Source organism: Eptesicus fuscus, chromosome 6 (assembly GCF_027574615.1).
Source record: "Eptesicus fuscus isolate TK198812 chromosome 6, DD_ASM_mEF_20220401, whole genome shotgun sequence".
Classification (NCBI taxonomy): domain Eukaryota; kingdom Metazoa; phylum Chordata; class Mammalia; order Chiroptera; family Vespertilionidae; genus Eptesicus; species Eptesicus fuscus.
This window is the reverse complement of record NC_072478.1, coordinates 13,998,056-14,140,812: the sequence shown is the minus strand read 5'-3', so window position 1 is coordinate 14,140,812 and position 142,757 is coordinate 13,998,056. Positions and strand designations below refer to the sequence as shown.

At 55.0% G+C, this 142,757-nt stretch overlaps 1 protein-coding gene across 2 annotated transcripts; it reads right to left on the bottom strand.

Moving 5' to 3' along the window:
• Positions 1-29,028: 29,028 nt before the first annotated feature.
• GFRA2 (GDNF family receptor alpha 2) lies at positions 29,029-118,223 on the bottom strand. 2 transcript variants are annotated; one of them, XM_054716807.1, is made up of 10 exons: positions 118,164-118,218; positions 117,540-117,619; positions 112,278-112,592; positions 105,697-105,780; positions 84,220-84,574; positions 42,922-43,031; positions 42,064-42,204; positions 39,567-39,739; positions 30,053-30,106; positions 29,029-29,220 (listed from the first exon to the last, which is right to left on the bottom strand). In XM_054716807.1, the coding sequence occupies exons 2-10, from the start codon at positions 117,577-117,579 to the stop codon at positions 29,098-29,100; spliced, it is 1,395 nt and encodes a 464-aa protein (XP_054572782.1). In that variant the 5' UTR covers positions 117,580-117,619; positions 118,164-118,218; the 3' UTR covers positions 29,029-29,097. The 2 variants fall into 2 exon arrangements, with proteins under 2 accessions (XP_054572782.1, XP_054572781.1); XM_054716806.1 differs by having other exon boundaries at positions 117,540-118,223.
• Between the last annotated feature and the right edge of the window lie 24,534 nt (positions 118,224-142,757).

Sequence of the window (142,757 nt, the reverse complement as noted above, 5' to 3'; positions counted from 1 at the left end):
CACCCACAGACACTGAGTGAGTGCCACTCGGAGCCAACGGCAGACAGACGGGCACCTGCTCATGGGCAAGGCTGAGACCTATAATTTAACTCTTTTGTCCCTGCCATAGCTATGATCAAGTCCCCACTTTCCAAAGAACTGAGTTTCTGTTATAATCATCCATAGAGCCTGCCCATGCCTCTGCCTTGGCCCCACATACGGTCAACGCCGTGGGCTGTGGGGCCAGACAGCCCTGGTGTGCACGGCAGCTCCTGCATTCGGTGGGATGCCGCCGTAAGCTTGGGGGACAGCCTTTCCGGAGCCAGGGAAGTTCCCCCTGTTCCTAGTTCCCTGATTAAATGTATCAAATTGATGGTTATTGGTATAAACGGATATTGAACTTCATCTTTTTGTTATTATTATCCTTATAAATACATATTGAACGTCATCGAATGTTTTTTGGGCAACTCTTGGGCTAATCATGTGATTTTTTTTTTCTCCTTTGGCCCATTAATGTGGTAAATTGTACACTTTCTGCTGTCAAACCACCCCTGCATTTTTCCCATAAACCCAATATGATTTCAGTGATTTTTTAATTCAGTTACCTAATGTTTTGTTTAGTATTGTTTTCATCTATTTTTGCAAGTGAAACATGCGTATAATTTTTTTCTCTTGTCCTTATCTAGTTTAAGAGTAACAGTTAAACTACCTCCATTAATGAAAGAGACAGTTGTTTATTCTTTTTCTGTTTTCTGGAACAGCTTCTACAAGACAGGGGTTATTTCTCCATAAATGCTTTGTAGAGCTCAGCTGTGAGGCAGTGTGGTCTCAGGGCTTTAAAAGGAGGCATTGGGTATGATTTTAATTTCTTCACTCGTTACTGGTCTGTTTTGAGTTTGCTGTTTTGTTGGGGGTTTTTTCCTTGCCAATGTTGGCCTTTCTCACTTTCCCAGAAAGCTATCCAACTCATCTAATTTTTCAAATTTATTGGTGTTTCATAAAATGTGTTCACAATACTATTTTATTACTTTTTTGAAAATCTGTTGTGCCTATCATTTTCCTTTTTCATTTAGTTTTATATTATTATATCTCTTTTTTCTTCAAGCAGCCTTGCCAAAAGTTTTCTTATTTTGTGAATCTTTCCAAAAGACCTACATTCAGCTTGACTAAGCTTCTGTGCTTTTTAATTGTAATTTGCTATTCATTTATTTCTGCCTTTGTAGCTATTATTTCCTCCTTTTTCTTTAGGCTCACTCTGTCACCACTTTCGTAGCCTCTTGAGCTAAGCCTCAGCTCATTTGTGTTCTGTCTTCCAATCAATGGGTTTAGGGCCATACTGTTCTCCAAAGTGCTGCTTTATCCCAAAGAGCTTGCATGTGGCTTGTTCATTCAGTCTGTGCTACACATTTCGCAACTGCCATTTTCATTTCTTCTTTAATCCAAAGATGTTTTATCAGCGCCATTTCTTAGTTTCCAGACTCGCATGTTTTTGGTATGTTGTTTTTGTTTTTGTTTTTTTACTGATTTAAGTTTCACCATAGTACGGTCAGAGTACGTCTGTAGAATGTCAAACCTTTAGAGTCTACTGAGGTCACCTGTATGCCTTGATTTACCATCATTTTTGTGAATGTTGTACATATTATCAAAAGAATGTATAGTTTCTGTTTGTTAGATATAAAGTCATTTATGTGTGTGTAACTATATACACACATTTAAGCTCATTAAATAAGTTTTCAAGTCTGCATACTTAAATTTTGTCTGCTTGCTCTATCAACTTAAAAGAAAAAATATTCCATTAAAATGGTTGATTTATCTATTTCTCCCTATATATCTACAGCTATATTTATATGTGTGCTTGCGTATAAGTACACACATATATTTTACAGCATACCATTACATGATTGTTATAGTTTTGTGAACTCGTTCCTCTTACTAGAGTTTGCTTTTCTTCTATCAATTCTCTTTTGTCCATATTTTCTTGCTCTATCTTCTTCTACTCCTTTGTTTCCATCCTCTTGTTGTGACTCTTGTAAAAAAGTGTACTCCTGAATCTTGTGCTTTAAATTAAATTTAAAATTCTATTTGTTTTGAATTGTGAGTTTAATCCACTCATATTATTGTAAACTGATGTTATATGAAGAATTATGTTTGCCGTTTTATTTCACATTTTTCATTTTCCATCCTCTTTCTTCCTTCTTCCCTTCCCACTGGATAGATAGCACTGTCCTCTGCTGGTCTGAGAACTCTGCGTCTGTTTCTATGGGTCTGGCACGAACACCCTCTAGTTATTCAGGCCAGAATGTCAGTGTCACCCTTGAGTCCCCTCTTCCTGTCATCAGGATATCCTGTTCATTCTACCTTCAGAATACATCTCTGCCCATCTTATTGAAATTCTTAAGTCCCCACACTGGCACTTCCAATCCCCTTTATGCCACCCCATTTTCTGCATAATCCTTACAAAATTCTATCATAGCATTTTATTTCTGTGTGTTTATTACGCTTCCGGAGTATTGTCTGTCTTCCCTCATCCACACAGAACTTCTATCAGTGTGGCCACAAAACTGTGTTGTTCGGATCTCTGCTGTGAGAGGTATAATTGACCAACAGTCTCAGCTCTGCTTTGGGATCCACCTCCACGCTCATGTTGAAGCAGCACTTCCCAGGGGTGCTGCCAGCCATGCCTATGCACAGCAGGCACTAAGGCAGGCCCAGTGTTCAGGGACTCCCCACTAGCTGGGCCAAACCACGCCTGGAATTGCGCTCCAATCAAAAGCTCTTTCTACCCCAAGCCTCCTCCCTTCCCATTCTTCTTCTGCTAGTGTAGGTCATAGGCACTCTCCCCCTTCCCTTGCTTCTTCCCCAGCAAGTCTAATAGCACTCGGGCATCTTCTTGGTGGGCCTGGACTAAGTGTCTGTTTCCTGATGTGTCCCGAGTGTCTATACTTGTAGGAGGTGCTCAGTACGTATCTGTGAAATGTGTGTCCAATGAAGGCCAAGTGCAAGCCAAGGCATTCATCTTAGAGGCTGCCCAAGACCCCACTGCAGTACTCCCTCAGTTGGGGGTTCGTAGTGGGAGAGTGAAGGTCTGTTCTCACATCCTGATTCTTCTGACAAGTCAGGGGGCTGGATGCTAACTGGGGCAGTGAGATCCCAGGCTCCATCTGAACAACCACGACCAATACTTTACATGGTGGTTTAGAACATTGCAAAGCACCTTCACAAACAGATGGTGTTATAATCCTAACCCTCACCCTGTGAAATATATGGTACCTATTTTAAATTTGGTAAAAACAAGCTCACAAACAAACACAGAGGGGTCCATTGAGTTGCCCAAGAGCACCCCCCAGGCCTGGGTTCCAAATGAGAGGCTTGTGTCCTGGGCCTGTGCTTTTCCCACCATCTCACCTGGCCCACACAGAGCAGGGGAGGGAGAGTGATTTCTGGAGAAGTTAGTGGAGGATGGCATAGGCTCACCACCATGGGGCCTGGAGGACCAGCCCTAGGGATAGGCCCAAGCTGCACAGCTCGGAGTGGAGGGCTGGCCAGGCTGACAATGCTCCTTAGATCCTGAGACATGGACGTTCTAAGCAAGAAAGTGCATCGTTAAGCTCCATGGGTACAGAGAAAACTTAGTTAAAGAGTGTGAAACCCGAAAGGAGACACAGAGGAAACGCACACTTGCAATCCAGCCTGGGAGGTAAAACTGGACATTGGACGGAGGCCTCTAGAATCACAAGGTCTCCAAAGAGCCCTCCCCAGACCCAACTGAACTGAGGTGAGCTCTCTGCGGTCCCATACACATGGGCGTCCCCTTCATGCCTACCTCAGTGAGGAGGTTTTGCACAGAGCAGTGGAGCAGAAACTGTACAGCCAACGACGAGCGCTTTACTGCTGGGGGTTGGGAGGGAGGGCAGGGCAACTCTGATGGGGCCTCAAGCATGCAGCTTCAGTGCTCCAGTAAGTGCCCAGCCGGGCATCCAATCACCAAGCTGCTCCAGTGAGGAGCTGTGACCGTGGCCGGCGGTGGGACTAATTGAACCGGGCCCATCTCTGCTTGAAGCCTGGAGTGAGACTATCAGCCTATCCTCCTGCTCCTCCTGGCCGGGTCCCCAACCCCCTGGGCCTGCATGTGCTTCCAGCCAGCTCCACAGTCCCGGAGCTCCCAGCCCGCCTGTGGCAGCACGATGGTGGGGCGAGGGTGACTCACCGGTATATGAGCCATTGATCCTTGAAGCTCTCCTGGCACCGGGGCAGAGGCTGGCCTCTGGCTGCAAGAAGCCACGTCCATTACTCTAGTGTGCCTACCACTCTTAACAATGTCTGTGTGCCATGATGCTGGAAGGGAGGGAGGAAGGGAGGGAGGGGTGGGGATGCTCTGGAGCTCCAGTCGAATCTCCCACGTCCTCACCACTAGAAGCCCCACCCCCCACTCATTCATTCATTCATTCATTCACTCAACCTAACTGCATTGAGCACCTGCCCCATGCCAGGCATGTGCCTGTACATCAGGTGCCAACTCTTCTGCCAGGAGAGGGGCACCCTCTATCACTAAGAAGCTGTCTAACTGTGGACCTCCAGTCTCTGTCCGTAACCTAGGGGGCTGAACAGAAGCTGGCCAGGTCCCTGTTGAGTCCCCCATTTTTACGCCAGCGGAAAATTGTATGGACTATCAACACTCTTTTCCATCCACCCTGTGCTCCCCTCTCCACCCATTCAAGCATCTATATTTTTCCTTGACCAAATCACCCTGAGCCTCTCCCTGCCTGTGGGGTGTTGAAAGCTTGCATCCTTAAGGCACTAAGAGGACCTTGGGCTTGTCTAATGACTGAGGGCTTTAGGACTCCCTCCTCCTCTCTAAATAATATCCACCCAGTGGAGGGGAGAGAAGAGGGACACCCTGAAAGGGCCAATGGACGGATCAGGGGTGCCCTGGCAGCAGCCTCATAGATGGGATCCTAGGGATAGTGGGGACAGTGACAGTTCAGTGCATGCCTGGCTGTGCCTCCCCAACCCCGCACCCCACAGTTCTACATAACATTGCAGGAGCCGGGGACACGGAACATGAGGGCTACTAAAGTCCCCTGGGACAGGGGGCTGGGAGGAAGAGGGTGGCTGACACCTACTTCCTTCCGGAATCTGGGACTGTGGGTGGAGTGGGGCCCCATAAGGCCAGCCTGACAAAAGCTGGGGAGTGGAACCTGCCAGAAAAGACCTCCCCGGGTAAGACTCACCAGTCACCAGCTCCCTGGGTCGTTCCTTCTGAGGCCTAACAGGGCTGTGGCCTGGGCCCTATGCACAGGCTCCTCTCAACCCCAGAGTTCCTCGCCTTAAGCCCCCTTCCAGGCCGCACTCATCCAGGCTCAACCCTGTGTCCTGGCAGCCCTGTGACAACCGCTGTCTCTGCCAGGGACAGCCCCACTCGCCAACCACCTGCCAACCCACAGGCACAGGGTTCCCACCAGTGACCCCACCTCCTCCCAGCGCTGAGCCTTATTTCCAGGCGCCCCGCCCCTGCCCTGGCTGCTCCTCCCTTCACTAACCCCAATTGCTTCTCATCAACCCAGCCCCAGTTTTGCCCAAAGGATGTTGGGGAACCCATGCCCTGTCCAGGGAGCCCAGCCAAGCCACCCAGGGCTGCCCCATCCCTCTCCTGACCTACCGTGTAGCTCTACCTACCCAGCAACTGCTGTGTAATTACCTCCCCTCCGCGCCCGCCCAGCAGCTCCCAAGAAATTATGCACCACTTAGGGCAAAGTGTTGCTAATAGGAAACATAGATGAACAAGGGTTATTGCAGGCGCCTCAATTCCTTCCCCTAATTTACAACAAATCTCTATTTATTGAGCCAGTAACATATTTGAACACTGACTCATAAGAGACCCTTCTCGCAGACACCGTATATCTGGCAAATAACTCCCCTTCCACTGAGGTGTGTGCGGAATTCAGCTCAGGCAATTTACAGGGCTGTGTGGGGCGGGCATGCGGGACTGCAAGCAGCGGGGGACCCTGTACTGCGGAGGACCCGCCCCTGCAGCACGGCCCACGGAGGGGCAGAGGAGGGCCCGACCTTCCTGGGGGCAGCTCCCTGCTGATGCCTCTGTGCCTGCTGGCTCACTCTTTCCTCTGCAGCTCCACAAAGAAAGCCAGGCAGGTGGGATCACGCCCATTTTACAGATGGGGAAGCAGGCCCAGGACGCAGAAAGAGAGTGACTCAAGGTCACATAGCGTTTTGCTCTCCATTTGTTCTGGGCCCAGGAGGACATCTGCATCTCCTTTATTCTGACAAGGAAGGGGAAAGGGAAGATAACAGCCGTCTCCCTCCCACTCCCTGCAGCGGCAGGAGATGAGCAGTGTGTGCTGGCCGTTGAGAGTGAGACCTCGCCATTAACAGTGAAGATGGAGAGACAAAGGCATCTGACTGGCGTGAGAGTGGGTTGTGGCAGATACACTAACAGACCGGCTTCTCTCCCCAGATTATCGCCTTCAAAGCCCTTGAAAGGCAGCTGGTAATTAAATCTCATTACTAGGGTAGAAAGACACCCTCCTCCCTGCCCCTACACATATGCACATATACACATCCCACACACATGCATATTCATGCACATATACACACATGTGCATACACATGTGTGTGCAAACACATATATATGCCCGTGTGTGCATACATACATGCATCACACATGCCTACAACGCACTCGCACAGAGACACAGCGTACACACGTACACACATCACAAACATACACATGAATACTAATACATAGTCACACTGCTCTCCAGAGGAGAAGCAGAAGGCTCCCAAGGTTGTCCCAAGTTCAGGGATATGACTATGGGGTGCTGCACTCAGGCCCAAGGAGATGCCTTGCTCACAGGTGTCCCACAAAGCCAGCCCCAGGCACCCCAAAACCACAGCACATCAAGGAGGGGGACAAAATGAAACAGAAAGTGTGGGGGACCTGAGTTCCAATGTCACTCGCTAACTTCATTGCCTGGATGAGTCATTTAAACTCTCAGAGCTCCAGGTTCCTCAACTATAAAGTGGACAGTATAGCAGGCATACGGATCATTTTTAAGGATCAGGTGAAATAGGAGACATTGAGACAGTGCATGGCATACTATCGGTGCTTAATAATTGCTCAACAGCTTCTCCTTCCTCTTCACGCTTTCTTCCTTGCTAAAATATGTTAGCTCATATCATCTCCAGAGTTTTCCCCAAGCCAAGCTCCCTGGACAAAGAACCTGATACACTGAGCCCGGGTACATGTGGGAGTGATTACCCAGGAAGTGCTCCCAGGAGGAGCGTGTAAGGAAGAGGGAGCCAAGCAGAGCTTCAGGCCAAGGCCCAGGAAGCTGACCTCGGCGGATTCCTCGGGGTCAGTTCCACATCTGAGATGTCCTGACAGTGAGGCCAGGGAGCTGGGCCGTACATTCCTGTCATGGACCAGGTTGGGGGTGGGGCGCTGGCACCCTGGCACTTTGAGAAGCAGCTCCCAGACCCCCAGGGCGATCCTCCTCAGGGGCAGGTGTTGGGAGCAAAAGCACACCTGAGTCAGGAAGGGCCGCACAGAAGCATTCACAGAAGCGGGATCCGAGGGAACCGCAGCTCCTCATTGGTTCCAACTTGCCGAGTGGCGGGAGGCCTGTGTCACTGAGCATGGAGGGAAGGCCAGAGCGGTCCCTCACGTTCAGAGGGGACCTTGTCAGGCGCTGGTAGAACTCCGACACAGACACTGTCTAATCCTCTCTCTCCCGGTGGCTTTGCATGAAGCAGGCGGGCCAGGTAGCATTACCTTCCTTCATGAGGAAAGTGAGGTCCTGAGAGGTGGGATGAATCTCCGCAGGTCGCAAAGCTAATTAACAGCCGTCTAAATCCGCGTTTCTGGACTCCCAGTGTCAGCCTCCTTCCAAAAATAGCGTTCAGATGCACACACCATATGTTGACCACCTTGATGAGAATTTGGCCACTTTTCAGAAGGGAGGTGCGGTTGCTGATACGGAGACCCCAGTTACTGCAGACGGCAGACCCCACAGTAGTCAGCGTCCTCCCCTCCAGGATGTGCAGCCCTGGGGGTGGGGTAACAAGCTGCCCCTGAGGTGCAAGTCATCCGGAGAGCACTAAGGGGGACATCACATCTCAGGGTGAATGCTTCCTGCAGACATGATGATGCTGTGGGAAGGGGAGGTGGTGGACAGGGAAGGGGGCAGCCTTCGCTGAGCACCGAGGACTGTGCTCATCACTCGGCCATCATCACCTTGTCAATCACCCTTTCCTCCACTTCACATTGGCTCCTGGAGGGCAGGACTGGCTGCTCACCCACTGTGCGGCCCCAGGGCCCCAGGACTCCACCGAAATTCATTGAAAGAACAAATGAGCACAGGACACTTGGGAGTAGGGCTCTGGGTGGGGACCTCAGGAAATGGGCTTGTGTCAGCCAGTGTGAGAGGTAGAGCTGGAGGTCAAAGAGAGAGGAGGCCTTAGGAGGCTGGGAAAGGGCCACAAAAGAAAGAAGGCATGTTCCAGAGGCATCCTTGCCTGCCCCAAACCCTCCCTGTGGGCAGCAGTGCTCCGAATACCTGTCCCGCCTGCAGGCCTAGCTGTTGACTTCCGAGCCCTCTGGTCCAAGGTAAGCGTGGGGACATTCCTGGTAGCTCCGGGGGTTCTCTGTGGAGGGTCTCAGACTCTCCTCCCTGACCGCACCCCTTCCCGGTGCTGAAAGGGGGGACATGGCAGACCCCTTCACCGCGGGGCCCCTGGAGAACTGAGTGCCGGGGCTCATCAGCCTGGACCCCCACCCCCAATGCTTTGGCTCCAGGCCCTTGGAGAACAGGCTGCTCCTTATCCAACCACGAGGGAGGAAGGCAGGAAATGGCCTGGACGCCTGTAAAACTTGAAAATAGTGAGAGAAGACAAGCGTCTGCTGCCAGATGGGGTTGAAGGTTTGACTCATTGTTTATTCTCCCTCCTGCTAAGGGAGCAAAGCCACACGGAGAACAGAGCGAAGAGGGGCGGGCCTCCCCACGCGCATTCCACTGGCAGCCTGGGACAGCTGGCCCCTGGCTCCCGAGCCTGCTCCTTCCACCTCCTGTCTTCCATTCTTGGCGCTGACGATGCAATGATGCAATCTAAACTGAACACTGCCCTGTCCTTTAGGGCAAAGGGGCCGAGAGATGCTGCCTGGCGGGGGCGGGGGGGGGGGGAGGGCTTCCCTTCACCCCACATGTTCTCTGCAGAGAGGCCCCAGTGCAGGGCGGGTGCCGGCAGGAATGTGAGTTCCAGCAGGAGGGGCTCTGGAGCTGGCCTGGAGCAGCCCGGTTTCACTGGGGAGGAAAGTGAGGCTGCAGAGAGAAGGGGCCGCCCCAGCTCAGCTCCTCCTCCTACAGGAGGCCGACAGGGCGCAGGGCGATGGGGAAGGCTAGGCTGCTAACACCTCCCACTGATCTATACCTACCACAGCCCTGGTTGGCAGGCCTCATCTCTGGCTCACAATGCCTCGTTGTCAGCAGCAAACCAAAAACCCCGAAACTTTCCCAAGACATCCGTCCTTGGGGACATCAATGAGAAACAGGAAGGAAATGGAGTTTTCCCTCCTGATTCCAGAAAAAGAAAAGGCCAAAAAATGCTGGGAAAGAGGGGCCAGGAGAGGGCGGGGCGCAGAGGACGCTGCTGACCTGGTGGACAGCTGGCCTCGAGCTCACAGCTCAGCTGTTGTCTGTCACCGTGGCTGTGGGCCCACAGGGAGCTCTAGCTGGAGAGCCTCTCGGCCAGGGCCCCCTAATTCCAGATAGCATCTCCGGAGGGCCTCGGAACTGTCTCCCTAGGACTGAGGCCATGGACCTGTTTCCCCAGCCTGTGTACCTACCGCATGGTCATTGTTTGGGTTACTCCCTGCTGCTCCCTCATGAAGATGAACCGTAAACGTTTGAAAAGAAAACGGCGCATGTGCCCAGCTCCCGGAAGGGGCGGCGGAGGTGACCTGCCTGTGGGACACACGGCCCATAGGACAGAGAGGAGGGAAAGGGGAGATGGCCTGTGACCAAGAAACCCCCAGGGTGACCCGAGCCCACCTCTCAGGAGCCAGGCCTCCTTCCTCATCTCCTATAGAGCAGCCCCAGGAATGTTTCCTGGAGCGGAGGCGGGACCAGAGGGATCTCTTTCAAGCATCTTCCATGATTGTTCTTTGTGAACCAGGCTTGGGAGTGGGGGAGGGGCCCCTCTGGGTTGGTGGACAGGGATGTCCATCAGCTCTCAGAATTTCCTGGGGAAGAGGGCAGAACAGAGGGTATTTTGAAAAGACATATTCAGGCGTATGACATGATCTTATTCTTCAAAACAAAACAAAAATACATTTATGTTATTTTCATAAGGGAAATGGTAGAAAGTAAAACCCAACACCTGCTTCTGGTGGCTGGAGATGGGCAGGAAACCCCGTGGTGGTTCTGGGTAAAATGGGACGAGGACCCCGGGGGGGGAGGGGGGAGCAGAGCTGGAGTGGGGGAGGAGTGAGCTCTTCATGCCCATCCTTGAGCCCGGGATTCAGAACCTGGGTTGTGACTCTGTAACAGGACCTTCACGGGACGGTCTTGTCTGACTGGCTCCTTATGGCCAAGAATGGGCTTCAGCACTTTCCCAAACTTCCCCCGCTAGGTCAGCCTCATTCACACACTCCAGGGTCCAGCACAGGCAGGGGCCTGGGGTCTGGGTCAGTTTCAACAAGTATCCCAAGTGATTCTTATAATCCGGCTGGATCAGGACATACGGACTTCCAGAACAAGTCAGTGAATACATCTGCATTCATCCAAAGTCCAAAGTAAATAAACAGATACACCCAGAGACACCTCACTGAGAACCCCCCTACTCCCCACCACACATAACCCTTTGATCCATTTCTTGTCTGTCTCTCCAATGTTTTTATATAAATACTAGAGGCCTGGTGCACGAATTTGTGCATGGGTGGGGTCCCTCGGCCTGGCTGGCAATTGGGGCTGATAGGTGCTGTCTAGCCCAGTCCTGATCAGGGCCAGCCAGCCGGGGGGAGGGGCCACAGGAGGTTGGCTGTGGGAGCACACTGAACACCAGGGGGCAATTCCTGCATTGAGCATCTGCCCCCTGGTGGTCAGTGCACATCATAGCTACCAGCCGGTCATCTGGTTGTAACAGTCGCTTAGGCTTTTATATATATAGACAAGCACAAATAAATACACATCTTGTTTCTTCCCAGCCTTTCACAAAAGGTGTGATGCTATTTATATGTTCTGTGCCTCACTTTCGTCACTTAGTCACTTAACAGCGACATCCTGGAGAGCTCTACACATTCGTACTCGGGGAGTTTCCTCTTTCCACTGGGTCCCTGTACCTGATTTATCCATCCAGCCCCTGTTCCAGACACAGGGTCGTGTCTGGTCTTTCACTACCGCGAACAACGCCGTAATGACGGACTGTGCGTGTGTGGTTCACACTTCTGATGGACCTGTAGGACAGATTCCCAGAAGTGGGCTCGATGGTGGAAGGTAAACACGCTTTTTTGTTGGCAGACATCACCAGTGTTACTTCCACGGAATGATGCCACCTCACCCTCCATCGGCGCCGGCAGAGACCATGACTGTGTGCCTCCCCACAACTTGGCCAACACTGGGCCTGTCACAGTTTTGGATTTCTGCCAAGTCTGAGCAGGAGAGCTGCTGTCTTTCGGTGCTGCTGTAATTTGCATCTCTCACTACGAACAAGTTGTGCATCTATTCCAAGGGCAAAGAGCCATTTCCGCTTCTTTTCTGTGAACTCGGTGTTCATGTCCCTTGCCCACTTTTCTATTGGGTTGTGGAGCTTCTTGATTTCAAATTCTCTTTACATTAGAGGCATCAGCTCTTTGTGATCTACATTGTCCGTATTCTTTTCCCCAGTTTTTCCTTTGCCTTCTGGTCCTGTTTATGACGTTTTGGGCATGCATGAACTGTTTTATTTTTACATAGACAAATTTTCCCAACTTTCCTTTGGCTTCTAGATTTTGAATTATCGTTAGAAAGGCCGTCCCCATGCAAGAGACCCCCATGTTTCCTTGCGGCACTTTTATGTGTGTGTTTAACATTTAAGTGTTTGCTCCACTTGGAGAGTGTCACAATGCTGGTATTGTCAACCATTGGCTGTTGGCACCCATTCAAAGGCCCACAGGAAACCCCAGTTTGGGGTGCAGTGAAGAAGGAAACTGTTTAGTGTAACTTTCGGTGGATTTAGACCTGGTCGGATTTGAAGGGGGTGGGAGGGATGAAGAGAACGCTGTGGGGAGAGCGTCTGGGTTGCGAATGGAGACGGGGCATCTGTTCTTGCGAGTTCAGCTGAGTTCCTCTGCAGGAAGCTTATCTTATAATCAAGCTGGCAGTCATCTGGATTTCTCCATCCTGTCCCTCCAGAGAACTGCGTGCCCTGGTTTACCCAGGCTCACCTTCCTCGCTAAGAAAAATGACATTCCAGTGTAAAACCCAGGCATCCACACGTCTCCTTCTGAGTCTGCACCAAGAGCGTGCGCTCGCTCTGCACTGCGGCCAGGCGTCTGGTACATGAACTGGGAAGTTAGGGAGGAAACTCTGCCCAGGGCACGAGCCTGGGCTTGGAAGTATTCCAGAGGGGCCCAGTCAGAGAGGGAGAAGAGGGGGCGGGGGCCTTATTTACTAAGTGGGGCCGCTGGTAATAAAAGGGCGCCCTCACGCTTTGCTTGTTCAGGTATGTGATTGAGAAAGGGACAAGGAGCTTGTTAAAAATCACCAGGCCATTATACCCAAGATCAACAGCTGCCTCTCGAAATGGAGAGGAAATAGATACAACCTCAGGAGGGTGGTAAATGGAAAGATTCCAATGTGCCCAGCGCACAGGCCCGGCTCCATGGAAAGTCTGTTGGATGAGCAGTCTCCTTACAGGAATCGTCCCCCACCATCAGTGATGGAGAGTGAGGGGCACTGGGCAGGGGGAAGAAGGGGGCAAAAGCTCCTCCCTCTCTAGTCAAGGGTCCCAAAGCTGCTGACTGTTCATGACAAGGCAGAAGGGAGGGACCAGGAACGACAAACCTGGGTCCTAAGTGTCCTAAGTTTACTGACAATCTTTCACTTTAAAAATGCTCAGCATGTGAGGACACCACTCTCCTGGCCGGGGAGGGCGAGCCTGAGAGGCCTGCACATGGCACTGCCTGCTGGAGTGCCACCGACCAAGTGACTGTGTCAGGGCTGAGGGCGTACACATTGCTCCTCCTGCGCCCCCACTCCACAGGGAGGGGTGATGCGGCGTGTGCGGACTGGTGGGTCCATACATACCCACACACATAGAAGTTTCTGGTTCACAGAACACAGAGGGGATGGAATCCTCTACTCTTTCACGGAAGCACACCCTGAGATCCTGTGTGGGAAGCCGGCTAACAAACCACAGGGAAGTGGACTGAGAAATGACCATAGAAACGGCTTCCTTGGCCGGGCCCTGCATCGACCCAGCTGCTTGTGGTCTCAGGCGACCACAGGCCCACACAGGGCCTGGCAGTGGGCTGGGGGAAGCCCACTTTGCAGGGGGGCCTGCTGCCTGTCTGCCTGCCTTCCCGTCTCAGACTCCAACTGAGAGCCTGTCAGTCCAGGGCCATTTCCCTCAATGGCCCCCAGGAGGGTATCTTCCTGCGATAATCTGCAACTAGTGAAGAATTTTACTAAGCCCCTCATTTGGCTTTTCAAAAATGTCATTAACTGTTTGCACACGAACTCAGAGAAATCAAAGACAGAGAGAGTGGAGGGAGAGAGAGAAGCATGCACGGAGGAGCCTGCAGGAAGGATTCCCCCTCTCCCTCCCGGGGGCTCCCCTGTGCACCGTGGAGATGGCCTCGCACTGAAAGATGGATGGGGTTGTGGCACTGCACCCTGTGGTTGAGGGCCAGGATGTGTGCCCCTTTGGGGAACTCTGTGCACTGTCTCAGGGCTGGACTGAAGTGCATGGTCCTTGAGACAGAGGCAGGCAAAGGGCAGGGGTCCTACAGGCTCCTCAGCACTGAGAAGCGGTCAGCGGTCAGCGTGGGGGCCCTCAGCTGCTGCTCCATCGGCGCTCTCAGGGGATTGCTAGGAGCCGCAGACACTGAGGAAGGTTTGCACTGTCTGCACACCCATGCTGGGGACACTGCCCGCTATAGACAATGTCCCTGAAATACGGGTGTATATGTCCGAGATTTTAGTACAGGAAAAATGAGGTCTTCTTGCTTAGACCACTATGGAAGGCATCATATTTCCCTGTTCACCGTGGTTGCCAGAAACAAGATTAAATTTGATGCTTAGGAGCTATAATGTCTGAAATATAGTATTACCCCCCCCCCTCCTACACATCCTTCAGGGAGACCTCTGGCTCCCCAAGTCTGGGAAAGGGGCCCACTGCAATGCTCATGCTTTCCTCCAACAGAACACGCATTCCCTTCTCTCAACACACACACACACACACATACACATACACACATATACACATGCACACATACACACATACACCTTTGAGGCCAGGGAGTGTGATCAGCTCAGTACACCCCACACAGAATACCTGGTGTCTGAAACTTCTGAGATCATAAATGTTCCTTGGATGGAGAGATGAATGAATGAACCAATGGTTAAATAAAGCATTTTGGTTCCGATGTCAGATATAATCATCTTCCCTTTCTATTCTATGGGTTTTTATCTTTTACATTTTGATCTTTTACAACTATTGCACACCTTCTTTATAAACACAACCTTTTAAAGTTATTGCACACCTTTTATCATAAACACAGCCTTAAGGCTTTTTGAACTTGTGTGGGTGGGGCGTAAATACACACATAAATAAACACCTCTTCCCCGAAGCCTTTGCCAGCCCAGCCAGCGAGCACCTTGTGCTCAGGAACTTGGACTTGGGAATAAAGCAGGACACGCGTTCTCCTGGCTCTGTCACGTAACAGCCGTGTGATCTCGGGCAAGTTGCTTTGCCTCCTGACCTTCTGCTGCCTTGCTGATAAAAGCGGAGTTACTGAGATCTCCCTCAGCGGGTGGTGGAAGATTAAACAAGACCTGGGAAGTAAGTGAGTAACAGAGCACTTGGCCCATAGTAAGCACTCAGCAAGTGTTTATGACGCGAGAGCCTGGCATGTCCTGCCGTTCTGACTTGGCTGTGAGCTCCTCGAGGTCAGGCCCTGGCCTGAAGCTCCTTTCTCTTGTGTGAACTTGGCCACCTGGCTCAATGCTGGGCACAACATCTCTGAATAAACTTCTGAACATCAGTGGAGGGAGCATCAGACAAATATCAGTCTGGTTCATGAACTCACAGCACACAAATATGGGAGGGGTCTTTGAGGTCAGGTGGTCTGAGCCCCATTTTACAGAGGGAGAAATTGGGGTCTATGGAGGTGCTGGGTAGCCAGGCTGGCCCAGACCCAGCATCCTGACATCAAGAAAGCACACCTTTCCCCACAAACACCCCCACCCCATCATGTTGCTCTCCCTAGCTGTTGGCGAAGATGCTCACAGGGACACACAGCTGGCCCCGGATATCAGCCCTCTGAGCACGGAGCTTCGGGTGGTCTTGAAGCTGCAGGTGGGGAGCGTTATGTTCCCAAGTGCTATTCACAGCCACCATCTCCTGCTTCTTCGCAGGGCCTATGGGAAGTAGGGCAGGTGCTTTCATCTGGACACTGTGAGAAGCTGGAGGGCCAGAGGTTAGGGGATGGGTGGGTCTCAGATCCCTCCCTTCTTCCTTGTCTTTTAGAGTAAGCCGCTCTGGGGCCCCTGACTGAAGTGGAGGAACTTTTCCTTTGCCCCTGGCCTTAGCCCGACCCGTCCCCTCACTCTCCATCACTGAGGGCCCAGCTGGGAGAGGAACGGTGTTCTTTGCCTGGGCCTGGTGGGAATGCCGCCAGGGGCTGTGTCTAGCACTTGGCACCATCTTTCAAGTTTGCTCTGGAGAAGGTCGGAGCCTGAATCCCCGGAGTCCAGGCTGTGGGAGCTGAGAGGGCCTGGCCTTTGGATGAGGCCGCCTTTGCCCGTGGCTTCCATGGACTGGTGGAATCTGGGGGAGGTGGAAGTTAACTCCGAAGGCCTTGACTTGTATCCTGGGTGGTCTCAAAGTTAAAAGCTCCCACAGCACCATTGCCAAAGACTGTATTACTAACATGGTAGAGATGCGAAGGGCCACGTGTGACTTTGCCTCGGGGCGTATATCATGTACATGCACACGCCTCCATATGGAGCAGTCGCTGGACACACGCATGATTGACATTCAGCAACTTTGCAAATGCTGATCGCAATATAAATTTAATTTTACATTTAAGGGCTTTTAACGCATAGCCTATTTATTCAGCAGCTCTTTATGATTTATCATCTATGTGGTAACTCGCTCCACGTTGCTGAGCGCTGGTGTTAACCCTTGGCTAGCAGAAACACATCTCTCCCCAGGCCACGCGGGGCTCAGCTCCCTGGGCACGTGGACAAAGGAGGCCCTGCGTGCTGCCGACTCAAGGAGGCAGGTGGACACCTGGATAGGGAGTGATCTGCCTGCCCCCCTCCCTCCACCCCATGACCTACTTCTCCTGTTCCTCTGGAAACCCTGCAAGCTCAGAGCCTGAGATGAGGACAAATGTTTCATTCAACGCCGTTTATCCAGAGCCTGCTATGTGTTGACCACAGGGGAGCCCAAGGAGGAACTGCCTTAAAAAGTCCCTGACCAGCCTGGCTGGTGTGCTCAGTGGTCACAGGTTTCCAGAGAATTCCTCAGAAATGCTTACTGAACAACCAGACCCCAACTTTGCATAAGGTCCCAGGAAAGCGCTCACAAAGGCCTGGTTATGTAATCGAGACAGCAATAATTAGCACAAAATGCCCCAACATCAGCCGAGGAGATACCCTGTAAGGCCCAGGTCACTCCTGGTCGAGGTTCCACCTATGAACCAGGAGGTCATGGTTTGATTCATAGTCAGGACACATGCTCATGTTACGGGCTCGATCCTCAATAGGGGGCATGCATGATGTTTTTCTCTCTTCCATGTTTCTATCTCTCTATTCTTCTCCCTTCCTCTCTCTCTAAAATCAATAAAAACATATTTAAGATCTTTTAAAAAATAAAATAAAAAGTCCCTAATGGGCCAGCTAGCAGTGTGGGCTTTCTCTTCCCACATGTGGTGACTGGTGCCCCAAAACTCTTATTCCCCTCACCCCCTCTCCACACCTTCCTGGGGAAGAAAGACATGGCAGCCTCCCACCCTATCCCACCACCCCGGGGAAGATCCCCAGGCCTTGGCTGCGCTCCTTGGGGTCAGCAGGTGGTGTGAAGATGCTCATGAAGTCTGCTCTAGGGAGGAAAGCCCTTTCCCTACACTTGGGCTAATGCAAGCAGCTCTCTCTGCGTCTCCCAGGGGGAGTGACCTGGGCCTTACAGGGTATTTCCTCCGCTGATGTTGGGGCATTTTGTGCTAATTATTTGCTGTCTCGATTACATAACCAGGCCTTTGTGAGCGCTTTCCTGGGACCTTATGCAAAGTTGGGGTCTAGTTGTTCAGTAAGCATTTCTGAGGAATTCTCTGGAAAGCCCATGCCCTGCTGGGCTCCGAGTGCCACTGGAGCGCTAATCCTGACGGCAGAGCCTCCCAAGGGCCGGCTATTGGAAGGGGCAGAGTGCGGTAGAAATAGCTCTCCTATAAGAAATGTGAGCCCCAGCCCAAACCGCAATCCTCTTGTTAAATGTACAACTCAAGCTTCAAGCCTCATTAACTAAAATCTCATTAGTGGCCTTGAGAGTAACTAACATTAATTGAGTGCCTTGTAGGCATTTTACCTGTGGTATCTTATTTAATCCTATTAACAATCCTGAGAGGAATGTTATTACCTTCTCCATTTATAAGGATGGACACTGAAGCTAACGGAGGTGTAATACCTTGTCCAAGGTCACTTAGTTGTAGTAAGGGGTGATGATGGAGGGCTGGGATTTGAACTTGGGCCTTCTGTGCACTGCTTTGTTAGCCTGTCCGTTTTTACAGACACATATTGGGTGTTTGCTATGCATCCAGCCTGAATTTCAAATGAAGTTTTGCCTTGGAGAAGCTCAGAGTCAAATGGAGAGGCCTTCTTTGAAGCTTGCCCTGTGGGCGTAGCCTGGGGAAGTACCCAGGTAGAGGACACAGAGCTCGCCGCCCTGGAGCGCCCCCCAGGAGGGTGGCTCGGCATCAGTGGCTGTCTGCTACAGGAACCAGTCAGGATGCTTCATGGTGGAGTGGATGGAGCTGAGTCTGGAAGAATGGGCAGGGGGTGCCAGGCCGCCAGCTTTGAAAAGGGCATCCCAGCAGAAGGAACGGCATGTGCCAACGCACAGAGAGAGGACAGCATTGCCACCTCTGCTGCGTGTGAGCTGTCTGGCCTGACTGGACGAGGATGGGTCCAATGCCTAAAGGAGGCTGGTCTGGATGGAGGGACGGGCCTACATGGAAAGACAAGGGGACATTTCCTGGCTCTCAACACCTTGCTGAGGCCCATCTCTGCTATCCGCAATGGCTTTCTCTCTAACCTTGGAGACGTAAAGCCAAATTTATCTCTTTGGGTCAGTGTCAGAGGATCCCACCCGCTGTGTTTAGCACTGCAAGCTGCTGAAGCCAGGTACTTGCTCTGGGGCGCCTGGAGATGTTTACCTCCTGGTAAAGCCCCTCCCAGTCTTAGCACACAGGAAGCACCCATTAAACATGTAACCTGTCTTCCTTTGATTCCCCGCCCCCAAAATAAAATTGTCACTGAACAATCCTAGTCTAAATGGATGCTCAGGAGGTGACGAAATGAGGTCACATGTTTAGTGCATCTCGCTAAATAAACTTCCTTAGTGCTCCTCGTGTCCTTTCATGAAATCTTAAATAGGAGTGAACCAGGAACAGCTGGGGAGTGGCTGGGGGACATGGCGACTTCAGACGCAATACTGAGGCTCACTATGCTATCACCCCACTGAGCATCCGCCTGGAGGCCTTGCAGCTGGAGCGCCTTCTCTCTCCCCACCCCCAGCCCCACCTGTGTTCTTGGATGGAAAGATTCAATATCATGAAAAGGTCAACACTCCTTAGGTTAATTTGCACATTGAATACAACCCCAATCATATACCAATGGGTTTTATTTCCCCCCTGGAACTAGACCCGGCATTTTAAAGTTTATATGGAAAAATGAACAAGCAAACAAAACCTGAGAGATAATTTTTAACAAGAAGAGCCATGAGGGGAGACTCGTCTTGCTAGACAATTTGAAAACAGTACACAGCCTCGGTAATTAAAACGGCGTGTCATTGGAACACATTAGTGAGCCAATGGAACAGGACACCCCAAGATAGGCCCAGAACATATGTAAGAAATTAGTAAATGTGACAGGCGGCATCTCACAACCATGTGGTAAAGAGGATCTTTAAAGATGGGGTTCTGGAACAACAGCATAGCCATTTTTGAAAAGAGAGAAATTTGGCTCTACAGACTGTGAACGCCGTGGAGGGGGAAAGACACCTACTAAGAAGGGCTCCTGGTGGCTAAATGGGCTCAAATAAAAAAAATAAAAATAATAATAAAAAATTACAATAAAACAAAGCCTAGCAGCCATTTCTGCACAGGGGCTTCTTACACAAACTGCAAGCTGCACAGCTAGACTGCCTGCCCCTGTGCAGCTAAACTGCCCACCTACACTGTTTCTGCATCTGAGCCAAACCTTATAAAGGAGCTCCTGGAGTCCTATTTCAACCAATAGAACTGAGGCTTTCCCCATCCAATCAGAGCTACTCTATTTTGACCAATCAGGACTTTGGACCAATCGAACTGTGAGGAGTTGGTATCATTTGCATAAGGATGGGCCAATCAGGAACCAGGGTCGAGGCTTCTGTCTATATAAGCCAGCTCCCCTCTGGCTCCAGGAGCAGACTTTTCTACTAGATACTGAAATCGGGAGAATACAGGAAATGTCTGGGTGGAGCAGACTGGAGCAGGCGGTAGAGGAGCCGAGCTACTGGGCTGAAAGGCGCCTGGCCCCAGAGCTGCCAGGCCTGGGGGCAGCTTCACAGTCATGCAGAGCAATGCATTGTAGCACCATCAAGCTGTTCCATGTTCAGAGGCCATGCTGCAGCACTGCTGAGCTATTAGCACTAAACAATGTCTTGCTTCACAGCACCCCAAATTGGGGATTCCTGTTGGCATTTTAATTGGCGCCAACTATCATAAGTTGACAGGAGCAACCCCCTGGGGTGGCCATCAGAGTTCCTTCAGGGGAAGGACAGAACCTGGGGATCCCCCTGGGAGTACCCATTGCCCACTGGAAATCAATCATGTGACCAGTCACAGTGACTCAGGAGGCAGCACCCGGAGTCCTCCCTCTCTCCGGCCACTGTTACATTTCATGCCGAAGCTGCAAGACTCACCAGTCTACATGGAGATGATGCCCAGGTTGAGCTTACCTGCCATGCATAGGAAGGCAGCCCTGCCGGGGCTGCTCTAGGCGGATCCTATTCTCCGGCACACTGAGGGCAGGTGCCAGGTAGCATGAGGAAGTCCTGCCAGAGTGATGTGACCCTCAGCACCAGCTCAGTCCCATTCCCAAACAAGGACCCGGCAGGCAGCATGGCTGCGTACACAAACGTTCCTCAGATTGCCCAAGATCTGTCTGCATGGCTGCCCTGGGCCAGACAGTGGGGCACACGGGTTTGGGTGAGTTTGCAGGTCTGGCAGAGGGCCATCCTTGTAGCGCGGGATGACGGCATCTCTGGGCCATTTCCAATCAACAATACAGTCAAGTCTTCTCCATTCAGAAGAGCAATGCTATCAACACCCTTCCTGGAATATTAGTAGGAGTCCTTTGGGTCGCTGTGGCCTCACACTCAGGCAGCTTTCTAACACAGAAGAGTGATTTCAGGTTGCCAGTGCCCCTGAATAAAAAAGGCCTTCCGTCTTCCACCGAGGATAAAAGTGAAGGATGGCCTGGGCCAGAAGTGTCATCTCACAAGGATTTGTTTGGCCAGCTGGCTTTTAATGAATGGAGTAGGGTGAGAACGGTGGCCTTTATTTAAAATTGCCAGCCTCCTGCCTGTGGGTGGGTGGCGGGAGGAGGGGAGGAGCAGGCCCAGGAGAAGTCATGAGGGAGGTTTTCCTGGAAGCCGGGATCATGATGGTCACGGTGGGTGTGCAAACTCCTGCAGTTAGTTAAGAACTAGTCACTCCCGGTCTGGGTGGCCCAAGTGTAGGAGGCACCATAAGCAGCAACCAGGTGTAACTAGAGAGTGCCCTCCCCGGAGGGGGGGGGTGGGGGGGGAGGTCAGGACCGGGGCAGGCCCTGTTCCCTGTGGCCCAGCAGGTGTTGGCTTCCCAGGAAACGCTGTCTTGCCAGGAGCAGGCCTGGGTGGAGAGTGAGGGCCATACACAGCCATACGCAGAAGGAGCCCACAGCTGCAGTCCGCAGCTCCGCACAAGACACTTGCTGAAAAATTGGCGCAACCAAGCGGGGTAGCGGTGTTTATTGAGAGAAATGAATTCTGTCTCTTTCCAAGTCATTCTGTGCCGGGCTGGTGAGTTCAGAAATAGCTGGCAGTCATCGCATCACAGAATCCCATTGTGGGAAGGCGCCTTGGAGAGCAACCCCCCTGACCCTTCCCTTTGTAGATGGGGAGAGTGGGGCCAGCCAGGTTAAGTGACTTGCCGACAGCCACGCAGGGGCGCTCGGGGCCTCTGCTGCCACGCCTCAGTGGCCCTTCTCCCCTCCCACCCCTTGCTCTCAGCCACAGGTCCTGCTCCAATGCATGCAGACACCCTCCTGCAGATCAGGAAACAATGCCCTGTCCTGGGAGGAGGCCCTGGGTGGGTGCAGGTGAATTTTAGCCTCATCCACCCTCCTAGCGTGAAGCCGCTGTGTACAGCACAACTTCACAAGCTACCTGCGGCTCCCACGCTCCGACCATGCTTATGTGTGTGTGGCCACGGGCTGCCTGGTTTCTCTCCCAGGCAGGGCCACTCCTCCCAGCTTTCTCTCCCACCAGCTCATCGGTGAGTCCAACTGGCTCATCAAAGTGGCAACCTGCCCTCTCTCTTCCTCCAACCTCAGGATAACGTCGGCCCCATTATCCTCGGCACCACCAAAGCCCTGTGGTCAGACTGCCTGGGAGTGAGAGCTTCATCTCAGAGACCATCAGGGAAGGGATGGCAAACTGTAGCCCAGAGGCCAAATCCACCCTGGGCCTGTTTTTGTAAACACAGTGTTATCAGAACAGTCAGTCTCCAACATGGACATACTGTCTATGACTGCTTTCAAGCTACAATAGTCCATGGATAGCAGCCACCAAAATGACAGGGTCCACAGAGTCTGTAATGTTCATCAGCTGGCCCTTCACAGAAGGTTTGCCAGTGCCTGATCTACAGCACCCTTCCTGCGGCTCAGAGAAGGTCGGTGACTTAGCCAGTCTCACGAGCTGATGGATGGCCAAGCCAGAGTTTGAACCTGGGGTCCCGACGTTCTTCCCAGTACACCCCGGACTCTCTGCAGAAAGAAAACGGACTTGGACATATCATCAGGTGCTCAGCTTATTGCCAGCCTTTTTCTGTAGAAAAATTCCAAGGGAGAGAGAGTTCTGCTTGGAAAGCATCGAGGCGACTCTGAACTCATTCCCAAAAGCTGATTTGGGGGACCTGAGGTTCCCTCCCTGGAGGAAGTTCCTGAGAACCTGTGGTAGCTATCCAGTATGCCATGCTCTTCCCTTCACCCCCGGGCATGCTGGCCCGCGCCTCCGTGGATTCTCAGCACCTGCCTGGCTGCACTTGCTCTTGCCTCAGCCCCACAGGGACCTGCACCAGACTGCCTACCTCCCAAGGGTGCTATCATTGCCCAGCTCCCGGGGCCAATCGATGCTTCCCATCCCGGGTTTTGAGCTGATGCACTCACTGCAGTGACATAGCCTCTGCTTTCATGAGTGGAGAGAAGGTGGCCAATCCAGGGGACCCCAGAGAACATGACATCTGGATGTTCTGTAGCCACTGTCCCAGCGACTGGCAGATCAAATCAACAGTGACTTACAAATACCAGGAGGTCCCCTTTTTCTTCCTCCTCACCCCTCCTGCCCTTCCAACTCCTCTCGCCAAAGCTCCCAAGAGCACAGTCTGGGGCCTGGTGATGGTCCTGCTCTTTGTCTGCCACAGGTCATCCATGGAAAGCTGCTCAGGGCACAGGAGGAGGAAGGGAGAGGCTCCGAGGTCAGAACCCAGCACAGCTCCTCCCACTGCCCAGAGTAGGAATGCTGACCAGCCAGGCAGGTGCTGAGAATCCACGGAGGCCTGGGCCAGCATGCCTGGGGGTGAAGGGAAGAGCATGGCATACTGGATACGTGTGGTACCCCGTTTAACCTCAGCAGTGGTTGTATGAGGCAGGGACTGCCATCCTCATTGACAGACGAGAAAACCAAAGCCCAGATTGGATGTGGTCAGCCAGTTGGTCAATGAAAGATTTGGGATTCAAACCCAGATCTGCCTCACGTGCAAATGCATCGTCTTTCCTCGTCGCCATAGTGCCCCCAAGGCAAGAGCAATCCAGTCCCATGAGCAGGTTCTCAGCCAGCCAGCCTCCTCCCAGAGAGGCCACCTGCCAGTCAAAGCTGTTTCTAACATGGGAATTATCTTTCCCAGGAAAAGCAGGATGGCAAACACCAAGGTGGGATGCTCGCCCCCACCTCCTCCTGCCCCACCAGAAAGGCCTGGGGTGGGGCCCTGTCTGGGGCAGCACCTTCCTCACATTCTCTCCCTTCTGAGTCCACACCACACTGGATTCAATGAACTAGTTTATGGGACGCCCTCACATTTGCCCTGTAGGCCGGGGAGGGAGAGGCGAGCAAAGCACTGGAGCCCCCCAGGTGGCAGCCACCTGCCAGGGAGAAGCAGGGCACATTGTGGCAGCTAAGTGAGGGTTGGCAGCCTGGCACAGTGAGTAAAACACAGACCTGCAAGCCAGCCTGCCTGGATTTGCATCTGAATGCTGCACCCTCCCCTCTGTACCATCTTGGGCAAGATGGTAACTTCTCTGGGCCTCAGTCTGCTCTTCTGTAGAATGGGGATACAGAGCCAAACTGGCTGCACCCAAGTGGGGGGGAAGGAGTTAATATTAGTTAAGTCTTAAATGCACATAGTTTAAAATAGCTACATTCGGTTTAGGTTTTCAGTAATGCTATGAAAACCCTTCTAAAATGTTTACTCCCGGCCCTAGCTGGTTTGGCTCAATGGATAGAGCGTCAGCCTGAGGACTGAAGGGTCCCAGGTTCTATTCCAGCCAAGGGCACATGCCTGGGTTGCAGGCTTGATCCCCAGTAGGGGGCGTGCAGGAGGCAGCCAATCAATGATTCTCTCTCATCATTGATGTTTCTATCTTTCTCTCCCTCTCCCTTCCTCTCTAAAATCAATAAAATATATTAAATATTTTTTAAAAAAATAAATGTTTACTCCCTTATTCTGCTCTGAAAAGTACAGCACAAAAAAATATAGAAATCACTCACTCTGGAAGCGGAATGTGGCAAGTAATATTCTGGTTAACTGAGAGTCTGCACAGCGCTGATTTTGTAAAGAGCATCTTCGTGACGATTTCAATGCCCCCGTTTTGAGGTAGGAGGTGTACAATGGAGTGACGTGGCTGGGTTTTTGGGAAACACATCAGAACCTAGAAATTCCAAGTGGTCACTTGGGCGGGCCGGGGTCCCATGACTCAGACAGAGGGCGCTGGGCAGGAAACCACCTCAGCATCGTCTGTCCATCTGTCTCGCTTCTCTCCCTTCTGAAGCTTGTTTGGATCTTAGGAGGATCTTAATTATCATCTAATAGAACTTTGTAGCCCTAGCCAGTTTGGCTCAGTGGATAGAGCATCAACCTGCAGACTGAAGAGTCTCAGGTTCAATTCCGGTCAAGGGCACATACCTCAATTGCAGGCTCCTCCCTGGCCCCGGCCCTGGCCCTGGTCAGGGCGTGTGTAGGAGGCAACCAATCGGTGTGTTTCTCTCACATCGATGTTTCTCTCTGTCTTTTCCTCTCTCTTCCACTCTCTCTAAAATCAATGGAAAAATATCCTCAGTTGAGGATTAGAAAAAGAACGTTGTAGGTGGGCTAACCAAGGTTGAGCAAGTGACTAGAAACCAGTCTCTCCACCACTTAAACTGACCACTAAGAATGTTACCAAACTTATTTACTATTTTTTACTCCAAATGACTGGTTTACCCTAAGAAAAATTTAGTCCGTTTGTTAAAGACAAATATCTACCCCCACAGAGACAGAAGAATGGGCAACAGGCTTAGAACACATTTACTTGTACTGTCACAGAGTCAGACCAGTTCACCCCCTTGGCATCCTGGCCCACTTGGAGGGAAGACCCAGTTCAAATTCACACCAGAGATTAGGAGAGGCTGTCAAGGAATTTCTCTAGCATGCTTTGCCCTTATGTGAGTAAAGGAAAGTCAGTCTTATGCAGGCACCTGACGGTCAGTGGGACAGCGCTGGGAATTAGGGTCAGGCAGGCGCACGTGCACGTGCGCGCACACACACGGCCAATTAGCATGAAGTTAAGCCATTGCAGGTGGATCAGCAGACCCTGGGAGTTAACCAGCACTGGTCTCTGGGGTGGGCATCTCAGTGAGCCATGAGCCCTGAGCAGGAGCCAGGTAGCAGGCCAGAGGCAGCCACCCTGGCAGGCCTGGAGCTGCCTGATACCACCACGGCCTGGAGAAGATAGCAGGGTCCAGCTATAGGGCCTGAGGATCAAGTCAGGGCTTATGTCTTGGAAGGACTCCAAGAGCAGGGTTGGGCTGTCTTGTGAAACCCATGTTGCCAAGGTTACAAAGACAAGGGTGGGGGTACAAGGAACTGAGAAAATGACCCGTGTCTGGTCTTGGAACAAGACCCCACACACACACAGGCCAGCGGAGGACCCGGGCATGCTGCCTTGATGCCGAGTCCCCTGAGCTCCTCATCTGCCTCCTTGGCTCCCCCGCCACAGCTGGCGGGTGGGGGTGGGGGCTCAGCTGGGCACGCAGACAGGTCCCAGTGGGGCCTAGCTGCATTGAAAGGAGGGCAGCAGGGGCAAGGGCCAGCTAGGAAGCTGATGATGTTGGCTGAGCAAAATCCCAGGCTAGAAGCCTTCCCAGCGAGGGGAGAAGCATCCTTATGTGGTCCCAACCTGCCAAGGTACTAGAGCCTGGAAAATGCAGGAAAGATCGCACAGCCTTGCAGACAATGCATGCCCCAGATCAGGAGTCCCCAGGGGGCTGGTGGCAAAGCAAGTTCATTTCATAGACTTTGCTGACTCTGGGGTAAAGGCTCGGCTGGCCTACACTGCATGTGGTGACTCTCCCAAAAGAACTCCAAAATAGTTTCAGATCAATCTCTGTAGCCCCAACCAATCTCCTGATTTCTTTCCTGTTTCTCTCCCCCTATCTCCTCCCAAGTCCAGGCTCAATGTCTTGGCTCACTAGTAAGCTAATTAACATTAAATAGTAACATTTTATTCTTCCCAGTTTTATTAACACATTTCGAGAGGATCACAGAGAACAGAAGTCATCTCAACCAAAGGGATGAATATTTAGTGGTAAAAGTTTAGCTACGCGATGCCTGGGAGATGTTTTAAGGCAGAGGAAAGCTGCCCAGAATCCATTCCTCCCTTCATCATGGCACCTCCATTTCTTCTTAGGAAATTTCCTCTTCCCCATCATGCAATCCAAGGGCTTATTTCCCATGAGGGATGCCAGATGTGACGTATCCTTGCACCCAAGAATGGCGGGACGTAGGTACACGGTCCCAGTGCAGACAGCTGGATGGCGGTTGGTGGTCCTTCATCACAGAGCAGGCAGCGTGCTGACCCTAGGATCCTACCATCCAGCCCTGCAGATGTTCTTCGGCGACTGTCCTAAGAACACTGATGCTGTGAGCCATTCCCCCCACCAAGCCTTTAAGTCAACCAGACTTTGCTGTTTGCAAACACATGGATCCCAACTGCCTCCACACACAGAGTCAGGCCAGTGTTGATGGGGAAGAGGGCTGGCTGGCTCAGCTCCCCTCCGTGCAGGGGCGGGGACGCAGTACATCACACTGACCACCACCGTGGATGTGGTGCATGAGTGGCCAGAAACAAGAGCCACTTGCAGGGATCCAGGATTGGAAGATGGAAAACAGTATCCCATCTCCCAAAGGTGACAGGATGGGATCGTGTGCATCCCCGAAGGCCAGGCTGACAGCGGGAACATCCCTCACTGGCAATCTTGCCTCTTCTATCCTGCCATGTGCACTGGCACACACATGTGAGCACCTGCAGGCCCACACACATGTGTACACACTCAGCTAGCAGGCATCCTTCTGGTCTCTCCGGGAGACTCTCCCGGAGAACATGGCAGGCCCGTGTCTGGTAGAGGCTGGGTGGTAAGTGGAGAAAACAAGAAGCAGGGCTGGGCCACAGTGTCTTCCTTCCCTGGTGGGACCCAAGAAGCCAGGTCCCTGCCTCACAATCACACACCTTAAATGAACCAGGAGTCCCAGCGGGCAGACGGACAGGGCCAACCACAGGGTCGCCCAGGCAGCCGTAAAACAAAAACACACCCTAAGTATGACGAGTTGTCCCCTCACCTCCATCCTCATGGCCACTTGTTCCCTTCCGGGTTGGGACCAACCACCGAAGGGCGCTGGCACTCATCGGAAAGGGCAGGTGGGACAGAGAGGTGAGTGACCCAACAGACTCAGCACAGTGGGACCCCAGACCCACCACGTGTATAAGCATCTCCTAATGGAGCTTCATCACCCACACCGAGCACACGTGACAGATGGCCCCCCCACCCAGGAGCCCCAGGTAAGCAACCAAGGTGTGGCTGGGCCAGGAACCAAGCAGGGGAGAAGGCACACGGGAGTGAGGCAGAAACCAAGCTGCTTCCGAGGACATTTATTGGAGCCTGGCCAGCGTGAATGCGATCGGGAGCCCCTCCCACGGCCCGGCAGCCCGGTGGGCCGGGACAAGGGAGGCCATCTCCTTCGATCCCTTTATAGACAATGTTATAAAAAAAATAAACTTTACAATAATACATCTCGCTCATCTGTTGGGGTATTATTTCAATAGTTTTGTTTCTTTAAAAAAAGGAAAGAAAGGGGAAAACCACACGATATATGTATATGGATGTGTATATACATATATGTTGAGAAGGGAAACATGTTGTGTACATACAGTTGGCGTATGTCTCAGAAATGAGGAAAGATAAGCTGGAAGTGGGGAGAGAGCTGCAGAGACCAGAGTATGGGGCAGTGGATGTCCGCTATGGTCTTCTCCGCCCCTCTCAGCAGCCCCCTCTCCAAGGAGAGCCACCCAAAGGATCATTTCTTTTTTATTTCAAAATTCCCGCCACCAAGAGGAAGAAGCAGCCCCGAGCTGCTGCCAAGTGTTGCTCCCTCCTCCTGAAGGGGTGTCCCAGGTGGGCTGAGCCCCCAAGGCCCTGGAGCTGCCCAGCCCGTGCCACAGTGGGGGACCTCCGTGCACACCCCTCCACAGGCCAGAAGCAGACCTGCCCAGCCCAGAGGGAGGGCAAAATAAACTCCACTCTCAAAGCCACGTGGAGGTGCTACGGGTGCCCAGTTGGACCCAGGGGCCAGCCTCACTGCTCTGCCACCTAAGGCCCCTTGCCAGCCCCAGCAAGTCCCCAGAGTGGGCCACTTGAGAAGAGCAGCGGCCACTGTCCTGCCTCAGACCACATCAGGCACAGCCACAGTCCCTTAGCCGCAGGGGTTTCGTCAGGGTCCAGAGAGGAAAACGCCAGGAGAAGGTGTGGGGCATGTCTAGACCCTCATGCCCTCCTCGGCGCTGGGGTGCCCTTGCCAGGGGCCCTCCAGGAGGCTCTCAGGCTGCCCGCCTACTGTCTGTTTGGTTTAGAAAAACTTCTCCAGAGAAGAAACCTGGGAACAGACAGGTTCAGAGACAAGGTGGGGGGGAATTTTTTGCAAGGTGTGTGTGTGTGTGTGTGTGTGTGTGTGTGTGTACGCGTGTGTGTGTACGTGTGTGTGTGTGTGTGTGTGTGTGTGTGTGTGTGTGTCCATTCAGCAGGCGGGTGCTCTTGTCCACGTAGCTTTTGGAAACCTCCAGACGCCGTGCCCAGAGCCTACAAGGCAAGCTTCAACATCAGGAAGGAGACAGTGGTCAAGGCGGCCGACGGGCTGGCTCGGCAGAGGCCTGAGTTGGGTCTGATCACCTTGTTACTCCCTGGGATGATGTTGGTGGTGAGCTGAAGGGGACAGAAGCCAAGAGAACAGGGAAGACAAACAAACAAAGGAGTCAGCAGGGCTGGGAGCAGGCAAAGAAAAGGACTGACTCCCCAGGCCGCTGCCCTCCCCCCATTCAGGGGGCTCCCCTTTGCCCACCCTCTTGGAGGCAGAGCCAGGCTTCCGGGGAGCCGGGCTGAGCCCCCAGCTGGGGAAGGCAGTGCCATGGTGAGTGGACAGCCTGGCTGACACTGCCCGGGGAGGAAGAAGGCCTGACGCAGGCCAGGGAGAAGGAGCGAGATAAAGATCTCAAGGGGAAGGAGCTCCCGGGTCCCCAGGACCTTCTTGAGGAGAGGAGAGAGATGCTCTGTTCTTCCTATTCCTAAATGTGGCCGAATCCCTCCCCTCCATAGAGCAGCCCCTTCGCATCTCTGACTGCACTCTCCTCCTGCTGTGGAAGCTTACATGGCCTCTTCTCGGGTAAGTTATAGACAGACTATCAAACAGTCAGATCCCCTCATGCACTGGGGCTCCTGTGAGGAAGGGGCTGTGTCCTCTCTGTCTCCTCAAGTTCACAGAACCATCACGCACAGGTGCTCGGCACACCTGTCTTAAAGAGTCAGGAAGGCTTGGCAGGGCCCTGCTAAGAGCAGCCACAGTGTCTCTCCCGAGACAGCCAAGGCTCTGGCTACTGCCTCTGCACCTGCCCCCCGTCTGTGTGCCCATCAGGCCCAGGTGGGCCAGGAGCTCAGCTGGCCCAGCCCGCCATGGATCTGAGGGCCCTGAGTCTGAGGTTCGCCTGGAAACAGCCTCCCGTGGCCAGGCCCCTGCACCAACGCACCCTGCCCCACTCACCTCTGTGAAGCACGTGCTCAGCTCTTTGGAGCTATTGGCCTTCAGCCCCTGTTCCTGTGGGAGAGAAGGCATCAGTGAGGACGGGTCACCGCAGCTGAGCTTGTCCTGTTACTCGGACGAGGCCCACCTTCCGTGGCCCTGCCATCCGCTGTGGGCGTCGTGAAGCACAGGGCACAGGGGAAAGCTCTGGCTCCATCCCACGCAGCACAAGACCCTGCCCCCTTCTGACATCTCAGCGACTAGTTCCCGGATTCTGTCGGCTGCTGAAGAGAGAGTTCTAACTGCGCTCTCCAACGTCCAAAAGCCAGTCACAGGTCTCTCCACCACACTCAGCTCCTCCCGAGGCAGGGACCATGCCCTCCTCCCCTCTCTCATTGCACAGTGTCTGGCCTATGACAGCAACTCCGTAAACGTCTTACCAGGTGCATGCATGAATGGATAGATGAATGCACGCACGCATGCCACTGAGCAGAATCGGCATCTGAGAGTCAGCTCATTGAAGACTATATGAGTGCTCATTTGGGTTCATGGGGAAGAGACGGGGATTGATTAGTTATGTCTACCACTGGTGCATGTTAGGAGGACATCTGGCAACAGTGCCAAGGGTTAGTCTTTCGACCTAAACCGATGTATGGCTCCTGGGAGCTCTGTGGTCAAGGTGAGGAATGGGAAAGAAAGCTGGCTTGGTGATGGTTCCAGGTTCTGTGCCCCTGGCATGACCGCCTGGATGCAGGACCAGAGGGTGTGCTGACGAACAGTCCTTTGTTATCATCATCCTAACAGTGATCCCTGGGAACCAGCTGGGGGATGTGATGTTTCTATCCTAACTTCAAATGGCTTGGTTCTCAAGGCACCTGCGGGGACTCTCTGACCACCAGAAGCAACTAGGAAGCCCAAGAAATTATGCCTAAATCACTGCTCTTGGCCAGAAGTATCAAAATCCCTTGGACATCACAGGCAATCTGCCACCCAGGGCATCTGGTCAGCTCAACAAAGCCCAGCTATCACACAGAGGTCCGGCCAAGAGCAGAGGCACTGCCAATGGTGGAGATGTGACCAGAGTGATGATGAGGGCAGTGGGCGGAAACAGACCCAGGAGGATCCTGCTCAGGACCGCAGCACCAGTGACCCAGGTGCCAAGATCCAGCCCAGCCAAGCCACCAACCTGCATCCCTGGGAAAGGGCGAGTGCTCTAGGGCCCTTTTGCCCCAAGGACTGGATTCTACTGCCTGGACCCAGGGCAGCTCCGGCCAGGGCTGTGGGAGGCCACTGCCAGGGTGGCCCGCATGCCCCACCTCAGAGCCTGCTCCCACCTGTCTGACTGCTCCACCTTCTGTCTGACTGCTCCACCTTCACCTTCACTTGGCTGCTTCCCTGAGCAACTCCGAGCCCCTGCTACTTCCCCCACACACCCCCCGTGATGTCCTGGGGCCTGCTGAGCTCTGTGCCACCCGGCCCAGCACTGTGCCTCCCGCATCCTTTCCTGCCCTCACTGTTCCAGGTGTGGCAGGTCTGCTCCCACCGCGGGCCCTCCCCACAGGGCTCACTAAATACAGAGCCTGTGTGGTCAAACGGCCAGGTCAAGGTCCTCACCCCCAGCTCAACCCCCAGCTCAGTTTTGTTTTATATACTGGCGTTAAGCACAAAATTGTTTTTAAAAATAGTCGACTGCTTAAAAAAAAATAAGTAAGGCCTGAGAAAACAACTCAATTAGATGACCTCCAGCCTGGCCGTACAACTTTCTCTGATGAGATGCCCGCTCTCAGGGAGCTCAGGGGCCTCGACACTGCTGGCCCTGAAGGCTGCACCCAGGGGAGCCCAGCAGGAGACAGGATCAGGGCCCAGCGACTGAGGAGATAAAGCCTGGTGTGGGCACTCGAGCAGCCTGGCATGGGCACCATATAGCAGCCCGACATAGACACTCCGAAGAGCCTGACATGAGCACCATGGAGCCACCCAATGTGGGTACTGTGGAGCAGCCCGACAAGGGCACCCTGGAGCCGCCCGGCCTGTGGCTGGACTCCTCAGTCCCCAGTGAGAAGGACCTGACAGGCTCCTCTTAAGAGGGGAGGGCAGGCTTGTTGTCAACTATAAGGGAGGGAGAATGAGGGGAGAGGAGGAGGGAGAAGTAGAAGAGGGCAAATCAGAGAAAGGGAGAACAGGGGAAAGCAGCATCCAGAGACAAGGAGCACAGGGCAGGGAAGAGGGGGGGGAAAGGAGCAGGGGGAGGAGAGGAAGGGGGAGGAGGGCAAAGGTGATAGGAAGAGGCAGAGGAGGGCATGCAGCGGGAAGGAGAGGGAAGCGGGAGGGAACAGCAGGAATGGGAGGGTCACAGAGGAGGAGGAGGGAACACAGGAGGAGAAGCAGCAGAGGGGGACCCCTTCACCCTCTCCTCTGACCCCCGTTACCATGAGGAAGCACAGACACCGCCCAGGCCAGCCCCAGGGGATCCAGCGCAGCTGTGGTCTCTGGCAGGGCCACAGGGACGTGGGGAGGAAAGGGCTGACCTCCGGGAAGAGCGGGGACAGGACAGTCTCATGCCCCTTTAGAGCCCCATCTGCACGCGCCTTTCCCAGCACTCATGGGAAGTCCTCCTGCACGGGATGCGCAGTGCTGCAGACCCAGGCAGAGGCCATGCTGTGCTGCGTGCAGGTGACAGGCAGGCCCCCTGGCTGTCCCAAAGCTCTCCCCTCAGGTGCCATGAACAAGTGCATGGATGCTTGTCCTGTTTGTTTAGACTAAAGGGTCCTAACCCTTGGGGCCCACCCCCCCACAGGATTGACCTTGACCCAAGGAGGGAAGGAAGGGACTGAGAGGCCAGAGCCCTGGGCTCCAGTCTACTTCAGCCAATGACTGGAGACAAGTCCCTTCCTCTATTGGAGCCTCATTGTCCTCATCTATAAAACAGAGACAGATAAATGTGCCTCACTGATGCACGTGACTTCCAGAACACAGAGCAGACAGTGAAGGCTGCGAAGGCGAACCCAAGGCCCCTCACCCAGTCCCGGCACCCAGAGCAGCACCCAGAGCAGCCCATCGTGGGCCTTCTCTGCAGATGCACATGGGAGAGGCGTGGGTGCAGAGAGAAAGCAGTTCCATCACCTCATTCGAAAACCACTGGGGGACAAATTCCCGACCATCCTCCTGACCATTAACTCTTCCTGGTGCTCCCTCCCACATGAGCTCCGAAGACAAATGTCGCAGCCCTGCTCACCCCGCAATGAGAGAAATAAACCTCCATGCAGTCACCTCCACACCAGTTCAATAAGTAGGAGGGGACGTAGGCTGCCTCATTCCCTGACCCCCAGGCTGCACTGTCCTCTGCGGCCACACCCCCCAGGCTGCCCTGGATGCCCATCTTGCTGCCTAGACTCCAGGGGAGGAGTCTAGGGCAACAGGTGGGCTGTTCCAGCCCCTGCCCCACCCTATCCTGAGCCTCTCATCGCTTGGAGGCAAGCTCAGGGTCTATGACTGCAGCACCCAAAGGGCACAGGCGGCTGCTGGGACAGGGGGAGGCAGGGCTCTGACACAGAGGTGGTCACAGCAACTGGGAAGAGCTTTCCACAGGGTGGGTGCCACCAGAAGCATGAACGCCGGCTGTGTGGGTGGTACTGGGGGACCTGAGCTGGGGAAGGGACGCAGACGCGGAGAGAAGATGGCAGAAAGGCAAGGTTTCCTTCTAGAAAATTCTCCCAGAGAAAGTTGGAAGGAAATTATCATCTTCCTCCTCTTCCTTGCCCACCTCTGTCTGCACTCCCAAGCCGGGCCCGGCAGTCCCAGAGCCTTGCTGGTCTGGCCCAGGCGCCGGGACCAAGTCCAGCGTCGGTTGGTCATATCTATGGGAAAAGTGCTGGCTGGAGCCGGCCAGCTCTCCCCTGTGTCCCTGCTTCTATTTCTGGCACCACCCCCAAATCTCCCTGCGGCATACCCAACCCCAATAACTCACAGCTCCTCCCCACAGTTCAACCCCTCCCCTCTTACCTGACTATGGCCAAGATCTCCAGCAGGTCCCTCAGTCTCTCCCTTGCCAACCAATCTCCTCAGCTGTCAACTACCCTCCCAATCACAGTTCTCATCTTCTCATCAAGATACTCCCTGTTCAAAAGCCTTCATGGCCTCTCCACACTCACCATTCAACCTGCTCACTGGTCTTCATTCCCGCCCACCCCCACTCCGCGTTCTCGCCCATGTCCACTGCCTGCTGTCCCTCCAGATCCAGAGCAGGCAAACATTTCTCTGCAGAAGGCCAGACAGTAGCGATTTCAGGCTCTGCCGGCCATGCACTCCACTCCGCTCTGCCTGTGCACTTGGCCGATGTGTAAACAAGGGTGCGGTGTTGATCCAATAAAAAAATTCATCCACAAAGGCAGCACCCCAAAAGCAGCACCCCCTACTCAACCTCTCTGTGCTGCCCTGCCTCCCTGACATGCTCTGCTTGCCCCTCTGCTGGGCGCCCTCACCTACTCCGGTCCACTCCCACATCTCCACGTGGTCAACCTCCCTTTCTTCCAGGCCTAGCGGTGCCTTGACGAGGCGCTACTAGGCTGGATCCCACCACACAGGATCAGTCCTCTTGGTGCACCAATCACTTCCTCCCCCTGATCTTCGAAGCATGTCCATCCCACCCCTTTGGGGACCTAGGTACTGGCCCAGGAAGCTTGTCAGCCTCGGTGCCTGGAATACAGTGACATGCAGAAGAATTTATGTTGAATAAATGCATAAATGCAGAGGTGTTTGAATAAATGAATGACTGAGGGAGAGTTGGGGGAGGGAAGAAGGAATGCATGCAAGTCTCGCAAAGCTTTGAAACAAGCCATATTTAGAAATCAGGAATTGTGCCTGATAGACATACAGACACGTGGCAGGCCTCTCGGCCCCACTTTGACGGCCGAGGGCGTGTGAAGGAAGTGAGAACCCACCAGGGAACAGGCAGGAGGAGGAGGGGCCCGAGGCAGGTGGCTGCTGGCTGCTGAGTCCATGCAGGTGAGAGGTGAGGGGGCTGTGGCAACCCCTCCAAACTCATTTCTAATTCCCCCAGATGTGACGGACCATATCAAGGGTAAGAGCAGGAACTGGCTGGTGGAGACACGGAAAGCAAAGGGGACTGTGTTGCTGGGCCCCTTAGCACAAGGAAGGGTGAGCCTCCAGTTGACCTGATGGGCCCTGCAAACTGGCCCAGAGCAACCCGGGAGTGCCCAGGACCCTGGGAAGAAACCAGGGCCAGGGAAGGCGCTAACTCACTGCCAGCCTCCCCCATCCACACTGAAGCGGCCTGGTCCAGGCCCATCGTATGACCAAAGGGCCTTCTAACCGTCTTCCTGCATTCTCAACAGAAAGATGTCACCTCGCACATTCACGACACACGAAGGGCATCAGTGAGAGCGGAAAACAGAATAAATAGCTGCCTGCGACCAATAAAACAGACTGTTTCTACACTGGAAAGCAGGCAGTTCCAACAGAGCAATGAATTGGGGACTCGCGTTCTTCCCCTCCCTCTACAGAGCGCTAGTCCATGCCAAGCGCCGTGTGCTCAGTTATCCAGGCTACACTGAGGGCAAGAGGTGGCCAGTCTTCCAGGGATGCTGGCCTGGGAGCAGCGAGCAGAAGCATGCTGAAGGGGGACAATATGAGGCAAAGCAGGAGCCCTACGTAAGTGGAAGCCAGCCTTGCCTGAGCAGCATCAGGGGACCACTCGAGAGGCGACATCCAGGCAGAGAGGGTGGGAGAGAGGGAAGGAGAAGCACTTTGCTCAGAAGGACTGACTAGGCACAGCCAGCACCTTGCTTGCCCGGCCTTCAGGCCTAGCCCATGGGACAACTTCCCTGGGCTTCAGAAACCAAGGCCCTTGGATGAGGACACAAGATGGGCTGTCTCCTACAGGTTCCCTGCTCTAGGAGACATTCACATGTGTGTGTGTGTGTGTGTGTGTGTGTGTGTGTGTGTGTGTGTGTGTGTTTAGCAGGGCCAGAAGGGAGAGGGGAGAGGCCAATCTGCAGATTAAATTCCACCATGCTTTCTTCAAGTCCTGTTTGGGCACGGCCACTCGTTAGGGTCCAGCCAGGAGTAGAAATGAGGAGGCCGGGACTGGAGACTGAACCAGGATGCCCAGACACAGGCCAGCTCAGGGCCTCTGGGCTCCGCTATGGACATCCACGTCTGCGCAGCAGCCCCATCATGAGGACCTGGGTTCCCCTCTTCCACAGCAAACCCCCACTGTGCGAGAGTCCCGGGAAGGCAGGTGTGGGGAGCAGACAGCACAGCGCAGCCAGAAGGAAACCGCCCCAAGACTGGGAACTGGGGACTGAGGACTGGGGACAAGTTACTGGCCTCACTGGGCTTCTGTCCTTAAGAAGGAGATCTCAGAGTGCCACCTGGACCTAACATCCACTCATTCATATGGGGTCCCCGACTGGCTGCCATGTCTGGTCACTGAAAGGTCCCTAAGGTTCCTCCCAGGGCCCAGGTCTGTGGATGGGGAGGAGGATGGGGGTGTCTGGAGTGCAGGGCCTCCCCCCTCCCTTCCTCCTTCCTTCCCCCTTCCTCCCACCCCAACCACAGCTTCCTGTCTCTGTCCTCACCCAGGGGCTCCCTTCTGTAGCCATGGATTGCTGTCTTTCCCAAGGACCCCACATCGGCCACCATGGAGCCCTTCCAAGCAGAGGGAGGGGGTACGGGCTAAGGAAGGGACAAAGCACCCACAGCCTCCCGCGAGGTGAGGGCATGTATTCACCTGCACTCCCACACAGTAGGTGCTCATTTAAAAGACTGTTATTAAAATAGAACCAGGAGCCCCTGCCCTCAGCTTCAGTGAGAAGAAACCAGGGTGACGGTGGGTGGGCAGCCTCTGAAGGCCTGCTTCTCTCCCTTTCCTCCCAGGGGCTGTCCCCAGCTGTCCTGCCCAGAGGGGCAAAATCAGCAGACCCCCCGGAGTGCAGGGGCATGGGGCCAGGCCTTGGGGCTCCTGCCAGGCAGCCTCTGGAGCGTCCAGGACACATCACACCCACTATAGTGTTCCTCAATGTACAGGCCCAGTCATGTACATCACCTCTCATTTGGGTCAAACCAAAGCTAAGACAAGCCCCCAGATGGGGAGGCTGCAGAAAATCAGCCTCGGGTGAGAAGAAACCAGGCCACGATTCAGCAAACCTCTAAGGTGAAATGGGGGGAAGGGGAGTCGTAGTTCTCAGGCACTGAGTAGGCTGTGGTGGGGCAGGAGCCACGGCTTTGAACTTCCCACACCCATGGTCAACCACAGCAAGAGCCACTTGCTGAGACAGCATCCCCATGGGCGAGCCCGCCCCGACGGGCTAGGGGTGGAAGCGTGGCACATGGAGGCGGATGGTGCCTGGAGGGACATGTGGGCCACCTCCGAGCATGGCCACCTGACAGGTGGCACAGCCCCGATGGTGAGCTGCCTGCCACTCTAGCATGAAATTGCGCTGGCGACTGCCTGTGCAGCAGGCCCCGAGCCCCCGCCAGCCACCGCTCAAGTCCGCTCAGAGTAATTAGGAACCGCCCAAGGGTGGCACGACAGATCAGCCCAAATCAGGAGCGGGGCCTAATGGAGGGGAGCGGGGCACGGAAGGCCCAGGCGGCCTCGCATGAAGGCACGTGGAGGTCAGCTGTCACCACACAGGGCAGCCCACTGGACAGGGAAGGGTGTGGGCTTCCCACCCAGGATGGCCCCAGCACCGGCCCCTGGGGTGCAGTGGGCACCGGGGAACTGAATGCCTCCAGTAGGCCCAGTCCCTGCTCACAGCCTCTTCCTGGCACCATTAATTTTCCCCCCCCCCCCCCGCCCAGCTTTACTGAGATTATACATGACCATCAAAAATTGCATACAGTGTGGGACAAAAGTAGATTTACAGTTGTTCGTATGGAAAATAATACAATAATTAATAGATAATACAAGAATAAACTTTTATGTACTCACAACTGTAAACCTACTTTTGCCCCACCCTGTAAATTTAAGTTGTACACCTGATGACATCATATAGGCTGTGAAATATTCATCACAAGCCAATCAACAGGTCCATCACGTCACACCTTTACCATTTTCCTGGTTTTCCTAGTGTGAGAACAAATAAGGTCTAAGGTCTATTCTCTTAGCAAACTTCAAGCGCACTATATAATACCGTCAGCGACAGTCCCGCTGCTGTGCACCAGCTCTCCAGAACTCACCCACCTTCATGAATGAAACTCTGTAGTGAATGCCCACCCACTGCTCATCCCACCAGCCCAGCCCATTCAGACGGGTGTCTCCACTGGCACACAGCCGTGTCTGTTTCCCTTGCCTCCCACACCTGTGCTCAGGCTGTGCTCCCAACGCCCCCCACCATGGCTACACTTCACACCCCACCCACCTTCTTGGCCATTCCAATCCCAACTCCTGCCTGAAACATCCCCTATGCCACCCACCCACCACCTCACAGCTCCCTCCCTCCTCTGTTCCCCCTGGAATTCTGCATTCGGTCCTACTTTAGACTCTTTGTTCCAGGTATGTGTGTCTGTGTCTGAGTGTGAGAGAAAGCGAGAGAGAGAGTGAAAGTGTGTGTGTGTGAGTAGGCATGAGTGTATGTGAGTGTGTCAGTGAGTGTACATGGTTGTGTGTGTGTGTGTGTGTGTTTGTGTGTGTGTGTGTGTGTGTGTCAGAGAGAGAGAGAGAGAAGGCATGAGTGTATGTGAGTGCATGTCATTGAGTGTGCGTGGTTTTGTGTGTGTGTGTTTTGACTAGAACCAACCTAATAAGCAAAGAATCTACTGTAGCACAAGTGTGACATGACAGTAGGTCAGCAGAGAGAGAAGGTGAGTGGGGCACCCTATGGTGTACCTCCACAGTGCCACCTGTGTCCCATCGTGACCCTGACCGCCGTCCATATCTAATGGTTGTTAGACTGTTTGACCTTGGACAACACAATAAGGACCACAAAACCCAGGCTCGTGTCAAACTCATTCACCAGCATCTCTCCAGCATCTCACATAAGGACACAGACTGAGTACATAACCCATGTTGGATGGGTGAACAGACAATAGACAAGGCAAAGAAATGATCATCATGGGTCTTGGACTCAGATGTAGGTGAAATATTATGCCACCTCTAACTAGCTGTGATAGCTGGGCAGGTTGCCTGGGCCTTCTGGGTCAGGTCCTGTAAAATAAGAGCCACCTCTCTGTGTGAAAATTTAATGAAGTAGGGAGAGCTATTGGCTCATGCTTGGGAAGGAGCAGATGGCTGATACACGGTAACCATTCCATTTCTCCTGCACCCCCTGCTACCTGGTACAATCCTGTGATAGAGCAGGAGCTGGCTACTTGCAAGGTGAATGCCTCATGAATGAATAAATGGGCGACTAGCCCCCACCAATTCCTCCCTACCCTGGGTCCCTGATCCAAAGGGAGGAACCTGTGCACCCCGTTGGCTAACTTCCCACACCCGCCTCTGACAGCATGGTGCTTCTCCAGGCCCTCAGCCGCCCTGGCTCCATTCCCCAGCGGCAAAACCACACCCCCTCACCTCGACAGATGTGCAGGTGGTGATGACGCTGGTCCCCAGGTTGGTGCTGTCACTGAGATCATCTGGCAAAGAAGGTGTTTTCTCCACCCTAGGGGCCTGGGTGGCTGGGAAGGAGGGATTTTTGGGGGACAGGTTCACATCTGTGCCATTGCCAAAGGCCTGGATGGCGTTCCCTGTGGAGGGAGAGAGCAGGTAGACGCAGAGAATCAAGGGCACCTCCGTCACGTCTGCCCCTCGCCATCTCAGCCACTATGTTCCCTGTCACAGCCCAGAGCGGAGGACACGGTGCAGCTCGTCCACACTCAACTGCACCAAAGCTCCCCTTCAGATACGAGGTCCCCCACGTGGAGAAGAAAATAGCAAGAGGGAGATTAAAAAGACAAGAGACCAGAATAGAAAGAAACATAGGTGGTGAGGAAGGTGCTGGGAGTGTGGGAAGCCTGGAGGGAGGAGCGGGCCACACCCAGGGCAGCCAGCACCCTCTTCCCAGTGGCATTCAGTGCGCTGCAGACACGCCCGCTTCAGAGCTCCGCCACCCCAGCCCCCCAGGCACTGGTTCTCCAGGCTCCTTTGCCACCTCAGGTGCTTCTAGGTCCCCACCGCTGGCATTCCATGGGTCCCAAACTCGCCTTCATCCCTGAGTGGCCTCACCGACTCCCACACCATTAGTTAGCACTAACTCACTGAGGACTAAATTAATGGAACCTCTTGGACAAAACTGTCCCCAAGACTTAACCCTCAAACCAAATACCTAAAGAAGTTCCCACCTCCACGTCCTCAAGCTCATCATGTCTACACCTGAACCAGGCACCACTCCCTTCCGTGTCCACACTGTTTTCCCATGTTTCCAATCTGGAAGGTTTTATCTCTCCCTACCCAAACCCCCCAGTTTGCCTCCCTAACCACCCACTTCCTGCCGTTTGAGCCCATCTCCTAAAGCTCTCTCCCCTCCACCTCTTCCCTCCACCCTCGCTGACCCTGCTCAGGACCTCAGCCATCACTGTCCTCTCCCTCTGAGTGGACCCTCTGTGGGTCACTGGTCAGAACCACAACCCTACCTCACCCCTCCACACTGGACCAGAGAGTGAACCTCTGAAATGCACATCTGACCGGGAACCAGGTGCTGCCACTGCAGTGGCCCACACCACCACCCCAACTGCGGGAAGCCGTCCATTGTCAAACACTATCATGAAAGTACAACAAGGAACTCGGAAGGCTGATGAACCTTGAGCTTTAGCAAGGGCTAAAGCTATGCACCAATTGTTCTGTCGAGATAGTGGTGGCTCAAAGCAATTTCCTGACCTAATAGTCTCAAAGTAAATCTTTACTGATCTTTTTACTGACCGTTGAGACAGTCTGTCTGCTACTGGTTTTCTGTGCTTAACTAAGGGCAAAGATGTGTATCTAGAATAAAAGCTAACAGGTCAGGGCTTCAGAGAGCTTCTCTGCTAGAGGGAAGTTTCCACCTGGCCCCCATGCCTTCTAAATTCGTATTTCTTGTCTAGTGTTTTCATTTGTGCACAGCCCCTTCTTCAGATCCTGAACCCTTGCTGCAAATGGATGCGGCACCAACACCAGTGGGGACCACAGGATCCCCTTTGGGAGGAGGACTCCCCTCCTGCCCAGACAACTCCAGGCGACCCCATGCTCTGTAGCAAGGCTCTGTGGTCTGTGGTTCTCACAACTCACTCTGCCCAGGTGGACGGGCATGCCCTCCCTGCTGCTCCAGCTGACCAATGGCCCTGTCCCTCAGGGGGTCGCCTCTGAGGAGCCTCCAGGGGCTCCCTACTGCAGGCTGAGCTGGGTACCCCACCCTGAGCTCTGGGAGAGCTCTGTGCAGGCCTTTCCCCAGCACGTTCCCCCTGGACTGTGACCACACGGACCTCAGTCAGGCTGCAAGCTGCCCATGACAGGCACTACAACTTGTTTCTCTGAGTTCCCAGGGCCATACAGAAAGGCAGCATGGACAGATGGACAGAAGGAAGAATGAGGGGAAGGAGAGGGAGGGACCCTCAGGTGGGTGTGGGTAGCAGAGGTGTCAGTCTGAAGAGATGGAGGCAGACAGAGCTTGTGGCTCACCTTGTTCTCCAGCCTTTGGATTAGGAATTTGATAACTTGAAAAAAAAGTCACTGATTCCAATGGATCCTTAAAAATCGATCCCAAAGGGAGAAGCGACAGACAGCCGAGGGCCTCACCATGGGGCTGTCCCAGAGGACCTGTCTGAAGCTGTCAGCATAATAGACCAGAAACCTTCAGCCCTGACTTGACACAGGCTCACGGCCTCCAGTGGTAAACTGAGGCTGGCCCACAGACAGCTCCGGTGTGACTCGGAGAGCCCAGCCACCGTCTCCACAGGTGACACCCTGCTGGAGCAGCCCCACAGGTCACTGGCTGTCCCGATGGAGGAGGAAGGGCATGGTGCAGGCAGCCTCAGGTCCCCTTTGGGATGAGGGTGGGAGGGGCTGCCGGGGGGAGTTGGGGGGGGGGGGGGCTTACGAAGGCAGGGGTTCTCGGTGAAGTCCCTGAGGAACTTCTCACACTCCTCCTCCAGGTTCCCACTCCCCCGACAGCTGCACCAGGGGGACACCACGATGCCAGTGGGGCTGGAGTCCACGTAGTTGGGCGTCATGTCAAATCCTGGACAGGGAGAAAGGGAGGCAAAGGAGAGGAGAGCGGTGAGACCTCCTCTCTGGGCCCCCAGACCCAGGACCCCAAGATAAGAGGCTTGGAAGCCGTCCTCCTTCCCACGTGCCCCCAAACACACATACATCCCAACTCACAGTCCAAACTCTGAGTGTTACTATTCCAGGGAACCATGGGGTCAGCAGGGGGCAGAGGGCGTGGGGATGCCCTCCCACCCCCCACCCCTCACCCCCCGAGCGTGGCCCGTGCTTTCTCCTGACCCCCAAGCAGAGTGTGTTCTGGAGTTCACGCAACTGGGCTTACATCCTGGGCTTGGGTCCCAGTGCCAACATTTACTGGCAGGTGAACCTGTGCACGTTATTCTACTTCCCTAAGCCTCGGTTTCCCCATCTGCAGCATGGAGATCCCAGCACCTCCCTAGAAAGTGCTGTTAGGAGAATTAGACAATCAACTGCTCAGCACAGCACCTGCGATGTCAGACCCTGCAATCAATGTTCCTTTTCCTTCTTATTTTGAAATCCTTGTAGGTTCCTTGGGCCCTCCTCCTCCATGAAACAGCCAGCCTGGCCTCTGGTTTCCCATGGCAGCTCTATCCGAAACCACCACCAAGGAAGGCGAGCTCAGGTGTCCACCCACTGGCTGGACCTGGGCCTGGCCCCTGCCCGCTGGGCAGCTGGGCATCACCGTGAGCCCGGGCAAGGGGTGGCTTACCAATCATGCCCGCGTAGGAGCCCAGACACGCCTGGTAATTGTCGGCTGGACAGCTGGTGAGCGTCTGGTAGGAGGCGTGACAATTGGCGTGGAAGTCCGCCAGCCGGGACCTGGTGTTGGGAGAAGACGCATGGAGAGAACAAATTAGCGTGGCTGCCTTCCCTCCCGCCTCCTCTGCGGCATAGAGGTTCCTCCCAGCTTCCTGGACGGGAGGGAGCCAGGGAGAGGGAGAGGAGGAACATGGGGCCACCAAGCCTGGGGCTCGCGGCTGAGAGCTCCCAGAGGTGGGGGTTCCTGGAGGCCACACAGTTGAGGTTCATCGACTCCAGATGGATGGTTCAGTCAGAGCAACAGGGAACCAAAAATGCCCGGGACCAACGCAGGAAAGCGGGTGCCACCTCCTGCTTGGCCACACTCCCGGTGACCCGCCAAGTCCCTCTACACATCCCTCTTCCACCTGCAGAACCGCACGTGAACCCTGCCCTAGCTACCTCGCAGGAGGCAGTGAGGTCCAAGGAGTTGCCCCAGGGCGGAACAAGAGTGCCCCTGGGGTGAGATGCCTGGAGGGCGTTGCTCACCCATCTCTTCTTCACCAAACCAGAGCACAGCCTCCCGGCCCCAAGCCACCAGCTTACAGATCCCACCCAGTAGAATCAGCCTGACTGGGCCCACCTTCCTTCCCCTCCCCTCCCCATCACTGCCTCCTAGAGGCCAGTGCCCTTTGCCATGTGGTCAATGTATTATCATTTGTCTCACAGCAGCTGCAAGCGAGAGTAATAGGTCTTGCCCTAACCGGTTTGGCTCAGTGGATAGAGCATTGGCCTGCAGACTGAAAGGTCCCAGGTTCGATTCCAGTCAAGGGCATGTACCTTGGTTATGGGCACATCCCCAGTGGGAGGTGTGCAGGAGGCAGCTGATCGATGTTTCACTCTCAATGATGTTTCTAACTCTCTATCCCTCTCCCTTTCTCTCTGTAAAAAATCAATAAAATATTTTTTTTAAAAAAAAAGAGTAATAGGTCTTGTTCGCTGCTATGTTCCCAATGATGGCACACAGTAGGACCTCAACAGATACGTGCTCAGTGTGAACACCACAGAAGGACCAGAACCCAGCCCTTGACTCCCTATCCCAGCTCTTTCCACACGGTGAGGTCCCTCATAAAGTCATCCGGAAGCTCACCCTGAATTCAGCCCCCCAGGTTCTCCACCAAACTCTGTCCCATTTGAGGACAGAGGAGAGAGAGAAACAGACAGACAGGCCAGGATAGCCTGAGAGCACCACCCTCACAGAGGCGGCTGTGTGGGTCCCACCACAGGACAAATTCGGGTTTGCCTGATGCCCCAGGGTCCTGGGGGTGGGGGCTGGGAGAGGGAAGCTCTGCCTTCACCCTGCAGCCTGCAGAGGCAGCGAGTGCGGGAGGTGGGGCCCGGGGTTCTCACGTCAGCTGTGCCCCTGGATCACAGGGACTTTAGGTGAGTCCTTGCTTCTCAGGGACTGAGTTTCCTTGTTTATCAAATGAATAAAACATGCTCTTAGTTCCTGGTTTAAAAGCCATTTCTAGAGTTTGAGAAAATGAAAAAGCTCTGGAAATGAATGGCGGTGAGGGTTACACAACCGTGTGAACGCACTTCGTGCCACACACTGGGCACTGAGAAATGGACGCAAGGGTAACTTCTATGTTACGTATCATTTACCACGATAAAAAACGATCTCAGAAAACATGTTCACAGCCACCCTTTATCACGGAACCCTCACAAAGAATCTCAGATCTCCAACGCAGCTGTACGCTCGTCCCAGTTTACAGAGGAGGAAGCCGAGCCTCGGCGAAGACCAAGGTCCCGAGCTGCTCAGTGAGCCGGGCCTGCGTACCAGACTTCAACAGGGCGGGTGCCCAGCTGGCAGGCCCCCTGCTCCTGTGCAGAAGCCCTCAACGCCCTTCCAGACCCAGTGTTCTGCGGTGCTGGAAACATATTCTGTCTTTCGCAGGGAAAGAATGGGACCCAAGGTTCTCTCCACCTCCCTCCTGCCCATAAATCCGCCCTCTAGCTCCTCACACCCAGCCCCCAAGCAGAGAAAAGCAGCTTTTCCAACCCAGCCTCCAGCCCCCACAGGACAAGACTTCATATCACATGGAAGACCAGCGGCTGCCCACCCCACAACCCAGCAAATGAGGCGGGAGCTAGGAGAGGGTGAGAGGGGTGGCCTCTGCCCTCACCCCAGACCTTCAGGGACCTGAGAGGGGACAGGGACTTTAATAGGTTCAGGGGATCTGGAGGCAAACACAACCTCTAAACACCAGCTGTGGGATGAATTGTGTCACCCAAATCCCTGGTACCTGTGAATGTGACCCTGTTTGGAAATACGTTCTTTGCAGATGTAACCAAGATGAGATAATAATGAAGTAGGTGGGACCTCAATCCAATGACTGGTGTCCTCATTAGAAGAGGAGAAGAGCCCTAACAGGTTTGGCTCAGTGGATAGAGCGTCGGCCTGCGGACTCAAGGGTCCCAGGTTCGATTCCGGTCAAGGGCATGTACCTTGGTTGCGGGCACATCCCCAGTGTGTGTGTGGGGGGGGGAGGGGGGAGGAGCATGCAGGAGGCAGCTGATTGATGTTTCTCTCTCATCGATGTTTCTGACTCTCTCTCCCTCTCCCTTCCTCTCTGTAAAAAATCAATAAAATATATTTTAAAAAAAAGAAAGAAAGAAAGAAGAGGAGAAGAGACACAGACATGCAGCACATGCAGACGGAGGCAGGGGCTGCCGGGATGTGCCCACGAGCTCAGGACACCAGGGATGCTGGCAACACCGAATGCAAGAGAAAGGCACGGGACAGATTCTCCCGCAAGCCTGTCGGGGGGCCTGGCCCTGAGGACACCTCCAGAACTGTTGGAGAATAACTTTGTCTTAGGCCACCCAGGTTGTGGCACTTCGTTACAGCAGCCACACGAAACTCATACAGCACCTTCCAACACCACGTTGTTAGCTTTGGCCAAGTGTCTCCTCCAGAGGGGGGACATGGTGAAGCCCCAGCACAGAGGAGGCCCGCAGGCGAGCAGCATCGGGCGGACCCCAGCTCTGCAGGGATCACAAGCAGAGCCAGAGGGCCCCCATCTCCTTCCCGCCCAGGAGGCACCCAAATACCATCTCTTAGCCAAAACACAGGAGTCTGTCCAATGCCATTTGATCACAGTTAGGGCCTGGCTCCCTCCTGCTGCTTCCCCAGTGTCCCCCTGCCGTCCTGCCCTATGAAGTCCTTTCTGACCGCCTCCACCTCTGTATTCCAGCTGCAGACAACATCTGGACCAAGCAAGCAAATACTTAATTGTATAGACATCTACTGTTGTTGCCCTGTTGGTCTCTCCAACTGGAACCCACATTCCCAAGGGACAGACCCTACTGATTTCTTCATCCAAACCCCTTGGGTCTGGATGCGGTGGTAGATATCTACCCATCCTTTCTCTGAACACATGCTGAGCCCCTGCCACGTGACCGAGAGACTGAGGGTGGGAATGGCATGCCGGTCCCTGCAATGTCAGAAAGGAATTCCCAGCAAATGGGGACAGGGTCCTGTGGGAGCAACTGCCCACTAAGCAGACCCGAGGGCCCCCCTGCAGGTGAGGGAGCCTCCCAGACGGCCTCTCAGTGAGGAGGGGCGGGCAATCCCGCTGCTGCAGAGGAGAGGGTCTGTCACCAGGCCACGCTCTGCCCATCCCTGTGATGCGGCCTGTGCTCAGTGTCCCCAGTTACCCAATGGGGGAGCCATGCCAGCCCCCCTCCCTCACAGGGGCCTGAGAGACATGGGCACAGAGGAGAGGCATCTATCACCCTTATCTCCCCTCCACCCGGGCGCCTCGTCCCAGCACTGTGCCTGCCACGGGCAAGTACACAGCGGGAGCAGCTTTCCCTGTGTCTGATAAAAGAAAAAGACACCTGTTACCTGCCACGGTGGATGTGGGTCCCATGCAAGCAGTGTGAACAGGGAGACGGTTCCCTCACCCCTCCCTCGCCTCCAGGGGCCAGGCACCCCACTGGACAACAGGTGAGCGCTGCCCTCCTGCCCCCACATCACTTTCCCTGCCAGGCTGAGGACACAGGAGGAGGAGGCAGGTCCCCCCGAAGCCAGGCACCATGCACTGAGCCACAGGGTGACCAATACGGAAGGGCTGCCTTGCTCCCCGGAGGCCATGGCCTACTTCCTTCATGGCAGGCCACAGCTCTATCCAGACACAGGGAGGGGGAGCAGGCCCAAGACCAGCAGACGGCGAGAGGAAGCGGGGGGGGTGGTGAGAGCAGGCAGCCTTGGCAGGCGAGAGTGGCAAATGGGGCCATTTAGGAGGATGTCCCATCCAAGTCTCCAGGAGGCCTCTGATTACTCAGGTCCTCTCCTCCCCGCAAGACACACTGAAGTCCCCGGCAGCCAGAGCACTCTGTCAACATGAGAGCACATGGTGTCAATTTCCCTCAAGCCATGACTCGCTCGACTCCAACCACAACACATAGCAGCCCTGGGAGGTGCAGACCAAGGCAAATGGTATCCTTGCACATGCATGGCGAGCCAGCTGGGATCTCTGCACCATTGCTGGGCCAGATGCCACTCTCCCTGCAGGCGCCTTCGGTCACCTGTCTCATGGACTCTGCTCTCCCTGCCAGGACAGGCCTTCCTGGATCAGCCCCATCGCTGCTCAGATGTCTTCCTTTCAGAGCCCCCAGAAGAGAGATGGCATCAAAGAAAGCGGGAGAGAGAGAAAGACAAGCAGACCACGAAGCGAGAAAAGCAGAGAGCCAGCAAGAGAATCAATATGAACACAAGCCAAGTCCATCTCGCCGAGATCAAGCGAAGACTGCCAAGTGAGCGCGGGGCAGCAGGTGGGTCTGTCCAAAACACAAACCCTCTGTGGGCTTGTTTCATCAGCAGCTGTAGCCTATTCAATCACAGGAAATCAGCGGAGAGACGGAGAGGGACACTTGACCCCCAACTTGATTAAACAATTGCCAGATTAAATACAGGACACCCACCTAATTTGAATTTCAGATAAGCAATAATACACCTTTTTAGTGTAAGTGTGTCCCGTGCGTATTTGGAGCATGCTTACATTAACCAGCATTCCACTGTCTATCTGGAATTCAAATGTAACAATTATTTGTTAGACCCCGCAATCCTGTTTGATGGGCAGATTGGCTCCTGCAAAGTCAAGATGTGTGAAGACCGCCCCTCGCAGCAGAAATCATGCAGATGGGGTGCAGGGGTGCGTGGACTTCCTACAGGTCAGCGATTCTCCAAGTGTGGTCCGAAGACCAAGGCGTCAACTGGGACTCTGGTGGAAATGCACATTCCCGGGCCCCGCTCCAGGCCTAGCAGGTCTGACATCCAGAGCAGGGCCCAGCCACCTGTGCTTTGCCCAGGTCACCTCCAGGTGACCTGGAGGCAAGTGCTGCCGGGGACGTGGCCGCTGCACAGGCTGCAGAGCTGGTCTCAGCTTTCACTGCCCCCGCTCCAGGCCCAGCCAATGAAGAAAGTGAAGCTTCAGGCCACAGCTCATGGTTACATGGCAAGGAGTACGCATGTTTATACACACACACACACACACACACACACACACCTACACACACACACACACACACACACACACCCCTATACATACACACACCTATACACACACACTTACACACACCTACACAAACACCTATACACACACACACACACACACACACACACACCTACACACACACACACCTATACACACACCTACACACACACACACACACACCCCTATACATACACACACCTATACATACACACTTACACACACCTACACAAACACCTATACACACACACCTATACACACACGCACACACACCTACACACACACACCTATACACACACCTATACACACACACACACACCTACACACACACCTATACACACACCTACACACACACACACATACACACACCTACACACACACACACACACACACACACACACACACACCTGTCCCCACACAGACACAGCTACACTTGGACACGCCTCTCAGTTCCATGCTTTGGTCTTAGTCAAGAAGAACGTACAGGTACCAGTTGTCAATGAGACACCCCCTTAACCCAGATTGTACCCAAACACATACACTTTCTCAAATCTGTCTGGCCTCGTATAAAATTGGGGTGAATTGCTCCCACAGAACCCCCAAACATTCCAATGCTGGCCAACACAGGGCTGTTTGGCCTGAAGTTATTGTCAATGTCCCAAAGTTCCAACTTTTCAGGAAACCCGTGTTCTACTGGTTGGAGAAATGGAGAAAGAGGAAAGGGAGCTAGTGTTCACTGAGAACCTACTATGTGCCGGACACTGCTCTCTCATTTAATTCTGAACAACCCCATAAAGTAGACGGAGGTGATGATGTCACTGTGCAGACAGGGTCGCTCCAAGAGGCAGGACACACGTGCATATCCCGCAGCCAGCACACCCGGGCCAGGCACCTCCCCGTGAGGGCAGGGTCCTTTCTCCGGCTCTGCTGCCAGGAGCCCCGGCTGCTAACAATGCTTCCAGGGTAGCCACCAGCACGGCCTCACGCAAACCAATAGGGCACTGCAATATTGCATGGAGGCAAGAAAGGGCTCCCAAGAAGAGCAAATCACTCATCACGGCTTCCCAGACAATTTATGGGAATGCAGAGCAAACGGCTTTACTAGGCCCACGTGCCTCTGGAACGGCTGCCTGAGGCCCCGTCAGCGGTGCAGGGCCTCGTTAAGTGGCTTTGGTGTACGTGACACTGAGAAAGGGGAAGGTGGATTTCACCCTCGCGGCTGTTTTCTGACACCTCCGGGGTTCACTGTGGACAGCCTGTCCTCCATCCTTTCCTGTCTCCTCTAGGACACAGCCACCACTCGCTTCATGGCGTGAGGTACCAACCGCTTCCTTCCCTCCTGTGCACCCCGAAAGTGCACACTGGGAACTTATTCTTTCTGCCCAGAAGAGCTGCTCCCCTCGGGGTGGGTGGGCTGGGGACTTCCTCCTCCAGCCAGGCTGTCAACCATAGCACCCACCCTCCTGGGCTGCAGGAGGACACATGACCCAGGCAGGACAAACCACACAGTTCTTTTCCCAGCCACACTGACTGGTCCAGGGAGAAGGATGATAGAGGCTGGGCCAGACGGGGCCCTTCCCTGAAGTCTTGCTGGTGGAGCAGGCATGGGAGAGCATCCTTCCTTCTGGCTATGAGACTGCATAGGTGTGAGCCCAGAGCAACGGGAACCAAGTTCCAGCCTCATGGCACAATACAAATAAGTAGCTACACTGAGGAGAGAAGCAGAAACAGAGAGAGAGAGAGAGAGGGAGGGAGGGAGGGAGGGAGGGAGGGAGGGAGGGAGGGAGGGAGGGAGGGGGGGGAAGAGAGAGAGAAGGAGAGATAGAGAGAGAGAGAGAGAGACCCCCATTTGTATTAGAGTCCTAGGATACTCTCCTGCCCTTTCTCTCTTTTATTGGGAACTAACAAATTCCTTTTTAAGTTTTCTTAAGCTAATTGGGTCTCCCTCACTTATAACAGAAAACATGACTACTATTTAGCTTCGCTCTCTGATTTGATATGATGTTCTCTGTCAAGTGCAAAGCAACCAGAAAGTACACACTGGGAAGGACACAGGCCAAAACCCAAACCCACAAAGGGTATGACTAACCCACACAAAAGAGCCAGGGCAGGAGCACTTCAGCGAGAGCCACTCGGAAAATGAACGACGGTGAAATTCAGGGAGGAAGACGCTCCGGGCCTTGCGTCCTTACCCCGCCAGCCAGAGGGGAATGGCTCAGACAGATAAGCCACAGAAAGCCACCTCACTATTTAAAATGACAAGGATGAGGACTGCACCAATATATGAAAATTCAAACACGAAATCATGTGAAGGGATAAAAAGCAGGAGACAGGACAGTTTATGCGCCCTGGTCACAATCAGGGGAAATCGTGAGCTTAGGAAACAACAAGATCCAGAAGTAAATTTCAGAAGATGCTAATACAACCCGCTGTTCATTATGTTCTCTTTTAATAAAGTCATTTTAAGACTGTAATTATTTCTTTACATTTAATGGTATGGGGCCTATGATAAGCAATGCTGTTTCTAGCCTTCAGTTAGACAAAACGTTGTTGGTTCTAGAAGCATCAACACATTCGGTGGACTCTCTGTCCAAGACAACAAGGCTGAGAGAGAAAAGCTGCCAGCTCAGAGGACGGGCTCCTCAGCCTGGGGCAGCTCTGATTCCCACTCCTAGGAGCTGGCAGGTTGGAGACAGAGCCTGATGCCCCGCTGGGAAATGCAGATGGAACCCTTCTGGACACGACCAAGACCTCGGGGCAAGCTGTTGCAGGTAGAAATGTGGGATCTCCACTCACAGGAGGCCCTGGATTCTTCGAGCATCCTTCCCCACCCCACACCCCCACTCCAGCCCCTCCACAGAAGCACTCCCCGGTCGTGAAGTCCAGCTTCTGACATCACGTCGTGCTGACGGGGTGTGAGCCTTGGCCCAGCTACTCACTAGCTGTGTGGCCATGAGTAGGTCCTTAAACCTCTCCAGGCCTCTGCTGCCTCATCTGTAAAATGGAGGTAGTACCAGTTCTTCCCTCACGGGGTTGTGGGGAGGGTGAATGAGATGTCCAATGAGCAAATGGACGAAAGTGCCCGGACAACGCCTGGTGTGCAGCGGGTGCCCAGCAATGCCCAGCAATGCCCAGCAATGCCTGCTGCTGCTGTTCCTGCGGTGGGGGCACCGCTGACCACCCCTGAGCACGAACACTGTGGAGAGGCACAAGCTCTTTCTCTTCGGAACAAAGGGACGTCACACCTCTGACCTACTGACAAGCACCTCCGGCCTTTATACGGCGTCACGCAAAGTCCTTCCACTGACATCACCACATGTTATTCTGACAGTGAGTCTCTGAAGTTGGCAGGCCTGCCCTGTTTTACAGATAAGGAAACAGAAGCCTCGGGAGGTTAATTAATTAACCCACATCCCAGCAGCGGGGCCAGAGGCTCAGCTCCAGATCTTACTCCTGAGCCTGTGCGCTTTCCCTGCCACCGTGCTGACCCTTCCCCTACCAGCCATCTCTTTCCCAGCCCACTACTCTCCCCCGGCCCTGGCACTGCAGCCACAGAACCAGGGAGGCTGATTTCTCTTCCGGCATCCCCCCCGCCTTGTCCCTCTTTCCAATGCAGCCTGGAGCTCACCCAGCATCCTCTCTCTCCTCCAGATGAGCCATGAAACCGTCCACAGGAAATGACCTGAAGAGGCTGTGGTTTGAGCCACTGGACCCCAGCTGACCAGAAGCAATCAGTTAGACCCAGGCCACCATCAACAGTCTGACACACCAACCACAGTGGCCAACCCACACCTGCTCTGAGAGAGGATCAGGAGGGTCCGATGGGACAGAAGTCAACCCACGCCCACATGGATCTCCCACCTGGGGCCCAAGATGGGAGCCCAGACCACTTCCTTCTTCCGGACACCGCCAGGATACACTCCTCTGAGTCCTCTAACAATACAGGCATGTGGGCAGGTACCCTTCTCTCCTTCCCCCCGCCCCCATCCCTTCACCTATGTTCCAAACCTATTATTACCCCGTAAAAAAGAGAAAAGAATTAAATGTATGCAGCATTTGATTTTAATTGAAGGACTGTTCTATTTCATTGAACTGCTAAGTAAGCTGAACAAGAGATTGTGTTTACATAAGCAAACCCCAAGTCACTATAGACTTGCTGTCACATTAAGTCAATACTTATGAAGGCTCTCTATTTAATTATTCAGTAAGGATTGACTTATTATTGTGTTAAGAGTGTGGTTAGCCTTGAGCTAGGTAGCCAGCCAGCTGAAAGATTTCTTTCAACTTTCTCTGAATGCTGATATGGCTCTTGCTAGCAGGATAAGGTTAGGTTTCTTCCATCTCTCCCTCCCCATGCCCACTCCCCTCCTGCTGCAGAACAAACACCTCCAGGTCCACTGTCCCCAAGTCAGGGGTAGCAGGCCATCCGTGGTGGCCAAGGAGTGGGCAAGGTCCCAGTCGCGAGTGGCCCACCCCTCACATGGTCTTCCTAACCCCAGTAATTAGTCCTGAAACTCTGACACCTGGGCTCTCATTAGCTTAGTGTTTCTGTTCTTAGGTCAAGCTGTTCTGACCTCCTCGTTCCTGTTCCAGATGCCCAGGACCTCCTACTCAAGGACCCAGTCCCCTCCCACCTTTGTTAGTCCCAGCACTTCCCCTCCCTTCAGCCTCCAGGGAATGTGTGTGTCAGCCTTCGCAATCCATCCCAACCCTATTATTCCATGGCATATTCTTGCAGAAGTTCAGATAGGTTCTTACATCAAATCTCATTTCCTGGGACGTAACATTTGAGGAAAAGAACCCCAGAGGTAGATGATTAGCCGAAACTGCAGACCCACAAGAGAGGCGTAACGATTATGGACAAAATCCCAGCCGCCAAGCCACCTCATTCAAACCCCAGCTCTGTAATCGCACGGCTACAACCCCTGAGCCAGTTATTTACCCTCTGGGAACGTCCTCATCGACAGCAATGGTCTAGTCATCTCTGGTAAGAGGACCCGAGATTCCTGGACAGCACCTAGGACCATGCCCACGAGCTACTCTGGTGACTACAGCCCCACTAACATCCCCAAAGGAGGACTCCCTGGCCTTGGACAGCCCATCATTTGCCACCCTGATCCCCACCTACCATTGGCCCCCTGCTGATCTATATCATATCATCTGTCCTTCTCCTCCTCTCTCCCACCCCAATCCCTGTAGCAATATCAAACCACACACGTTCCCAATTGTGATATTGCACAGATCCTTGTCCCTCGGTGCCACCGCTGCCAGGAATGCCTGCTCCCAACCACGTCCTCTTTAAAACCCCTTCCAGGTCACCCTTCCAAGCCACTTCTGGGGCCAGCTCTTCCAGAAAACCTTCTCTGAATGCCTTGTCCCAACTCTGAACATGTTTCACAAATTCCAGTTACTGCACTTGCACCGCCAACCATATCGTAAGTTATGTTTTTCATATCTGTTTCTCCCAACTGAGAAAACCAGGTTCAGAACAGAAATCATTTAATTAGTGTTTGAGTCTGCAGGGCCCATAGTAGTGATTGACACCAAACAGGAACTCAGCATCCGTTGGATGGAAGGAGAAAGGGAGAGATGGAAGAAAGAATGGATGGGTGAATGGATGAGTGGGTGACTGGATGATGGATAGATGGATGGGTGACTGGATGGATGGATGGGTGGATGGGTGGATGGGGACTACATCTGAAGGCACAGAAGACTTTCCTCTAAGCAGGAGGAGAGTCAAGAACTATTCTAAATAAATAAAAATTACAAGCAGATTTCCAGCTGGCAGCACAGCCAAAAGCATCACCGTTGCATTACCCTGGTCACCAAGATAGCTCAGCCCCCACTGGGACTGTCTTCCTCCCCTCCTCACATCCTGCCTCGTGGCTGTTGGGAACTTGGAAAAGTATCTTTGTCTGGTAATAGCCATTCACTCAAGGAGGCCCCAGAGACCTGCAAAAATTAACACACATCCTTAAGCACCACTCTTAAGGCAAAGAAGTGCCTTGAGGACTTACAGAGGAAATCCAATGGGCCTCTGTGGAGAAAGGCTGGGTAAACTGTCCATTCTCAGACAGGCAGAGAGTGAGGGACCAGTGACAAGCCAGGGCATCTGGGTCAGATACCCGCTGCTCACAAGCCGTGAACCCTGGAAATGTCATTGCACCACTCAGTTCCTGTCTGATACCCCCACAGAAGAGAGTCCGGAATGACCCACATATGCAAAAGTGCTTTTAGAAAATAGAATGCACCATCTACCTGTTTATTCTTTTTCTCTTTGGGAATAAAAAGAGAGAGAGAATGAACAGGACTATTAAACCCAAATTATGTTCCTCAGCTGAGTAGCCAGACCAGCTTCTAGCGCAGGGGCCAGAGCAGGGGCAGGGGGTGGGGGTGGCAGAGCAGGTACGGAGCCTGCACACCACCACCCAGACCCGCTGGGAAGTAGGAGGGACCAAGTGTGGTGGGGATCTGCTCCCAGAGAGCACTGGGCAAACACGCCCCAGGCCCCTCGGCCTCTATTCCAGGCCTTCTAGAAGGGACAGACCACACAGATGAATATTCCTCCCATCAAATATAGTACCCACATCCAGGCAGCTATGCCGCCATAGGAGTCTTTCTCATTATATAGACTAATGAGAACACTGTGCTTCTCTGGAGCAATTCATCAAGGCAACATCCATTATAAATGACATTTTTCCTGAACTAACAAAGGATGTGAGGCTGGGGAAACTGGTTAAAGGGAAATATTTAGCTGATCCCAGAAACCATTCCAAAATTAATGACCCGCCCCCTTGCTGGCCAGTGCTCGCTCTGTGCTTCCGCCTCCCACTTGGACCCCGTGCCCTGGCCACAGGGCCACCGAGTGGCAGGTTGGGGGAGGGGGCAGGGCTGGCTCCCAGGGATGTGCTGCCCTCGGAGGAGAGGGAAGTTGTCCACAGCAGCATCGCTGAAGCATATAAGACCAGATTATTTGTGGGCCCAACTTGCTGAGGCAAGATGAAAAATATAGCAAACTGCAGCTGCTGAACTCAGCTCTTTTGTTTTTTCTTCCTTCTTTCCCCTTCGCTGAGGTTAGTGTTTCACAAAAAGGGCTTTAAAAAAAAGTGAAAGCTATAAACTGGGGGGTTCCAACCTGTCAGCTGAGGTCAAGCACACAGAGCAGCATCCCGGGAGGAGAGAAGATGGGCTGTTTGTCTCACCTGCAAGCTGGATGCTCGCTCACGCACGTTCCCACACACAAGCCGGTGTGAGGGCCCTGCACCTGACAGAGGCCAGGCCTCACAGCCCCTCAGGTAAAGAGTCCTCATTTCTCCCAGTCACAGGCCCTTCCCCTAGGTCCTAACTCTTGTGTGGCTTCTCCCTGTTTCTACTCTCCAACTCCAAAGTGAGCAACAACTTCAAGTAACCCTTCAAAATCAAAGGGCCAGGAGCCAGGCCTGGTGCTGGGCCAGCATGGAGTACACGAAGCCACAATCCTGCAAAGGGTCAGCTTCTACCAGTGCCTCCATGGGGAGTGGACTGGGTGGAAATCAGAGGGGACACGCAAATCACTCAGGGAGAGCGGTCAGTAGCCCTCTACACCTCTGCTATAAATCAATGACACATGGACCTGGAGCTTCTGAGAATCTGAACTGGAGCCTCCAGCTTCTTCAACTAAGGAGAAGATAAAGAATACAGGCAGGCCGTTCCCAGAGGGCAGCGAAAAGATGGTGACTCCCATCTGACATACGACCAGGCACGGAGGGAGAAGACTCTTAGCTCATCAAGCGTTTGAATGCATTTACCTTAGAACAAGCAGATCCGGGGCCCGGTCAAGTTCCTCACTGTTTCCACTGAATCTCACACACATCCCCCTCAGGGCTCTGCCAAGCAGTACAGGGCACAGAGGGAAGGGAAGCCTGAGTGGAGATGGAGACACAGTAGGGGCTGACCCAGGGAGAGAGGGACGGCCATCATGGCCAATGGGTCGCCGGAGAGCAGGAAGGGGATCAGCCATGGGAAAGCATGATGAGTGGGTTCTTGAGGCAGAATCCAGAGCGATGCCCAGAGTCTGGATGCCTTTCCAGAGCACCTGTGCTCCAGCTTGAGCTAAAGGAGATTCCTGAGGGGTCTGCTGTAGACTGAACGTTTGTGCCCCGCACCCCCCAAAATTCATATGTTCAAACTTGATCCCCAATGTGAGGTGCTAGGAGGTGGGGCCTTCGGGGGGTGATTAGGTCATGAGGGTGGCGTTCACATGATGGGATTAGGGCCCTGATAAAAGAGGCCCCACAGAGCTCCCTTCCCTTCCTTCCCTGTGAGGACACAGAGCTCCCCTCCCCTCCTTCCCTGTGAGGACACAGAGCTCCCTTCCCCTCCTTCCCTGTGAGGACACAGAGCTCCCTTCCCTTCCTTCCCTGTGAGGACACAGAGCTCCCCTCCCCTCCTTCCCTGTGAGGACACAGAGCTCCCTTCCCCTCCTTCCCTGTGAGGACACAGAGCTCTCTTCCCCCTCCTTCCCTGTGAGGACACAGAGGGAAGACAGGGTCTGTGAACCAGCAAGCAGGCTCCCACCAGCCGCTGAGTGCGCTGGCGCCTTGATCTTGGACTTCCCAGGCTCCAAACTGTTAAGAAGTGAATTCCAGTTGTTTATAAGCCATCCAGTCCGTGGTATTTCTGTTATGGCAGCCGGATGGACTAAGACACAGTCCACCACCAACTCTATTCTCTCCTGGGTGCAAGGACGCCCCAGGTCCCCGGAAAAGCTTAAAGCTCCCGACAGAAGTGTGAAGGGAAAGGTAGGTCCCCAAGACCGCTCACACATCAGCCCTCTTCCCAGTAGGCTAGAAAGTGAGTCAGCCATATACCACTGGATGCCCTAGTTCCCCAATCTCACTCCTGTGGTACCTCAGGGGTACAAGGTAGGAGAAGGCATCTCACTGTGTCAGCTAAGGTGGACCACATAGCAGCTAGCGGAGGGCAGAGCTGGCTCAACAGGCAAGGCCCCAGTGCAGGGAGTCACATGGGGCAGGAGAAATGAAGGCTGGAGGGGCACAGTGGTGGAAAGCCGCCAACCACGGCCCAGACCCACCAGGAAACAAGAGGGGCCATGGGCAGCCAAGGTCACTTGACGAGAACCACAGGAGGACTATAACCCACGAGGCACAGAGCCCGGAGGAAGAAAGCCAATCAGGCTGATGCCAGCTGACCCCAGAGCTCACAGAGCAGCCCTACCTGCACAGGGAGCTACCCCAGTGATGGTCCTCCATGGGGGCCAGGGTTTCGTGGTTTCCTCCTTGCTGCCCTTGGCCTATTGGAGTGCACTGGGTGTTCTTACTGGCACCCTGAATGTCATCTGGATTTTGCTGGTGGCGATGTTGGTGCTCAAAGGAAAGAGAGAGTAGATGCTACTGTTGCACTGGAATGGGGTACACTGGGTGTGCTTTGATGTGTGTGAACCTGTGGCAATGAGGAAGGTAGACCAGTTGTGCAGCTGATGGGAGGGCCAGCTTTTGAATACCCGGCTGATGCACTCCTCTGAGCAGTGGGTCTACAAATCGTGGAGAAGTCAGCGTGCTGTTGGAAGGCCTTAGAACAGAGCCCTGCCAAACCAGGACGCAAACGGGGTGGCAAGCTGGGAGCTGGTGGCTGCTGACCTGTGGGCAAAGGGTCTACAAGGGGCGAAGGCTGACATTTTAATGAAGGTGTCCAGGACCCCAAGACAATGGAAGTCCGTGTGCACAGAACTGAACATCAATGAAATAAAAAATAATTATATCCCAGGGAGCACTCAGCAGTTGGCATACGATGCAGTAGTCTCCTTGGCCCCCTGGCCCACCCTTGGCTCAAACAGGTAGCACATGGAATGGCACCACATGGGGTGAGGCATGGGCAATGTCTGCACCGGGTTGCGACGGCCACAGCCATGGCCCGTGCACACTCTCTGAACACCTTCCAGGCCAGGACTCCCCACTCACCCTCATCCAGCAGACCTTCTCTAAACCCATCCCTTTTGACCCCTCCTGCTCTGAAAGGGAGCAGAGGGGACAGTCACTGGCACAAGAGAGAACAGAATGCCACCCAAGCCTCCATCTTCATAGCAGAGCCAGCCAGCTTGGAGAGGTTGAGAAGTCAGGAGACTTCTGAGCTTCTCCCCAAACTGAAACCTCAGAGCTGGGCCGTTCCATTCCAGCGCCACAGTCGTGCTTCCGTTACAAGGAAACGAGCTCCCGCTGCCAGCACGGGGGACTGGAAAGGCGGAGACTCCAGGGCAGGGACCAGGAGGAGGCCCTTCCACAGGAGCCCAGGGCGCAGCCCAGGGCAGGAGCTCTGCTGGGTGCTGAGTCAGCCCAGACACTCGGGACCATGGAAACCTGTATTGTATGCTGTTCGTGTGTCTATAATGATTGCCTTTCAGCCCTGCCTTTGCATTTACTGAGACCTGCCAAACGGATACTAAATAATCAGAGCTAACGATGTGGAGTGTTTACTGTGTGTCCGCCAAGCACCTCTAAAAGCACGAACGCATTGAATCCTCACAAACACCCCGAGACGGGTACCACAAAGTCCCCCGCTCTGTAGAGAAGGAAACCGAGGCTTGGAGAGAAGATGTGACTGTAGCCTGGCTGGGACACGATGGGGCTGGGACTTGAGCCAGGCCTGTCGGTGGTGCAGGTCCAAGGCACCAGCCCTCTCAGAAGTGTGGATGGATCTAGGCCACTGTTCCCACTGAGGTGGACATCACCCTCTGGAGTTAATGGTGGCAGGAGGATCCAAGACAGGCCTCAAGGTGGGTGGCGGCCACGAAGGCAGAGCCATGCTGCCTGCGCCTTTCCCCGTGAGAGGGACACCCAGGCTCCACCATTCCATGAGGAAGGCTGGCCCCTCTCAGGTCTTCATCACTGCCCTCAAAACTGTGTTCTTTCTGCAGCTCTTCTCTCAGCCTAGGAGACCACAGGATGCCTTCACCCAGATCAGAGCCCAGGCCAGCCTTTCCCAGCCAAAAGCCTGCCAACCACCGTCCCCCCTCTCTCTCCCGCATCTCAGAAAGCACCCTAGCATCTCCCAGCCTTTCCTGGGCAGCACCCACCTCTCGCAGGTTATTACCTGTCACAAACTTTGACCCCACCAGCCTTGGGACAACAGTGACGGCAGCAAGACCACCCTCCTCCAGCCAGCAAGTCCACAGCCAGGGGACCCTCCTCTGTCCCTAAGGCGGCCACAACGAAAAAAACAAAAACAACAGAAATTAATTCTCTCACATCCTGAAGGCTAGAAGTCTGAGATGCAGGTGTCAGCTGGGCCGTGCTCTCCCCAGCGCCTGGGCCCCAGCGGTCTTCGGCATTCCTGGGCTTGCAGCTACATCACTCCAGTCTCTGCCTCTGACTTCACACAGCCTCTTCCCCGTGTCTCTGTGTTTGCTCTCTTCTTGTTATAAGGACACTGGTCACTGGATTTAGGACCCATCCTGCTGCACTACGACCCCGTCTCAACAAATTCCATCTGCAGAGACCCTGTTCAAACAAGGCCACATTCTGAGGTTCCAGGTGGAGGAACACTGTTCAACCCCACTCACACTCATCCATAGCCTTCCCCCTGCAACAGGCACTTGACCTCACCCCACCGCCACCCCAGCTGGGTTCAGATGCAGGCTGAGACCCTGTGTGTGTCCAGCGGGGGTGGCCACTCTGCCAAAGACAGGCCTTCACTCTCCAGGGTCTCCGTCTCTGCTGCCTCCCCCAGGACTGCACCTCGCTCCCCAAGGGAGGCAGACGGGGCCTCCTCTGCCTGGGCCTCCTCTGGGCAAGTCCTCCGGGCTGCCCTGGGGGAGAGGCTTAGGACCCCTCCCACACGCCACAGTGACAGCGCTAGGGGAGCAAGTCCTACTGTGCTCTCCCCGTCCCTGGGACTGGTCAGGCCAGGACAGCTGGGGGCCTTTGCCTCAACTTCCTTAGAGTTCCGGACCATTCCTAGGTTCCCCAGGGCCAGGTGCCCCACAGGGGTAAGAGGTCTCGTAGGATGCTGCATTAACCAGACCTACACAGGAGCGCGGCCACTCCCGGCCTAACCACAGCTGGTTTTCACTCATCTTTGGGGGTCAGGCCCACCTGTCCGCTCCGTACACGCCACAGCCGTCTCTCCGCGCAGACGTCCCATTTCCAGCGGCTGTCTGGACTCACAGCAAATACGTTGATTGTTTCCAGAGGATAAACAAGCAGGGGTCATTTTAATAGTACCAATGCCAGCTGGATATTAACACAGAAGTGTTTGGATGTTCCACACAAGTAACCGGCAGATAAATCTGGGCCACGCTCCAGCCCTGGCACACTCCGTCTCCACCGGAAAGATCCGAGAGAATGCAGAGAAGGGGGCGCAGGCCCCTCGCAGGTGGATCTAGGATGCAGACTAATGTTAGGCTGCACGTTCCAGGGCCTTATCCATGCTGATTCAATGCATGGGCACCAGGCGGGGTGTGCCGCACGCCTCAGTTTTCAGCCCTCCCTGGGATCACCCCCTGGAGCCGGGGAAAACTAGATTCCTGAGCCCCAAACCCAGGGGCTCTGTTTCGATCGGTTTTAGGAGGGACCCGGGTCAGAGTGTAATAAGCCCCACAACTGAGGGAGCCACCTGGGAGAGAGAATGCAGAGGAACCACAAGAACGCAGCCTGTGGAGCCAGCCCCGCTCAGGCTTCTGCTCCACCTTAGATGCTGTGTGGTCTTGGGCAAGTCCCTTACCATCTCTGACCTGAACACAGAGAAGTAATAACAGTGCCTGCCTTAAAGGGCTGTAAAGAGCGGGTGAGGTCAGGCGTGAAAACTGCCAACAGTGACGGGTGCCTAACTCAGGAGACCGCCATCAAGGTCACCTCCCTGGGAAGACCACATCCTTGGGGGCAAGCCTCCTCCTGATGGGGTCGCATTCCCAGTGTCAGCGACAAGGGGGGGCGGGGGGCAGGCACCCTGGCAGCCTTGCTCTCTGGGGTCTGGACAGAGAGTCAGTACCTAGGCCTCGCCCAGTAGATCCCAGTGGCATTCACCTCGTGGGGCAAACCAAGACCAGCTCAGGACGTGGCCGGCTAGCCCCAGAGAGCACAGGAGCCGGGGATACTTCGCTCCCTGTATCTCCCCTGAGCCTTTACTGAGCGCCAATGAAGACCTGGGTGTGATCCTGGCAGTGCTGCTGGGGAGAGGCATTCCCGCTGGAGCCTGAGTCTTACAGGGACAGGGCTATGTCACCCTTCAGGCCCATGTGGAGGGGTCAGGGGGGAGTAAGTCATATCCCCACAGGGAGATCCCAAGAGATGGGGCCCAGGATGCCCGCCTGCCCTGCCTTCCATTTGCAGGCTTCCCCTTTTACAATTGCACAGGACCTGGGTTCATTATTATTAAAGAAGAAGGCACTTTCTTTATAGAAGAAGTAGCACGTACAGTTCAGAAACACTGAGGCGGAGCATGCTGACAAAGCCATGACAACACGCAGACCCTCTCACAGAGAATCCCTCTTGCACGGCTACACACATGTCCTCGCTCCTGCAGTCCCGTGTGAATGCACACTCATCCCCCAAAGCACACACACTGAGTTTCCCCTACCCTCAATGTCCCCCCAAAGGGCTCGGTGACCCTGGTGCAGTCACCAAGGAGTGACTCTCACTTCTGCTCTTCCAACCACAGAAACTAGGAGGCCACGTATCACCCTGCCCTGCCTGGCCCGTGTTTCTGGGCCTGGGAAGCCAGATACCCACACAGAAGAGTCCAGGGGCCCACGGACCTGTTGTCAGACCTCAGAAACCAAGAAACAGAGGTGCAGTGTGCAGGATGTGCTAGAGAGATGAACTGTTATATACCAACCCCTCCACCCGAGAATCCAGGGGGCCATAGGCCAAGCACCTCTCTTGGCGGGGGGGAGGGAATTGTAAATGTGTCTCAAGAGTTCTCAGTGATGCCCTGGCTGGCGTTGCTAAGTGGTTAGAGCACTGGCCCAAGCACCAAAGGGTCATGAGTTCAATTTCCAGTCAAGGGCATACGCCTGGGTTGCCGGTTCAATCCCTATTCCCAGTGGGGACAACCAATGTGGGAGGATGTGAGAGGCAACCAATCGATGTGTCTCTCTCACATTGATGTTTCTCTCTCTCTCTCCTCCTCGCCCCTCCTCCACTCTCTCTAAAAAAAAAAAAAAAATCAATGGAAAAATATCCTCGGGTGAGGATTAACAAAACAAAAAAAGAGAATAATACTAGGAAGGAACCAAGATGGTGGCATAGGTAAATGCCTGTACTTGCTGCCTCCCACAACCACATAAAATTTACAACTAAAATACGGAACAACTATCAATCCAGAACGGCAGAAAAGCTGGTTGAGTGGAAGTACTATCACTAGAGAGGTAAAGAAGAAAGCACACTGAGACTGGTAGGAGGTCCGGAGGCGCGGAGGGCTGGTCCGGCACCTGGGTGTGCGGCTTTCTTAATTGGGAGGGAGATTGCCTCTGCAGAGGCTGCCCGGAGGAGCGAGGGGTCCCAGCCGCCCACCAGACCCCCAGCCTAGGGTTCCAGAGCTGGGGAAAGAAGTCCCTAGGGCTGTAAGAACTACGGACTGTAAAAACCAGTGCAGATTGGGGTTGAGTGGCACACAGGCTGCTGGAGACCCAGCTGCTCCTCTTAAAAGGCCCACACAGCAAACAGAATTTACAATCTCCCACTTCCTCTGAGCTCCAGTGCTGGGTGAGGCTCTGGGGGACTCGGACACATACAAGGAGAAACTGGACTGTTTGGCATTGGGGCAGGAACTCGAGGGTGGCTTTCTTCCAGACAGAGGTGCTCACAGTGGTCATTGTTCCTGTGCTAAGACCTCCCCAGTGCAGGGCTGACTGGCAGACATTTATGTTTGCTCCGCCCTGGAGATTCCCTGAGACCCCACCCCACCCAATTTACAACCCCACCCAAGCTATGCACAGTGGCTTTCGCATATCAATGGCCTGTCCTTTCTCAGCCTAAAACCTGTCAAACAAGCTGCAGCTGGGTCAGGGAATCCCAAAGCTATCAATAAAAGGCCCAAGGCCGGCACCAGCACTGGCCTGCCTTGCTTCACAGCTGGGCCTTTCATGGACACTTCCAAACATGATACAAAGAAGAGGAATCTGCAGATCTCTCCGTAGCTCCTGCTGGGTGGCCCCAGGCAGTGGCTGCCTTTGCACCTCCTTGGAGATCCAAGAGCCAGTGTACCCCGTGGTCAGTGGCAGACCATACCAGATTACAACTCACATCCATAAGTGACACACTCAAGGGGCAGACTCAGTGAGCACCAAAGCCCCACTGAAGCAAGTCCTGCTCTATAAGGATGTCTCCTACACAGCAACTCTCCCACTGTAGTTGCAGCTACAATTGGCCTGGAGTTCAATTGGCCTGGAGTTCAATTCCTCCCAGTGATAGCAACAGAAATCAAGGCTCAACTACAACAAGACTGTGCACACAGCCCACAAAGAGGTGCACCAAGAGTGTCCACCTCAGGTGATTGGGGAGGCAGAGCCACTGGGCCCTATAGGACACCTACTACACTAGGCCACTCTATCAACTCAAGGAGACTTAGCAGCTCTACCCAATACATAGAAACAAACACAGGGAAACAGCCAAAATGTGAAGACAAAGAAACATGTCACAAATGAAAGAAATGGAAGAAAGAAAACTACTGGATATAGAGTTCAAAACCACAGTTTTAAGGTTACTCAAGAATCTTCTAGAAACCTCCAAGGAACTTAGTGAGACCTTCAAGTATCTTAATGAGAATGCCAAAAAAAAAAAAAAAAAATGGAAAAGGACCAGTCAGAAATTAAGCATACACTGACTGAAAGAATAATACACAGAGATTCAACAGTAGACTAGAGGATCCCGAGAATCAAGTCAAAGATTTGAAATATGAGGAAGCAAAAAACACCCAACCAGAAGAGCAAAAAGAAAAAAGAATCCAAAAATATGAAGATAGTGCAAGGAGCTTCTGGGACAACTTCAAGCATACCAACATCTGAATTATGGGGGTGCCAGAAGAAGAGAGAGAGCAAGATATTGAAAACCTATTTGAAGAATAATGACAGAAAACTTCCCTGACCTGGTGAAAGAAATAGACTTACAAGTCCAGAAAGCACAAAGAATCCCAAACAAGAGGAATCCAAAGAGGACCACACCAAGACACATCATAATTAAAATGCCAAGAGCAAAAGACAAAGAGAGAATCTTAAAAGCAGCAAGAGAAAAACAGTTAGTTACCTACAAGGGAGTACCCATACGATTGTTAGCTGATTTCTCAACAGAAGCTATGCAGGCCAGAAGGGAGTGGCAAGAAATATTCAAAGTGATGAATAGCAAGAACCTACAACCAAGATTACTCAACCCAGCAAAGCTATCATTTAGAATTGAAGGTCAGATAAAGAGCTTCACAGACAAGAAAAAGCTAAAGAAGTTCATCATCACTAAACCAGTATTATATGAAATGCTGAAGGGTATTCTTTAAGAAGAGGAAGAAGAAGATAAAGGTAAAGATAAAAAATTATGAACAACAAAGTGACAACAAATACATATCTATCAACAAGTGAATCTAAAAATCAAATGAATAAAGTATCTGATGAACAGAATAAACTGGTGAATGGAATAGAATCAGGGGCATGGAAATGGAACAGACTGACGATTCTCAGAGGGAAGAGGGTGGGGGTGGGGGTGCGGGAAGAGATTAGACAAAGATCTTATATGCATGTATACATTACCTATGGACACAGACAATAAGGTGGCAAGGACCTGGGTTGGGGTGGGAACTGGGTGGAGGGGAGCTATGGGGGGAAAAAAGAGGGACATCTGTAATAATCTCAACAATAAAGATTTAAAAAATAATAATAATTTTTTTAAAAAGAGTTCTCAATGTTGTGACCAAGCTGCTACCCAGAGTGGGTCACCCACAGCCGGCCCAGCTCCTGTCAATGTGCTTGAGTGGGGGGGGGGGGGGGGGGCGGGGAGAGACTGGCATACCCACGCCATGTGCAAGCCCTTGCTAACCGCTCAGCCACTCGGCACTGTCCGAATGCCGGGGCTCCTCGGTGTCTCTCTGCCCCCCACACCCCACTCAGCCGCACCCATGCGTGCAGCACCACCAACACACCCCCGCATCTTCTCAGGCAAACTTACTGAATCATAAGACAAAGCGCAGAGGCCTCCGCTCTTCGACCTGGCTGGGGGGCAGGAGCTTCATTAATGCCCTGAGCCCACGTTCTCCTCAGACCATATCCTCGCCGCTCCCCTGCCCCAAATCCCAGAAATACGCAAGTCACGGCTCACGGAACACAGAAGTTGGGATAAGGATCACTTCATTCGGCCCCTTTGTTTTCAGATAAAGGGCAAACCCCAGAGTCCTCCTGAGGTTTCCCAAAGCGACGAGGACCGATTTGGGCGTAGGACCCAGGAATTCTGACCCAGGGCTCCCCGCTTCCTCCGAGCTCCTAAGGCTCTCCCAGCTCGCACTTAACTGTATTTAAAGAGAGCCCTCACCATGCGTTACTTCTACCTGGTCCTCACGGCACCCCAGCCAAGGACTGGCATCACTGTCCCCATCACCCACCCAGTCGGTACTCAGGGTCCCACGGTGATGATGTAATAGCTCCAGGATGAGACCACCCACCCCTGAGACCACAACCACCCTCATCTGAATCCCTGGGCCCGCGGTCGGTGACAAAAAAAGAGGGTAAAATTGTGTTGTGACCCAAAGGCACAGGGAAACAGGACCATGAGGTCATATTTGTAGCAGAGAAAACAAAGTTCACCTATCCTTACCCATCTCACAGCCAGCTCTCCTCCAAAGGCCTTCGTGTGCTCTCTGTCCCTTTCCCAACGTCATTTTAGGACACAGACCTGTCATCTAAAGGGCCCCGGCAGAACAGCGCTGCCACCGGTGAGGAAGCGCCTGCCCAGAGCGCAAAGCTCGCACACCACAACATGGTCTACTCCTGAGAAAGTGCTGTACCTCCTCCCCTGAGTCCGGTGGCTCCTAGAGCATGCCTCGGTCTCACACAGGTGCCGTCTCCCTTCCACGGAAACCAGCAAAAGAGAAAGGGAGACGAGGACACTCCCGGGAGACAGGACCTTCCGCAAGAGGTGACAGCAGCCCTGGCTGGGGTGGCTCAGTGGGTGAGCATCACCCCATGCACCAAAAGGTCACCGGTTCAATTCCTGGTCAGAGCACATATGCAGGTTGTGGGTTTGATCCCAGGTCAGGGCACGTGCAGGAGGCAACAGATCAATGTTTCTCGCCTTGCATCAATGTCTCTCTCTCTCTCTCTCTCGCTCGCTCTCTCTCTCTCTCCCTCCCTCCCTCCCTCCCTCCCTTTCTCTCTAAAAAAAAAATTTTTTCAGCAAAAACTTTTTTTAAAAAAATAAGTGATAGCAAACACAGAAATACTAAAAGAGCAAAACACATTGACTCCAAACCCACAGTCTCTGGGGCTAATAAGTTTGGGGCAAACAGTTCTCTGAGTGGGTAACACTGGAAGGCATCGCCAACGCCACCTGTGCAACCTAACTGGCAGTCGAGGATGGCACTGAGCCATGAGGAGAGGGTTAGTTACCTTCCACAACCTCCGTTTAAGGAGACAGGGAGCACTCAAGAACTGCACGAGTATTTCTTACACGCAGCACTGTGCAGGGCTGGGCTGGAGGAGGGTGAATGACAAGGGCAGCGTGGCCGTGGCCGAGAGATCGCCCGGGCCTGCTGTGTACAGGGTAGCCTGGTGGAGAAGGCAGCTGCACCTCACCTTCCTCGAGGCCCCGAACGAGAAAGGACTGAAATGGTGAGAGGTCTTTTTCCTTCCTCTCCCCTTCCCACCCGTGTCCTTTCTAGAAGGCTAGCAGGATTTGGGGGCCAGGCGCCTCGGTGTCCCTGCCACCAAGAAGAGGCCGTATTTTCAGAGCTTCATGAAGGTCGGCCAGGAGCTGGAGATGCCCAGGGCCTGGAGAAGGACAGGGCCCAGAAGGCCGCTGGGCAGAGAGAAGGCCACCTCCCCAGGCCAGAGGAAACCTGGGCCCCGGGAGCTGCCCAACAGGGAGCCCCGTGGCCTGAGGGTCTCTCTGGGCAAGTCTGGGGTCAGTGGATTTATACCTGTGGGGACACAGGAGTGCTGGGAAGATGCTGAAGGCCCCCCACCCCCGCCCAGTGCGGGGCTGTGGGAGGAGCAGGCTGCGATCAGCTGCCCCGCCCACCCCAGCAGGTTTCCCTGCTGACAGCCTGGACCCTGCAGGCCCCGCACTGGGGAAGCTCAGTGCCCTGGGGTCGCATTTCCTGCTGGCCTGGGAGGAAGAGCGATCCCTAACTGGTTTAAAAAAAAAAAAACAAAAAACAGGAAATGTGATCTGACCCAGAGTGCAGTCACTCTAAGAATAGGCTCAATGAATAGAGCATCAGCCTGCAGACTATAGGGTCCCAAGTTCGATTCTGGTCAAGGGCATGTACCTTGGTTGCAGGCACATCCCCAGTAGGAGGTGTGCAGGAGGCAGCTGACCTATGTTTCTCTCTCATCCACGTTTCTAACTCTCTATCCCTCTCCCTTTCTCTCTGTAAAAAAAAAAAAAAATCAATAAAATATATTTTAAAAAAAAAAAAAGGAATAGCTCTGAGGGGGCTGGGACAAAGCCGCGCGCGGGGGGGGGGGGGGGTGCGGGGGGGGGGGGCAAAAGCAGAGGCGAGTGACAGGCCCAGGAGGCTTGAGCTCAGGCACCGGAAGGAGTGCCAGGACAGGGGCTCCGACCCCGGATTCTTTTGCAGCCAGCACAGGAGGTCCTGGGTCTGAGCGCTTTGGAAAGTTCATTCTGAGGACGTATCTGATGGCTGCTCGCTGCCAGCTGTTTGATTGCAAAATCCATTTCCAAATGGCCTGCTCACCTGGGAGAAGCCACAGGGACCATATATCGGGAGCGGCTACCGCCCCCCCCCCCCCCGATGTTCCACATCCATCTCCCAGATTTCTCAGGATGCATCCGGCAGGCCCTGACGCCCCTCGTATCACCAGGCGCCTATCCCGGGCCCCCTGGCCTGCCGCAGCCCCAGGTCAGAGAGGAGAGTCATTTCTAATTCGAATGAGCAGATTACAACCCTGGAATTTGTCCACAGCAGCTGGTTAGAATGAAGGGTCAGGGCCCGCAGTCCCCCGACCAGCCTCCACCCAGCACCCCTTCTTGAGGAAGTGCCCCTGCAATGCTCTGCGGAGAAGGGAGGCACAGGAAGAGAAACCTGGCCCTCCCCCATGTTAACCACCTGGCAGGTGAAGCCAGGCCGAGCCGGGGCCACTGGAAGCCCTGATCTAGTTAAAATACATCTATCTGCAGCATTCAGAAAATAGCTATCTACAGTATTGCTTTCAGCTATAATGGAAAACTGATGGCTTTTATCTCCCCAACTTTATGACTATTGATGGGATAGAGGCTGAGGTTTGATGACCATTTAATAGCCGACCCTGTGCAGTTAGCAGAGCATCAGAAAGCAGTGAAAGTGCCGAGATGATTGTCTGGCAGAGCATTCTCCGCTGAGGTCCAGGAAGCAAAACAACCGCCCTCCCCAGGCTCCGGCAGAAGGAAAAATCAAAGTCATCATCATTTCTGTTTCTCCCCCCCTCCTTTCTGCCATTGACCTTCGGGAGGTTGATCCAAAGGGGAGGGAGGGTCGGGAGAGGGGACCACAGCAATGCAGGCGTGAGCCCTTCTGGAGAAAGGGGGTGAGAGAGGGGGCTCTGGACTGAGGTCCCTGTGAACATCCCCTGTCCCCCACCCCGCCCCGTCCATGGACCCGCTGGCTCCCGGCAGGACTGTGGGGGCTTGGGCCTGTCTGGCAGGTTCCAGGGAAAGAGCTGGAAGGAAAGAGAAGGAAGCAGAGGTCTGGTCTAGCCTGTGATCCAACTGGGCTTAGTCCTTCTGTCCAGAAGCCAAAAGCCACCTCCCGGGCTCTGCAGGTACTCAAGTGCCAGGCCCTCCCGGACCTTCTGCCTGCCCCCTCCAAGGCCCTACCCACCACTGCCCCACCCTTCTCCCCAGGTCCACAGACCAGGGCTCTGCTGGGGACATCCCACTTTTAAAGACAGGATGGAGGGGTGCAGGGCCACAAAGTCTCTGCAGCATTCGCAGATCTCTCATTTTCTACAACAGCCCCGCGACACAGACAGGGCACATCTGATTCTGCCTTTTTTATTATTATTATTATTAAAAGCTGAGGCTCAGAGATGTTCCATGTCCCAAGTCTGGGATCCCAGCTGTTGTTGTTTTTTAATAGTTAGTTGATTTTTTTGAGTGAGAGGGAGAGAGAGAAACATCGATATGCTGCCTTCTGCACACCCCTTACGGGGATTGAGCCTGCAACCAGGGCATGTGCCCTTGACCGGGAATCAAACTGGCAACCACCTGGTGCATGGGATGACACCCAACCAACTGAGCCACACTGGCCAGGGCTGGGACCCCAGTTTCAACTCCCTGTCCAGTTCGACCTCCGCCATGCCAGGCTGCCTCTCCAAACAGGACATGGCCCCAGGTGTCAAGGCCTGGCCTTTTGCCCGGGTCCTGCCACTCTCTAGCTGTGTGACTCAGGGCAGATAGCTTCAGTTCTTTGGCCTCCGCGTCTTCATCTATAAAATAAAATGCCGTTGGGATGAGCTTTGAGATCTCCTCCAGCTCCATTTCAAAGTGAAATCCTTGGGGCTCCCCCAGACACACGTTTAAGGCACAAGGATGTCTTTCTCCGCCCACAGCCACCGCCCTAGACAGCACATCTCTCTCCCATCCTAAGGCTGAGCAAGCAGAGACACAGAATCCAAGGCCCCGTCACACCAGGGGCTCCCCTTCAGGCAGTGCAGGGAAGGTGGGGTGTTCAGGCAAAGGGGCATGGACCACAAAGGCTATCTCTTCCCTACGTTCAAGGCCTCACGCAGGCGCTCTGCTCGATTCTCTGAGGCCCCTGGATCTGTCCAATTCTCTTGCCCAATCTACGTTCAGTGATAAGAGCCCACCTGTCCTCCAAGCACAGCTCTAACCTCAACAGCGAGCAGCTCATTAACCCTGAGCCGCAGCCCCCAAGCTTTCTGAGCTCCCTGGTTACCACTTGGGAGCTACTAGTTGATTTTGTAGGGATTTCTACTGGTCCCTGCTGGAACTAGAGGAGGATCAGCAAGCAGCAGGCAATGATCCTTGCTTGACTTACTTAAAACTCCCCCAGAGAAACAAAACACTAAGGAAAACCACACAGAGAGAATGTGCCACTCCCAACACTCTCCAGTGTGCCCGTGGGCCCCACGCTCAGTGTCACAGGCCAGCTTAGATTTGAATGATGCCAACACACATTACCGATTCCTGACGTGTTCCACGTTGGGCATCATCTTCCTTGTCTTTGGACGGCTGCTAAGGAGACCTCCTATATCCCATTCTAAAACTCGCTGGCCCCACTGCAGCCCTCCCCCTGTGCTCCAAGCCATCAGAGGAAAGAGACCACAACCTCTACTGACCAGCAAAGGGCAGCCCACACCCACAAGCGGAAACTACCCAGAAACACTCCACCCACCTACAGGGACGCCCAGCCCGGCCCAGCCCCCTCTTCACCTCGCGCAAGCCCAGAGGCCAGAGGCAAAAGCTCCCTGAGGGTCTTGTTGCCTGAGTGTCCCCTTCCCTCGAGGGCCTAGCAGGTGCTGTCCCCACCATGGCCAGGCTCCGGTCCAGACAGGCGTTTCTCACATGATAAGAGTGAATGAACATGTATGAAGATAAGCTGTGCGTGTTACCTACAGGGACGCCATTAAAAACCAGTAAACCAGCCCTGGCCAGTGTGGCTCAGTTGGTTGAGCTTCATCCCATGCACCAAAAGGTCCCAGTTTGATTCCCAGTCAGGGCACATGCCCGGGTTGCAGGCTCGATCCCTGGTCAGGGCGTGCACTGGAGGCAACTGATCAATGTTTCTCTTCCCACACCAATGTTTCTCTCTCTCTCTCTCTCTCTCTCTCTCTCTCTCTCTCTCTCTCTAAAGAAAACTATAAATACATATTTTTAAATAAATAAACAGTAAACCTGGTCCCGGCCAGGTGGCTCAGTTGGTTGGAACATCGTTCATACACCAAAAGGTTGCAGATTCAATACCTGGTCAGGGCGAGTACTTGAGGCAACTGATCAATGTTTCTCACATCAATATTTCTCCCTCTCTTTCTCTCTCTCTCTCTCTCTCTCTCTCTCAAAACCAATTTAAAAAAAAAACACACACATATCCTCGGATGAGGATAAAAAACACACACAATAAACCTGTATGTATGGAGATGTTACCAAAGACTAAAATATTAACAATATATTTAGAGAAAACAAATCACTTACAACACAGCATGTTAAAAATCTGTGCATACATATTGAAAGTCTGGAAGCATGCACACATTCTCCAAAACGTGAACCTGGCTTATTTCAGGGGTTAGGACTGCGGGTGATTTCTGTTCTCGAGTCCACCATCCGGCCTGGCCTGAGTTAGTTATGTTTTACAGTGAGTACATATAGTTTTTATAACCGATTACAAGAATTTCATTTTGACAACTAGGAAAAGAGAAAAAGAAGAAGGCATTGGAGAGGGGGTGTCGGGGAGGGGAGAGGAGGGGGAAGGAGGGGGAGGGAGGATGCCTCCTAGATCATTAATCCATCCCCTTCACACACCCCTGAGACAGGAGACCCACGACACACCTGCTCAAGGGGCCCTGAGCAGGTCACTCACCTGGCACTCACCGGAGGCCTGCCAAGGGACTCCAGCCTCTGCCGCCAGTTCTGAGGACGGGGGACTCACTCCCTAACCAGGCAACTCATTCCAGTCTCCAGGAGGACCAGAGTCAGTGACCGGCAGAGGCAGCCTTAGGGCTGCAGCAGTGTTAGGGTTTAGTATAACTCCTTTCCACCTGACTCTACTTCTCCCTCTTATTAAGCAACAAGTTGGGAAAACCCGGAGCCTGCTGGGGTTGGGGACTGACCGACCGGTGGGAGGCCGGGAGCTGGGAGGGGCGGGGGGGGAAGCGGGGGGTGGGGGGAGAGGGGGCGGGGAGGAGGGAGACCCTATCTGTTCAGTGTCTCCCACAACATCTCAAAACTCCACCCCCTCCCTCCCTCTCTCTCCCTGGTACCTTCTGCTCTAAGCAGGATATCCCTCCCTGCCTGGGACAAGCCATGCCAGGCCTGCTCCCCCTCCGGTCCCCTCTCCTGGAAGGCTCTGCCCCTAGGGTGCCCTACCCTCCTTCCTCACCAGCTGCAGGACCTGCCCTGTCTCCCTGGCACCCTCCGTGGCTCTTCCAGCCATCACTCCCTTCCCTGAATGCCCACAGCAAGTGGTTTAATCCTTACAACACTTCATTACGGAGCGCCTCCTCTTCGTATATAATGTTCCCACATGGGTGAGGCCTTGTCTCTCCAAATGAGCTTATAAGCGCTTTGAAGGAAGCAATGTTTACCGTGTGCTGAGTGCCGGGCCCGATGCTCGCTGCTTTTCCTGCATTATTTCACCTAATCCTATAATCTCCATCTCAAGCCCCGGCCTCTCCCCTGAAATCCCGCATATACAAATACTTCGCTGACATTTCCGCTCACACGTTTCCAGAGCTGTTCAAACAACAGTTTCGAAACCCCAACTTCTTCCCTCTATGTCAGACCTCCTCCTCCTGCGCCCTTCTCTCGCGTAATGACTTCACCAGCCCCATGGCTGCCAGGCCAGAGACCTTGGCATCAACCCCACTCCTCCCCTCCCTCATAAACACACCCAGTAAGTCCCCAGAAACAGACCTCTGCAAGGTGCCTGGGATCAGGGCCCTCCCCACTCACCCCTGCCTCGGCCCAATCACAGTGGGTCCCCAGCAGGACTCCCCAGCTCCACCCTTGCTTTCCTCTGACCACTATGCACATAGCAGCCAAAGGGGTCTTTCTAAAACACCCATTGGATCAAGTCATACTCTCGTTTAAGATATGTCCAGGTCTGGAGCCAGGAGTGTGGAGGGGGATCTGGAGCCGGAACTGTGGAGGGGGGATCTGGAGCCGGGACTGTGGAGGGGGGTCTGGAACCGGGACTGTGGAAGGGGGATCTAGAGCCGGGACTGTGGAGGGGGATCTGGAGCCGGGACTGTGGAGGGGGATCTGGAGCCGGGACTATGGAGGGGGATCTGGAGCCGGGACTGTGGAGGGGGGATCTGGAGCTGGGACTGTGGAGGGGGATCTGGAGCCGGGACTGTGGAGGGGGATCTGGAGCCGGGACTGTGGAGGGGGATCTGGAGCTGGGACTGTGGAGGGGGATCTGGAGCTGGGACTGTGGAGGGGGATCTGGAGCCGGGACTGTGGAGGGGGGATCTGGAGCCGGGACTGTGGAGGGGGATCTGGAGCCGGGACTGTGGAGGGGGGATCTGGAGCTGGGACTGTGGAGGGGGGTCTGGAGCCGGGACTGTGGATGGGGATCTGGAGCCGGGACTGTGGAGGGGGATCTGGAGCTGGGACTGTGGATGGGGATCTGGAGCCGGGACTGTGGAGGGGGATCTGGAGCCGGGACTGTGGAGGGGGATCTGGAGCCGGGACTGTGGAGGGGGATCTGGAGCTGGGACTGTGGAGGGGGATCTGGAGCCGGGACTGTGGAGGGGGATCTGGAGCCGGGACTGTGGAGGGGGATCTGACACCAAGACTGTGACTCCAGCCTCTTTACACCCCCTAAAGAACACACCTGGGGAAGGGGGTCTTCCCTTGGGCACATCACAGTGCTGAGTGCCCCCCAACCCCCAGTGGGCACAGGGAGGGAGAATCGCACTCAGCGGACACCTGCGGGACTAAAGCAATGATCTCAGGCCAGGCAGGGTGTGGCAGCTCTTCCAAAATCTCCCGCCACTGTGCACAAGGAGCCAATATCTCACTGCTCCTCTGCATATAACTCAACGTCCTGTCTACTCCTGGTGGGGGCACCAATGGGGGTCTGATATGCTTGCCCCACCTCAGAGCCCTGGCATGATGGAGCTGCCTGCAGGTCTCCTAGTCTTCCATGGCAGCCCTCCAAAGGGCCCCGAGGCGGGCAGCTGGCCCTAGGACACCAGGCTAATGTACATAAGAGGGGAGGGAGTGGGGCTGCCTCACCTCTGTGGATATGGCCCCAGGAAGACAAAGAACACATCTTAGGTGGCCTCCATAAAAGCCACACCCCCTGATACACCAGGAGAGGAGCTCAGGGCACCCCTCCAGCCCTCCTCAGCACCATCCTGAGTGCCTCCTGGATGGAGAAGGCGGGACCCACAAGGCCTCAGAAGAGCATGGGGATTAGAGGAAGGTCTCTTCCCACAGTTCAAAGGCTCCTCTGGCTGTGGCTGGAGTAGCTGAGTCAGTGGCAACTATACGATGGCTCCTGAGAGCCCAGGGACAAGGAGGTGGGGATGTTTGGGGTCTTAAGCACATTGCCGAGTAAGGGTCGGCATCGAAGACCATCAGCACATCTGGCCCACATCAGCACATCTGGCCCACACCATGGACTGCCCCCAGGGCTGGGGCCTCAGGATCACAGACTGACCTGGGCCAAGGGTATGGCCCGAGGACCTGCAGAGGGAGCACCTGGGAGTGGCCACAGTGGCCCCCACACTCACCCCACCCCACACTTCCCAGAACCAAGCCTTTTTCCCACTGAAGGGACAGGTGAGCCACTTCACACTGGAAAACCCCTTCCCAACAGGACCTTTCTAGAAAGCTCTGACCCACTCACAGACATTCCTGAGCAGGTCTGAGCAGGTCTCTGTAATCACGACTTCATCGAGACTGCTGTGGAGGAGGCCACCAACGCTCACCCCACTCCCAGATCCAATGGTTACCCTCCTCTTTCTGGATCTCTCAGCAGCAGCATAGCTTCCATTCCCTCTTTTCAAAAATCTCTTTTTTGACTCCCAAGGCACCATAATTACACCACCAAACACTTATCAGGCACTTGGTGGGGGGATGGGGGGCCAGCACATTCTCAGTGCACCCTCTCACACCAGCCTCTCCCTAGGAGACCCTACCATTCCCCGAGCCTTCAACACCATGAACATGCCAATGACCCCCAGAATGCATAACTCCAATCCAGCTCCAGATAGGAAGGTCTCGAAAAGATCTCAAAATGAACAGCCTAACGTGGACTCCTAATTCACCTTCCCCACCAAGCCTTCCCCGTCTCAGCAAATGGCAGCATCACCACTGGGTTGCTCAAGCCAGAGGCTGTGAGTTATCCTTGAGTTCTTCCATCTCCCTCGCTCCCGCATCAGGCTATATCATTTCCATCTCCAAAGTATCTCAAATTTACCCACTTATCTCTCTGCACATGGCTACCCCCCGGCCTGAGCCGCCATCATCTCTGATCTAGTGATACAAAAATAACCTCCTCCCCATCTCTTTGAGGCCATTCGTGCCTCCTCCCTTAATTCTCCACACTGTAGCCAGAGTAATCTTTTTTATACCATAATTTTAATAATGTCACTAGTTGGCTTCAGAAGCTTCCTTCTAACTCTACTTAGAATAAATCCAAACTCCTTGCTCTGGCCTGCAAGGCCCTGTGTGAACCGGCCCTGCCTGGCCCCGACCTTCTGCACCCCTCTCCCAAGTCCCCTCTGCTCTAGTCACAATGGCCTCCTGTCCTTTCCCAGCAAACTTCCCTCCTGCAAACTTCTGCACATGCTCTTCCCCCGCGGGAAATGCTCTTTCTTCCCATCTATCTTATTTCTGGCTCCTCATCCTTCAGGTCTCAGTTTAAATGTCATCTCCTCAGATAAAATTTCCCTGACCCCCCTTTTCTAAGTAGGCCTCCCCTCCTTCCCCCATTCGTGTCTATTTCTACATCCTGCTCATTTTGAAAATGTCCATGATCTACTTGTCTCTTCACTGATCATTGTCTGTCTCCTCCATAAGACTAGCAGTTCCAAGGGGGTCTCTACTGTGTTCTCCAGGAAATAGCTGGTGTCTAGCACAGTGCCTGACACACAATAAATATTGGTTAAACCAGTTGACATGGTAGTAATCCTATATAATAAAAGCCTAGTATGCTAAGTGTCCAGTCATCTGGTCAGCCATTCAACCAATCAAGTGTAATAAGCTGATGATATACTAAGGCCGATCAACTGCTTACTATGACATGCACTGACCACCACGGGGCAGACTCTCCAACCAGTAGGTTAGCTTGTTGCTGGGGTCCAGCTGATGAGGACTGAACGAGATGGGCCAGACATGCCCTGAGTCTTCCCACGGTCCCTCCCCAGCTGGCCAATCTCCTGCGTCCCTCCCCAGCCCCGATTGTGCACTGGTGGGGTCTCTCGGCCTGGCCTGAGCCCTCTCATAATCTGGGACCCTCAGGGGATGTCAGAGAGCCGGTTTCAGCCCGACAGTGGAACGACCAGTCACTATGACATGCACTGACCACCAGGGGGCAGATGCTCAATGCAGGAGCTGCCCCCTGGTGGTCAGTGCGCTCCCACAGGGGGAGCACTGTTCAGCCAGAAGCTGGGCTCACGGCTGGCGAGCACAACAGCAGTAGTGGGAGCCTCTCCTGCCTCCACGGCAATGCTAAGGATGTCCAACTGACGGCTTTGGCCCACTCCCCGTGGGGGGAAGCGGGCCTAAGCTGTCAGTCTGACATCCCCTGAGGGCTCCCGGACTGCGAGAGGGTGCAGGCCAGGCTGAGGGACACCCCCCCCCCCAGCTATGCACGAATTTCGTGCACCGGGACTCTAGTATCTTATAAGAATATTAAAAATCAGATACCTAATTGGGAAGAAAAGTATTAAAGGAAAGCCACACACATGATCAATGACACATGAAGGACACAGGTAAGTTCGAGGACGAATTAGTGGAAGGTGCGGCTAAGAGAGGGCTCAGGACAAAACAGGCTTTGAATGAAGCGTAAGTCTGGGTTCTATAGAGAAAATGGTTGTGTCCCCCATTTTGACACATTGAAACCCTAATCCTCAATGTGATGGTATTGGGAGGTGGAGCCTTTGACAGGTGAGTGTTGCCCCCATGATGGAACTGGTGGCCTTATAAACAGAGGAAGAGGCACCAGACCTCTCTCCCTGCACGCTCCCACCAGGAAAGGCCGAGTGACGAGGCACCAAGGCCCCACCATGCCGGCACCCCGACCTGGGGCTTCCAGCCTCCAGGGCTGTGAGAAAGAAATGTTTGTTGTTGAGGACCCCCAGTCCATGGTATTTTGTTATCGCAGCCCAGCAGACTGAGACGCTAGCAAGCAGAGAGCCCATGGCCATGAGCGGAAGCAGAAATAATCAAGGAGCCAGTGAGCAGAACCAGATCAGGGGAGCTGAACGCGTGCCTGCCCCTGTGCAAGCGAACACCCACCCAGGACAACCACGGGGGGGCGCAGTCTGCCTCAGGCCTGAGCAAACCTCACTGACGTGGATTCTGGTGATCTCTGCGTAAGTGGCATCTCTCCAAATAGGCCAGTCCTCCTGCCACTCACCCAGTGGAGTGGGTTCTCGCGCAGAACTCCACGAGGCGGTGCGCCTCGTCTCTGTGGGGTGTAGCTCCGTGGAGCCCAGGTGCCCAGGGAGCAGCCTAATGGTCCAGGGTAAGGGCACTCTGCCTGGCCATGCTGGCATCCCTGTCGTGGCCAGGGCAGGAAGACACCGAAGCCAGAGCTGGTAAACTAAATATCTAGGCGGCAGCTTCTCTGTGTTTATTTTCCCAGGGCCTTCAGTAAAGAAATAGTCAACATTCCAGCCTTATCTCAGCTCGCCACAGGAAGCTCTAAGAGGAGTCCTTGAGTACCCTTGGCCCAGAGTTCAAGGGGGCGACAGGGCCCCTAGTGAGGGAGGCAGCAGCAGGGGCAGCACAGGATCCCTGAGGGGAAGGGGGTCTCGGGGTCTCTGGCAGGGCTGGGGAGCCACGGCCCCTCCCGCATGCAGAGCATCCCTCCACCGCAGCCTCGCTGGTTGGGATTTCCTGCGGACGCGGTGGCTTCCTCACCCTGTGGCACTCCTAGACACGGCTTTGGTCTGAGGGCGCATGAGGATGTGGGCTCCCAGCACTGCTCAAGGCCAGGCAGGCCCTTGGGCAAGGTCCACCTGTCTGTGGCTCCTAAGAAGGGGCCGCTCTCCTGTGCCACCCCAGAGTGACCCAGGGAAGACCTGGTAGGGAGCAGAGTAGAACCGGGAGGGATTTCAAGAGAACCTGAGTGGAAACACTACCACCCAGGTTACTGTGTGGCTCTGTTCCCACTGCAGAGGCAAGCACCACCGTGTCCTGGCGCTGGACTGTGAGTGCCCCGTGGGCCAGGACCTCTCCTACTTCATTCACTCTCCAATCCCAACAGAAGGCATGGCCCAGAGCGATGATCAATAAACGGTCGGTAAATGAACAAACGCATGGCCCCAAGACCTTCATTCCTCCTGCGCCAGGTGACCCACTGGCCCAGGAAAGACTGGCTGGATCCCAGCAGGCAAGACCCTCTCTTTTCAAAGAAGGGCGGCCTGGGACCCCCACAGCCCACCTGCCACTATGCAAATAACCGTTTGCTGCTATTCAGAGATAACCTGCTAAACACATCAGCCAACAGGTTCTACAGAGTCCAGAAGCAGCTGAGGGACAGCCCCAAGGAGCCAGGAATCAAACCCAGAGCTGCCCATCCACACTGCCCACAGACACCAGGCACGCCCCAAGCTCAGCAAGAGGGGGCTTGCCGAAGGGGTTCTCCCCCACTCCCTGTGGACTGCCTTGAGGGAGGGGACCCCAAGCCCTCTGCCTTCTCAGCAGTCCTCTCGGACGAGGACAGTGTCCGCTGCGTGAAGGGGTCCTGGCAGCAGGACAGCCCCAGGCTGGGTCTATTTATACACACCCTCAGCACCCAGAGGTTAAACTGCAGCCAGGATATGGCGCCGGGCCAGAGCCCTGCTATTTATAGCCTCTCGGCAGACCCAGAGGAGCAGGGCATTTCAGAGGCCTCTTCCACACAGGCCTAGGAGGAACACAGCTCACAGGACACAGAGCCCTCTTTCCCACAGCCCCAGCCCCCCACACACCACAAACACACACATGCACACTCACACACGCATATACACATACACACATATGCACACACACGTACACTCACACACGCATATACACACACATACACACATGCAAATTCATACATGCATATACACACAAGCACACACATGCACACACATATACACACATGCACACTCACACATGCATATATACACATATACACACTCACACATACATACACACACATGCACACTCACACGCACACATGCACTCACACATGCATATATACACACACATATACTCACACACATATATACACATATACACATATGTACACACACACATACACATATATACATACACAAACATATATACACACATACACATACATACACTCACACATACATGCACACTCATGCGCGTATATATACGCACACATATACACACATGCACACACACACATATACACACACACACAATCTGGACCTCTACGCCCATCCTTGTGGTGAGTGTGTCAGCTGAGGGTAGAAACAAAAAAAAAGGAGGCCATAGCCCACTGCGGGGCTGGGCAAGAGAATTCAGCCAAATCCCATGGATTCATTCCCAGAGACCCTTGGGCTCTCCAGATTCCATATCAGAACGTTTTAAAGGACAAGCCTCTACTGGACGTAAGCCCACAGACCGAAGGCTCGTGGGTGGGAACCAGACAAGGGTGAGGGGCCCAGGCTGCACCTCCAGGACCGGCCGGAATCCTGGCTAGAGCAGGAAGCTTCCACTCTCACCCGACTGATGCTGGTCCAAAGGGGATTTGGAGGTGCTTCCAGCAACCCCGGGGCCTGAGCAAGGAGACCTCCCTGTGCAACCAGAGACCTCTTCAAACCCGAATGCTCCGTGGTGAGGGAACCTCCTACGTCAGCAAGGGCGTCTGTGACGTATACCACTGACGTCACACACTTGCTCTCAGACAGTGCAGCTGCGGCGGGCTCCGGCCGCTGATCCCAGGAATCCTGGGCTGAGATTCCCTCAGAAAGAAGCCGGGCCAACTTCCCGAGCAGAGGGGTGAGGGAGCCAAGCCGGACTGGGTGCTGCAGCCCGGGAGCACGGGGTACATTCCGGGAGACGCCCAAGGACGAGGCCTCATTCCCAGAGTCAGCCCAGAGAGGCTCTCCTGCCGCCCCGACAGGCCAGCTATGTTCTTAAAGTATCCAGGAAAGGAAGGCTTGGGGGTCCCCAGTTCACAAGAAAGGTTTCCCCTGTGGTGCCCACCCTGGGGGGAGACACCGGGTGGAAGCCAAAGCCAGAAGGGAAGGGAGCGCCCTACTTCCCAGGCATTTCTCCAGGTGCCCCTCTCCAGCCACCCATCGCCCCCAACTCCTCCATGGACTCCCAGGGTCCACGGGTCAGCAAGCCCGGCCTGCAAGCGCGTGGAAAGAAGCCAGCTCCTCTCCTTCAAACCATCCTCCCACACCATCCCGCCCAGTACTGAGTCCCATCTAAACACCTTTTTCCTTCTACACGGTGAAACTTATCCCCTAATTCTCCAGTTTCTGGCTCCCCCACCTCCAGAATAACAAGCCAAGAACGCCCCTGGCTCTTCCAACCGACACAGATGTTCCACAGGCCACCAAAACCGGCCTGCTCCCAGCTCGCCCGCCCCCTCGGGGCCACAGACACCTCAGAAGACGCACACACTGTCCCTCCTTGAAGCACCGGTAATAAAGGGGGTGCTGGTTCATGTCGTCCCTCTGCTCAGGACTCCGCGGTGACTTCTGGGTGAGCCTGGCCGCAGCCCACCGGGCCTCGGGAGCACCTGGCCCACAGGGTCCCTGGGTCCGGAAGCACCACCTGTACCGCTGGGCTGGGCCTCAGGCTGGCCCTCCTTCGAGGCCCAGTTCCTCATCCATCCCGTCATTCGCGTATGCTGTGTGTGAGGAGGCCTGACAGCGTCGCATCAGCCTCTGAACAAGGAGGGGACGCGTCTTCATGCAGGAATTACGTGCTCCTTCCACCGAGTGTGGGGGTCGAGCTGTCCGTGCATTCTCTGCTCTTTCCCGGCCACCAGGAAGCCCAGCGCTCCCGCAGCACTGCTCCCGGCCTCTCCAGGCTCTGGGCTTCTCCTTCTAAGCGCCCTATCGTTTATGCATAGTTTGATTTTATATAGCCCCAATTCGTTGTGTGTATTTTTATTTTTTTTTGTAACAAGGTGTATATGTTTTTAAAAGCAGGGCTTTCCCAAGACCTGCAGCCAGCACTGGGGAGCAGCTCTCCGCTCAACTCCAGCAGCACCTGCTCCAAAACAAGGGAGCCCATCCCTTCCGTGTGCACACGGCCCAGCGCTCCCCTGGGACAAAGAAGGGTTCCCTGTCCTCTGCAGCCCATGCCCCCCACCCCCGCCTGCCTAGCCCTTCTCACAAGGCGGTCTGCACCCACTGCCTGGCTTCTGCCTCCCCACCAGGCCTCCCACTGCAATGGGCTTCCACCCTACACACACACACACACACACACACACACGCACACTCACATACACACACACACACACACACATACAGACTCTCACACCCTCTCACTCACACATACATATACACTCACATGCCTGCAAACTTTCATACACGCACACCCTCACATACTCTCACACTCACACATACCTACACACTCACACACATGTATGCTCTCCCGCCCTCTCACTCGCACATACACTCTGTGAGGCACCACGCCACGCCCTCCCTCCCTCAGGAGCCCCTTCTCTTCTGGATTCTGGCCCACTGTCCCCTGGCTGTCCTGAGCCCCCTGAGCCCCCCGAGCCTCCCTGTCGCAGGCTCCTCTTCCTGTGTCCCTCCGTTACGACTGGTGCTTCTCTCACCACCTAAGCACTGAGGATGCCTACATCGGCAGGCACCTCCTGCCTAGACTCCCTCGTGGGCTCTCCCAGCCTTCCCACCCCAGCTCATTCACTGCCGTGGCTTTAATCACCAGCGAGGCACCCAGCACGTCCCAACCCCCCTCTCTCCTCTGGCCCCTGCACTGAGCGCCAAGCCCATGTGTCCAGGCACCTCCAACACTGCACCTCCAACACCCACACGTGCTGAATGGCCCCATCGCCCTGTAGTTATTCACCCAGGAAACACTGCGGTCACCAGCCAGTTACCCATTCCAGTGATGTCTGTGGCCTGCTCACCACACGCCAGGCTCCGCGTGCAGGACGAGGTGAGGGGTAACAAAACAGAAACGGCTTTGCCTCCAGGGAACTTTGACCAGTCACCCAGTCCTGTCAAGTCTACTTACCAATCATCTCTGAAACGACACGCCCCCCTCCATCGCCACAGCCGCTACCTTAGCCCAGGCCCGTGTGCTACGCTGGGACCCAAGCAGCTCAACCAGATCCCGGCTCTGACATGCCTGTGCTGTGTGACCTCAGGCAGGTTGCTTTCTCTCTCTGGCCCCTCATTTGGCACATAGAGATGGTAACAGAGCCACCTCATGTGCAGCCTTGTTGCAAGGATTAAGAGAGATGAACTATAGGACGGACGGTGTCTGGTAGATGGCAGGCGCTCGCTTTCTGCACAGTTGTGAGCCCTGCTTCTCCAGCAGCCTCGCTCGGCCTCCCCGCCTCTGGCCTCCCCACCTCGTGGCCCACACTCCGTACGTGCCCGCCACCTGCCCAGGTTCCCTCCTGCGCTCCAGCCTTTGTATATGCTTTTCCCGCTGACTTACTCCCTGGCTTTCTACCTCCCATTTTCCAAGATTCAGCTCTAGACCCGCCCCCACCCCTGGACCCTCAGGCTGAGGGGGATGCCCCTCCCTCCCCTGTGCTCCCTCCTTGGGGCGCCCTCGGCCCTTGATCACTGCTCTCCCGTCTGGCTGCCTTTCTGGACTGGATGCTCCTCAGGTGATAAGAGAGCATCGTGCTCACCTCTGCACGCCCAGGCCTTAGAACCTGCACGGGGTGCGAGAGGGGCCCGATACATGCTTAGCAACAAACAAGAAAAGCAAGAGAAGCATAAAGAGGCAAACTTCAACTCATCGTAACAGCAACAAAACCCTCCTAATAATTAGGCTGCACTTTTTAAACATACACCAATGGCCAGGCTCTGTGCTAAGCTTTGGACACACGTTATGTAATCACAGTAGCCCTGGGACACGGGTACTTTTATTCCTGTTTTACAGGGAAAGGGATGGAGACGCGGGACGTTTAAAAACCTTGCCCCAGCGACAGACAGGAAGTCGGAAAGCCTGGATTCAAACCCAGAACTCTCAGACCCCAGATGGGCTCGGCTCTTGATGGGGAAGAACCTGCCTATGTGCCCCCGAGAGCCCCTCCCTGACGGCCACATGACCTCGTGGGGATATTGGGGGGTTTCCAATAGAGGTGGGACTGGATTCCTGGCGCTAGGGGTCTACGATTTAAATTAGCAGCTCCTTGGTTTTTCACCTTGGTTTCCCCACGGTGCTTAGCATGAGGCTGGGCACAGAGAAGGCACAGACCTGTGCTAAGGGAGGGGAGAGGAGGGGAGGGGAGGGGAGGGGAGGGGAGGGGAGGGGAGGGGAGGGGAGGGGAGGGGAGGGGAGGGGAGGGGAGGGGAGGGGAGGGGAAGGGAGGATGAGTTTATTCTGCACATGCCCAAGTCTTTTTGCCGGGCCCAGGATCATAACCCAGCAGACCCAGGGGATGCCGGGAATGGGGGGGCTCCCGCCCGTGACGCCCTGCAGGGTGGCCGACATGCTTACCGGCACAGGTGGTCGGTCCGGCACACGCTGCGCAGGTCCAGGCAGTTGGGCTTCTCCTTGTCCTCGTAGGAGCAGCTGGGCAGGATGGTCTGCCGGCGGCGCTCGGCACACGCCTGGTCCTGGCAGGAGCAGAAGAGCATGCGGTAGGTGTACTCGCTGGGCACCCGGTCGAAGAACTGGCGCAGGGCCTTGTGGCACTTGCGGCGGTTGCAGCGCTCGGTGGACGAGATCTCGCGGTTGCAGATGGAGATGTAGGAGGAGCGCAGCTTCTTGCAGTTCTCGTTCAGGTTGCAGGCCTTGGCGGCATCCAGGCAGTGGTTGCTCTTGACACTGACGGCCGGGTCCGCCCCGGTCCCTGGACGGGAGGGGAGAGAGGTCAGAGGCCGGCACAGGCCTGGGGCATCCCCCTTACCCCCTGTCTGCTCTCTGAGGACGCCTCTCAGCATTCGCTACACTCTGCCTCAGCTTCCTCGTCTGTGAAATGGGGTCACTTAACAGGGCCGACCTCGGTTGTGGTGAGGGTTAAACAAGGATGGGCAGGTCCATGCAGTGCTCGGGCAGCGCCTGGCAGAGTACACACGTACGGTGAGTACACACGTACAGTGAGTAGACACATACGTATGGTAAGTACACACGTATGGTGAGTACACACGTACGGTGAGTACACACGTATGGTGAGTACACACGTATGGTGAGTTCACACGTATGGTGAGTACACACGTATGGTGAGTACACATGTACGGTGAGTACACACGTATGGTGAGTACACACATACGTATGGTAAGTACACACGTATGGTGAGTACACACGTATGGTGAGTACACACGTATGGTGAGTACACATGTACGGTGAGTACACACGTATGGTGAGTACACACATATGGTGAGTACACACGTACGGTGAGTACACACATACTAGGATGAGGGCTGTTACTCCATATCATATTTAAGACTCGTCACAAGCAGAAAAGAAGAGCATTCGGTGTTCGTTCGCAGCTCTGTTCACACGTGTGGGAAATGAGGGAGTGACTGGCTCAGGACCGCACGGCTGGGCGGCAGCTAAGCCCAGACCGGCCGGGCCCTGAGCGCCAGCGGCAGCACGCGTGAGCAGGCTTCTGGCAGGGACCCCGCTGGCATTTAGGGGGGCATATTCTCACACGGGAGCTGCAGCAGCCAAGGCACAAACAGCACCACTGCCACCCCTCACCCCACCACCGTGCCCACTGGAGCTGGCCTCACACAGTTCCAATGCCCCACAGCGGGGCGAGGCGGGGCGGGGCAGGGCAGGGCGGGGCGGGGAGTGTGGGGGTGCCACCACAGCTGATTAGTGCCGAAACCCACTAACAAGAAAGCTCTGGGGGGCAGCCTGGCGGTGCGAGGTGCAGGCTGAAGGCGAGTCCCCGACTCTGCGGGGCTGAGCGCATGAGCAGCCACAGGGCAGACGTGCTGGATGCTGGGCTCTGGCGTCAGTGCCATGGCTTTGAGCTTCCTGCTGCTGCCCGTGGGCACAAAGCAGGATTCCCAGGAATCGCCAGGTCCCACCCACAAGTCTCAGCTGTTCCATGGGGAACACAGCACAGGACCATGCGGCCCCCCACTGCCAGCTGCTCCCACCTGCAGACACCTGTCCGTCCGGATGACAGATAGTGAGGGAGGCAGGGATCCAGTCTGCACATGCCCCTCAGATGCTCTGGTGAGAGCAGATGGGCGATCACATAACCCTACTTCTTCATTCACAGGTAAGGAAATTGAGGCTCTGAGTGGACAGAGGGCTTGCCTAGGTCACCCAGCATGCCGGCAGCAAACCAGAGGAGCCCTGATCCCACCACGGAATGCAGAGAGAAGCAGCGGCTTAGGTTTTAGGATGGGCCATATCTTTTCATTCATTCTTCACCCCAAAAATGCTTTCTCATAATTACTGAGCACCACCCCTCCGTTCGAGGCCCTGCAAGGCGGTGGGAAGGACGTGAGTGAGGCACCGGACACCGCGCCTCCCCGCCCATGGCCCGCCCAGGAGCCTGAGCCCTGCCAGCAGGGTCCTAGGGTTCCCATCCCTCCGTCAGTAGAGATAGGCGTCCCACCTCTGCACGGCCCGCCCCTGCCAGGTGCCGTGCTGGGTCAGAAGTGTAAGAGGGGCAACCACTCTCGAGAGCTCATCAGTCCAGCCGGAAACCAAGAGGCGGGCGCAGGGGTGAAGGCCTAGGAATCAGAACTGAGCCTCTCTGTCCGCTCCTGGCCCTGCTGCTCATCAGCTGTGGCCTTGGGCGAGGGGCTGCACCCCGCTTTGCTCAGTTTCCCTGTCTACAAAACATGCCTGCCGCATAGCGTTCTGCAGGCATAAATGAGGTCTCTCATTGTCTCTCTCCCGCATGATAATTTTGCCCCGTCTGCTAGAACATCCCCATCGGCTACGGCATCGTCCATGTTTAAGGAAACATGGCTAAGCTGCCACCCTATTTTTCTGCTCCCCTTTAAAGCAAACCCTCAAACAAGTCATCTATACCAGAGATCTCTTTCTCCCTTCCCATTCTGTCCTGAACCCACTGCAGGCTGGTGTTAGCCTCACCCCCACCCGTGTCTGTAGTCAGGGACCCCCAGCACGCTGGACACAGCCGGTCCCTCCCTCCGCCCTCTCCTCGTGGCTGCCGATCCTCCTGCTGCCTCCCGTGCTCCTCCACCTGCTTCCCTGGTTCTGTCTTCTCCACCAGGCTCTGCCCCCCTCTCCCTGCACCCGCTCCCCAGGGCCCTCAGATCACCTCACAGCCTTCACTGTCATCAACAATTCCCAATCAGACCTCCCCACTGAACCCCAGAATCATATCCACCTGCCTGCTTGCTAGCTCCACCTGAAAGGCTGGCACCGCATCCCAAATGTCACATGCCCCCAAAGCAGACCTCATATGTTCCCCCCAGGCTGTGCCCCCCGGTCTCCTTCGTCCCTCTGAAAACAGCCGCACCCTTCCAGGGCTCAGGCCGAAAATCTCGGTGCTTCCTAGACTCCTCTCTCGTTCACACACCACGTCAGAAAAACCTGGCAGTTCTACCTCCAGAATACATCCGGGATCCAACCACCTCTCACCACCACTGCTGCCACCTTACCCAAGCCACCACCGACCGCTGTGGGCTGGGAAGGGCCTCCTGCCCAGCTCCCCTCGCCTCAAAACAATCCTCTCATCACAGGAGAAGCAAGTGTTCTAGAACCTGAGGCAGAGAAAGGATCCCGGGCCCCGAAGCCCCCAGGGACTTCCCATCTCGTTCAGAGGCCTTGGCATGGCCTGCGGCCTCTATGCCTGTGCTGTCCATCCAACACGAGCCACACGTGGCCACTGAGCTTGAAATGTGGCTGGTTCACCCCAGATTCTGAATACTTTACACAAAAAAAGTGTAAGCATTTCACTAACAATATTTTACTTTGATCACATGTTGAAGTGATAATAGTCTGTGTTAAACAGATGTATTATTAAAATTAATTTCATTTGGCCCAGCCGGTGTGGCTCAGTGGTTGGGCATCGACCTGTGAACCAGGAGGTCACGGTTCGATTCCCAGTCAGGGCACCTGCCAGGTTTCAGGCTCTGTCCCCAGTGTGGGGGCGTGCAGGAGGCAGCCAATCAATGATTCTCTCTCACTGATGTTTCTATCTCTCCCTCTCCCTTCCTCTCTCTGAAATCAATAAACACAGATCTTTTAAAAAAATAATTTAAAAATTAAATAATTTAACTTCACCTGTTCCTTTTTACTTTTTAATGTGATACTAGAAAATTTAGAATTACACATGTGACATATTATACAGGGTGAGGCAAACGTAGGTTTACAGTTGTTCATACAGAAAATGACACAATAATCCTATCTAACAAAGAGGGAATATGCTAATTGACCCTCACGCCATCGCAAAGATGGCAGCGCCCACAGCCAATAAGGAGGGAATATGCTAATTGATTGCCCCACCCTCAAAAATGGTGGTGCCCACCGCTAATAAGGATGGGATATGCTAATTGACTGCCCTGCCCTCAAATATGGCAGCACCCACAGCCAATAAGGAGGGAATATTCTAATTGCTGCCCCACCCTCGAAGATAGCAGCGCCCACAGCCAATAAGGAGGGAATATGCTAATTGACTGCCCTGCCCTCAAAGATGGCGACACCCACAGCCACAAGATGGCAGTGCCCTGTCCCCTCAGCCCCACCGGGGCGGCAGGTGCACGGCAAGGCCAGGCCTGCCCTCAGGTGGACCCAGCCGCTCTGCATGCCTGCCTCCAGAGTCCCCCAGTCTCCTCAGCCCCCCAGCAGCCCAGGGCCAGCCCAAGGTGCAGGTAACCAGGGCCAGGCCAAGGCTTGCGCTACTGGCAGTGGCAGCAGCAGAGGTGTGATGGGGCGTCACCTTCCCCTGATTGCCGGGTCGCCTCCCACCCCTGAGGGCTCCCAGACTGTGAGAGGGGGCAGGCCAGGCTGAGGGACCCCCCTCCAGTGCATGAATTTTCATGCACCGGGCCTCTAGTTAATAAATAAGAATATAAGAATAAGCTCTGTGTTTTGTGTACTCACAACTGTAAACCCACTTTTGCCCCACCCTGTATTTCTATTAGCCGGCAGTGCTCTATGACCTTATCTCCTACTCCTTCCCCTGCTCACTTACTCCATCCATTCCAGCCCACTGGTCTCCTTGGTTTTCCTGGAACTGCCCTGACCTCAAGGCCTTTGCACGAACTGCTTCCTCTGCCTGGAAAGCTCTCCCCCACCCCCATGACCATTCCTCACTTCTTTAAGGTCTCTGCTCAAATGTTACTTTATCTGTGAGTCGTTCCTGATATGTAATAACAAGTCACTCCCTTTACCGACGCTGATCTGTTTTTCCCACAGCTCTCATCACCACCCGCCTTAGTGTGTACAGACTTACTCATTTGTTTGTTTGTATCAAATATAAGCTCCATGAAGGCAGCGGCTTTGTCAGTTGTACTCACTGTACCATATCCATATTTCCCAGTGCATGATGCATGGTGGGTGCTGAATAAGCATTTGATGAGTGAAAAACTAAATGTACTTAGAAGAGTATCTAGTTCATAATAAGTATTCAAAGAGTGTTGGTTAACGTTGTTCAGGAAGACCAGCGGACAAAGTGCTGGGAACAGTGGCCCATACATGACCACGTGTGATCAAGTATCAATGTGGAGCCCCGCCCAGAAGGGCTCAGAAGAGAAAGTCAGGGTCAATCGCTGGAGACGAGCCAGCGCCCCCACACCCTGCCTCACCGCCAGCAGCCCTACAAAGGCAGACAGAGCGAACTCTCTCTCTTCTTGTAAAAACAAAAGGAGAATTAAGGCAGGAAGGGAATCAAGGTTTGTTTTCCTACTCATTCGATTAACAAATCCTTATTGAGGGCCTACTATGTGCTGGCATTTCTCCGGAGACACAGATGGAGACAGAGGAACAGGCCGTGCACGGAGGAAGTCAGAGAGGAAAGCGCCTGCCCAGACCAGGGTCAGAGAAGCAGTGGCATCCCTGCTGAAACCTGCAGGATGAGTCAGAGGGAGAAAAGAGAGGAACGGGGTCCCAGACCGAGGGAGCTGACAGCACTCAGCGCCTGGAGGCGGAGACTGAAGGAGGGACCCAGCAGAGAGGACTCTGGAAGCTGAGCAATGGCTTTCCAGTCACAGTGGGGCATGGGGCCCCCCTAGCAGTTCCCTGAGCTGCTGCCAAACCATTCTGCCCACCCCCCGCCAGGCAAAGACCCAGGGCATCTGTCTACTCAAAGGCCATTCTGGAGGCCTGGCCTCTCAGGAAGGGTCCCCCCCGACCCTCCAGGTGGTTCTTTCCCGTTCGGGGCACCTGTCGGGACGCCGGCAGAGGGAAGAGGGAAGCAGCCTGGGCCGAGGTGGAGGAGAGCGAGGGCAGAAGGAGACCCCAGAGAGGGGCAGGGCGACAACCACAAACGGAACAGCCGCTAATTTAGGGCCTCTGCCACTTCCAGGTCCCCCAGGTGCTCCGTTCCGCTCCTCTCAGCGTGTTGCTGAGCTAATGCCGGTGTAATTATAGCCTCGTGGCTTCCATTTGGAGCTTGAATAGTGTCAGCTTTTGCTACGGGCTGGCAGATGTAAACCCCTGGGCCAAAACTTGGTAAATTTCCTAGAAAAAAAAAAAAAATACAAGAAACAAAAAAATGTGGCAATAGTAACCGTAATTGCCTAGTTACCAGGAAGATGTCGCTTCTGATCCTCCCAGAGTGGGTCCAGGGGGTGAGTGGGCCCGAGGATGGGGCCCCCACTCACATGGAGAGCGGCCCAGGAACTGGCCTTGGCTCCGCTGTCCTTGTGAGGAGGCACGTGCCGAGGCAGGCAGGCCGACCGACAGCCCTCCCAGCCCATCACTGCCTCCATCCGCACGAAGGTGCCCCTCAGGTCCAGAAGGCTTGTTCTCCTCCTCGAGAGGCCCCACAAGGGAGCAAGGAGAAGGGGCTGGATTCCAGACACCAGCCTCGCCCAGCGTGGGCCCAGCCCCTAAACTAGAATGTCCAAAACGCAGGATGGAGGCCCTGCCAGGCCCTCTTCTCTTCCCTCCCCGCGCCCCCCACCCCCCCCCCCCACCACACACACACACACACTCCCATACCCCACCCTGTCCCTGCACAGAGAGGTGAGACCACACAGGAAGTTGCCAGGACTCGGAGCCTGGACAGACCCACCCTCCGGGCTCCTTCCCACTGCTCCCCACATGGGTTTTCTAGGCCCGCTGACAGCGGCCAGATGGGCAGGCTCAGCCACGGAGTAAGTGGTGACAGCTGCCCCAGGAGAGTGAGGCGGGACTTAACCACACCTGGCACTTTCCAAAACCTACCAGCTCCAGCCCCTGGGGACTCGTTCTGGCTTCTTCATCCCCTCCATTCCCCTCCCTAGGTGAGTGCAGGGTGGGGAGCGGGGGAGGAGGGGGGCAGACAACCACCAACAGAGGGGCTGCCTCCCCCCAGCAAGCCTCGCCCACCTCCCTGCTTCCGTCCTGAGCGCTGCCCTGAGCCAGTGACCATCTGTCCGTAGAACTTCAAACTGAATATCCCAGATTTTCCTTGGATACAGAGCGAGCTCTGGTCCCCCAGGTATCGCCTATTCAGTTTTTAAATGTTTTTAAATGTTTCAATACCCACCTAGATTTGTCCTAATGATAAGATCTACATTAGTTCTGAATTTTTCTAATATGTGTCCCAATGCACCACTATTCAAACACACATACGTAGTCTCACGCTCACAGCCCATCCCGGCATCGGTGCACGTGCACTCGAAGGGAACTGACTGATGTACAGTTAAGGCTCTTAAACTGTGGTGCATTGTGACGCGCTAGACCTGCCTCTTACACACGGATGCACGTGTACTCCCTCCCCCGCCCACCCCCTCCCGGCTCACTGTGTCGGGAGCTCCATGGTTGGAGCCCAGGACCCTGGATTTCCCAAGCTCCCCCTCCCCCCCTGTTCTGGGGTCACCCTCCAAAGCTGGAGAACTAGTGACTTAGAGGAGAGGCCGAGCTGCCCGTGGCCTGCTCCCCAAACATGCACACCCCGGCCAGCACACAATTTACCAAGTCACCCTCCGAAGAAGGCGGTTTGTAGCCTGTGTGGTCACCAGAGCCTGCCCCTGGGGGCGACCTAGAGGGTGATCAAGGTAGACTTTCCAGCCACCATAGGAGCAGGAACGGTATCTGAGACACTTCCAAGCCAGTGGGGCCGGGTGTGTCAGCTCCCCTTCCGGCCTTCCCGACACCTGCCAGCCTGGTCCCTTGCCCCTCATCCCGCGTCCAGCTGCAACGCCCAGGCCCAGGCCCACCCTGGGCTCCTGGGCCATGCTCGGCAGCTCTTCCACGGAAGTGGGAGTCAGAGAGCTGGACCCACCTCCCGTCTCTGCCTCTCGCAGCTTGTGAAACCCTGACAGGCCTGACCCTCTCTGGGTCTCATGTCCTCACTTCAAACTATATGGTCTCCTACAGTTTGTGACTCCCCTGCCTACCTGCCTACCCACCTTCCCCCCCACACACACACACATACACATGGAACTGACTTGGTTTTCTCATGACCCTGCTAGCAGAGAACCGCCAAAACAGCCAATATCTACACAGCAGCACACACATGCAGGCAGAGCTCACACCACACCCGCCTCCATACACAGCACCCAAATCGCTATCGATTAGCAGCCTGTCAAACAGCTGTCAGTCAGCAAATACTTCATGTACTGACTATGTGCCCTAGAAATCCAGCCGCAAGCTACAACGATGGAGCCCCGCTTTCATTCCCATGAGAAGAAACTGGTAGTGAACACATAACAAATTAATAAGGCAATTTAAAGTGTGATAAGTGCGATGAAGAAAATAAAATAAGGGAATTCAGGAAACAATGACTGGCAGGATGAGGGAGGGCCTGTCCTAGGAAGGAAAATCCCAAGCAACAGGAAGAGCACGTGCAAAGGTCCTGAGACAGCCAGGAGCGTGGCATGTTCACAGGCAGAAGGAAGGGTAAGGCGGCTGGAGCTTCCTGAATGAAGCAAAGGGAAGAGGAGGGAGAGTCAGGGCAGATCACGTGGGAACTGCAGGGTGGGATAGGAACTTCAGATGTTACTCTAAGATGCAAAGTTCCTGGAGGGTTTCAAGGAGGGGCGTCTGCTTGTGGACACATGGAAGACTGAGGACACATGAGGGGTCCGGGCTGAAGAGGAAGCCAGCTAAGGACTGCGGCAGTAGCAGGAGGAAGATGGTGGTAGCTTGGAGGAGTGGTGGCTGCAGAGAAGGCAAAAATGAGCCCATTCTGCATGCACAGGGTGGGGCAAACATACGTTTACAGTTGTGAGTATGCAAGACACGGAGTTTATTCATGTCTTGTCATGCAGGCGGTGCGGGGGGGTAGGGGGAGGGTCCCCTCAGCCCGACCTGTGCCTTCTCGCAGTCTGGGAGTCCTCAGGGGGTATCCGACTGACAGCGGGGAGCGGGCCTAAGCCAGCAGTTGGACATCCCTTAGCGCTGCCGTGGAGGCGGGAGAGGCTCCCACCACCGCCACTGCACTCACCAGCCGTGAGCCTGGCTCAGGGCTTCTGGCTGAGCGGCGCTCCCCCTGTGGGAGTGCACTGACTACCAGGGGGCAGCTCCTGCATTGAGCATCTTCCCCCTGGTGGTCAGTGCACATCATAGAGACCAGTCAGTCATTCCTCTGTTCGGTCTATTTGCATATTAACCTTTTATTATATAGGATTATTGTGTTCTTTTCCATATAAACAGTTTCAAACCTACTTTTGCCCCCCCCCCACCACTCCCCTGTATTTAGAGATAAAGCCAAACAGGTAGGTTAGCTGCTGAATGAGAAGAGAGAGAGAACTCAGGATGATGGAGTCGTCATGTGAAACAGGAAGGTTTGGGAAGAAGGAGGGCAGACTAAATGGATATTTCTGTGTCGACTTAAGTTTGAGACACCCGTTTGCTGTCCCAGTGAAGATGTTGAAAAGGCAGAAGGACAGAGTCTGGCGTTCAGGAGGCGTCTGAGCTACAGACATCGGCCGAGCCTCACTGACTAGAAGCCATTTAAAGCTACAGAACTAAACTGGGGTGGGGGGGGGGGGCGGCAGGACAGAGCTCCAGGGGCCACCACTTGGTGGGAAGGGGAAGGCGTGGAGCATGAGCTGCTGGAAATCAGGGGACCCCAGTGTCATGAAAGCCAAGGCAAGAGCTTCGAAAAGGAGGACAGTCAACTGAGTCCTGATCAGGAGGGTCATAAGGGTGAGCATTCAACAACGAGGTACAGAGTGAGCAGACGCTAATAGGGCGCAGGGAAGGCGGGAGGCGGGAGGAAGAGCGAGGGCCCAGTGCCCACCTCCTGCCCTCAGGGGGCATCCAGGCCCAGCCCTCCCTCGGGATTCATTTACCTCCTCAGCACCCACTACAGGTGAAGCCCGCTGGAGAGGCCAAGAGAACTGCCTCCGCTTCCATTCTAGTGCCGGTGACAACGGTACAATCAGTGACGCTGGCCACCCTCCCCTGGCCCGAGGCCCCCTCCCGGCCTCACAGGCATCCCTCTGCTCCGGCTGGGCCTGTGGGTAGGAGCAGGGACTCTGGCCCAGCAGTGGCCTGGCAGGTGGGCCACCACCAGCCAAGCGCGCATGCACAGGTACGCAACCTCTGAGCTTGTTCTCCTCGTCTGCAACGTGGGGATACAACACCTGCCCGGCCTACCCTCAGGACCACGCTGAAGACTACACTGGAAAACGTAGGTGAAGATGCTCACGCGGTTCCCAGCCCACAGCACGCGCGCCACAGATGCTGCTTAAGAGCGAGTGTCCTGGCCGGAAGACCCTCCCCTCCATCTCTTGGTTTTCTCGTGGCCCCATGTGCCTGTTGCTCCAGCCCCCCATACCACACCCCAAAAGATAAAAGTCCCAGTCCCCCCGCCACCCAGGTGAGCAAGAGGCGGCCTTCCGAGCTCCCTCTGCTCATCCAGGAAGCCTAAGAGAGCGGGGACAGGGGCCTTTCTCACCTTGGATGGCCAGGAGCCGGGGCACGAAGCGGTGCCGCAGCTTCCCCGTCCTCATGCCAGGCACAGGGATCCCTATGTAGTCCAGGCTCCCTTATATCCTGGACTTCCCCTCAAACGTTCCCCTCCCCTCCACCCCCACACAGCCCCAGCCACCCCCCACCCTCCAGGGCATTTTGGAAGCAGGCCAACCCACCAAAGGTCAATCTGATGAATGGCAAATTCATTGAAAATCAATTCGGAAAAAAAAATCAATTACCTTTTAATATCATTTTACATTTTGTCAAGTGTTAACCACTTGTCAGAATTCTTTCTCTAACTCTTCAAAAAGCACATTCGTCTTATTCTGTGTTTTTACCGATTAAAATTTCATTGTTTCACATTTGAACGGGCTTCTTCGCCCACTTTGGAGGGCTCTGCGTCCTTTTAAATATAGTTTGGGTGGTTAGTTTTTTAATATTTAGGATTTTAAGCATTTGCACACCAATCCCCACAATGGTATATCAGCTTTAATTTTGTATTCAAAACCAAAATTGAGGCATTTCCTATTGATGTGATACTGAATCCTTCATCCACATTTTTGTTGTTGTTGCTAATCCTCACCCAGGGATATTTTTCCACTGACTTTTATAGAGAGTGGAAGGGAAGGGGAGAGACAGAGAGAGAGAAACTGCGATATGAGAGAGACACATATGGGTGTCTCCCTCAGGCACCCGACCAGGGCCAGGGATCAAGCCTGCCACCAAGAATCGAACCCAGGACACTTCAGTCCGCAGGCCCAACGGGCTAGGGCTCATCCACCTTTTTTATTTGTGTGAATGGACGTAGCACTGGAAGCACCAATCATAAACTAATTTTGTTTACTGATAATAAATTTATTTTTCTTGCCTTTAGACATCTACATCAATTATGACTCCAAAACCTCAATTACACCTTAAAATACAGCTATGAAAACCACTTGCAAAAATCTTCAGAAGCCATGAAAACCATTCAACGTAAATTTCTAGAAGCTTTTAAAATAGCCAATTTTGGTAAATCAATCAACTTGCTAAAATTGGTGACTGGTCATTTAGCATACTGAGTTTAAAAGCAGTGGCCACCGGGCCCCTCATGGCGGGCTTTCTCCCCACCGCCGTCTCTGTGCCATTTTTCCTCCGTGGGGTTCCTGCCACTAGTCCACCACCTAACTGCTCCTCGGGACTGTCACTGCTGACCTCACCATCCCCCTGCCTGCCCTGGGAATGGCCTCACACCTGGCTTGCCATCCCCTTCCCTCCCCTTCCAGTGGCCCCCAGTCCTCTGTTCTGCCCCCTCGGTTTCCAGGGAGAAAGGGCCCCTGGCCCACATGGTCTGGGTCCCATCTCTCCCCCTTCTCAAGGACGTCACTCCTGAAAGTACCCCTTTTCTCTCTGCCCTTCAGCTTCTCCCTCTCCAGGGGATCATTCCCAAAGCATCCACAGCCACCTTCGATGCCCTTCTCAGAACACACCGCAAAAGCAAGGCCCTCCTGTGACCCCCACCTCCTCCTGTTGCACTGTCCCCCTTACAGAGGAATTCCAAAGAGCCATCTACGGTTGCTGTTTTTACCTTCTCACCTCCCCTCCTCTCCTCCATCCCACACAGATCAAGCTTCCAACCCACCCCCACACTAAGGGATACTCCAGTCAAGGTCATCGGTGACCTCCACAGTGCTGAAGCCAATGGTCACTTCTCTAAACTTCTCCTGCTTGACCTCAGGGCTACACTGGCACAGCTGACCCCTCCTCTGTCTGGAGACCCATGCTCCTCTTGGCCAACCCCCCCCCCCCCCCGGCCCTCGCTCTGGCTTCCCCTTCCTCACTGGCCCTGGTCTTGGCCTCCTTTGCATGGACAGCCCCAGCCTCCCTCTCTCTCTACACACTCTCTGGGTGACCTCATGGTTGCACAGTTCTAAACACCATCTACACTGAATGGCCAGATTATTAAGATCTCTGAATGCATAATAATCTGACCACTCAGTGTGTATCCTATATACTAAAGGCTAATATGCAAATTGTCCCCTCGACCAGGAATTCAACCAGCAGGCAGGCCGGCCAACCGCCCATGTCCCCTCCCCCTGGCCAGGCTGGCTGGACCCCACCCATGCACGAATTCATGCACCAGGCCTCTATAATACACACACACACACACACACACACACACACACACACACACAGAGTTGCCAGATTATTATGCGTTCAGAGAACATAATAATCTGGCCACTCAGTGTATATGCTAACGACTCTCAATCTACACCTCAACCTGACCTCCCTCAGCACTCAGCTTATGCCAACTGCCTACGTGGCATTTCCAGGTGGAGGTCTAACTAGCATCCCAACTCCAACATGGCCAAAAAAGAACTGGATTTCTGCTCACCCCAACCTGTTCCTTCTCTCATCTTCTCCACTCTAGGATATACACTGCAGTATCATTGTTGCTCCAGCCCAAATGATCAGAGTTATCCTTAACTCCAGCCCACCTCCTCTCCACTCTGCCCCACGACAGACCCAGATCCGAGCATCCTCTCCATCGCTGCTGCTGTCCTGGGATGTGGCCACTGCGACGGCCTCCAACGGCTCTCCCGCTCCCAATCTCGCCATGCCCCTCGGGCCCCACGATCCACTCTCCACGGTGCCAGTGTAATCCTTTCAAATTCGTAAATCGCACTGTGCTCCTCAAGTGTCTACACCCTCCACGGGGCTCTCATCACTCTTAGAGTGAAATCCAAACTCCGCCACTCGCCTGCAGCATCTGGCCCAGGATCCATGGGCCGGCCCCTGCCCGCCTCCATGCCCACCTCCCAAACCAGGGCCTCACCTCAGTCCCTGGTCCCCAGCCACGCCCTCTGCCTGCAGCCCCACCCTCTCCCCCAGGCTGTTCCCGCTGCAGTCCCCGGACCTCCCCATGGCTGGGAGGCATCTTTTGACATTCCCAATCAGGAGCACCCACCACCTGTCTCGTCACCCGACGTTACTTCTCTGTTTAGCTTTCATCACTATGTTACATCTGTGTTGTTTCCTGCTTTTCTCTGTCTCGGGCAAATCAAACCTAAGCTTCAAGAGAACAAGACTCCTCTGTCTTGTTCACAGACGTATCCTCAGCACCTAGGCCAGCACATGGCACGCAAGGGACACTGAGTGAAAACCTGGGGACATAGTCTCTCTCACACACACACACAACGCTGACCCTAACCCCACACACATACCCAATACACATACCACACCCCATATCACACACATACACATATCACCCCACATACACAGCACACATACACAAAACCACACACACCAACCACCCCCACACACACACCAACACACACACACACCACAGCACCACACACACACACAAAACACACACACACACACACACACACCAACACACACACACACACACACCAACACACACACAAAACCACAAGCACACCCCACCCCACACATACCACACACACACACCATCCCATAGACACACACAAGGCCACACACACTACCAAAGCATGTACCAAACACACTTATACTCTCCACCTATACCCTATACACATGTACACACACTGCCCTCTCAGACACAGTCCGTGCTGCCCACCCCTGGGGTCCTGGGGTGGGGGGAGGGGCGTTCCCAGGGCTGTTATCTAAGCCCTGCTCCTCTCGGACAAACAAGGCGAATGCAGCTCGAGGCTAAGCCAGGGGCAAACGCTCCGGGGAAGGACCTGCAGAGCCGTGCCAGGCGCTCATCGGAGCAGGAAGGCCCATCTCCGGGCACCCACGCCCGCCGGCACAGCCTGTCCTGTATCCCGCAGGGGAGCCAGCAAGCAGGTGCCCGGAAGATGCTGTCGGAAGGTACCAGAAAATACCTCCCCCCTAAAACCTCATACCAACCTCATACCGAGGTTCTACCGTTAAAAAGCCTTGTTTGGGGTTAAATTTTGTTCCCTCCCTTTTCTTTTCACAGCAATCTCTTCCTTATACACAAAGGCAACCAGACATGGACTCACCAACACCTGCCCACACCTCAGCGGGAGCGAATTCCTGTAGGCACTGACAGGAGCCTGGGGTCCCGCCATTGATGGGAGGGGGGAGCAGGACATGAGGAGGGGCTGCAGACTTCCCCAGTTCCCCAGACGCCTTGGCACCCCATGATGGGGAAGCTGGCCTCCTCCCACTCATTCCTGACTGCTGATCAGCAGGGTGAGCGTCCCCGCCCCCTGGCCCATCCACCAGACACCTCACTTCCCCTTGTCCCCAGAGTCCTCTCCCCACCCCAAACCCTCCCCTTGGCCATCAGACGACTTCCCTGAAAGAGGGGTGGGGGGGTAAGGTGACGGAGCTGCAGCGAAAGCCCAATTTTCGGTGATGCTCAGAGCCTCTGACAGCTGTAAGGAGAAGAATGTGATTTTGAAATTTAAATAACACGCTTCTGCATTCGGCTCAGGGAGACAACCTGAGGATAAGCAGTTTATCGCGGAGCCACGGTGCAGGGGGCAGGGAGGGAGGCTGCCGTTCCTTCACACCCTCCCTGCCCTCCATCCCCAGCCCCCACCTCCTCAGGCGCTGCCTCAGCAGGGTCTCCCAGAGGCACCAGCCCACCTACTGAACCTACTGAACCAGGAAGCCTCACTCACCATCCGCTCAGCCACCCAAGGCAGGAGGGCTGGGGCTCAAAGGCTCAGACACCCCTCAGGGGAGCCAGGGAAGGGAGGGCCCCGAGGCATCCAGCAGAGCTGGGCTGGACCCAATCCTTCCCCACCCGCCCCTTCACCCCTTCGAGGAGCTTGCCCAGGCCTCCCAGCCCTGGTCCGGCCAGATCCCACTCTGTCCTCTCCCAGGACTTCCCCGGCCACCGCCCACTGCAGCACCTCCTGGACTCCGGGGCACTTGCAAGCACCTGGCCAGGGACCCCCTCTAAACCTCAGCTGCTCCTGTGAAGTAGCCCTCACAGGACACCTCAGACTTGCCTGGGCCTCCTCGTCACCCCTCCTGCGCAGCTGTGACCCCTCACACTGAACCACTGGCCCCCGGCAGCCCCCGACGCCACCATGGCCGCTGTCTCGGTGGGCCTGTGCCCCAGCGCCCTGTGAGGAGCTGGGCACGTGCCGTCTCCGACCCTTGCAGGGCAGGCCGAACTGCTCCATTTTACAGGTGAGCATGTGAAATGCAGGGGGTCGTGACCCTCCCCCCTGGGGTCACCCAGCTGGGAGGGCCAGGCCAGGATTCACAGCTAAGACAGCGGGCCAGGGGGTCCACGCCCACCACTGTTCCAGGATGCCCCATGGAGCTGCAGTCGGGCACAGCCCTGACACAGAGACCCACACCCGCAGTCCCACGTCCCCACAGCGAGAGCTAGCACCGTGATGCGGGGTAAGGCGCTGAGGCACCACGGGGCAGGTGGTGCTCGCCATCTGCAGGGCTTTGTGACAGGGTAGGGCTCCCTCCTGTCCTGAGCCCCGGAAAAGGGGGCCACCAGAGCCTCCAACAAGAACATCTCCGCACCCTCCTGGCTCACCCAAGCAAGCCGGCCGGCTCCGGAGGCTCGCTGGCCAACTGAGGCAGACACCGCCCCTCTCTTCCTCCTCCAGCCCAGAGGAGTGCCTGAGCCCGGCCTCTCGCCAGCCTCATGTGCCCCCACCCAGTCACAGTGGGCCAACACCGGCCACAGCAGCTCAGCGGGAGCCCTGGGGCCCCGATGTCTCCCGAAAATCACCCAAGGGCCCCCACTGCAGCCCCATCCAGCGCTCTCACAGGTGGGAGGCAGCCGCCCATCACCAAGCATTTGTTCCCCAAATGCTGCGTTCCAGGCCGGCCCGGCCCTGCCTGCCTCCCGCCTGGGAGATCCCTCTGCAGGGGGTCTTCACAGCGGCAGCTCAGTGCAGTGTGCCAGGCACTGGCCAGCACCCCCTGAGTACTCACTCAGTCTCACAAAACCCTGGAGGGCAGGCTGTCCTACCTGCCCATGTCCTGCAAGAGGAAACGGGGCTTCGAGGTGAGACACCTGTGCAGGTACATGCCGGGCAGGGCAGAGCCAGGATTTGAACCTCCATCTCTGTCTGTACCTTCTCTCGGGGCCTCAGTTTCCTTTTCTGTCAGGGGCAGGGGTAAGCCTAGGTGATCTCTGAGTTCCCTCCCAGCTACAGAAAGGAAAGGACATGTTTGCACAAACATGCTCCGTGCCCACGCATCTGGAAAAAATGCTCACATGCAACGCTGGAGGCCCCGCCCCTCACCAAGGATGCGGAGGCAGCGCCTGCTGGCAGCCCAGCCGGCCATCTGCCTGTCACTCCTCCTGCCCCTTAGGCATGGCCGTGGTTGGGAGGAAAACCACTGCCTGGCCTGCCCGGGCCCCTCGTCCTCACCTGGAAGGCCTCCCTCCAGGTGGACAGGGCATCTCTGCTCCCCTCACTCTCCCTCCACACAGCCCCTCCGTGACTTCTCTTTGCCTGGACAACCTCTTCTTTCCCTAAGAAGCCTTGCTCTCCTCTCCACCTTATTCCAGCCTCTCCTGCCTCCCAGATGAAAGAAACCAGCTGTGACCCAGTATTCCCAAGGTCACAGACAGAGGGACTCAGGGACAGAGGGACTCCCAACTTCAGCTCCTCCACCCCTGCATTCCCTCCAGAAGGCACCCGGCCTCGACTGAACATCCTGGGCAGAGAGAGGATGACTCACCGTCCCTCTCCCTGCATCCATTCTCATAGAATCCTCCTTATCAACCCGGTGAGCAGGTGCCACATTCCCATTGGACAAACACAGGCAATCCAGCTCTCAACGGCCACCGTGAGGCCGCGATCTCACAGCCCTAAGCGGAGGGGTCGGGATTCAGACCCAGCACCGCGTGGCTCAAGGCCCACACGCTCTTCCCACGCATCAGGTGCACTAAACACGCCAGTTCACGTTTCCAAGGGCAGTTTGAATTGCTAGAAAGAGGACAAACCTCAGTCCTCCTCCATGGACTCTCCTTGCCCATCTACAAGGCTGGGGCAGGACACTGGATGCCCCCAACATCACCTTCACCCTGGTTCAGGGTGGAGCCAGCCTGCTCTTCCCCTGGCCTTGGACTTGCGACTCACCGGACACCAGGAATCCCGGATCCAGTCACTGAGCCCAAGGCCTGTGTCTGCCCTGGGCAGGGAGGAGGGGAGGGCTAGCCCTGCCCCCAGGGCCTCTGGCATCAGAGAGGGTTAGGTAATCCTGGCAGCTTTCTTTGCCAACAGAATCCCAGTAGGACTTTCCAAGAACCCCATCAGAGAGAGAAGGTGAGAGATAAGGAGAACACACATCCCAGGACGCCCTGCACCAGGGCCCTGAATTCTCAGACAGTGAAGAGGATACAGCAGCATCCTTCTCACGGTCCCTGAGGTTCCCCCTGGGGGCAGTGGGGCCTAGAGGAGAGCCACCAAGATGGGGTGGGGGGAGGGGGGGCAGCATACAGACAAATATGCGTGTGTGGAAGTGGGAGGGGCTCCACACAGCCCTAACGCAGCAGCTTATCATCATCCCAAAGCATCCGTGCAACATCTTGGATCGCCAGGCCAGGCCTCCCCACCAGCGAGCTACAGGCAGGTGACACGTGGGCCCAGATACAGATCCCTCTGCTGGCAGGGCAGCCTGTCGGGGGCTCGCAATCGCTGAGCTCCGAGCTGCTCTGCTCATCCGAGTATGCCAACAATACTGCCATTATCTGAGCGCCCCGGTAGGGAAAGGCTGGGGAGCACTGCTTTAAGTTCACGCCTCCTTTCTCCAGAAAGAAAATGCAAGGTCTGGAGCAGAAGTGACCTGCCCAAGCCCTTCCGCTAATTTGTGGCAGAGAATGCTCTGGAACCTGGGCCTCCCAGATCCCCACCCAGCCTTCTCTCTGCTGAGCCCACTCTGGTTGGTTTCTGGCTGGCCAGGCCAGGGCCACCGCACCCAGCGATGCACCCAAGTCTCCCCACACAGAGCCGCCCATGCACCAGCTCTGGGGCTGCAGTGGATGGAGCAGAGTCCCCGGGGGTGGTGAGGAGGGAGCTGTTCCAGACCCTGAAGCCCTACCTCGCTGCGGGGAGCAGTCCCCAGAGCCCAGGCATCCAGGCCAGCGGGTGAAGGCAGCTGATTCATTGAGCTGCAGACCTAGTCATTTCCTCATTTATCTTGTCAACATCCTTGTCCCACAGAGTGTCAAGTCCATTACGTAAAGATTTTCTGCTAAGGAGATACTTAATGTGAGCCCGGGACGCAGCAGGGGCCGGACTGAAATGAGGACATCTGACCTTCAACCCCCAGGGAATAAGTCGAAGCTACTTCTTTACTGGAGTTAGACACAATGGCTCCCACCCACGTGCAGTACTCAGCTGGTACCTGAGCTACTGTAGGGAGGGGAATGGGTATGCCAGGGCATCCCCACCAGAGCATCCACATGCCAACAACATCTTCCATCTACATCTGTGCCCCTGAGCACTGTCTCAGAGGAGTGGTCCAAGGTGGATTTCTACCCAAAACGAACCAGAAAATGTAAGAATCAGAATGTGTGCTGGGAGAGACCTCAGTCAACCCCTCACCCAGGGCAGCCCTGACGGATGGGCAAGGCCTATAGCCTGACCACAGTGCCCACAGGCAAGACGGACGACAACCTGCCGAGTCCCGCACCTCTGCTCTTACCCCACCGGGGGCTTTGATGGTGACAGCCCAGCCAGGGAGCTCAACGCACAGACCATCTTGGCAGCCTCCGTGCCATTCACCACCGCCAGGCCCGGGGGAATGTCCAAATGGCCACCCTTGGGCCAGTGCCTCCCTTCTCACAGGTGTCCAGGGTTTCTCTCACCAGGCACATGAATAATGTCCCGTCTCCATCCCTGAAACACGCATTCTCAACAGGAGAGGATGGGGTCACCCTCACGGAAACAAAAATTGGTTCTTGGTTTGGCAAAAACAAAAGAGACATTGCGGTGGTTTGTGGTCCTCCAAAACTCAACCCTGCCTGACAACATTTCATTGCTTGGCTACGGACTAAATTGTGCCCCTCAAAGAGCAGTAACCCCCAATGTGACTGTGTTGGAGAGAAGGCTTTTGGGAGGTAGTTAAGGTTGAATGAGGTTATCAGGGTGGGGTTCTAATCTGAGAGGACTGTGGCCTTATAACAAGAGATCTCTCTCTCTCTCTCTCTCTCTCTCTCTCTCTCTCTCCCCTCACCCCTAACTACTCTCCTGCCCCACCCCACCCTGTGAGGACACAGTGAGAAGGTGGCCATTGCAAGTCAGAGAGAGAGCACTCACCAGAAACCAAGCCCTGCCCAACCTTGATCTTGAATTTCCAGCCCCCGGTGCTGTAAGATAATCCTACCTAATAATAGACAAATATGCAAATTGACCGTACCTTCGCTATGCCCAAGCCAAGCCACGCCCACCAACCAATCAGGACGAGCATGCAAATTACCCCAACCAAGATGGCAGCTAATTTGCATATCAAGACAGCATAGAAAGAAGCCAAGAGCTGCAGAAGGGAGCAAAGCTGCGGAGAAGCAAGCAAGCCGGGGGGGAGAAGGGAGGAGCGGAGGCGGGGCCGGGGGAGAAGGAAGGAGAGCAGGCGGGGCGGGGTAGAGTGCAGCAGGAAACCCTATTGCAGGATTTTTCCTGCAATGGGAACGCTAGTACATTCATATTGTCAAAGCCGCTCTGTCTACACTATTTTGTGGTGGCAGCCCAAGCAGACTAAGTATGTCCCCAGTTAGAGAGAATGAATTTTTCTCCTTTGGGGGTAATAATGGGGAAACGTTTGGACAACATTGTCCTAGAGAATCCTCCATTTGGAAGGGCTTGGGGGCTCACTCGTCTTTTGTGTCTCCGTGTAGAGCACTGCTTCTCAACTGGCAGCTCATGTGTCCCGGGCCATGTCTGGAGATATTTGGGGTTGTCACGCTTGGGGAGGGGGTGCTCTGGCATCACTTGGCAGAGGCCAGGAACGCTGCTCAACATCCTAAATGCACAGGGTGGGTTCCTCCCACACGATCTACCCAGGCCCAAGTACCAACAGTGGTGCTGGCGAGGAACCCTGGCTTAGAGCAAAGACACCCCAGAAGGCTTCAAATCCTGCCACAAAACCAGGTGGGAAACAGGGGCTCGGGCACAGGATCCCAGGGAGCAAGCCCACCCTGCCACCTTCTAGCACCAGGTGACTCCAGGAGAGCTCACCCCAGCCCCACAGAGCAGTTCCAAGATGGGAAGCCACCCCCCGCCCCCCGGTGCCCAAGCAGGGGCAGACTGTGCCCCCGGGCCCACTGGGCCCCCAAATGGCAGAAGGAACAACAAGGTCAAGAAGAAAGGACCAAAAAGCTCATCAGGTTCCTACACATGGACCTGGGGGTGGGGGGCGTGGAGCTCACTATGTGGGAGCAAAGCTGGAGTTTAACCTGGTCCTTCTCCCTCCCTGGGGCTCAGAGCCCATCCTCAGAGGCCCCTCAGTGGGGTGCAAGGAGCGGAGCCCTCAGAGGGGGAGGGAAACCCACAGCAGAATGGACAGCAGTGACACGAACGCCAACCACCACGGCCTACGCTTCCTGAAGGCTCACCCAGCGGCACGAGTGAGCCCTTAACAACCATCGGCTCATTCGGACCTCGCAGCCGTCTTCCAGGCAGTCTGCTCCCCATTGCACAGCTGAGGAGACCGAGGCACAGAGAGCTTGAACAACGAGAACAAAGGAGCTGGGGAACTGGAAAGAGGGACCCATCGGGGCAGGACAGGTGACGAAGAGGAGAGTGACAGCAGGTTTCATATTCGAGGCCTGCTGCCTGGCCAGCTCGAGCAAGGCAGTTCCCATAAATGCTTTACTCCACGCACAACCTGGGGCGGGCGTGCCGCCTCCTGTTCACAGATGAGGATCTGTCTGATGCTCAGAGCCCGTCAGGGGCTTGCTGGTGCTACAGGCCAGAACCCTGAGCCAGCCCAGGCCTCTAGCTGCCGCACCCGGACCAGACAAGAGCCGGGAGGCCGCAGCACAAGCCCGCTTACCTGAGAAGATTGAAGCGAGCCTGAAGATGTCGGAGAGGCGGGAGGTCACCGGCTCGTAGGGCGAGGCCTCGTAGAACTCCTCCCCTGGAAAAGAGAGCATCGTCAGGCACAGGGGCCCCGCTGACAGGGAAGGGGAGGTCCTGAGTGAAGAGTTAGAGTGTCACAGGGACGAGTGATTTCCTCCAGCTGGAGGGGACGTCCCCCAGAGCAGGTCAGACTGCCTAACTCTCCCTCGTGCCCAGGCATGACCTGCCCTTTTCTAAGGACTTCTGAATGCTCTGGAAAGAAGGCCTGGGGAGGTGGGACTGTGACAGCCTAGGGAAGGCCAGGTCCCATCATTCAGTATGAGTCCTCATTTCAGGGCATGGAGGTGGCCCAGAGAGGTGAAGCAACCTGCCTGCGATCACACAGCTCCTCCCGGCAGCAGCTGGACTGCCATCTCCCAGCCCTCCCACCAGCGTCCTCTCCCATCGCACCTCTGCTTCCCACCGTGACGCTGGGAGAACCTGGCTGGAGGGCCCAAGGTCTGCTGAATGGAGGCCTGGCCCCAGCTCCTCTTGGCCTGACCCCCTCCTAGACTCCCTACATATCTGCCCCACCACCTGCTGGCTTCTCGGACCTTCGGGTGCATCAGAGGCTCAGCGAAAGGCAAGGCAAGGGAGTGACAGGAGATAAGGGGCACGGGGCTGCCCTAGAGACCCCCACCATGTCATCAGACTCCACCCTCTCTGCCACCGCCTAGAAGGGAAGGAAATAGCCTCTTGAGACGTTAAGGTGAGAAGAAAGCCATGAATAATCACTCGGGCTGTGCTGTTCCTGTGAGTGGAGGGGCAGGGAGATAGTGATGACCCACAGCATCGCACAGTTAGCTCCCACCCACCCAGGGCCCTGGGCTATGGACAGGCACCTCCTTCCTCAGGGGACCCCATGTGGGCGGCATCCAGGGGGGCCTCCTGCAGGACGGTGTCTGCCACCCAGGCGTGGGAATCCCCGGTGAGGGGCTCGGTCAGCCAGCCCATGAGGTCACCCTGAGGTTAGGACTAGAGGCATAACCAGCCCCCTGCTGGTGCACAGAACAAAGCCTCCTGTCTGCTATACTGCAGACTCCAGAAAAGGGGACCCACCACAGACCCATGACCACCACCACCATCACCACTACCACCACCACCACTTTACCTGATGGGAGCACCCCTCAGGCCCTGCAACACAAACACTACTTGTCCCTTCAGGCCTATCTCCAGCCCCACCTTCCCCCTGGGCCTGCGTGGTCTGTGTCCTCCACTCTACCCACCAGCCCTGGAGAAGCTCCCTGTGGGAGGGCTGCCAGCCAGTGCTCGTTGCTGAGGCCAAATAACATAAGAGCTTAGGAAGTATTTTGTAATAAAAATGGCCTTATTGTTATCCTGTGCTTCCCACGTGCCGATCCTACTGAAAGTTACTGTGCTAACTCATTTAATCCTCTTAAAGTTATCTATGGGGTAGGCACCATCAGTCTCCCTATTGTAAAAGGATAAGGAACTGGGGCACAGAGATGTTAAGTAACTTGCCCAAGGCCACACAGCTGGTAAGTGGCAGAGTCAAACTTCAAACCCAAGCAGTTGGTGACAGGGTCCAAGTACTTAATCATTATGAATGCTGTCTCCAAAAATAAAATGTTATTGAAACCAAGCTGTTCTTAAACGGGATCCGTCTCCCGTCAGCTGGCCTGCTCGCCCAGAGCAGGGTCTGTCCTTCATTGCTGCATGGGGTGCAGCACCACACCTGGGCACAGCTCAGCCAGGATGATGGGCTGGGAGGGTCTCCGGGAGGGGGTCGGGGGGCGCAAATGGCCTATTCCCACGACTGGCTGGGAGGAGTCCATTCTTCTTAGGGCAACAGAATTCACCCATGGAAACCCAAGGCCTGGCAGCCAGACTAAAGCCGAATCAGGACATTAGGTTGTTGGGCGTGACCTGGGTGTGACCTGGGCGTGACCTGGGAGGACCCGTGGGAGAGGCCTCTGCTGCTCACATCTGAAGGATCAGGGTGGCCCTGAACTTCACTGTCACCTTTGAAAAGGGCAGGAAGTCCAACAGCAACAGTTCCACCCTGTAAATACCAGCGGTGGTGGTGGTGGTGGTGGTGGTAGTGGTGATGGTGGTGGTGATGGTGGTGATGGTGGTGGTGGTGATGGTGGTGATGGTGGTGGTGATGGTGATGGTGATGGTGATGGTGGTGGTGGTGGTGGTGGTGATGGTGGTGGTGGTGGTGGTGGTGATGGTGGTGGTGGTGGTGATGGTGGTGGTGCTGATGGTGGTGATGGTGGTGGTGATGATGGTGGTGGTGATGGTGGTGGTGGTGGTGGTGGTGGTGGTGGTGGTGGTGGTGATGGTGGTGGTGGTGGTGGTGGTGGTGGTGGTGGTGGTGGTGGTGATGGTGGTGGTGGTGGTGGTGATGGTGGTGGTGGTGGTGGTGGTGGTGGTGGTGATGGTGGTGGTGGTGGTGATGGTGGTGGTGGTGGTGGTGGTGGTGGTGGTGATGGTGGTGGTGGTGGTGGTGGTGGTGGTGATGGTGGTGGTGGTGGTGGTGGTGGTGATGGTGGTGGTGGTGGTGATGGTGGTGGTGCTGATGGTGGTGATGGTGGTGGTGATGATGGTGGTGGTGATGGTGGTGATGGTGGTGATGGTGGTGGTGATGGTGGTGGTGGTGGTGGTGGTGGTGGTGATGGTGGTGATGGTGGTGGTGGTGGTGATGATGGTGGTGGTGGTGGTGCTGATGGTGGTGATGGTGGCAGTGGTGGTGGTGGTGGTGGTGATGGTGGTGATGGTGGCAGTGGTGGTGGTGGTGATGGGAGGGAGGACAGGCCCAAGGCCACAGGACCTCCCCGGGCACTGCAAAGGGGCTGGATAAGGAGTCAGGCCTGCCCCTCCTCTAGCTTGCTGTGTGCCCTGGGTACCACCTCTCCTCCCTGCACATCAGCTTCCCCACCAAAACGGTTGTGGGGCTGAATCTCCCTTGCGGTTGGAACTCTCTAGACAGGGGTGGGGAACGTCCGGCCCGTGGGCCGTGTAAGACCCGGGAAACCATTTGGTCAGGCCCTGGTTTTAAACATTCAATCAACTCACCAAGGCCTTAGGGGCGAGTTGATTAAATGTTTGACCAAATATCGCAGGCTGATTTGTGAGCTGATAATTTTGCATGGCCTGCGAATGATGTTATAAATATCCCAACGGCCCTTGGCAGGAAAAAGGTGCCCACCCCCGCTCTAGGAGCTCAGCAGAGGCCACATTCCTGCCACCACCACTGGCTGAGGACCTGGGCCTCGGGCAGAGGGAGAAGGAGGGACCAAGTCTCCAGGGAGCTCTCAGCCCCAGCAGGGGCCAAGGAGAAGACAAGAACCCGAGTCCAGACCTGCACAGGCCTCTCCCCTCCCAATCCGCCCACCCACCCCAGGGACCAAGCCAGGTTACTCAATGTTATTAGCAATAGGGAGGAGGTGCTCAGGGGACCACTTCCCCCACACCATGAATAATTAACTGTCAGGTAGATCCTCTTATTCCTCTTACTCACAGGAACATTACCAGCCCTTAAAAGGCCTCCAGGCTTCCCATGGACAGCTCTTAGCAGAAACTACCTCTGGGCCCCAAGACCCAGGGGGAGGAGATTGTAGAATCCTGGGGGGAGGGGGGGAAGATGCTGGAGGGGGCTGGGTTCTGAGGAATGAGATAAGCATGGGGTCTGCTTTTCTAGAGTGGGCCCAGGGGAAGGGTCTCCCAGCCCCTATGCTGGCTGGCTGGCTGGCTGGCATAGGGACCAGGCACAGGGACTGACTGTGGCTTCTGTCACCCTCTGAAGCACACAGTAGGGGCTTGACAGATGTTCACTGAATAAATAAACCAACAGCAGCTCAAGATTTGGAAGCGAGCTGTCTCCAGCCAGACATTCCTGGGTCAAAAGGACCTGGAAGACCACAGGGCAATCTGCAACATAAACATGCGGTATGCTTATTGTTATCTCCAGACACCTCAGGCCCAGCTCCAATCAGGAGTCCCCAGAGGGAGCCCCTCGCTGGGAAGGTCTCGGGCAGCCCACCTGGCTCTTCTGCTGGCAGTTCCGTCCCCTCCCCCGTGCATTCTGCAGCACCCACCCGACCCACTGCCAGTCTCCCTGGGGTGGAACTGGAAGGCTGCTGGAAATAAAACAAGGAACTAAAGGACCCAGCTCACTGAATCAGGGGCCTTGGTCTTCTGTGCGCTAGAGTCCGCCTGGGGCACAGACAGCCCGTCTCTCAGAGAGCACAGTGCGTAGGCCCCACTTCTCGTTCTAGAACTCGAGGTTGCTAGAAATGGGAGGAATGGCCACCTGATTCACGAGGAATCACTCTGTTGTTCATGGTGGTGGTGCTATTAATAATTACATGCACAGCTTACCGCTATCTTCGGGGCAGAGTTGAACTGCCTTGGCCACTGGTCAGGAACCCCTCGCTATCCGGCCTCCACACCTGATCTGTTTCCTCCTTCCTTCCAGCACCTGGACGTGGGATTGCTCCTCTGACCTAAGGCTAACCCCTCCCAGGCCCTGGACCCACCCCTCCCCTCTCCCAGGCACTGTCCACAGAGCACCCCTCTCTCCTTCACCTCGGCGTCTCCCTCACACTGTCCTGCCTTAGAATTTAAACTGCCCAACCTTCTTGCATCTTAAAAAATAAGTCAGCCTTTGTTCTTCTCTCCTCTTCACACCAAAATTCTAGGAGCTGCTGTCCACATTCATCATCCGTAACTCCCCAGCTCCCACTCACTCCCTAACCAAGTTTCTGCTCCCAGCAGCCACCTAGAAGCTCACCCCAGGCCCCGGGGACCCTTTCCCACCCTCCTCTGCTGGACCTAATGTGCTGGAGGCTGGCGCAGTCCTCCTTCTGAGGGTGAGCTCCTCCCCGGACTTCTGCTGCCCCTCGCCTCTCCCCCAGCCTCCTCCTCCGTCACCCTCGCCGGCCCCCTCTCCCTCCCTGCACATCTTGAAATGTTGCTGGTCCTCCCATGGAGATGGCACCCACTCCCTTGGCCTGGTTCCCACCTACAGGCTGATGGCGATTCCAAAATCTCTGCCACCTGAGCTCCGGCCCTGCACACCCAGCTGTCCGCAGGGCATGGCCAAGGAGAGGCACACACCCCCAAATACTCATCATCTCCCTGCCCTCCCCACACTCAACACCTTTGCTGCTTCTTGCCACCGGACCCCCCACCCACCAGTCTCCCAAGACAGAATCTGGGCGGCCTCCTTGACTCTTCGCTCCCTTCACCAACCCCCTGTGGGTTCTACCTCCTGAACAGCCCTTAGCTCCTCCTTTCCTGCCCTGTCCTCGTTCGGCCACCATGATGCCGGGCCTGTGTCACACAGCGCCTTGCAGTGTCTCAGTCTGTGCTTCGTGAAACCACACGAGCGTCGTCCTGAAGCAGAGCGCAAGGGTGGTCTCACCAGCACTGCCCAGGCGCCCTGCTGCCCAGCAGAACGGTACCCTCCACCTCTCCTCACCCCACCCACTTCCCACGGCCCCCTGTGCATACTGTCACCTGTGGGTCCATAAGCGGGTCAGCTCCCCCCCATGCCGCCTTTGCCCAGCCCTCCCTGCACCTCCCACACTCTCCCCACAGCTCTTCCTTCTGTAACTGCGGCTCACTCTTTAGTCTCAGCTGCGAAGCTGCCTCCTCCAGGAAGGCTCTCAAGATTTGGTAGCAAGGGGTTAGCTGCCCCTCCTCAGTGTTCCCACAGTGCCCAGTGCTTCCCACAGCACTCACACCCACAAATGACAGAAAGCCCTCCCTTTTCTGCACCCCCCCCCCCCCGGCTATGAGCTCCACGAAGGCAGAGGCTGCCCCTCCACAATGCCTACCAGGTGGCAAACTCTCAATACACAGTTGTTGAATTAATAAATGACCGTCTGACCCAGGTGGCCACCCTCCTACAATATATGCAAATCCGCCTCACTTCAGTCTGCAGGGGGAGGACATGGGGGAGGTAGTCCTTGCGGGGGGCGGGGGAGGGTGTTACAGGTTCTACCTGAGGACTTTGGGGGCAGGCCTACTGAGGAATATGGACCTGCTGCCCTCACACTGCCCCAAGCCCTGCAGAAGGCACCTAGGCCAGCCATGGGGTCAAGAGCCACTGAAGATGGGCCTCCTGCGAGCAGGAAGAGCGGGAAGGGGCAGCCCTCACTGGGTGCCCAGGCAGCGGGAGTGGCAGGAGCTGGTGTGCTCGCAGCTCAGCTCTGCAAGCACACGGCCGGTCCGTCTCTCTATCCTGTTCTCACGTCTCCGTTGCCTGGGACGCTTACCTCACCTTCTCCTGTGACCCCTTCACACGGTCAGAGGTCCTTCTGTCCCTGGTTTGTCCCCCATCCCTTCACCCCTGCTCCAGCCTTGTCCTCCTCCCACCACCCTGCCTTCTCTCCTCCTCAGCTCCCTCCCAGGTCCGGAGGCTGCTTCTGGGTTCTTGGTCCCCCAGCGAGGAGGACTAAGGAGCTGGCCAGATCACTCCTTTACTCCATCCTGCCCCTGAACCTGGGCCCCCACCCACCTCACCACCGCCGCCACCCCCAGGCTTACCCTCGGTCAGCCCCAGGTGGATGCTCCAGTAGATCTGCAGGCACTGCAGCTCCTTCTTCATGCCCCGCTTGCAGCGGCAGTCATACAGCGGGCTCTCCTGCAGGACCTCCAGGGCCGCCTGGCACTCCTTGTTGGCCAGCATGGTGTTGCGGTCCCTGCCGGCCAGGCACTGCCGAAGCGTGCGGTAGCGGGAGCTGCAGTTGGATTCAGCGGCACACAGCTCATTGGCCCGGACACAGTCCACGGGGGGGCGCCAGCCGTGCAGCTCGGGGCCCTGCAGGGAGGAAGGGCTGGCCAAAGAGCGGAGGGTCTCGTCTGGGTGGTGGGGAGGGAAGACAAGCATGAGTGAGGCCACCACAGTCTCCCACACAAGATGCAGGGCTGAGGGCCGGTCAGGCCCCTCTGGAAGTCACACCCATTTACTCCAAAGCACATCAAGGCCCGCTCAACGCCACCTCCCGACAGAGCAGGCCAGAGGGGGGGCTGCTGGTCCTAAGACACCAACATCCCTCCTCCAACCCCACGGAGAACCCAGCTGCCCTCTGCCCTGGCTCTATCAGATCCTCTGCTGGCTCCACCCTGTCACCCTCAGCACTGGGCCAGCCAGAAGGCCCTCGAGCAAGGCCCATGCCAGAAGGCCAACGAATAATGTGAGAGCCTCAGCAGAGAGCTGGGGGCTGCAGGGCCTGCTAGGGTGTGCAGAGGGGATCACATTCGTACCCCCCAGGCCTCCTACCAGCTTCAGTTCCAGCCAGAGGCCCACCACAGCACTGGTTATGCCGTGTAAACAGCAGAAAGCAATTTAACTTTCATAGCCTGTTAGGACCTCTGACACCACAGAGTCCAGCCCCCAGATGTTACCCTGGGGAAACTGAGGCCTAGAGAAGGGAGATGACAACTGAAGGTCACACACAGGCTGAAAAGGCTTCTTGGACCCCCTTAGCTTATTCATTCTGAGTTCTGTAATTGAAATTTTTTTTTTAAAAAAAGCATTTTAAAAAGAGAGAAAGAGAATGGGAGACAGGCCTGATACTGTGCTCTAAGGTGCGTCCCTTTCCGGCCCAGCCTCCACTCGCCCAGGCCACTTCACAGCTGCCGAGACCCGAAATGGTGCCTTCCCAGGACCATCTACACCCCAGCCCCTCCAAAAAATGCTCTACGCAAATCATTTCCTCTCTCTCTCTCTCTCCTATTTCTTTTTCTCTCTTTCCTCCCCTCCCACCCTCCTCTGAAACCCTCTCCCTCTGTCTTTCCTCCTTTCTTTCCAAAACCCAAATGACCAGCCAATTGCAAAAGGGGAAGTGCGTCCCTCCTCGGCCCTCGTCTCACACATGGAGCCCGGCTTCTGCAACAGTGAACAGGCAGGAAGCTGAGCCCCCCTTCTATCCACAGCCCAGAGGGCCCACACCCACAGTCCTTGGGAGAGAGGGCGTCAGGGAAGAAGATACGGAGGTGAAGGGCAGGAGCCTTCAAAATCCAGCTCCTAACATGGTTCCATCTACCACAGACATCCTGCTGGTCTCCCTGTCCTCTCCAAGCCCCGCACTCCAGATCCTGCTCCAGAAAAAGCCCATAACGTGGCCCAGAGCCCAGACTGCCTTTTCCAAGATCCAAGACGTGATCTGGGAGGCTTCCTCCAACTCCATCCGGCCACAAGACATAAGATGATCCTAGGTCAGAAGTCCCCTCCTCAATATCCGGAAGAATCCCCCATCTCTATCCAGAACTGCCAGGTCTCACTCCTTCCCCGCAGGAGGCCCTGCTCAGGGGGCAGCTACCGCAGGGAGACAGCGACACCTAGAGGCAGAGCGCTGCACTGAGAGCCAGTTCCTCCGCGGAAGGGAGAGGAACCCTCTCCTAGATTGAACGACCAGGCCTACCCACCAGCCAAGGAAGAGGAACAGAGGGTGGGCCTGCAGCGGAGAAGGCCTCTAGGGCAAGAGTGACAGACATTGCCTCCGCCTACTGACCACACTCTGCCTCAGGACAGGAAGAGCTGAAGGCTGTGGCCAGGCTGAGACAGACCAGAGAAGAAACCAGCATGGAGTGTTGGCTGGAGAGTGGGGCATCTGCTGTATTTCCCGGCTTCAGCAAATTCCTAGATCCCCGAGCAGGACTCGGTGCATCTGGGCCACCCAGGAGCAGCTGAGCTGACCCAGCCTCGCTTGCACCTGCTGCCCCCACCTAGCCAGCCAGCCAGCCAGCTGGAGCCTTAAGACCAACCCAGCCCTTGGCCTTCCACTGACTTTGATCGTCAACCCAGCGTCCCAGCAGGTTCCTCCCCTCCCACCTTGACTGTATCGAGAGTGCACTGAGAAAGGGGCACCTTCACAGGCTTGCGGATCAGGACACAGGCCCAGGGGATTGGGGCAATAAGGACACTTACCCTGCCTGCCCTATGGTTGGGGTCTAGAGCCCCAGGGATGATCCTTACAGAATCCTGGCTCTGTGTCAAAAGCAAGGGCTTCCCCATCCGTCCAGCGAGCACGTGTGACCAGGTGGGAGATGCTCAACAGAAGCCAGGTGCGTCCTTTCGCAAACTGCCTGACTGCCACCTGTCCCTGACTCCTCTCGTTGACGTCATGACCCCCGGAAGCAGTCAGGCCCGGCCAGAGAAGGAAATCATGGCAACTCAGGGCCAAGAATTCTAGGAAAATAAAGGTCAGAAGGTATCCTGGTGCCGTGCCCAAGTTCTAGATCAAGAGGAAACTTGGATCCGTCAAGAAAAGAGGTGTGGGAGAGCTTCTAGGGGCCCGGGGGACTGAGCGGCTGCACAGAGCTACAGCACTCTGCTGCATCGAGTACCCGCCAGACAGGAGTTGTCCATGTAAAGTTGGCCCTCCAACCAGACCCCGCCCCCAAGTGGCTTTCCCCATCACACATCTCCCTGGGAATGTCAGCACTGGAGGGCAGGTTGGCTGGGCCCCCAGGCCTCCCCACCTCCAGACCTCACTCAGAACCTTGGGAGGGGCACGCGGAAGGCCCGACTCCTGGGAACATGCTTCACCATGCTCCCAACCAAAGCTCCAGGGAAACCTCTCCCCCAAGTGGAATTTCCAACCAACTCCCAGCCGTGGGCTCCTTTCCAAGCACCAACCCATCCCGTCCTTCTTGACTGGCCTCACCCAGACCTTGGCAATGTTCTGTGGTCACGCAGTTAACCCCTTGCCCAGCACCGGAAAGGGGCTTCTCCGGGGGAAGGAACTTGGGCTCTGACCAAAGGGGCTGCTGGCCCCGCTCTCACGGCTCTCACCCTCCTCTCACCACTCAGCCCCCGGGGCGCAGGCACCAGGGTGGGCATCGCTGACCAGCCCACCCTCATACCCACACACCCACACACGCACCATGAGAACACTGTCACCTCCGCAGCCCTCTCAGCTGGGAAAGGCCTGCCTGCAACATGGGGGTCTGGGCCTGGAGATGCCTGAGGGTCCTATATGCCCTCCTCCACTCCGGACCTCAGAGTGCCTACGCCTGGGAGTCCTGCGAGCCTGGGGTGTGTGAGCAATCTAATGGCTTTTCCACAAAATACAGTTTTCTTTTCTTGTTGGCCCCCGAAAGCTGGCTTTTCAAGCCAGTGGGGAGAAAGGGCAGGTTTTAGAACAGCCCCTTCAGAAAGAGAGTCCACTTGCAGAGGGTTGCAGGGACTGGCTGCAGGACCTCCGTGAGCCCCAAGCACCGAGCACTGACCCAGCTTCCTACCTCAGCCCCTCCTCCCTGGAGAGAAGCTGCCTCTGGTTTGGGCAGCAGGAAGGTGAAGGCCACACCCTAGAGCAGGGCCAAGCCCCCTGGGAAACCCACGCCTGGGGGAGGGGAAGAAGACGGGTGGACAAAAGGCCCAGGGCCAATCTTGACTGAAATCCCCTGTCCTGGTCAGGAGGCACTTAGACCACCCACATCTTTCTGCGACCAGCACCTACCTCCCAGGCCTCCCCTCTCCACTCCTTCAGGAGGGACAGGGTGCACTCCTGACCCAGCCGGGCAGCCTGGCTCACCACCAGCCACACAGCAGGCCAGGGTGGCAGGAATAGCACCCACACTGAAGCAGATGTCTCTCTCTCTCTCTCTCTCTCTCTCTCTCTCTCTCTCACACACACACACACACACACACACACACACACACACGTCACCAGCTCCTTTCTGGAGCTCCTGCTCTGGACAGCCTTGCCTGGGACTCCCAGTCAGCACTTGCAAACACCCTCTTTTCCTCACCTCCACTCCCAGAATGCTCTCTCTACACCCACTTCCCAGGCAGCTGAGATGCCACATAGCATAAAAGGGGGTGAGGGGTGGGAATTCTGGGTGGGAATGAGGCTGCCTAGGGTCAGGGTTACCAGGCAGCCCCTCCTCCCTGCCCTTGGGGGAGGGGGCTTACAGGATGAGTAGTGGTCTTTGTTCAGATCTGGTTTTTCCGTCACCCCTCTCTCCTCCATCACCCAAGGAAGCAAACTTTGGCCTCCTTCCCTTTCTTCCACCAGCTAGCTACCGGGTCCCTGGCCCCCAGGGGTGAGGACGGCAAGCAAGCAGTGAGCAGGGCTCACAGCCCTCCACTGCCGCCTACCCATCTGGCTGGGCCTGGGCCACAGGGAGGGCAAAGGGTGGGGAGAAACTTGAAAAGTCTTCCAGGGAGCAGAGCTGTGGGAAGGGGTTCAGGGTGTTGGACATGGAGTGCATTTTCCAGAGGTTGACTGGCAGGTGGGGGGGTGGCTGCCAGCGCCCCCCACCCAAAAAAGTCCAACAAGGAGCTCCTGGAGAAACCCATGGGCTCCCCCACAATCCATTCTGGGAGCCTGGAAAGGGGGCACCCTGGGTTTTTCTCCCCATGGTGAGCCTTTCTCCTCCCTCCTCTCTTCCAGATCAAGAGTTGGGGGGCCGGTAATGTGTGTGTGTTTTTCTGAAGTTGCCGCAATTTGAACCCATTATTTTGAGGGAAATGAGTACATCATTGTGTGAGTGATGAGAGAGAGAGAGAGAGAGAGAGAGAGAGAGAGAGAACACGCTGGGATGGCTTGGGTGTTCTAAGTCTCCTTCTTAATCCCCGCTCGTCACCAGACAGCCACGGCTCGCGCCCGGCCCCGGCTGGGCTGGCAGCGCCTGGCTAGCTCGCTCCGCGGCGCGCTCTCCCGCCGGTCGCCCCGCCAGTCTCCCAGGCGCCCCGCACGTCCCCCGCGTCCCTGGCTGCTCGCAGGCACCCGAACGCGCCGCCTGCGAGGCCCCCTGGTTCCCGCGGACCCGCCGCCCTCGCCGCTCGCAGGTACTCACCTAGAAAGAAGAAGAGGCAGAAGGCGTTTGCCAAGATCATGTTAAATAAATCCCACAGTTTTGTGTTTTTGTCTTTCTCCCTTGGGTAAAAATAAAATGAAATAAAAAATGACAATAATATAGCCAAGCAGCGATAATCAGCCCCAAATCCAATGCGGAGATCCCAGCGAGTCCACCCGATGGAGATCCGGAGTCCTGCGATTCTCGCCCCTGGCTGGAGGGGGTGGGGAAGCAGGGCGGCGGGCCCTCCCGACGCCCCGTGCCCACTAAAAGGAAATACACAGGTGTGTCTGTGGATGCCGCTTCCCAGCCGACAGCAGTCCTGCGCTCTGCCGTCCCTCCGCCGGCCCGGGAGCGCGGGTCCCCGCGGTCCGACCCCCTGTGCTCCTCTGGAGGGGCCTGGGGAGGTGGGGGAGAGGCGACGGGAGAGCGGAAGGTTGGAAGGAAGCGACGAGGGTGCGGGTCAGAATAAAACGCAAATAGGAAAGCAATCCACCGACGTGGGGAAGCGCCAGGGAGCAATCCAGCGGGAGCTTGGAGGGCGAGAGACCCGAGTCGCTTCTTTCGCTCCAGACGAGGGAAATTTTCAAAAAACCTTCTCCCGCTACCCCTCGGCCGGCTCACTTTTTTCTAATGGAATTCCGGCGCCCGAGTCTCGGCGTGCGTCCGTCTTCCTCCCTTTCCCTCCCGCTCCTCTCGGGCTCTAGCTCTAGCTCGCTCTCCCCAGCTCTCCCTCGCTCGCCTCTCCCTCCCTCCCCCTCTCTCCCGCTCCTCCCTCCGCCCGCCCCCTTCCCCCTTCGCGGCTCCCTCGCCGCGGCTCTCGCGCCCGCGCCCCTCTCCTCCGCCCCGGGCTCGGCGCTCGGGCTCCCAGGCGGCCGGCGGCGCGGGGCGCGGGCGCGCGGCGGAGCAACCACACTCTGCAGCGGCGGCGGCGGCGCGGCGGTGGCGCCGGGAACGCAGGCCGAGAGGAGAGCTCGGCCCCCCGCCCTTCCTCGGACTGACCTGCCGCCCGGGCCGGAAACTGACCGACTCCGGGCTGCGGCGCAAACCCCCCGAGCCTCCGCGCCCGCCTCCTCCCCCCGCCGCGCGCCCCACCCCACGCCTCTGGGCAGGCTTCGCCCTCCAACCCCTAGGGCTCCTGCCCCGCCCACTCGGACACCGGGTCCCGGACGCGCGGGGAGGAAGAGTGGAGGCTGGAGGGCGCGGAGTCCAGAGCGCCCGAGCCTCCCAGGGGCTGGGGGCGGGGCGCTAGGAAAAGCCCATCCTGGTGGCTTGGGTCTGGGGAAAAGGCTGCACCCTCGGCGGACGGATGCGTCCTTGGCCAGGGAACCGAAACCAAGCGTCTCCCCGAAGGCGCCGGGGAAAAGAAGGACCCCCTAGAGCGCCAACCGCGGGCGTCCCCGCGCAGCCAGCCGGCCGGGTCTAGCCCCTCGCACGCACACTCGTGTGATCTCCACGCGGAGCTCGAGAACTTTCCCCGCAAGCCCGCAGCGCGCTCGCCCCTCGCACACCCATCGTCGCAGCCCTTGGAGACCCTTCCCCAGTGTCTCCCCTCCCCGGCGCGGGCAGAAGACTGCTGCGCCCAGACGCCCTCGCTACGGCCTCCGAGGCCGGCGAACCTGCCCGAACCGCGCCGAAGAGGTCAGGCGAGGACTGGCACCCCACCCCGGCCGGAGCGCCCCAAGACCGCCCCGGCCAGGACTCGGCGCCAGGCTCGCTGCCCGCGCTTGGCGGCTGGCTGGGTTGTAGGTAGCTCTCCCGAGGCAGCCGGCAGCTCCCCGCTTCCGAGGCTCCGGGTGGGGTCCCCTTCCCCCAGCCGGGAAGGGGGCGATTGATCCATCTGTCGTTGGGCCGGGCTTACCGGCGTGTTTTAGGCACGGGATTTACAATAAACGCGCAGAAACACCAAAAAGGAAGCGTCAGGCTGGGAAAGGGCTGAAGGAGATGTGCGATTGCAGACACGTTCCGGCAAGAAGGGCGAGGCGGCGGAGGCACACAGCCACGCACGCCGGGCACCCCGTTTCACGCTCCCTCCGGACACATCCTTAGCTCGGTTAGCGCTGCCTGCATCCCTCGGCTCCGGCGCACACATGCCTTCCTGCAGCTCCGCGCGCACCCCGTTTGCGGTGATGGGGTACGCGCAGTGCCTCGTAAACTTTCCGCCTTACCCAAAATCGGATCTGAGCTCGATCCCAGGTGTAGTTGGCGGTGCCTTTTCAGATGCATTTTTAAATGAACAAGACTCTAGCAAAGAGTAAGTGCTAGAAATCGATCTGGCCGTGAAGGGAGGGGTCGCTCACAAAACCAGCAGCCTTCGCTAGTGGGAAAGCTAGAGGGAGCAACTTCCATCTTGCGGATTGGCGGGAGCGCGGCTTCCCCAGCCTGGGAAGCTCGGGGCGCAGGTCCCTCTGAACGCCTCTTCTCACTGGGCGCACCCTGGGGCGTCGGCCCTCGCTCTCCTTTGTCCCGGGCCATTGCAAGGTGTCCTGAAGGCGCGGCCCCAGCCTGTTAGTGTTGGACCTGCCAAGAGGGCTTGGGGAGGGGAGCTGGGGAGAGCCCCGTTCGGGCTGCCCTCCTGTCATTCCTCTCAGGTTCTAGGAAATGAGTTTACATCTGCCAGGGTCTCCTGGCTTCTTCCCAAACGTTAGGCGACTTAAGGAACCGGCTTCAGAAAATTCAGGAAAGTGTGGGCTAAAGGATTGGATCCCAACAGGAATCACACTGCTGAGTAGTCTCTGACCAGAGGCTGGGAGCCTGTCCTATATGCACTTTCTCCCTCCCCTCCCCTACTTCTGGGACCTTCCGGTGGCCCAGATGTCCTCCACGACCCCCACATTTTGTAACCCAGGCAGCTCGTCCCTCTTCTAAGGGCCTACTCCAAAGTCCAAAGGTACTGCTCAGCATATCCCTCTCCCTCCTCCAAAAACGTTTTTAAATGTCGTTTAACCCTCGCTGGGCATAAGGAGGAAAACCCTCTGAAGCATCTGGGCGCTTTGCCCTGTTCCCACCCCTTTCTGGTGAGGGGGCTGAGGAAGCAGCAGGGGACCCCCAGGGTGGCTCCCACTAATTCCTTCTGGTGGGTGAGCAGCTGGCAGCAGGAAGTGACTGGCTGAGGCCCTTCAGGGACTCGGGGTCACCCAGCCATCACAAGGACAGTGGACAACACCAACCAGACCAACATTCACCCTGTTGTGGCTCTGGGGCACTCTGACCTTGGACCCTGTCTTTCCTCCTGTCCATACAAGCTCCTCCCATTTTACCCTCCTCTACCAACCCCAACCCTCAACCTGAGCTGCCCTGAGACATGGCAGAGTCCAAGTGTCACATAGATATTTCCTGAGCATCCGGTACGTGTAAGCGCCCCCTCCCCCCACCCCACCCCCAGCCCCTGTGCCAGGATCTGCAGAAGAAACACAGATGAACACCTACTACTCATAGGGAACTTAACCTCGCTGACTCCAGGCTATAAAATGGGGGATTTATAAACACCTAGCCTTGTAGAGATTAGATGAGATACGGTACGCAGCAGCTAGTCAAACACCTGGTTCTTAGGTAGCTGCTCGTGAAATGTCACCCCTTTCCCCCGAATCCAGAAGAATTGGGAGCCCATGATAAGGCATAAAACCTAAGTGACAACCAAGAGGCAGAGAGGAAAAAGCTACGGGAGTTCAAGGGAAACAGAGACTTCTTGGTAGAGGATCAAGCCTAAGAGACCTTGCAAGAGGGAGTCCCGGGAGAAAGGAGGGCCAGCAGGTGTGAACAAAAGCGCTGCCTGGCACGCGTTCCAGACCCTCAGGTACCGCACCCTTCACACCACCCTCCAGGGCCCTTCCCGGCTGTTCCTGAGCTCACCAGCAGGGGAGCCTCCTGTCCACCCAAGACAGCCCTTCCCCAGCGCAGCTCCAGGAGTGCCGTGTGCAGGAGCAGGAACGAGGGCAGGTGGGCCTTCCGTTTCTTTCCTTTCCCTCCGCTCTCTAGGCCTGCCTGCCCATCTTGTGGGGTGGGCTCTCTGGAGGGCAAGAGCGGTAGGGAAGCAGAGGGAGGGAGGAAGGGCTAGTCGAAGGAGAGAGGGTTGAGCCTGGCCCCGGTTTGCAGACACATGCATGCTCTAGCTGCAGAGCTCACTGACCAGACTTGTGCTGCTCCCAGCAAATCTCATCCCTTCCCTTCCTTTGATGGAGGGAGGAAGGCTGAAGGTTCCCTTGATCCAGAGACTGAAATAAAACAACAACCACCCGGAGTAAAAAGAAGAAGGTGCCAACTAAGATGTGTCAGGAACCAAGGGCCTGGCAAGCAGCGGTGCCATGGGACAGAAGCTGTCCCAGGCCCTCCCCCAGTCAGTTAACCGACACAAACTTATCCACCCCTTCTCCCCGTACTTATTCCCCGTACCAGGGCTGTGGGGAATCCACCCTCAGCAGGCCTGCCCTGCCATGGAAGCATGAACAGATAGAATTGGGTCAGGTACCCATGAAAAGAGTGAGCAACCGCAGGGCACACTGGGGCTGAGTGAAAGGTAGAGTTAGTGCCACTGGGTTTCGGGAGGGCCTGCAGGGGAGGCAGGATCCAAGCTGGACCAGGAAGGATGGTGGAGCGAGCGTGGCTGAGCACAGAGGAGGGCAGTCTGGGAAGAAGGCAGCATAAGCCAGTGCACAGGGGTTAAGAAAGGTTGGAGTTGGGAGGAGCCAAGCACACAGGTGGGCGGGGCTTGGAGTGAGAGGGTCCGGAAGGTCCAATTGGGATGTGCAGTGGAAGACAAACATCGCAGGCTTCGAGCTTGCTCCCCTAGGAGCCACTGAAGGTTTTTGAGCAGGCAAGTGACATGACAAGAATGGTGTTCCAGGAAGATCGATCTGACAACTCTGTGAAGGATGGAGACAAGGGACCCGTTAGGAGGCGATTGTAACAGTCTTGGCCGAGGGCAATGAGGGCCCCCAACAGGAGGTGCTGGGCATGGACGAAAGAGGTGGTTGTCAGGGGCACCGTAAAGATGGATCAGCAAGATGCTGGTGACAGATGCCACACAGAGGACAGGGAGGAGGGTGATTGCAAGGGTAAAGCAACCAGCCCATACCTCTCAGGCTTCGTCATGGGAAAAAATAACGTGGCCAGCTTTATGGCAAGATAAATGTTGATGTTCCTTTAATTCTTACAATAACTCCGTGGGGTCGGTACTATTAATAGCCCTACTTACAAATGAGAAAACTGAAGCAAGAAAAGTGATTTAAGTTGCCTGAGGTCATATTTTAAGTGGCTGAATCAGAATTCGAACTCTGGCAGTTGGGATCCAGGGTCCCACCTGGGCTGAATAAATAAGCAAAGTGAAGGCTCGCTGGTCTATAAATTTTCATGTCCCAATTCGGAACACCTTAAATCCTCTCTCCCTCCCCTGTAAAGCAGCAGTGTGAAGAAATCAAGAGCACTGAAATTTCTTTTCATCTGTCCTGTGGGCCTCGTTGGGCCTAATCCTTGGAGTTCAAGTCTGGAGCCCAGAAAGGGTCCTGTCTGGCATGGCGCAGCTCCACGGTGCCCAGCTCACTGCGGCGTTTCCCAGCCCCTGGCCAGCCCCTTCTCCCTCCCAATGGCGGGCTGATTCCTTCTCCCCGTGGCCACTCCAGATGCCCCAGGCCCAGCCTGGCTGGAGTGGACACCCACAGGGACTTAACTAAACCATCTGATTCCCAAAGAGTGAGCAGAGCTGTGGGCAAGGTGGGTGGGACTGGCCTGGCGAGGAGGGAAGAAATGCATGCCTAGCAGTGCACTCAGGGCATTGATTCCTCTAATTGATTTCAGTCAATGTTCTCCTGCTTTGTCATTCTCTGTAGAGGTAGGCACCACAGGAGGTGGGAATCTGGCTTTACTTCGCCTCTCCCTAGGGGCCTCAGAGACCTCTCTGCAGCCCCACCCGTGCCAGGGAGCCCCCAGCCCCAGGATAGCCCATAAGAGGGGGAGGAGGCAGGAATGCAAATGGAAGCTGCTATTGCACCTCACAGTTTCACAACCTCCTCCTCTGGTCTGGAGTCCACACAACATCCCTGGGAGGAAGGCGGGGCACAATTACCTTCCTTTCCAAGTGAACAAACTCAGGCTGGAAGACCCATCAAAGTCACAACACAGCCAGCAAGTGGCAGAGCAGGTCCTCCCACACCTCGTTCTAGTGGCCTTTCCTCTCTACCCGAAACCCAGCATCCATCTGTCACCACTGCTTTCTCCCTCCCAGGAGCTCACTGAGGAGAGGGAGACCACACCCAGCACTCAGGGGCACTGACTTTGTTTCATCCTGCAGGGGCCTAGAAGGGCTGTTTCTCTAAACTCCCCTTGTCCTACAAGTCACAGATGCCCTAAGAAAACAGTGGAGCCCCCCCGCCCCCCCTGGCCCCTTCACAACTCCCAGGGGCGGCAGGAGCTGGGCTGGTAAGCGTCCTTTAGGGGAGCTACTATCGGGCTGGAATCCCAGCTTACTCCTCCCTACTGGCCCTGACTACACTGCTCCTCCTGTGTTGGCACCGTCCCTGCCACGCCCCAGCGTTGTCTTGGTGCCAGCCTGGTGCCTGGCAGACCCAGCTGCCTAGAACAACCCACAGCTTCTCTCCTGAGCACCCACATCTCCCCCAGCTCCCAGGCACTGGCCATCTGCCAGGTTACCGAAGGTCAGAGGCAGAATCCAGGGAGAGGGGCCGTGATTGCTCCTGCCAAACGCTGGGGAGCCAGCTCCCGCTGCCTGGAGTCCCCGGAGAGCCCTCAGCCCCAGAAGCTCGGCCCAGCAAAGTGGGTGGAGCTTTGTCTGAGATGGACCATCACTTGAAGGGCCCAGCTCCGTCTCCTTGGTCTTCAGAGGCTAGAAGGCAGCTCACAAAGGGGCTCTGGACAAAACATCGAGACCGGAGTGTCCCTCTCTGAGCAGACCTGCCTTCTCTGAGCCCAAGCAAAGTTTGGCCAAATGAGCACATTTGCCTGCATGTCCACCTCCCTCGCCCTGACGCAAGTCCTGGGAACTTCTTTTCCCATCACCCACGATGTCCTTACCCCCACAGTCCCCGTGCACTGGTGCTTTCCGGCTGTCCTATCTCTTTTTTTACCAGAGTAGGAAACAAAGCTGTGGGAGGGGCAATGTTTAACCCAAAGGAATGAATTGTTAATGGTAGAATTTCAATCATCATGGGCCCTCGGGCTCTTGGGGTTGGAAGAAAACTTCCAGGACAAGGATAATAAACAGCCAACGAGAGCACAGCACTCAACAGCTGACAAAGCTTTTTTCTATAAATCTGTCTCCCTAGGCCTTCCACACAGCCTCTGAGGTGGACGTATTTTAGATGAGAAAACCTAAAGTCAAAGCATGGAGTGGCTTGTCCGTGATCACATGGTCAGTGAGTTGCTGACTTAGGACTTGAGCCCAGGTGTCCTGATTCAGATCCCTATTTGTGAGGTGGCCTTTGCTTAAACACTTCAGAAAAATAAAATAAAATAAATTACTTTTTAGTTGTAAACAGTAAATATGAAGACAACGTCAGAGAAACACTACCCACGACAGGGTGCCTGTTTCTCCCGCGGCCCCCATTCCATGGTCCAGACGGGTGGGATAATGGAGTTCTTCCTTGTGCCACGAGGGAATTAGCCTCCCTGGGACTCCCCTGCCCACGGGATGGGAAGGGTGGGGAGCCCTCCAGGAGTCCCTCAGACTGCACCCCCATGGACAGCCAGCTGCCATCAACCTCCCTGGCCAAAGGCCTGTTCTGGATGCTGCTGGCTTTTAGCAGAGCAGGCAGAACTGCTCCCATCAAAGCCATCAGGCGCATGCCCACCTCCGACTCCCCAGCCCAAGGCACCTCAAGGAAGACACCATCACATCTGCAACGCAGACTCCAGGAGGGGCCATTCTCAGAGGTCCAGGCACCTGCTGCCTCCTGACTCCAAAATGGGTAAGTCTGACCCCTGGAGAGGAGGGGCTGGCTGCGCTGGGGGGTCTACACTGTGGATAGCAATGGGAGCCTCATGATTCTGCAATCTTCCCAGCCCTGGGGTAGACCCGTCTCCCCATTAAATGCCACCTGGCTCTCAGGCAACACCCCAATTGAAAGTGTGGCATTGTGGAAAGAGGCCCGGATAGGGTTCAAGTTCTAGCTTTGACCTGGGCTTGCTTGGGGTAACACAGTGCACGTAGCATTCCCTCCTTGAGACAGAAGGAAGGAAGGAAGGAAGGAAGGAAGGAAGGAAGGAAGGAAGGAAGGAAAAGGAAGGGAGGGAGGGAGGGAGGGAGGGAGGGAGGGAGGGAGGGAGGGAGGGAGGGAGGGAGGAAGCAGCCATGCTTTTGGGGCAGCCCATGCCCCATGGTGATTCTGCTTCAGGATCACGCAGCGCCCACCCAGTGCATGGCTTGGGATAGCTCTTGCTGCTCCAGTGACTGGAGTTCCATGGTGATGAGGGATGTTTCCTTCCCACAGATGGGAGAATCAAGGCCTCCAGAGCCCAACATGCATCAAACTCTGCTGAAAATGCTCACTTTCTGGTCTGTAACCCTCACTCAACTCAAAGTTCTATGTAGACAGAACCCATGTCATCGTCATTCCTATTTCGTTAGAGGCTGGCACATCATAAGGCCTCAATAAGTGTTTGTTGAATGAATGAATGAATGAATGGTGCCTCTTACCTGACATACGTTTGCACAGGGAATCTGGCTGTGATCGCTGACCTGGTTCAAAGCAGCTACCCATGTTACTGGATGCTTCTCTTTCCCACCATTCTGTTCTCCTTAAGAAAAATTAATAAATCTGACCAGGTTTTTTGGGGTTTTTTTTTTTTGCCATTTAAGTTATTTTAATTCAAAGGAGATTGGCTTATGCTCTTCACTTTAAAGTCTAATTCTGTAAAGACTTAGTACACTGACAGCAGTTGGACTCGTTAGAATTCTTGATCAACACGATGAACTATTTCAGTCCTACTTGTTAGCATATAAGCCCCCACACTCAGTACTCCGGCCCAGTGACCCCCAATAAGTTTTTGGTCTGAAGAAACGAAGCAGCAGCAACCTTGGTTCTCCCGAGACTGACCCCCCTGAAGTGGGTGACAGAGCCACAGCCCTCAGAGAATGGGTGTCAGTGCCGGGAACACAGGCTCCCCAAGAGAGCGCTTCTGAACAGAGGAAGGGGCTGAGCTGGCCTCAGGCCTCCCGCAGGTGCTCAGCACCTCCTGACTCTGGCCCCCTGTGTCCCCACTGCAGGGTGCACCCTCAGGGGTGACCTCTGGTTTCCAAACCTGCCTTCCACCAAACTGGCCTGCTCTCCATTTCCTCTCAGTCACCCGCCACTTGGGAAGGCAGTCGGATAAACCGGTCCTGGGCCAAGTGATCATGTAGGGATTTTAAGAATTGCCCAGGTGTTGCAATTTCCAGAACTAGCAATGCTGATAATGGTCTTTTTGTTTGCAACCAATCCCAAACAATCAATTATTGAATTCTTCGATATCTCCTTGGTACTCCTCTCTGATACACATGCATTTTAAAGAGATATGAACAGAGAAGCAAGGTCTTAATGCGAGGTAATGGCTCTCTAATAGTGGAAATCAGGCACCAGGAGAAAGGGATTCTGATGAGATCCCAGATGGCGAACCCGCGGCATTCATGCTCCGCTCCCCTCTCCCAACCCTGGCAGCCACCGCCAGTTGCTTGTGGTGGGCATGCAGGTCCATCCAGCCCATTTGCAGGTGCGGGCTGGATGACTTCTGAGTGCCCTCCAGTTCTAAGGTCTGGGGTTCTGGGAGGCCACAGGGAGGCTGCTCCCTCCACCCTTCAAATAGCACTATGTGCTGACCTCGAGCTACCCAGCCAGGCCAGGAGTGTCCAGTGTGGGTGCCCAAAAGCTTTACCAAAGAGAGAGATCTTCCCACTCCCTGGAGGAGGACAGAAAGAGGTCTATTGGCCCTAGCCGGTTTTGCTCAGTGGATAGAGCATCAGCCTGTGGACTGAAGGGTCCCCGGTTCAATTCCGGTCAAGGGCACGTACCTTGGTTGCAGGTTTCATCCCTGGCCCTGGTCAGGGTGCGTGTAGGAGGCAACCAATTGCTGTGTCTCTCTCACATCCGTGTCTCTCTGTCCTCTCCCCCTCCCTTTCACTCTCTCTAAAAATCAATGGGAAAATATTCTTGGGTGAGGATTAACAGCAACAACAAAAGGTCTGTTGAAGGAGACCTACTGTGCCAAGGAAGAGGAGCAGCCCCTGTTGGAACCTGATGGCCAATGAGAACAAATCTCTGCTACAGAAGGGCCAGCCCTCGGGAAGGAGATTCCCTTCCCCAGGAGCTGCTCACAGCCCCAGCTGGACCACCACTCGGGATGCTCCACCCTCTGCTCCTGGACAGACCCAGGCCATGAGAGGACAAGAAAGGGCCTCCCCTCAGATCTCCCCCATGAGGAGTCAGGAGTGGGGAAGGGCTCAGGGCTGATATGGCGTTTGCTAATGAGCGTCTGTGAGTGCTTACCGGGACGCACAGGTGCCACAATGAGCCAGCCACGCACAGTGTCACCATGGAGCCGACCCAGCTCCTGCGTTTCCACAGGGGCAGGAGACAGACACCATGTGGGCCCAGGGATGCAGCCAGAGGGCAAGCAGGGAGGGAGCCTGCATATGGTCACCACCCCACACACTCCCACATAGACCCAGGCCTTTAGAATTCAAGTTAGAGCTTCCTTTCCTGCCTCCTTCGCCTGCTTCCTCCTTCCCGTTTGTTCAAGGGGCACTGTATTGAGACCTACTAAGCTCCAAGCCCCATCCTGCTACTGAGGGTAAGGCAGACAGGGCCCTCCCCTAGGGAGTGCCCCTCACAGTCCTCCCCTCAATATGCCGCCTCCGTCCAACCAGGCCCGTCCCCACTATGACACCGCCACGTGGGGCTCCCTTACTGGCCTTTGGAAGTAGGAGGTGCAGACGTAGCAGGAAGGCCTCACGCAGTGCCCTGGCCACACAATCTCACTTGATCCTCCAACCTGCCTGTGCAGCAACAGGCCGGGATTGTTGGCCATGAAGATGGGGCTCGTTCCTGGCCCTGTCGCTTACTAGCTGTGCAACCTTGGGCTGGTCCTAACCTCGTGATGTGCCTCAAAATGGGGACAGTGGGCCTGCCCTGCCCACCTCACACAAGTGGTGTTTTGTTCAGCCATCATTAAAGCACCTGCTGCAATAGACATAAAGACACAAAATCAACCGATACGGCCTCTGTCTTGCATAAGACAGTGTCGAGGAGCTCCAGCCTGGTGTGGGAGACAGATGCGTGAACAAATGAGTGCTACAACGTTTGGAAGCTACAGTGGAAGACTTAGGGTATTGTGGGTGGGGAGGGGGCGATTGATTGAAAAACAGGTATGTGTACAAATGGGGATTTTAGAGAAGTCATTACATAAAGAAATAACATTGAGCTCTTCGCAGCAGGAATTCCCATAAAGGTAATTGTTCTGAGGATCAAAAAAGATGATAGGTATGAACCTGCTCTATAATAAACTGTGGAAAGCTATACAGTGCAGGGTACGAGTTTTACTATTAATGTAACATGTCAGCTCTCCGTCAACCAAAATGTGTCCTATTAGTTAGCTAGGCTCAGCTACCGTAGAACATAGCTGCAGAGTCTCCCAGGGTTACACGGCAGAGGCTCATTTCTTCTTCATGCAATAAGCTCCATGGAGGCTCGCAGGGGGCTCTGCTCCACACAGTCACTCAGGATCCAGGCCGAGTGGTGCGCTATTACCTTCCATCACAAAGCCTCCTCCTCCGTCTGTGAGGCAGGAGGAGAGGGAGCTGACCAGCGGGAGACGTGTCACTTTCACCCATTGGCCTGAACCAATTAGATGGTCTTCTAACGGCACTGGGGCTGGTAGATGAGGGGAAAGAGATGGGTTGTCTGGTGGGCATCAATGTCTTTATCACAGAGGCAAAAGAAAAATCTGACATCCTGCAAAACCTGGTGTTTGGACAATCAGAGAGTTCTCGAGGGAACTCTGTGTCTGGCCCCTCAGGCCCCAGCAATCTGTGAGGCACAGGACTGAACCCGCATCCTTCCTAACTCCAAAGTGACTGTTGGTGGCGAGAGCTGAGGAACAACCACAAGATCCAGCTTATTTCTGTGACTCAGATGAGCCAGAGTTAACACCATAGTAATCATAGTTAACATGTATTGAGCACTTGCTACATGCTAAGTCTATATTGCCTGTATTGCTTCATTTAAGCCTTGCAATGACCCAGGGAGATAAATCGTTTTGTTAGCCCCAGTTGATCTATAAAGATAAGAAATCCAAAGTTCTTCATACTCTTCAGTGAGAAAAATTACAGAGCAGAAAATTGAACGCAGAACTATCCTGTCTCCAAAAACCATTCACTTTACCATCAAGCTATACTATCTCCCAAACTAGAACTAATTACACACACACACACACACACACACACACACACACACACACACACACCTGCAGTCCCAAGATCTCAATTCTCAGCCTGGTTCTGTCACCAGCTATATGGTCTTGGCTAAGTCACTTCACCTCTCTGAACCTCCACTTCCTCACACTATAGAACAGAAATACCCATCCCACGGGATGGTTGAAAGAATCAAATGATTATCTCATGATTATCTGGTAATGATCTTATAGAAAAGAGTTTCGTCACCTACAAACTTTTCTGCTGTCTCATGACAAAAAAAATGGATTAGACGTCCCCCAGGGACGAGGCATGGGCCTGAAATGAGGGCCTGCTGGTTGGCGGGCAGAGCGGGACAGGTCCCTTATCCCCCGAGGAGTCTTGCTGACACACGGGAAACAGCCCGCCAGCTACGACTAGATGGAGCCTTTCTGGCCGCTTCCTCTGGTCCCACGCGCCCTTTGGCAACTGTGCCATAGCTTTATATTCATTTATTTTTCCTGCACAGGTTTTTGCAGTATTTCTTCTAAGTGGGACAGCTATATCAATACGTTCCATTGCGTCACGCGTGTGATTGAAGAGCAGGGCATGCTGGCTGGGGCTTCTGGTCGGATGCACAAGGCTCTCTCTCTCTCTCTCTCTCTCTCACACACACACACACACACACACACACACACACTCACACGCTCCCCTCTGCCCTCTCCAGCCATTTTCCTGTCCTCCAGCCTCCAATCCCATTCTGCTCCAGGACCCAGGGCCTGGAAACCCACCACAGGTCCTCCCTTTCCCCAAACCCAGAGCTTTCACTCACATGTCTTCCACCTCCCACCACCTCTGCCTGTCAAAATCCTCCCAGATACACACAAAAATGTCAACAGCCGTTATCGCCGGCCGATGAGATTACAGATTATCGCCTTCTTTCCAATTTTCCTCTATTTGGAGATTTGGGGGGATAAGCACGGGTTATTTTTATAAGCAGAAAAACACAATGAAGTCATGCTTCAAGTCCCTGCCCTCTGGCAAGGCCCCCACACCCCGGCTTATAGCTGTCTTTCTCCCCTGACACACTATAGCTCCTGGCCTACCGCAGGCTGCTTTGTTCTCTACAGTGAGTTTGCCGTGTGTGAACGTCTGATACCCACAACCACACGGCAAGCGCCACGAGAGCAGATACACGTCACGCGGCCTCCCTGCCATGCCTCGCCCTCTGTGATATTAGGGCTCCAGGCACTTACTAAGTTGTCAGTGAGCTGACCGGTTCCAGGGTTCCAGAGAGAGACAGGCCTGGTATCCCCTACATGGGCCTGGGGAGGTGAAATCATAGGAAGGTGGAAGGAAGGGGCCTTGGAGTTTATATCACCCAATGCCTTGCACTTATCCACACTGCCTCTGACATTTAATTTGCCCACTAATAAGGTTTTATCACTCCCACCCCCTAAGCAGCCACGCCAAGGCCTAGAGAGCTACAGCGACTTGGCTTAAGTGTCCAGAACCCGTCTTCTGTCCTCCAGCCACGCCTCCACCACTAACCCGCAGCGGCCACCCTAAGCCCTTAGTAATAGCCATTTCTGCCCCCAGTCAGAGGCTGGACGTGGCTGGCCAGGTTAATAACTTGTTCATTAGGCGCCTAATGAATTACTTGTTAATTGCTAACTTGATGAACAGCCAGCAGTCCCCATCTGCCTGGAGAAATGGCAGCAAATCACCACAGAAGGGCCAGCCAGGGCCCAGCTGCTGGAGAGCGGGCGCTTCCAGCTGAGAGGGAAGCGGCATGGCTCCCAGGGGAGAGGCCTGTCTCAGCCGGTCCCTGAGGAGTCCCCAGGGAGTGACACCTCCCAGGTACGTCAGCACTGAGGGGCCGCCTGGTGCTGGACCCCTAAGTTCTTCACAGATGCCCACGGCAGCCTGATTGTCACCCCCTAATCCTTCAAGCTCCCTCTCCACAAATTCTTCCCATGGACTTTCCTTTTGTTCTCACTGAGCTTCCACCACTCGGTCCCCACGACTCACTTCCAACTGCACATATACACAGATCCATGTACGCTGTCGAATTTTCCCTGCGTGCTGGGCTCCTCTCCCCCTCCCGAAGGCAACGTCAGTCTCCCAGCTGGACTGTAAGCTTCCTGAGGCCAGAAGCCTTACTCATCCTTGTATCTCCCTACCACAGAGTGCCCAGCTCGAGAAGTAGGTTTTAAGGATTTACACTTCCTGTGTAAATCTGCATGTGTCTGCTGGGCTGCCAGAACAAAAGACCACAGATTGGGGGACTTCCACAACAGAAACTTACTTTCTCACGGTTCTAGAGGTTGGAGGTTCAAGGTCAAGGTGCTGGCAAGGTTGGTTTCTCCCGAGGCCTCTCTCCCTGGCTGGCAGATGGCAGCGTCCTCTCTGTGTCCTCGTAGAGGCTTCCCTCCGTGTGTGCAGGTCTGGTGTCTCTCTGTGTGTCCAAATGCCCTTTTCCTTTAAAGACATCCAACAAGGCTGGGTCCGGACCACCCCTTTAAAGACCTTGTCTCCAAATGCAGTCACGTTCTGAGGGACTGGGGTTAGGGCTTCAACATAAGAATCGGGGCGGGGAGGACACAACTTAGCCCAGGACCACCTCTCACCTCACCATGCGCACCTCAGCGCTGGGCACCCATTAAATATTCAGTGCGTGCTCCCGCGTAAGGGCTCATCTGTGTGTCATGGGTTAGGGTTAGGGTGAGGCTTAGTCCTGCACTGATCCCTGAAACCTTGCAGGGAGAGAGAGTTTAAGGCAAACCTTCTCGGTCATGTCGGCTCCCAAATCCTAATAGCTCTGCTGTTTTTGAAATCACTGTAGAGCAGCACTGAATAGAGATGATGACTTTTGCATTTGCATAGCAATTTTCCTTATCAGAGCACATTCTCGGTTTAAACTTCCAGCGTTGCTGAGAGGGAGGAAGAGGAGGATGCCGATGTCCATCTTATGGATGAAGAATTGAAATAAGGAACGAACCAATTTTCCCGCATCAAGCTGAGCCGAGTGTGTGGCTTTCACGCCCAGGTCCCTTCCTGGCGCGCCCCTATAGCACAGAACTCGGCCGTTTTCTTCTGTGTCTGAGCACCCAGCCCCGGGCCAGGCATGGAAGGGATGCTCGGGGAGATTTGGAATTAATGGTGACAGAGCTGGCTGTGGAGCCTTGACCAGAGCAGCAGGGGGTTGGAGACTCAGAACTGACCCCTCCCAGCACCCAAGCCCAAGTGCCCTGAGGCAAAACCAGCCCCCGGGCCTGCGGCTGGACAGCATCAGTGCCTGAGGTTTTCCTGCCCGCCTGCTTTTCAGTCAAAGCCCTGAAGGCCAAGGTTAAGTTGAAAATGAGTCTGGGAAATAATACTTCTATTATCACTTTCTCACTACTCCTCATGACAACAAGGAAAATGTGTTTACAGCACAATTGCAAGATGATTTCACATATTGTTTATTTTTACCCCTTTTGTATTGCAGGTATTTTTAGAAGCTGCCTCAAATCCATTATGGATTGGAGCAGGGTATGGATTTTTAAAATTTCACCCTCAGAACAATGCCTCATTGGATAAGATGGGTAAGGATATTATACCCATTTGGCAGATGAGTAAAGCAAGGCAGAGAGAGGTAAAGTATTTGCCGAAGTCATACAAGGAGCAGGTTAATGACCTGGCCTTGACTCACACCTAAGCCCTTCCCACGAGTGACTGGATTGGTGTGGGAGGAACCTGAGGAACGGCCCCAGGGGAGGGCCCTTCCCAGGGCAGGATGGAAAGAACAGGGTCTGCATCAGCAGTTGCCGGGGTCTATCTGCAGATTTATCTTCTCTGGCAAACACACACTTTTTGAACAATTTGTATCTGAATGATTTCAATTGAGTGTAGAGTTCTCTACAGGCTCTATCACACCCTCCTGCCTCAGTTGTCCATCCAACCGTCATCCATCATCCCGCCATGCTTATGTTGCCATATGGATGCTAAAAACTTTTGAGCTTGCAACGCCATTTGGTCTGTGAACAGCAGCCTACAGGGAGAGATCTTTAGGTAGGAGACGGGGTTCAGGAAGGAGAGTGGGGGGACATCAAATGCAACCTGCTCGCCCTGCCTCACCCAGCAACGTGACCCTGCCCAGGTCAGACAGACCCTGCCGTGGATGTAGGGGTCTGGTGCCTTGAACCCGAGATGCTGCTTCTCCGACAGTCCTGGGAGCAAGTGGACCACGTGTTTATCCTCCCTCCATCACCTGCTGTGAAATAGGCATAGGATTAAAAGCCGTGGTCTCTCCTTAGCTCAGCGCAACCAGGAGAGCTAGTGAGCCCCACTGGTTCCATAAGGGCCAAATGGCAGCTGACACAACCCCTCCAGCCAGCACCGCTGCCACCGCCCTGCCGGCTTTCTTCTCTGATGAACACAGGTACCCAAACAGGCCTCTGCTGTTGTCCATAACCCTGAACTCTGGGAGTGGAAACAGCCCAAGGCATACAGTCTTTCCAACCCTCCTTCCCGGGTTTTTCTGTCTCTAGCTGGGGTGTGGTCAGCCTCCCTCTCTCTCCCCTTCCCTAATTGGTCTGGAGCCTTATACACTGAGTGGCCAGATTATTATGATCTCTGAACGCATAATAATCTGGCCACTCAGTGTATATCCTATATAATAAAAGGCTAATATGCAAATTGTCCCCTCAACCAGGAGTTCGACCAGCAGGCAAGCCAGCCAACCACCCATGTCCCCTCCCCCTGGCCAGGCTGGCTGGACCCCACCCATGCACGAATTCATGCACCGGGCCTCATATATATATATATTTATATATATTTATTTATATTTATATTTATATTTATATTTATATTTATATTTATATTTATATTTATACACACACATTGAGTGGCCAGATTATTATGCGTTCAGAGATCATAATAATCTGGCCACTCGGTGTAGTTGCTTTTTTTGTCCCATACTGATGTTTCTAATCTTCTCAAGTCCTTCCGCTCCCCAGACGAGTCCTTCCTGGGCATTTGCTGAAGACATAGATCAAAATCTACGGCCACGTGGTGCAAGCGCCTTGGCACGCGGAGGGCACGAAAGGGATGGGCTCCAGGGGAGCAGGAGCAGGGCAGGCCCCACCGCTGTCCTAACAGTACTGTCCTCCAGAAATGAATGGACGCCTCCCACACCCCCACTCCTAGGGCATCGCAAACTCTGCCTTAGCTTTGTTTTGTTTTCTTAAACTTAAAAAAATAATTACAGATACACAGGAAGCTGTAAAAAATAATCCGGATTGGTCTCATAGACCCTTCATGCAGTTTCCCCAAATGGTTACAATTGACATAACCATACGACAAGAGCCAAGCCCAGGAAATTGACAAGGTACAAAAGCATGTGTATAGTTCTGTGCCGTTTTCTCACTGTCACAATTTACATAACTAGACTACAATAGCAAAGCCAGGAAATTGGCAAGGCACAGTGTGCGTATGCAGTGCTGTGCCATTTTCTCAGGTGTAACTGCCTCTGCAATCAAGAGACAGACCTGCTCCTTTGCCACAAACCTCCCTGGTCCTCCTCCTCCGCCTCAAACACCTCTCCCCTCCCGCCCCTCCCCATCCCCAGCGGATCATTAATCTGTTTCCATCTCTATAAGTGTGTCGTTTCCAGTCTTTCCCCCGCACTGAGCTGGTGGTCATTCAAAAGCACCCCAGAGACTGGGCGGACCTCCCCTGCCTGAGAAGAGCAGGCAGGCCTGGGACAGAGGTGGCCCAAGGCATCAGAAGCCCAGCCTCCCTTGGATTCAGACGCCCCACATACCTGGAGCCTGTGTGCCCCAAACCAGTCTCCACCTGCCCGTGTTGGGCCTGCCTGATCACTCCTGTCCCATGCTGCCTCCTTTCCTCTAGCAGCGCTGGGCAGGGCAGGGTCCCTCACCTGGGTGGTGCACGCCCCAGGTGAGCTCCGAGAAGCAGCTGCTCTCTGCTGCCCCCATCAGGCAGTCTGCTGCTCAAAGTTCCCCGGGGCCACAGAATTTTGATTTGAAATTCTCCCAAGTCATGCTTCCTGTACTGTACCTACATAATTCATTTTTATTACCTAAATATAGAGCTCACTATCTGCCCCTGTTAAATTTCATCTGGTTTGTTTCAGGCATCATTTCAGCTTATCAGGATGTTTTCAAACCCTCAGCTCTCTCTCCGGACCACAATTATCCCTCCTAACTGTCATCCAAAAATTTAATAATCTTGGACTCTGTGTCCTCATCCACGTCATAGATGAAATTGTTGAGAATATGATTTAGTACCGAATCCCATGGCACAATATGAGGATACCCCCCCCCCTTCTAGATTGAGAGTTCAGATTTGAGCAACAATTCCCTTTGGGACAATTGTTCGGCAGCTGTGCGTCCACCCAAGTGCACTCTCCACTGGACTTCAGGGTTTTTTGGTTTTGTTTTTCATTTATTCAAAGGCTGCCGTGAGGGGTTGCACTGCCAGCTCAAGAACTGACCAACCCAAGTAGCTAGGCCTCACCAACCTCTACGTATAAAAGGGGTTTCCTTTCCTACCCAAATTAAAATGGCTTTGAGTCCCAGCCACTTAACCAAGGATCCAATTCCCAACTACATCTTCCCAGGTTGTATACACTTCTCTGAAAGTCAGCCCTCCCGCAGGCTGCCTGGCTGTGACCTACAAAGAAAGCAGGACTCTGAGGCCAGCTCTGCTCACTGACCTGGCCAGAGACCTCTGCCTGATCCGCGGGCCATCATGGCGCTCCGAGGTGGGAGGGAGCACACAACACTTGCCCAGGACCCACGTGGTGCACCTGTAATGGGACGTATGCCGCTTTCCCCAGGCCCACCAGGGTCCTCATTAGCCCTGGGCCGCTTGAGAGCTGTCACTGAGGGGCCTGGAGGCCTGACACCCCTTCTCTACTGGTGAGCTTCCGTCTGTGGAGCCATGCTGTTCTTCCTGCTGCTCGCCTTGGCTGCAGCCACCGCTGCATCAGTGTGGGCATGGGGTCCATTCCCAGCCTCTGTGGGGTCCTTCTGTTCCTGTGTACAGAGAAGGACAGGCCACAAGGCCACCCCACAACACCCAAATCCCATGTGCACATGGGCAATACCGGGAGGAGGGCAACTCCTCGTCCACCCGCCCCACCTCCCCAGCCAAGCAGAAGCCCCAGGCCCCACTGGGTGTCAGTCACCAAGGGGACAGGAGGCGGGCTGATCAGCTTTGTTCAAAGCGAACTCATGCTGGCTTCCAGCAATCACCTTCTTCTCTAAGAACTCACAAATCATCAGTTTCAGTCATCTGTTCTGGAATTTTGCCAAGAGTCAACCGTGAAATGACTGGATCATCATTTCCAGAACCAGGAGAGGTTGTAGGTTACCTGGGGCCGATGAACGAGTAGGATCCTTCAGTGGAAGCCAGGCTCCTCCAAGCTCTGCCAGCTGTTCCCGCCCTCTCGCTCACCATCATGATCGCATGCATGCATGCACACATGCACCCATGTACACGCACACACATGCATACATGCACACACATAGGGCACCCCCAGACTATCCTCAGAGGACCCTGCAACCCCTCCAACATGGACATACCATCCAGCACAAAACACCCAAAGCCAACATCTCTGATTCCTCCTTTTGCCTCATGCAGAATCGCTCTATCCTTTTCCCCACCACCCGCCCCTGCACCGGAGGCAGCAGCCGTCTTCCTAGCTCTGTAGTTGTGACTGTGGCTGAGTCACCATGTGGTCTCAGGGAAAGGGGAGCAGGCTGTGACTCCTGCCGCAAACACACCTCCATCTGTCAGTGTGGCCCTCCCTGCATGGGGAGTTGATGGAGCGCTGCCTGCCAGTTCGCTAACGTCCTTGTCTGCGGATGCTGCAAAGACAGTTTTCCGCGGAGGAATTCTAAGGCTTAGACTTGAGTCTTCTCAGAATTATAGCAATTAAAGTCGAGAAGAGCAGCATGCCAGAAGTCCCTGCCCCCCCCCCACCCCCACCCTTAACCTGGGCTGGCAACAGGACTCCAACTCCAAGTTCACTCTGTCCCCCTCCCACCTGCCCTCCCTCTTTCCTTCCTGCCCCTTCTGTCCTCTCCAAGCCAGGCCCCAGACAGCCAAGGCCCAACTTCCCTCCATCGCAAATGAGAGGCCGACCAGGCAGCTTTTAGGAGTTGCTGAGTCCTGATGGGCTGCTTCGTCCAGGCCTTAGAGGGTCTGGGGACCCGGTCAGAGGCACTCTCGGAACTGGGAGAGACCTCAAGTACCACCCAGACTTGCTAACTCCACAGACGAGGGAACCGAGGCTCTGAAGAAAGAAGTAACTTGTTCAAGTTCAGCCAGTCACAAGAGCGTGGACGATGGCTCGGTCTCCTGGCTCCTGGTTTACTCCACTTGGCCCAGGCCTTGGTGGACCTGGGCGCGGCACGGCTGAAATGTTCGCGGAGGCAGGACGCTGCTCTCTTAGTCTCTCCGTGAGGTAGAACAATCGCCATGCCACCGTCAGTTGAGTTATACCAACCTTCTCATCGTTTTTCCTTGCAAAATGAGGATGATGATCGTATGCGCCGCACGGGTTGGTTGTGAGAATTAAATGAGATGCAAAGTACCTGCTGGCACCTCATCAGCACACAATAACTGTTAGGTTTTTATTATTGTTTTTATTTCTATCTTGATGAAAAATGCATTATTTTTACAGTGTTATAAAACCGTGAGAACCACGAGTTGGGTCTCACAAATTTCATTGCCAAAATCATGTACTTTGGACAGTTCTATTACATTTGTGTTATTTAAACAAAAAAATTTTCCTTCTCGGGCAAGTTGGGAGGAAAGTGCTTTCTCTGCCACCCCAAAGTGGTGCTTAAGCTCATAAAACACTTTTTCATTTCAAGGTGATTTCTAGTTGCTCCTCGTCATATGCTCACAGAATAATTCCGAGGTCAGCGCAGCACACGTTGTGATACTTTTTATTAGGTCCTGAAACTCGAGGTAAAGGCAGTGTGTTGGCTGGATCTACAGCCAGGTTCCCAATGCCTCTCTCAGCCCTCAGTCCAGCAATACTGAGCCCAGGCAGCTCTATAGGCTGCCTGCCTGTCTGCTCAGCACACACGGGGGTCCCTACTTGTGACCTGCCCTGACCTGCCCCGAGTCCTGCATCTCTCCCAGGCTTCAGCCAATAGGATCATCACCTGGAAACAAGATGTTCAGAATTTTGAGAAGTTTGGAAGCTTATGCAAAGACTAGAGGCCCAGTGCATGAAATTCGTGCACGGGGGAGGGGGGGGTCCCCTCAGCCCAGCCTGCACCCTCTCCACTCTGGGACCCCTCGGGGAATGTCCAACTGCTGGTTTAGGCCTAATCCCTGTGGGATCGGGCCTAAACTGGCAGTCGGACATCCCTCTCACAATCCGGGACTGCTGGCTCCCAACGGCTCGCCTGCCTGCCAGCCTGATCACCCCCTAACCACTCCCCTGCCAGCCTGATCGACGCCTAAATGCTCCCCTGCCAGCCCGATTGCCCCCCACTGCCCTCCCTTGCAGGCCTGGTCTCCCCCAACTGCCCTCCCCTGCAGGCCTAGTCCCCCCCAACTGCCCTCCCCTGCTGGCCTGGTCGCCCCCAACTGCCCTCCCCTGCAGGCCTAGTCCCCCCCAACTGCCCTCCCCTGCCAGCCCAGTTTCCCCTAACTGCCCTTCCCTGCCAGCCTGGTTCCCTGCAACTACCCTCCCCTGCCGGCCATCTTGTGGCAGCCATCTTTGACCACATGGGGGCGGCCATCTTGTGTGAGGGCATGAGGGTCAATTTGCATATTGCCTCTTTATTATATAGGATGATAAGCCTGCTCTGTTTTTCCATCCTGCCGGGGCTTCTGGGATCCAACCCTGCCTTTCCCAGCTGCACCCACACTGCACCCCTATTCCCAACTAACCCCTTTCCTTGCTTGTTCTGCTCCCAGAAAGACACTCAGGCTTACACTGGTACGAGTGGTCTGTGGGGGAGGTGAGGGGTGGGGAGGTTTCACAGCTCATGCCTGTTCTGGTTGGTCACACCCAAGTTCTTCCAGATGTCAGAGCTGTTCCATGTATTAGCTCTTTAGAACATCATCCCTCCCGGTTTCCACAATCCCTATCACCTATGCCTACTCCCCTTCAGGTAGGGCCACCATTCCCCAAACATCTAGGCTTACCCTCCAAGGCCTTGCTCAGTCTTCTCTCCCAGAATGACTTTCCCTCCTAATCCCCCAGGACCCTGGTCAAGGGCCCGTTCTTACAGGAAGCCCTCCTGGGCCATCCGCAGCCACCATGTCTACCACCATTTCCTAGCTCCCCAAAGTCTCTATTGTGTAGACTGCAGGTTGTGTATCATTAGAAGGCCATGGAAACGAATTCGTTGGGTCACAGTGAGTAGTCTTTAACAAAACTGAATGGACTACAAGTATCAGAATGCATTGCCAGTGGTCAGTGTGGATCCCGGCATACCCTGCACATACACATATATGTGTGCTGCTTACTGATGCATGTAAAATATATTTCTCACTGTGAGTTTCAGTCCAAAATTATTTTAAACTAGAGGCCTGGTGCACGAAATTCGTGCACGGAGGGGGGTTGTCCCTCAGCCCAGCCTGTACCCTCTCCAATCTGGGACCCCTCAAGGGCAGTTGGACATCCCTCTCACAATCCAGGACTGCTGGCTCCCAACTGCTTGCCTGCCTGCCTTCCTGATTGCCCCTAACCACTTCTGCCTGCCAGCCTGATCACCCCCTAACCACTCTGCTGCCAACCTGTTTGCCCCCAACTTCCCTCCTCTGCCAGCCTGGTCACCCCTAACTGCCCTCTCCTGCAGGGTTGATCACCTCCAACTGCCCTCCCTTGGAGGCTTGGTCCCTCTCAACTGCCCTCCCTTGCAGGCCAGGTGCCTCCCAACTGCCCTCTCATGCTGGCCATCTTGTGGTGGCCATCTTGTGTCCACATCGGGGCAGGATCTTTGACCACATGGGGGCAGCTATATTGTGTGTTGCAGTGATGATCAATCTGCATAGTACTCTTTTATTAGATAGGATAGAGGCCTGGTACAGGGGTGGGGGCCAGCTGGTTTGCCCTGAAGGGTGTCCCTGATCAGGGTGGGGTACCCTTGGGGCGTGGGGTGGCCTGAGTGAGGGGCCTGTGGTGGTTTGCAGGCAGGCCACGCCCCCTGGCAACGCAAGCGGAGGCCCTGGTATCTGGAATTTATTTTCCTTCTACAATTGAAACTTTGTAGCCTGGAGCAGAGCCAAGCCTGGGGCTCCCTCCGAGGCCTGCAGCCATTTGTGTTGGGGTTATAATTGAAACTTTGCTGCCTTAAGCGGGTGGGCCTGGCCAGGGTGTGTGGAAAGCTTTGCTTCCACTGTTGCCAGCGGCAACCCTGGACTGCTCTCTCAAGCTCCATTCTGCCGCCATTTGTTTGAATTTGTTTACCTTCTATAATTGAAACTTTGTAGCTTGAGTGGAGGCTTAGGCCTGCAACCGCTGGCAGAAAGCTTGGCTTCCTCTGTTACCTAGGAAACCTTGCTGTCTGTGGCTGTAGCCATCTTGGTTTGGGTTAATTTGCATACTCGCTCTGATTGGATGGTGGGCGTGGCTTGTGGGTGTGCCGGAGGTATGGTCAATTTACATATTTGTCCATTATTAGATAGGATATTGGATATCGGTGCCTTCCACCCTCAATAGCGCCACAAATGTATAATCTACCCAACTTCTCCAACAGAAGACTCTGCTAGGAGTGAGTCGTGAAGAAAGAGTGTGGGGGCCAGGATGGAGCCACTCCTGCCTGAGACAGGAAGCATGGCCTGGCCAGCACGGTCAGCCCTGCCCACACCTGGTATGAGTGAGGCAATGGAAGCTCTCGAGCAGGAACCCTGCTCTTCACTTACCTCCTCCCCAGGTTGTAGAGCCAATAGCAGGCGTCCAAAAGTGCTAGTGAGGGGATGACACAGGCTAGGTTAGATTAATCTGGGATAACAAAAAAGGGCATCTCCATGGCCTAACGTGGCTTGTTTCCCACTCATATGAGGTCCACTCTGGGTCAGCTCCATGCAGGAGCTCAGAAACCTGGGCTGCTTTCACCGTGTCACTCTGCCTACTTGTAGCAATACATGGATTCCAGGTAATCGTGGCAGGAAAGAGCGTCAGAGGCCTGCCCATGGTGACATGTGTCACCTCCCTCCCAGCCATCGGCCACGCCTTGTCACATGGTCCCCACCTAACTGCCAAGAGGATGGGAGATACAGATAAGCACACAATATTGGGGAGCAGTGATTGTCTCTACCACCACATGGCAGGAGCCGTTTGGCCTCTTTCCTTAACTGTCTTGACTCTGGGTGTATAGCTCTCCTCCCCGGCTACCCAGTCATTCATTCCACACAACTCTGGGGTCTGCTCTGCTCTAAAGCAAGCCCTGTGCCGATCTCTGGAAATGCAGACATGACTAAGACAGTGGCTCACCCTGGAAGCAGACCCTGAGCCGAGGAACCGAGGGAGTTATCAACCTATTCCACAAGCCCGTCGTGAATCCCCACCCCCTGGCCAGATGCTTGGTCTCCAGCCTCTCTCACTCAGAGCAGTGGTCACGTGGCCTGCCTCTGGCTCGTGAGAGGGAAGGGAGTTCTGCTGGGGAGGACTCTGGAGCAGCACTTACTTTCCTGAGCAAGAGAACAGATGGGATTGTTGCTGTCTCTTCCTTTCCTCTTGCAACCGTGATGCCTGAAGCCACTATGGCCTTCCAGCGACCATCAGTGTCGAGCAGGAGGACAAAGGCCAAGGAGCTAAAGATGGCAGAGTGGAAATGGAGAAGGGCCTGACAGCATTGCTGAGCAGT

What these genes read in the sequence shown, in the direction of transcription:
- GFRA2 (XM_054716806.1), bottom strand. Translation starts at nt 117,579, where the DNA reads ATGATCTTGGCAAACGCCTTCTGCCTCTTCTTCTTTCTAG. An exon ending in CGGACCGACCACCTGTGCCG is followed by an intron (nt 43,032 to 84,219) that starts GTAAGCATGTCG and finishes TCCCAACACCAG; the next exon opens with GTCCCGGCTGGCGGACTTCC. An exon ending in CCACCTGCACATCTGTCGAG is followed by an intron (nt 30,107 to 39,566) that starts GTGAGGGGGTGT and finishes TCTCTCCCACAG; the next exon opens with GAACAGGGGCTGAAGGCCAA.